This window comes from Myxocyprinus asiaticus, chromosome 15 (assembly GCF_019703515.2).
Source record: "Myxocyprinus asiaticus isolate MX2 ecotype Aquarium Trade chromosome 15, UBuf_Myxa_2, whole genome shotgun sequence".
In the NCBI taxonomy this organism is placed as follows: Eukaryota; Metazoa; Chordata; class Actinopteri; order Cypriniformes; family Catostomidae; genus Myxocyprinus; species Myxocyprinus asiaticus.
In genome coordinates this window covers 20,528,331-20,672,509 of record NC_059358.1, presented here as the reverse complement: position 1 = coordinate 20,672,509, position 144,179 = coordinate 20,528,331, and the positions used below count along the sequence as shown (strand labels likewise).

The window sequence follows — 144,179 nt, the reverse complement described above, 5'->3', positions numbered from 1 at the left end:
CCCTCTTCTCTTTTCTTCCCTAAGTCTCTCTCTCTCTCTCTCTCTCCCTCAATCTCTGCATCATCTTGTGAGAGCAAGTCACAAAATGGCTTCCATCAGTACTGATAGGAAAGGTAAGCAGTATTTTTACTGTACTTTTGTTCAATAACAAGCAGTAATTATACCCCTGTCTCATAGAAAGCATTATGCAGCATAATCTTTTGCCTTAAAGCCCAGTCCGCCTAATTATTCTCCTTGAAATAGTGTTTACTCTTTGGGATACATTATCGTGATTGCATAAGATGTGTTAGCGACTAAAGGAAAACACAGTGTGCAAAAAGGCTATCAATATTCTGGTGGAATTTCTGAGCAGCCTGCTATGGAAGTTGTTCACATTTAACATAATTATTTTGTCATAATTATCTGTATGAAAATTCAGATCTGAAAAAAGTGTAAAAATGCAGTGTAACATTTTTTAAAACAACATAAAAAAATAGCTTGGGTAAATAGTTGGCTTGTTCACTTGCTTGTTAGACATTAGACTAGTACATGGGATTTCCCATTGATCACAGAGGAAAAATCAAGAGGAACAGGAAATAATTAATTGATTCATTCCATTTAGCAAATGCTTATATTACAAATAATGCACAATATGAGAGTAATACTAAACAAATATCATTACCTCATTGAATGTAGGTTATTTTACAGAAGGACAACACCTAGCATGTCTTAGACAGGATAAACAAAAATGGGATGTTTTATAGTTTCTAATTGTATGCATTGTTTTAAACATATATTAATTTGTACACAGGGATAGGGCACTAGAACATGTTGTGCAGTGGTATGTTGGTCAGACATGATCATGATTAATCTGTAAGCTGCTGGTCTCAAAAACACAGCGTAGCACACTGAGGCTTAATGCAAAGGCCACATGACGATCACCCTTGGGTGCCTCTACTAACACCCAAACCAGTCAGAGCATCCAGTTCTTTCTGCAGTATAAGTCTGCAACAAACACACAAAGCTCATTCACTAGTTACCTTTGTTTAAAGAGGTTGGTGAGCGGATACCTCATTGTCTTTTTCAATTCTGACTTGGCTATCATTTGATTCAACTCATGCATGTGAATAATTAACAGGCTAAAGCGTTCCCACGCAATACTGGACGCTATTCTAAGCTTCGGATGCATTCGGACCTTGAGCCAGTGCAGATAAACAAACGTTGATTGTTTGAACTAGAATTTTTTAGTGTCTGCTGAGAGGTACTTGATTTGATGTGACAGTTGGCTGTGTTATGAATGGGCTCGGACGGAGCAATCTCGGGGATAGATGCTTCTAAGTGGGAAAGCTTGTTGGGATGGTCCTAAATACAGGTCTATTCCTTACTGTGGGCCCAGTGCTATACCGGAACAGTTTTGATGACAAAAGCAAGTATGAGGCCTAAACCAGAATCCCCTACACTATTATAGTTGTGAGTGGACATCAGAAAATCAGATCATTGCACTTTTGGGCATGTTAAGTTGTCATTTAAATGATTGTATCTGGAATTAGCAGATCACTGAGGTTACACACTGTTCTTGTATGAAACAAATGCACTCCCTTTCCTGAAAACATTATTTATTAATCCTTAAAAACAAAGACTGAATGCTGTAAATGACAGAGAATCTTAGTGATCAATCAGTGTGTTACACTCCACCACGTAGATCTAAATGAGTAAACGTTATTATTTAAACCTATATGCAATTACTTGCTTTTCCATACAAATTGTTCAAAAAATTATTATGGACTAAAAGATAAATAGTCTAATCTACTGTACTTAGTGAGGCACTTTCATTTTCCATGCATTACGGTAGTAGCCACAGACAGTGCTGCTGCATTGCAGGTGCAAGGATTAAACAGTACAGCTCTGAGAGCAAAAGGTGAAGAGAGAGTCTGAACCTTGCCAGTGAGAATAGAGAAATGGGTGGAGATGTGCATTTATATGCCCATGATATTTTGAGCCATGTTGATCAAAGTCTGTTTGTTGCTGTTACATAAGCATTGCCTAGATCATGTCCTGTATTTTATCACACTCCAATCACAAAATTTGTTTCTTCTGAGCTGCTTCTACCGAATGAGCCGAGTTTAAAGAAACCATTGACTTAGAGTATTTGCTACATTTCCAAAACTGTTAAAGTTTAGCAATAACAAATGGAGATTAATGAACTCGGAATATGTCCCTGTTTCTATAATATATCCAGCTGTAAATTACAAGTCTTGAAGAACAGGCCAAATACTGTGATAACCACCACTGTCTCTAGCTAGATTTGGTTTTCTCTCCACCTAATCATTTATCGGTCTTACTGCATCCCAACCTACTGAGCAGTGTATGCCCTCGTCGTGCAAGATACATATGCTCTCTACACCTCTTGGCCTGATTACAGCATTGTTGGCTAGTGAAATTCAATTACAAAATGTTCTTAGAATGTTATATTTGCCTGAATTAAATATCTCAAAGTGCACACCTGCAGATGTAATTTACCAAGATGTATTACAATCATTGATTTGATACATCTTGGCAATTTACATGAATTACTTGAGCATAAAAGTGGCAGGTGGCATTTAGGTTGGATGTGTTTAGGCCTGTAAAGAAATTGACTTAATTGTTGCTGGCTTCTTATGGTTAAACTCTGAATCTTGTGGTCTTAGTTTGGCTGGAGAACTGGAGGCTAGGGAACAGAGGAGCAGGAAGGAGAGGAAAGAATGGCAGTTTTTTTTTCTCTTAGCAAGCAGGTTCAGACTCAAAGTGTCAACTAGAAAAACAAGCATTGTGCTGTTATCTTTACCACCCTCCTCCCCTCTCCTGTTGACTGTGCTGTCAATAGAGTCAGTCCACTTGTCACAGAGACAATGGATTCCTTTACCAACCTTTTGACAGCATCCCAGTCACATCAGCCAGGCCGCTTTTATTGAGCGGTGCTCTGATTCATGCCCCCGGCAAAGCTTCTCTTTCTTTGGACGGAACTCACCAACCAAGCCCCAAAATGGCTGTTGGAGAGGAAAATGAGGAATAGACGCTGTTCTCTTTGACCCCCTCCTGTCCTGACGTCGCCCCAAAGAATTGTCATTTCCCTTTAGACTGTTAGAAAAGTCAATGGGCCCGCACACACAAAGGGAATTAAATACTCAGCAGTAACAGGTGTAGCCAAACACAGTCCTGACTACATGAAAGGCTGATTCATCACACACATTGTACAACGACAAGGAGACCACACCATAGTCATTTAGACATTTAAATTTAGTCTAAAGGAACAAATGGAAGATAAAAAATGAGTTTGTGTTTATTTTATTGTGTCTGAAAATAACGGAATATGGCTTTGTGTTAGTCAGTTGAATGAACTGTTGAATGTAGTCATTTTCCTTAAATGCTACTTTGAACTATTTACACTCTGTGTGAGTTAAAATATTTAAGATTTATTCAAGAAGGTTCTTTGTCAGTTCAGAAAAATTAACAAAGAACAAAACACTCCGTATCAGACAAATTTAAGCTGCATTTAAATGTTTCCTAACAAGCAAATTTGAGTAGCGGTCAAAGAAAACAAATATTCAGATGTCGCTTGATTGTCCCACTTTTAATTGGCTATTTTATCAAAAGCTTGGCACAATGAACTAGTACTCATTCTAGCGAAATGTCCCTTTTTTTATTGAAGCGTCATTTGTATGGCTGTTCACATGCTGTCCACTCTCTGCCAAATTGTCCTGCTCTCTCTTCAACACACCTACATGTCCACTGAAAGCACACAATGCTATTGTTACCTCAGCTGTTAATGTCAGAGGTCTGACAATGGTTCCTATTTGCTGTATCTGCATAAGGCACTTTTCCAGCAAACGTTTGGAGTGGTCTTGAGAGAGGGTCCACTTTGTCCAGCCACAGCAAAAAAATGTCAAGTGCCAATTAGGGAAGGTTTGCTGCCTTTCAGCAGAATCTCACCCCTCTAATCCCACTCTTTATTCTCCCTAACCAACTCTCTCACACTCCAGCCATCTTTCACTTATAACCCATGTTAACGGCACCTTAAAACAAAGACCACCTCTCCCAGCTACCTCAGAGCAAAGGAAACTTCCCTCAGCAAAGACCTGCTTGTCACGCTCCGTTGTTTCCCTTTAAGTGAGTGTCCACGAGACAATACAGGTTCCCCCTTTTTGGCTCCTGAGATGATTACCTGGGTTTCTGTAGATCTGCTTCAAAATGAACCTGTCAGATTGTGTTAGTCTGCACTAGAGTCAGATTGTACACATCTCAACTGGGTTTTACCACTTCTATTAATTTCATCCTCCATCTCCATGAGTCAGTACGTTTACACGTGCAGTTACAGTGTAATCACGTTACAATGGGTTTTTGCGTACCAAGTACAGTAAACATGACATTTGAAAGAAGGTCGCCTGATGAGGAAGTGTTAAAAACATGTTGCACATCACCTCGGTCTTTCAGAGCATGTACACAATGTTGTGGTCTGATTAACATGTATACATGCTGGATGAAGCCGAACTATAATCACTTTATCTAGGTCTGTTAGTCCAACATTAAAAAAATCAGGCTAAAAAACTTTTAAAACATTTAAAAAAGACAAAAAAATTGTTTAAGTCCTGCTAAAATTGAGCTTTGAAAAAGTGTATTTAAACATACTGATTGTTTCAATGTTTCAAACATTTCCTGGAGTATAGGCCCATACATTTAAAACATATTCTCAATTATCCTTCCAGAGCTTCTACGGTGGACATACTCTTATCATAGAACAACAAGAAAACTGAAAATGTGCTTTCTGTTTAATTTAGCACCAATAGGCAGATGAGTAGCAGTAGAAGACTGGTATTTTCACATACACATGTAAAATGATTTATTAATGCACCGCTAGCACGCTATGAAACCATGACGAAAGAATGTGTTACAATCTTAAATGGCCAGGGAAGCCATTTTTGTGCTCTCTGGGACACAATTGTTCCTCCACAAAGTGTTTACTTCTGTTAGCCACCTCCTGCCACGCGAAAGGATTTATCCTTCACTCTCTCTGTCTCTTTCATTCAAGATCTCAATGTAAATTTTTTCCCAGCCTTGATTCTCAGATGGTTGTGTCTGATTTGCATGCATTTGCATAATGAAAGTCATTTGCATGCTCAGGGCAGACTTTACCATGAGAACAGACATGAAAAGGTGTTTGTGTGTGCCCTTATGTGTGCACATGCATGCCTGATTATGCTTATGCCCTCACATGTTGATGCAACTGCAAACTTATATCATGCCTTTTCTCTTTTATTTTCCCATTTTCACTCTTATACAGACTGACAATCAGTCTCTCCATGATGCCAGGAAAAGAAAACGGTGAAGAAAGCGGGGCAGGTCAGTTGTGTTGCAGTTTTCCCATTCTGAGTCCTGCTGGCGTTGCTGCTCCCCTCCCCTTTGCTGCTCGCCTGCCCCCTTCCTCTCATCACAAGATGCAGCTTGCACAAAGCCACCATCTTAGAGCATGTGGGCATTAAATGGATGTGGAAAATAAGCAGGTATGACCCACCATCACTCTCCTACGCCTCGCACTCTCCTCTCTTTTTCTACTCTCTTTTACACACAGTGTCCCCACTCCCCCTGCTCTAAGGTACTGTTCTTTTTAGAAGATGTGTTGGTTAATTGTGAATATCACACATCCTGGTTGTGATAGCTGCTAAAGGGGGCAGAGACATGTTTTGTAGTCGTTTGCATTAAATCATTCTCCAGCACAATGGCTGAGGCAGAGCTGCATCTGCGGGCACCAGCGTTGAATAGATCACCATCAGGGATTCTGCTGCCCCGTCGTCATGCCATGCCAGCCAGTGAGATGGCACACTGCCATTATTGAGACAAACAGCAAGACTTTTCTCCTGCTTTCAGACATAGTTGTCATGATATTATTTTTCCCATGAAAATTTGTGATTCAATAAGTGAAATGGATGACCATTGTTGGATTTTTTTTGACTAGTGGGAAGAAAAACTACATAACTGTCAGTAAAATACGAGTTCCATCTGAGGCCTATTTCTCTCAATAACTAAAAAAAAAAAAAAAAAAAAAAAAAAAAAGACTAATTCTGCATAGATTTAAAGGTGCAAAAACCAATTGGAAAAACATAGTGACAAGGAGTAGTAGAGCCATAACTATTGTGAGGGAGGGAGTGGTCTCAATAAAAATGGACTCTCTTTGCATGTCTTGGTTTTTCAGAGTCGTGGCCCAGACAAGTCCAGTATTGTTCTCTGTGTTGAGCTTGCTGTGGTTCAACGTTATTAAGGGCAGGAAGTTATAAGTTTAAAAACCGCTTAACCAAAACACCAATTAGAGCTGGCTGTGCCTGATTAAGTGAGGTTGCAAAGTAAACAATACAGGCCATTGTCCCTCACTCTCTCAGAGAGCTGCCTTTGTCCAGGTCCCATCACTGAAAGTCCAGACAATACCCCGAACTAACAGATACAGTGGAGGAATGGTGTGCTAACTGCGCTGCTCAGAGCTCAGTGTCATAGAGCAAAGAGAGAGGATAAGGACATATTGAGGAATTTCAATATCTGTCAGGTGTAAAGATTTGGTGTCCTTGAGATGGATATGACTTATAACAATTGTAACCACTTAGAAACAGCTAGAAGATAAAGAATGGAACAACAACTGCTATCCAGCATGATCTTTTCCACTTTAAGCATCTCTGTATAAAATAAAATACAAATAAAAAATCAGACAGGCCAGTGATGAATGTAATTTTGAAAGCTTACAAATCAAGGATTCATTTGTTTAAAACTCAGAATATTTTGGAATTCTTTGTGCTGGCAGCACAGAAAGTGCTTATCATGAAACCTGTCAAGAAATATTTCACATAAAGAAAACGAAGCCTAGATTTAGGACCAATAAGATTTTTTTTTTTTTTTTTTTTTTTGCATTGTGACATTACTTTCAAGACACTTAAGCACATTTTATCGCCAAATTCTTCTTACCTTAATGCGTTCGGATGTTTTACTATTCCCATTGTTTTCAATGATGATTCTCATTACTGTAACATAGTAATTTTTACTGTATTGCTGTAATAAAATTAAAGGCAATACCAAGGGAGTACTACTATGAGATATATAAATACTTCACTATTGAAATAATATATACAAAAAAATTCACATTGCAGTAATGATCATCTTCTTTGGCATTGTGGTAATGAGAATTGGGAGGCAAAATGTGCGTAATGTAATATCACAATGTAAAAAACTATTAATGGCCCTAAAAAGGCTTCATTATCTATGGGCAATTTATAATTTCTTATTTGTTTCTTTTGAAATTGGAGTAAAATAGGACCAGGGCATTTTCTTGACAGATTTTGTGAGAATCACCCATAGAATCATAGTCACACTGGGTCTAGAATCCTGTCAGTGTTTGCTTTTGTCTTGGAAGCAGTAAACTAAGTGTGCCACAGTAAACAGGTGGCAAACTGGGGGAGAGTGTGGCTGAGAGGCACTGCACAGTAAATTATGCACAGTAAAAACAAAGCCAAAGCACATCAGATAAAAAAAGAGTGAGGAATCTGCAGCAGCTTGCGTCTGGGAGTGTGTGTGTGTGTGTGTGTGTGTGTGTGTGTGTGTGCTCTGAGGTGGCTGGGGCATGGGCAAAGGGGCAGACAATCTCCTGTCTACACATATACACATTCACATAAGGCTCCCCTTTTCAGAGCAGCTGCTCTCGCCTCTCCATGCAGGAACCAGCCCTGGGAACCACCATGGTGAGGCTCCCCCAAAAATGGTCACCAGGGGCCCCCAAGTCTGAGTCTGTCTGCCTATCCCCTTTTCGTCTCCCCCTCCATCTCCCCCTCCCCCTTCTGACGATGATTCTGGGTGCCTGGGAAGAACTCTGAGTTCATGGTCAGACTGCCTATTGAGCTGACAGGCTGACTGTTTGCTCAATTCAGTCCTCTATTCAGCCTGGACAGGAGGTGGGAGACAGAGACACAGTAACACTCCAATGAGTATTCATTTAGGGAAGACAACCGGAGGGAGAGAGGGAAATCATGAAAGAAAGAATGAAAGAAGAAGCAGAGAGGGAGGGGTTGAGAAATAAGAGTTTGGCTTAGAAATGGCTGTGCCAACCATCAAGCATGGATTCTAAACAGCTCCCCCTCCCGATTCTACATTTATGTCTCTGTATTTCAATAGTGACTAATTATTAACACTCTGACTCCAAATTCATGCAGAGTCTTTGTTTCAGTCTGCCTTCCTTCATCTTGTATTCATTGTGTTCTCTCCCACAACTCCATGTTCCTCCATCTTAGATGATACATTACATGTCATTGATGAAGGACCACGTTTCACTATCCAGATCCTACTTGTAATTATCATAACAGATATAACACACTATAGAAAGGGGTAACCTGCTTAAGAAGCTATTTCTACCTGATCTAACCCTTAAAATTAGTTTTGCTTGTGTATTCAGGCTGATTCAGTGGTGTTAAATAGTATTTTTGACTTCAATCAAACCAGTTAATTTAGATGTTACCACATGAATCTCATTTTTTAGGTTAATATTTTTTTAGTAGACTGTGTTGACATTCAGTATTGACATTATGAATTTAGAGCAGTCTGAAAGAGAAACTTCCACTCACACTTTTGCAATTTATGCCCATTTTTCCTGGCCCATAAACACGACAGCTGTGGGTGTTTGATCAGCTCTGGCCTGCTTGTGTTCTTGATCACCTGCACGCCTCGAGTTGCTTGTCTGAGCCGTGTGGTGCGACTAAACTCTGGAGTTCTCTGGGCTTAGGTTGTCACATGCCTCCTCTTTGCTTTAGAGCCACATTGTACCAAGCGCAGAGCAATGTCAACTTCGGCCTCAATCCCTCAACCTGGCACTTGCTATAGCCTACATGAGTCACGGTTGTCTGAGGTGTTAGTTAGCTGCAAACATCTTAAACATCCTTCAGTTTATCTACTCAAATTTTATAATCTAGGATTGGAACTTCTTGAAGTACAGCAGCCACTCCTGAAGTGACAAACTGACTCTGACAGTTTTAAATCATCATTTTCTGTGATTTGTGGTTGATTGTTCTGATTTGAATTGAACATTTCAAACCGTTTCCAAGAGTTTTCTTAAAGTGTGTGTCACTTTATCATGTACATTTGTTATTGAAATACTATTAAACACATTTTCTGTTTCTTTTGTTTATTTACAGTTTTTCAATTCGAGTCGAATATCCTGGAATCCATTAAATGAAGGGTTGATTCGAGTACCGACTGCTGATGGAGTCACACGGGTTTTTTACTATGCATGTGCCCCAACATCAGATATAAATAGCACTTTAATTGTTCATTATAACTTCAATCTTGGCATTTGGGAAACCTTTAGTACCTACTGTTACAGGGGCCATATGTTCCATGAGTCGTGTGTGTTTGTTTGATGTGTGTTTCTAATTTTCAGTGTGTGTGTGTGTGTGTGTGTGTGTGTGTGTGTGTGTGTGTGTGTGTGTGTTGACTGTCAAGAAGATGGGAGGGGATAATGCAAGAAACTTACTGTTATACATGTGTGGGTCAAAGTACACAAATTGTGTATTTCAACAAACACACTTAGAATTCTCAGCGTAAAACGGTTCTATTCAAATGGTTCTACTGTGGAGTTTTTGTAGAAAATGAGTCTTAAAGGTCAATCATTTAAGTACATTTTTTGGCAAAAAACAAGGAAAATTAAATAAGAGAAAGATTAGGCTATAAATCTTAAAAACAAATTTAAGGCAGGTCAACACTAATATGTCTTGGTAGACTGTTATGAGTACAATCTTGAGCATAGTGCACTTTATAAAGTCACATTTTTTCACACAGATTTTTTTTTTCTCAATAGATTTCAATATTAAAAGGAAAATGTAGAGACTGCTGTTCTAGAAACTGGCTTGTTACTTTCTGTGTGCATCCTAATGTATTTCTCTAATAACTGATTATTAATTGAAATAATAATGTATACTGTAACAATGTGTGAGGCTCGGTAGATTCTGCATGTATGAATGTGAGACCCACGGCAGCAGTGAACAGTACTGCACTCTGATTGGACAGCTCAGTGTGTTGTGCATCACACACTTGTTGGAAAGAGAGCTGTTGTCTTTAATTTCTATGCAATTGCGTTGAGCTTGCAATCACCTGAAAGAGAATGCAGATCAGAGCAGTTGATTATGACTCAAACTACTTTACTTGAGACATTTACTGACAGTAGATTAAATCTGTTTTAAAGTGAGAGGAAGAGAAAATGTTAAGCTGTTATATGCCCACTAAAACAAGTTTCAATAAACTATAAACTAAACATCCTTTTAGCTTTTATTTTTTTATGTTAAAATGTAGTTTCAGGACTCAGTTTTAAAGGGGATTAAATGCTCTGTCTCTCTGTATTTTGTATTACAATCAATTAAGAGAAAAATCACAATTGCTATGCAAATGTTATAAAGTAAGAATTTATTAGAGTTTGAAGAGAACTGTGCAATCTATTTTATAAACAGTTTTATTTCTGAAAATTATTTTTTATGCAGCAATATTTTATCAAAAGAGATCTGTTTTAAATGTGACAAATCAAGTGAATGTGAAGACAATGAATTTATTAAATGGGGCTTTTTACTATGCAATTTTTTAAAATCTTCAATAATTGTGTGTTCTTTGTGTAATTATGTAACGAGTCATGATTTTCAGTTGGTCATAGCTCTGTAGTATTAATGCTAATAATTAAAATCATGTTTTCATTTAATTTTTAACTCTTTGATTTTATTCTTTTCCCTATTGTATGTTTCTTTCAAGTTGCTGATGAGTGCAAATGTGAGATTGTTTTGTATATTATTTTACACATTTTTGTAGTATCACCATGTGCCTTTTAACAATGTCCTGTTATGGATATTAATAAAAGTTTACTTTGAAAACAAACATATGCATTATTGCCTGCTTTGAAAAATATTGGTACTGCCAAAGAGAACAAATCTGACATCTATTTAAAGCTACATTTCTGAAGCCAGAATTCTGAACATGAGAATTCACAAGAGATTGGCAAATTTTCTTTCTAAGATTATTAATTTGTTTTAGGGGTTATTTATTTATTTATATTTATTTGAATTGCAATGAACCAGACTGGGTCAAGAATATTGCCGTGATCCAACATGTCTTCGCCAGTCGGAGCAGCTCACAATCTGCATGGCTGTGTGCCAGGTAACAGGGTGCATTAGTGTATTGCAGGCCATAATGATGCTGATCTGACACACAGGGTGAGGCAGTGCAAAAGTGAGCTGAGGGCGAGGAGCATTAGACTAGGCGGCAGCAGTGAAAACAGGGTCACCTGAAGTTCAGGGGGTAAGGAGTTCTTCCACAATGCTTCTTTTCCTGTAGGTTTATTTGAGAGCATTAATTACACATACTGTTGTTGAATTTTAAACAGTCAATTAAACAACCAAAATGTGTTTCTGTGTTCAGGATATAAGGAATAAGCTAATAAGTTAACATGTTTTTTCTCTGAACTTATTAAAATAAATTCCTTGCTGTGTACCTGAATTAGTATGCGAAAGTTCTAGCAGAAAGTATAGAGCATTGTGTGGTTTTTCTGTAGCTCTACTGGTAGCAAGCTGCTAGCAATGCCAAGATTATGGGTTTGATTCCCAGGCAATCCCAGGGACTACAAAAAATGTATAACTGCTCTGTAAGTCACTTCAAATTGGATAAAAGAGAGGGGTACTGATAACCAATCTGAGTTTTATTTTTTTTATTTTTACCAAATACACCCTATACTTCAGTCATGTCATGGTTAGCACACCAGTCTCATGTACTGTATCTGTTGGAGATGTATGGTCCCCTTTGCCCATTTATTTATATCGTCTACATAGTGAAAAATATAGAGGTGACTCTTTTTCGGGCAACAATGCTTTTAGACCCATTTATTTTTCAGCAGTGTCCTCATGTCACTGATTAACTTATGTTTTATATACAGTATTTATAACATTATATTAAAATATATATATATTGAATTGAAAGGAACAAATGCATTTAATGCTATCATTTACGGGAGTGAAAGGACACAGACAGCATTCCGCAAATGGTGTTCTCTGTGCCCTTCTGCACTGCAAAGAGAACAAAGCAGAACTGAGCAAAGTGAGTTTTACACATCCACCTCCCAATATATCTTTTTATACCAAACTGCCATTAGTGAAATACAAATGAGGACAGACACTGACAGGATGGATGAACAAGAGAGAGGGAAAAAAAGAGAGCAATAGAGAGAATCTCAGATGGATCATGGAAAAGATGTGGTAGGAGCCCTTTATTCCCTGCACTTGCTCTTCAATTTTCCACCTGGAGCCCAATTTGGGTAGACAAATGTTGCACACTTCCTGTCATCATTTTCAGCTAACCACTGAGTGAATCAATGCTAATGTTACTTTCTCTAAAAATGATTGATCTTTGATTTGCTAGTTACTGATGAAATACAAGGACCAAACATAGAGATTTTGCTCACCACTAGATCTGGGTTGGATTTTAGTATTAAAGGGATAGTTCATCCAAAGATGAAAATTCTGTCATCATTTTCTCACCCTCATGTTGTTCCAAACATGTACAATTTCTTTTGTGGAGCACAAAAGGAGATGTTAGACATTATGTTAGTGTCAGTCACCATTCACTTCCATTCTTTTGTCCATACAATAAAAGTAAATTGTGACTGATGCTGTTTTTACACCCAACATCTTTTGTGTTCAGCGAAAGAAAGGCATATGGGTTTAGAATAACATGAGGGTGAGTAAATGATGAAAACATTTTCATTGATGGGTGAACTATCCATTTAATAGCACTGTATGAAAATTACTTAGTGAATGAAACTATTTAGGTAGCCATAAGACAAAATTCTTAGCCTTAAGGATTGCGTATCTGAGACCATCAAAATTCATCACATTTATGACTAAAAAGAAATGTGATGAAGAAAATCCTAAAGTAAATGTCAAAAACAATAATATGTAGTCAACATATAGTCAATAATCATGTTACTGTATAAATTGTATAATTACTATACTGTTTTGAAAAAAGAATTCAAAAATTAGACTCGGATCATAGTACTAATGATTTGTTATCCACAAGCTAACAAATAGGTGTATTAGGTGTGGTTAACTCATCCCTCCTTTATTTAAAAAAAAAACAGAGATCGTGGTTACAGTGAGCCACTTACAATGGAAGCTAATAGGGCCAGTCCATAAACGTTAAAATACACAAAAGAATAGTCAAAATTCCAAGACAGAAACATTATACATGTTTACTCAAAAGTGTGGCCAAAAGTCAGAGACATAAACAATATAAATGTTAGCATTATTTTAGTGAGATAAAATATTTCCAAACGAACCTTATCTGTGTAAAATTATGTCCAATATTACAACTTTGTTCAAATGCAGCAACAGCAGAAAATCCTTGATTTTTTCACACCAAAATCATGTTAACACCTAATGATTATATCATACTTTACTTACTTTTGAAACTGTTTAAAGACTGGCCCCCTTCATTTCCATTGTAAGTGCCTCACTGTAACCAAGACTTTTGCTTTTATTTGATTAAATGAGAGATGAGTCAGTTGTTTTTTTTTTTTTTGTTTTTTTTTTTTTGGTAATCAACATTATGCCACAATTGCTGTCGATTGAGCTTAACTTGTATTGAACCCAGAATATTCCATTGAGGTTGACTCCTGTTTAAAAATGTGTTAATTTCTTTAATTAATAAATGTTGAGGATTCAAACAAGAACACAACCTCAAGAGCAGACATCCTGGATTTTGGTGTCTACTTAACAATTTGGCCACTGTGATGAAAGCTGAGAAGACTGAGTTCACGATTACTTGGATATAATTTATCATGCAGCCCTTATATCCTCATGAATCACCAATTCATTGTGTCTTTGATAGCTTCTCTTCAGTCCTGAGCTGTGTATGGCTCGTCGTCTGCCTGGTTTGCAAATCCTGTTCAAACCACAAACCTGCTGAAGTAACTCAGCTAAAACAAAAGAACATAAATGCAAGATGGAGGATGTGGGAAAGGAATTTGCCCCCTGGATTTGCCTCATGGGAAAGTGAACGGCCCCAATTGGCGTGTGCAGGAGGGCGAGGTCACTCCAGCCCTCCATGCTGGTGTGAATGAAGAGGGACCAGAAAAGAGGAGTCAATGCAGACAACTCAACAATGAGAGTTTAAGGGAGAGGAACAAGAGGAAAGACCTGAGATCAAGTTCAATGCCATTCTCACTGTCTGGCATTTTAAATGAGGGTTAATGCACATATACAGTACTGGAATACACTCAAATAAACAAATTCACACATTTCCCCACCATCAAAGGAATGTTCCAGGTTAAATACAAAGCTACAAAGCTCAATCATCAGCATTTATGCCATAATGTTGATTACCACAAAAATAATTTGTTTATTTAAATAAAAATCGCAAAGTCAGACACTTACATTGAAAGTGAATTAAGCCAGTCCATAACTGTTAAAATACACTCTGTTTCAAAAGTATAGCCACAAGACCTAATTTTATCACCACGTTTAGCAGATTCGCGGGTTTAGTGACATTAGATTGTCATGACAACGAATATATATATATATATATATATATATATATATATATATATATATATATATATATATATAGTGCTGTCAGCTGGCACAGCTCTTAACCCTAACCCTAATCTAACTAACCCTCACCTTAACCCTAACCCAACCCTAAGTGCAACAATCTAAATATGACACTTATTATTTAACTCATATATTAGCACAACCAGAATGATGTTCTGTTCAATGATGAATGAAGATAATGTAGTTTGTACATCTACCATATGTAAGGAGGACATGATCTAAACATACCACAAGACCAGATATTTTTTTCGGTTTTGGGACCATTCCTCTTTTATATTTCCATCTATCATATTCAAAAAGCATTTTTTTTTTTTTTTTTTGTGAATCAGCATGGGATATTGTGGAGAAATGGCTCAAATGGTTAATTTCCAGCACATCCAGATGAAGAACAAATCCCATTTTACATTAATGAGTCAAATGGCTGTCACTTGCAGAAAGAAGGAACTGTTAGAAGGATGCCTGTTAATTTATTGAAATTTGAATTAATTTGAGTGCTCGCTTGCTACACAGTTTCAGAGAGATTTACAGCTATATGCATCAGTATGTACTGTATTTACAGAAACAGTGCACTTGTGTCATGGTGTATGCTGCATCTTGCAATGAGTAAAAAAATAACAAGGCACTGTTGATTGTTCTAAATGATTTGGCATGTTATAGTGCTGATAAACAGGACCACACACACACTCGTACAGTCTCTCAAACACAACCAGAGAAAGTGCACAGCGTCCCAGTGCTGTTCCACAGCTGCTGCGAGTCGGCTTTGTGCCATGCTCCCCCCTCTCTCTCCCTCTGTCTTCTCACTCTAGCTTTCATGCTGCCTCCTGGTTGCCTTAGCAACTGATGGCACTGCCTCAGAGAGGAGAGAGGTCTGCAGCAGAGAACAACACATGCAAGCACACACATGCATGAGAACACAAATATATGCCAATGCACAAACAAACACAAACATGAGAACACATAGCCTACTTGTGACCCCATTCACACATGTACATATTTTATGTCAGTGGATACTTATGTTCAGAAACAGAAACAATATTGTGAAGTTCAGTCTCTGACAGAGAATATCTATTAGAAGATATTTACTGTAGACAGAGAAACCTTTCAAATAATGAATCCATAACATTTCATTCTTGGTTAACTGAATATGCCCTAAATGAAAAGAGTGATTTAAAGGCATATTGCAGCTGCTGTAAATGTGCAGGCATTGTGCTGACTGACAGCTCCACCAGCGAGAAAGGACTCAGGGTTTTGTGCTCTTTGAACAAATACTGTACAGAGAGATGGCAATGCCAAAAACAAGCAAGTTTTCTATGTCAGAACAGTACAAGTTTGTGTGTGTGTGCATGTGTTGGGGGGAAAGAAAGAGAGTGAGAAAGAAAGAGTGTGTGCATGTGAATCAGCATATGTGTGCTTGTGTAGCAGAGGTGCCGGTCACTTGACCTCTAAGCATGTTGCATGTTCTACACCTCTCAGCTGAAACAAAGACCAAAGCCATGTACAAACTCTTCAGTTGTCAGTCAAGTACGAAACAATAGCCACAGTTTATGACACACTCAGCACAACACTGCAGTAATTAACCTACACTTTCAGAATATTTGTACAGCGCACTCCCTCCAATGGAACCATGTGACAGTCATTTCCTCAGCACAGTTGCCCACAGCTTCAGCAGTAATTTTGCTATGCTACACCAAAGCTGCAACCACTGGGAGAATGTACCTTTGTAATCCTTTAAGGACTTGAATTACACCAAAATCTTCTAGCTGAATAATGACTGATCAAACCCAGGCAAGATTAATAAAATAGGAAAACTTAAAAATAGAAATGAATTTTTCAGTTTAGCAGCTTCTAATACAGAAATGAAATGGTCTATAATTTCATTTGCAAGGGAATCAAGACTCACAATAGAAGATAATAGATTGGAGAATCATAGTGTTAAATAATGCAAGATTTAGGGTACAATGAGGCTAAAGGCACTCCTTAAGGAAAAACTGCATTTTTCTGGTTGCAGTGTGTAACAAGATTTAACTTTTTTTTTTATATATATATATATATATTTTGACTGAATATTGATGCAAAAAAAAAAAAAAAAAAATGTGAGAAGTAATAGTATAATGATATAGTGTGTATATATAGAGCAATAGATACAGGCCAAAATATGTCAACTAATGCAAATACTTTTGAGACAGGAACATGCTTTTTGAGTAAAAAAGAAAGAAAGAAAAAGTGCTTCATATTTCAATTCAAATCGATTGGACTTTATGAACAAGTGGACTTTATACCCAAACACTTTCCTTTCACTTTTTGGACAGTTTTTGAAAAACTTTTGATTTACTCACTTTCAACAAAACAGAAAAAGACTAATACGTATTTTATTTCAAAATTAATGCACTAATTTCATGGATTCACATTACATACATTTGCAACATTTAAGTTATTAAATTACAAATTATATCAAAATCAACCTTTAGACATTGCACACAATGCAGTGCAAACTTTTGCTGTGTACAGTGACAAACAGGTGTTAACGAAAGTGCCATTGTAGATTTTGTTGTTGTTTAGTGTTTTAGAAGAAAATAAAAACTAAAGTTTTTTTCCATGGGGGGCATTTAGCCCCATTGTACCCTTTATTTGCCAAGAAACTAAGGTATTAAATATCGCAGTAATTTATTCCAAATAGCATTGTGTGTTTTCATCTCATGGAAGAGAACATTGAAAAAAATCCTTGTGATTTCTTAAGGAATTTTCCCACAAAATGCCCCCCATGATTTTGACTTATACAAACCCAAAGACAGCTACATTCATTAGCATGGAGTGACGTGAGATTTGATGGGAAATGCTTTCTCACTGCCATGATGCTGTAGACATGATACCACTGTGGTCCTCTGAATCAGACAGAAAGTGATCTTTAATGGTGGTTCTAATATATCACATATGGCCACAGGATTAAGCTAGACACAGACAGGAACACACATAAAACAGAGGGCCCGAACACTAGCTCCACTCGACAATGACACTTTTAGAGGGCTGGAACCCTTAATTAAAGCGCAGACGTGAAAAGGGGGCGCAGACAGAGAGGAGAGCAGAAGAAAAGCAAATGAGATGGAGTCCTCCAGACTGTCTGGGAAAGAGTGTGGGAGCGTGTTGCCCCTTGTGCATATGTGCACATGTTTTCAGAGTTGGGGGGGGGGTGGCTGGGATTGACTTATGGGGACTGGGATTGATTTATGTATGAAACAAGTAACAACCTTGAATGAGATTTCTTTTTACCTGTTCTTTGACAGCTGTTCTTTTTGTTTGCATCATTTCATATTAATGTCTGATGCAGTTTAGATTTTTCAGAAGCAGACATACACACCCAGGAAGACTACAGACTGCATGAGGATGTCAGGCCCTATGTATACACACCAGTTTTCTGTCTGAGAAGCACAAAGAGTAGGGGTGAAAGGTCAAGCAAGTGCGCTTTCTCATGCTAATTACCATACTGGAGCATTCCGTGCTCTGTCTGATATGGAATTTTGGGGCTCCCTGACAACACTGTTCTCCATGAGTATTCTGGTAAGTGTGTGGTGACTGACAGTATGTGAGGGTTCAAGGATGGATACTCATGGGGGGAGTAACAATGACAGAGAGACATTAGAAACTTTGTGAGAGAGGGATGTCTAGACACGAATGAAAGATAATGGAGACCACATTCAGTAAGATCTTATAATTTGTTTCTTTTAAATGATGCACACTGGCATCACTTTTGTATAATCATATTAAGGCCAGAAAAGGCTCATTGAGGTTTAAAGACCAGCTTTCATCTTGTACGCATAGAAATTAAATGTAAAGTAAGAAGTTATCTACTGTTAAATGGACAGTTCACCCAAAAATTAAAATTCTTTCATCATTTACTCACCCTCATGCCATCTCAGATGTGTATAACTTTCTTTCTTCAGCTAAACATAAAGATTTAAAGAAGAAAATTTTAGCTCTGTAGGTCCTCACAATGTAAGTAAATGTGTACCAAAATATTCCTAATAATTTTTTAACTATAAATTCTCCTCCCTGCCCAGTAGGTGGCGATATGCATGAAGTATGCGAATCACCATGGAGCTTTAAAATTTTGGAACCCATTCACTTGCATTGTGAGGACCTGTAGAGCTGAAAATTATTCTTTAAATCTCCATTTGTGTTCTACAGAAGAAAGAAAGTCATACACATCTGGGATGGCATGAAGGTGAGTAAAAGATGAGAGAATTTACCTTTGTTGGGTAAACTATCCCTTTAAATTCTATTTTTATGCATATAGGGTAAAGCATCTTTTACAGAACATGAAACTCCCTAAATCTCCAAAATGAACTGTTTAGAAGGGGGAACATGTTGAACAAACAGTTAACACAAAGGTGAATGGAAAAATAAAAACTGTTTGTGCTACTAGTGTTGGTTTAGAGTAAGACAGAGGGACACTGGATATCACATTTTCAGCCCTGCTGCCTCATCTACACACACTCAGAGGTCCCCCTCACACACACACACACATGTTGGTGCGGCTATCCTTACTCTCCATGGATATAATGATTTTTATACAGTACGAACTATAGATTTTATCGCCTAACCCCACCCCTAAACCTAACCCTCACAAAAAAACTTTCTGCATTTTTATATATATGTAAAAAAAATCGTTTAGTATGTTTTTTTAATTGATTTGAATTATGGGGACACTAGATATGTCCTCATAAACCACATTTATAGCATAATACCCTTGTAATTACCAGTTTGTAACCTAAAAAAAAGTCCTTTTAACCCACCCAAACCCGCCCACACACAGAGAGAGAGAGATAAATAATAGTGCAAAACACTTATTCACATACACAGATTTACAAACAATCGAACACATGCATAAACATAAAACATCTGTGTGTTTAAATTCTAGTTAATTCTGGTTAACTAGCAAAAAGTGAAGAGACTGGTTGAACAGTGTTATAAATGTAGAGGCCAACCTGTAGTATAGGCAACATGTATAGCCATCCTGTTATTGCAGAGCATTACATGTACATTAACATTAACAATAACATTGTCTAATAATTACTTTGAATTTTTTTTTCTGACTAGGAACTTCTGAGAAAAGAAATTCACTAGCCTAAACTACGTGGCAGTTAAACTTTAGAATTAATGAAAGTGTATGAAAACTTAAACCACACATTTCCCTAATGTCAGCAAAATTGTCATATCCTTTGGGATGAATATGCTGTTTTTTTTTTCTAACTATGTGACTTATAAGCAAAGGTTTTAACACGATTGTAATAGCTCACACTGTGATACATTTAAACACACAGTTCACATAACTTCACTTGTAAGGTTTTTTTTTTTTTTTTTTTTGAGGTTTCAGACGCGGTCATTGACGTGACAATCCGTGAAATTGTAATAAAGCGAATCCGCGCGCAGCCGCGGGGCGTGTCTGGGACACCACAAAGCTTGGCACGGTCTCTCAACGAAGAGTTGTTTGTGTGCTGGTGTTCGCGGGAATGAAAGCGTTAATACCACCAACTTGGCTGACTAGAAGTGATAGTAACAGCGATTGATCCGATCAGACACTAATAGATTTGCCTTCATGGTGAATGGTGAATTCCAATCAAAATTGGCCTAAAGGCCACCATCTGTGCCAACGGACAGGCCTATGCATAAATATTTTACAACACACACACACACACACACACACACACACACACACACACACACACATATATATACAGGTGCATCTCAATAAATTAGAATGTCGTGAAAAAGTTCATTTATTTCAGTAATTCAACTCAAATTGTGAAACTTGTGTATTAAATAAATTCAATGCACACAGACTGAAGTAGTTTAAGTCTTTGGTTCTTTTAATTGTGATGATTTTGGCTCACATTTAACAAAAACCCACCAATTCACTATCTCAAAAAATTAGAATACATCATAAGACCAATAAAAAAAACATTTTTAGTGAATTGTTGGCCTTCTGGAAAGTATGTTTATTTACTGTATATGTACTCAATACTTGGTAGGGGCTCCTTTTGCTTTAATTACTGCCTCAATTCGGCGTGGCATGGAGGTGATCAGTTTGTGGCACTGCTGAGGTGGTATGGAAGCCCAGGTTTCTTTGACAGTGGCCTTCAGCTCATCTGCATTTTTTGGTCTCTTGTTTCTCATTTTCCTCTTGACAATACCCCATAGATTCTTTATGGGGTTCAGGTCTGGTGAGTTTGCTGGCCAGTCAAGCACACCAACACCATGGTCATTTAACCAACTTTTGGTGCTTTTGGCAGTGTGGGCAGATGCCAAATCCTGCTGGAAAATGAAATCAGCATCTTTAAAAAGCTGGTCAGCAGAAGGAAGCATGAACTGCTCCAAAATTTCTTGGTAAACGGGTGCAGTGACTTTGGTTTTCAAAAAACACAATGGACCAACACCAGCAGATGACACTGCACCCCAAATCATCACAGACTGTGGAAACTTAACACTGGACTTCAAGCAACTTGGGCTATGAGCTTCTCCACCCTTCCTCCAGACTCTAGGACCTTGGTTTCCAAATGAAATACAAAACTTGCTCTCATCTGAAAAGAGGACTTTGGACCACTGGGCAACAGTCCAGTTCTTCTTCTCCTTAGCCCAGTTAAGACGCCTCTGACGTTGTCTGTGGTTCAGGAGTAGCTTAACAAGAGGAATACGATAACTGTAGCCAAATTCCTTGAAATGTCTGTGTGTGGTGGCTCTTGATGCCTTGACCCCAGCCTCAGTCCATTCCTTGTGAAGTTCACCCAAATTCTTGAATCGATTTTGCTTGACAATCCTCATAAGGCTGCGGTTCTCTCGGTTGGTTGTGCATCTTTTTCTTCAACACTTTTTCCTTCCACTCAACTTTCTGTAACATGCTTGGATACAGCACTCTGCGAACAGCCAGCTTCTTTGGCAATGAATGTTTGTGGCTTACCCTCCTTGTGAAGGGTGTCAATGATTGTCTTCTGGACAACTGTCAGATCAGCAGTCTTCCCCATGATTTTGTAGCCTAGTGAACCAAAATGAGAGACCATTTTGAAGGCTCAGGAAACCTTTGCAGGTGTTTTGAGTTGATTAGCTGATTGGCATGTCAAAATATTCTAATATTTTGAGATAGTGAATTGGTGGGTTTTTGTTAAATGTGAGCCAAAATCATCACAATTAAAAGAACCAAAGACTTAAACTACTTCAGTCTGTGTGCATTGAATTTATTTAATACACGAGTTTCACAATTTGAGTTGAATTACTGAAATAAATGAACTTTTCCATGACATTCTAATTTATTGAGATGCACCTGTATATATATATATATATATATATATATATATATAATGTGTGAATGCAACACACACACAAACTGTTCACATTGTACCCCCTCCATGCTGGTGTATTAATTTAACATATTTGTCATCAGATATAATAATGAGCTGTGCATTGGTGCATCATAACATTATTGTGCATTTGTTTCATATTGAAAATAATTAAAAACGGCTCAAAATGTTTACAACTTTGTGAGTTAAACTATCACATTAAAATGACTTTACATTTATATAGTAACAGTGAAACTAATAAATTAATAGACTGCAAATTAATTAATTTATATAAAACATTATGATGAAATCTGAAAACTAAAACGTAAAAAAAAATAAAAAAAAAATCTGTAAAACAGATTACGCCTAAAGATTAAGTAATCATATTTAATATGAATATTAAACTTGGCTAATATTAGAACGCAACTATTTAAATCGATTCAGGTGCGAAGACTAATCAGCTTGACGCCGTTAATCTTTCTGGAAAATGGCAGTGTAATTGTTCTCTTTTTACGAATTTTTTCTCTCCCTGAATTAGACATAATTGCGTGGCCATACATTTCATGGTGAGGAATTTCATCGTGCCTGTGTTTAGAGAGAGGCGCCCTCATTAGTGAGCGTGTGTGTTAGCCCGCATCTTCATTTTTCTCCACCGAGGAATTACGTGACGTCAGCCTCAATTAACAACACACAGGGTCAACGGGATTAAACATACCAGTTCTCACAGTTTCCCTCACATCAAAGTAAGCGCCTTTTGTTTCACGCGCCTCTTCAGCTGGACTGTGTGCATTCTTTACACTGCAGAACCCAATTAAAAACCGGAAAATACTAAATGAAGGCAATGAGATCATTCACGGACCCGCTGATAATCGTTCCAACCAATCAGAGAGAGACAAATATAGCAAGTTATTTTCTAAACGCAAATAACGCTTGTGACTGGGAGGGGGAACGCAGACTGAAACGCAAATATCCACTTAAAGTCATATTTACGTTATAATTTTCATTGCAGTTGCTAGTCCTGCACAAATTGGGCCTTTGTATAAGTGTTAAGCAAAAATGTTATGTGTGCATTCCTAAAGATTTTCTGTCAATTCATTTACATTAGCTGTGGAGTTACAAGTTGTACAATAATTGTAGGCTACCTATATTTGTGCATTTCTCTGCCATTAACAGCTACTAACATGCTCAGGTTACAAAGCAATGTTGTTCAGCTTTTTCGAATACGAAACAAAATTATTATATTGATCTAATGATTTTCGTTTCGCAACCTGCAACACGAAGGCAACTATGAGAATCTATTTGCACATCATTTATTTAGCTTTCATAAAATTGGTCAAATTAAAGTGGCTTAATTAAAGTTGCTTAATTACCAAAGAGACCTCGAAATGTATGATGAAGGCCACATTTTCATCTGTGGGAAAGTGTCACTGTGAACAGTCAATTAACTTCTTGTAAAATCTTGCAAAATTATTGCAGTTGACTTGCTGGCAATATTAAAGAATCCATGCAAGCAGAATAATTTTGTTGTGCCATCAACACAGTCATTTATTTATTCAGACTTAGCAACTGAATCGCTCATTTAAATGTCATTTTCGTCGAAATTTCACGAACAATAAACCGTAAAAGAGGACGCTGTATATAGACTAACTTTTGATCTCATATCTACAAATACAAAAAAAAAAAAAAAAAAAAAAAAAAAGGAGTGGAGTGAGGCTTTATTAGGCGATCGCTTCTTAACATGAAGATATGTAGCTGGATCATGATCCAGGACGCCTAAGCGTGGGCTCGCGGGTTTCTTGTCAGCCGAGGGATTGTTTATAAGAGACGACAAGCGAGTGACGATGGGACGAGAGGTAACTGGCATGGAGTCGTGGGAAACCATAAACAAACATCTGCCATTGGCATTTTGTTGTTTCTCATCCCTTATACTGGTGAAAAGCATCAGAAGCGGAGCTGCTCACTGGCAGCTGGGAGCGGAGAGTGCACGAGGGGCCCAAATAACAAGCTTATATAGCGTGCACTAGACATCACAGGAACATGAACTCTCTTTTTCAGACTGCTGGAAGAAGAAACTCATCACAGCCGCTGTTCTTGAAACTATCAGAGTAGCCTATTTCTGTGAAAGAGAGAGAGAGAGAGAGAGAGAGAGAGAGAGAGAGAGAGAGAGAAGATGAATTTTATTAATGAAAATAAAATTCCTGATCTGAATTGCCAGCTCGTTAACGCATTTTGCTCGTGTGTTTGCTTGTATTTTTTATGGTCGTGTTTTTGGACAAAGTATTCAATATTTTTTTACGTTTTCAATATTTAGTGTTTGTGAACATCAAATTATGGTGATGTTAGTTTAAGCTGGCAAATGCCTGATTTACATGAATGGCTTTAGGGAAGCGATGAATGAACTGATATATGAATGTTGGTTTAACCTCACAGTGGGATGGACATATCCTTAATCAGTCATAAAGTGGATGTTAAACATAAGGAGGGGTCCCTGGGGTGTGCCCTCAGGGCATATCCCTCCCTTAACACGCCCCACTATCCTTGTAACCTGCTTGTCCCAGCCTAACAGGGTCAAGCTTTCAATTAGGTGGGGGTCAGAGGTCAGGGTCTTCTCCTCTAACATATGGCTCTATAGGCTGATGGCCTGCTCTTAACTCTTCAACAACAGGTCAGTTTCAGCCATACAATGTTATGTAAGCAGCCCGTTTAGTAATACAGTATGAACTCTCAGTCATATAAAACTGATTATGTTCATCTGGTCTGAAATCTGTGAGCATCTTGTGTCCACATTGATAGAAGCTTAAGGAACTGAATCTCCTTTATCTCCTTATTTTTTTTGACATATGCTTAAATATCTATATGCAATGAAGTTTAAAAAATGTTAACCAGAGGGTTTTTTCTACTCTTAAACCAGTTCTAGTAATTCAGCATAGCAATTATTGGTTCATTAAATTCAAATAAGAAGAAGAATATATATAAAAAAATCCCACTATTCTCTGTGTTGCGCAAGTAAAAATCAGGAAGAATTCTTGTGCATCAGTGCTTAAAAAACTCACACTTTAATCTACAGTTTTCCATTTCACAACTTGTAATAGACCTACTATCTGCACATATAAACTATTCATCTGCATCCTCAAAGAATGAAATAACTCTATGAGCACAAAATCTAAAAGTCCTTCAAAATGGCTGTGTAATTGTATTAAAATATCTCAAATCTCTTTTTTATCTGCCCATATATTGTTTTTATGTAATCTTCCCTCATTACCCTAAGCTTGACAACGATATAAACTACCGCTACCCTACTGCCACAAACAACATCGTTTGTGATATATCCTAGTGATTTAGATTTCGGGAGGAAAATGTTAAAGGGCACAATTGAGCCAGTCATGCATGTTCTGTATTCACTCTGCGTGGGCGTAATTCTCCAGAACACTTTTCCTTTGATTTCTTTCCGTTTTCACAATGTCTCTCAGATGCCAATAATAGACTTGTCCATCAGCTTTTCCCTCCCTTGGAGTTAATTGGAGCTATAGAGATTCAGACCAAGCTCTGAAGTTTGATTTGTCATTGGATCACTAGATTATTAGATTAATCCTCCCCAAGATTAATGCCCCACCTGGACCCTTTCTGCCCTCCCGCCAGGCTGCCCTGCCCCTTCAGTGCCACTAACTGGGCTCTTTGATAAAACTGACCTGTGCCTTTTCACAAAGCAATTTCACCAGGACACTCTGGCCTGTGTGTGTATTCATGCATGCCCAACCACAAGGGTTGTTTTTTTTACTGGAGCCTTTTGTAGAAATACCATCTTGAAAATAAGAAAAACGTATTGCCTGAAAACTCAGACATCCATTGTTTTAGAATAAAGCCAAAGGTAGTCATTTCTAGATTCGGAGACAAACAGCTATGGGACTAAAACACTAGGTCATTGTACAAATATCTTTGTACATTTGCTGTCCAGTTCTTCCTCAGAAATTTTGATATTGTTAATGCTACTGTATTATATGTATTATTATTATAAATGTTTTTCCCACTGTTTATTTATTTATTTATTTTTTATTTATCTGAATGTTGTATACAAATTTCAGTAACACTTTACAGTAAGGTTATATTTGTTTAACATTATTTAATGCATTAAGCATCATGAACTAACAATTAAAAATATATATTTATTTACATTATTTATTAACCTTGGTTAATGTTAATGTCCAGTATTAGTTCAGAATGCATTAACTGATATTAACATATGCAACTCTGAATTTTAAAAATGTATTTGTTAATGTTGAAATTAGCATTAACCAAGATTAATAACTGCTGTAAAAGTATTGTTCATTGTTCATGCTAACTAACATAATTTACTAATTTTAACAAAACATAACCTGAAGTGTAACAGGAAAAAAATGGTCTGATGGAAATCTATTGTTTCCATTTAAAAAATAATAAATGATCAAAATAAGGTGTATTTCAACAAACAATAAGAAACAGCAATATTCCCATCTAAAAGATCAAGATACAGGCTGAGCCACACCAACTCGGTATGTAATGCAAGCGAGTTGTACATCCCCTCACAGCAGAGAGCAGTGTGGCACAAAGAGTCAGGCTAATGAGGCTTGAATGGCACTGGCATATACAAAACGCTTGGCATCTCTTGGCAAGCATATCTTTCTATCTCTCTACTCTCCCTCTCTCTCTTTCTCTCATCATCGCCTTTGCTGGCTCTTTCCGCCAGGCCCATGGTTTCCTGGCACCGATGCCCGTCTCTGTATGCCATCCTGGGAGGCGTCATATCCCCTCCAGAGAGCTGGCCCCTGCGGCTGATGGAGCCTTTCAGGCCACAAAATGGGGGCATTGTGAGGAATTGTGGGTCATGGCCGGAGTAGGCGGCAGTTTGCTCATATACAGGCCCCTCACACACTCACACAGAGCGCTTAGAACTGAGAGCCAAAGATAGATATCCAACCTCACAGCCTTAAAATGCCTCCTCAGGAAGTAGCTGTATGTGTGTGTGAGAGAGGTGCATGGCAACATTGGAGGTATGCTTGCAAGTGTTTGTGTGAGTGTTTCTCTTTGTGTGCTTAAAAGCTAAAAAGAAACAATTTCACAGCATTGTCTGGATGCTGTGTTTGTGTATGTGTGTGTGAGTGCTTTGGTGTCTGCATACATGCATTCATGTCTGAGAGAGACAGGGTTGTTCATTTTTACAGCATTGTTGGCGGTTTGTGTGTGTATTCATGAAAATTAAGGAGCACAACATGTTACAAGTGTGCATTTGTGTTTGTGTATGTGAACATAATATAATGTGTGTGTGTGTGTGTGTGTGTGTGTGTGTGTGTGTGTGTGTGTGTGTGTGTATGAAAACAAATCATTGCTTCAGGTTAGACATCCACATAAGATGCTGGTTGATTTTGGGTGACAAATTAGCATGAAAGAAAGCAAACAGAGCACAACAGTCTGGTTCCAGAAGTAAAAATTCCACTAATTTCAGGGGAATTGATTAATAATGATAACTTATAAACCTTTAGAAACAAGTTGTTAATTGATGGTACATGCTTCGGCTGAATTATTTAACTATATTATTGTGTTTAATAGTGGAATTCCTGGTCCATGATCCTGAAGGGAAAGATCCACCAATCAGAGAATCACAACAAACAAAGCAGGGCAAAAGAGCCCTGCAGTGACCATGACACAAAGCCAATGACGAATGTCAGTTTCACTGCACTCTCAAACAACTGATATATTTGTATAGGGTATATATCAAGATTTAGCACAACCTTTTAAATATATTGATTTTATACTTATAATCGACAACTTTAAATGAATAATTTTAGAGTTTTCTATCATTTTTATTTCATTACGTCATTCGCAATGTTTAACGGGATTGCAGTTCATTCCCTCATTAAAGATGTTAAGTACACAGTGTGATGTTGTGATTCACCTCCAAGCTGGTTAGTTTGGTCAGTGGCTTAGAACTCTTTTATTAAGGATTTTATGAAATCCATATGGAAAAAATTTAATGGGAAAAATAGTACTTGTGTGAGCACTGTTTTGCTCTACTGGAAGGATGCCAAACCACAGTTAGTAAATGCACCCTTCACCTCGCAGGACACACTTATCTGAAGGAAGTCTGGATAATGTCTTCAATATCAGCTAAAATAATCATTCACAGTACAGTACAGGAATATACTGTATACTGGCATTTTTTATTGATCAAATTGGAGACAATGCTATATACTACAATCTGTAGATGTTTTATGTTTAGTGTGGGAGATAAACAGCAATGATGCTCTGTCATGTACTGTAGAAACAAACAATTGCAGCTCAGTCTCACAGTTCTTTCAGCTCTATGATTCCACCTAGTGCCTAGAAGAGCCCACGCAATTATTCACCTATTCACTGCATTAGAACTCCTCTCTTACACACTAGGTATGTTGCTCATGCATGGTGCTCATTTCCCCACCGCTGGCAGTGCTGTATGGCTGGAGGTGTTTTGGCACCTGGCATATCCTTCCACAAGCGTAGGAGGAGGGAAAATAGTGCCAGTGTTATTGCCTCTGCTCATGCAGCCCATCCACGGACAACCAGCCTCATTAATATGCAGCCACCGGACTCCTTTCACTCACCGCGCTGCACTAAGACAAAAGAGCATTGTGGAGACACCTCCTGTTTTAATTATGATGGGAAGGTGCGGAGGGGGTGTGAATCATGGTGTGTGTGTGTGTGAGAGAGAGAGAGAGAAAGGGAGAGACAGTGGATGAACTCAATTGTGTGTGTATGTGATTTGGTGCTGTGTGTAAGTCACTCTTTGTGTGCTTGAAGGACATTTTGTGCCCAACGTGTGATTATTTTTGTGTACAGCCTATTTGTAGTTTTAAGACTGTGACCAAAGGTCTTATTTTTTATGATGGTGGTGAGGAGGATATTAACATAGGGGTTTATGAGTGTGTGAATGTGTTCTCTCTCTCTCTCTCTCTCTCTCTCTCTCTCTCTCTGTGTGTTTGTGTGTGTGTGTGTTTGAGTGTGTGTGTGTGTGTGGTGCAGCTGCAAGTGTTGTTGCTTATTGCCATCATGCAAATTGGCATCTGATAAAACAGCATTCACAGAAATGGCTTAAGGGATACATAAGAGTAAATAGAAGATAATTAATTCCTACTGCAATACTCATACAGCATCTCTCTCTCTCTCTGCTCCATATCTGAATCATCCTCCGATGAATAAACCAAAATCTTCCCTAAACATAAATTCCTCCTATTTATTTATTTCAGTTTTCACAACACAATGTCAGCATAATCACACAAAAATGAAACATGACACTTCTCTGTAAAAATGGGAAAATAACACCCCGATGCCTTAAAGATAAAATTAGACTATATTCTCCTTAATTATTTGAAAAAGTAATTTTTGGTCAAATCCAGACAGGCCCCATTTCCAGCAGCCATCACTCCAACACCTTATCCTTGAGTAATCATGCTAAATTGCTAATTTGGTACTAGAAAATTACTTGCCATTATATCAAACACAGTTGAAAGCTATTTGGTTCATTAAATTAAGCTTAACATTGTCTTTGTGTTTGTTTTTGAGTTGCCACAGTATGCAATAGACTGGCATGTCTCAAGGTCAATATTAGGTCAAAAATGGCAACAAAAAAAAAAAGAAACAGCTTTCTCTAGAAACTCATCAGTCAATAATTGTTTTGAGGAATGAAGGCTATACAATGCTTGAAATTGCCAAAAAATAAATAAATAAATAAAAATAAAAAGATTTCATACAAAGGTGTACACTACAGTCTTCAAAGACAAAGGACAACTGGCTCTAACAAGGACAGAAAGAGATGTGGAAGGCCAGATGCACAACTAAACAAAAGGATAAGTACATCAGAGTCTCTAGTTTGAGAAATAGATGCCTCACATGTCCTCAGCTGACAGCTTCATTGAATTCTACCCGCTCAACACCAGTTTCATGTACAACAGTAAAGAGAAGACTCAGGGGAGCAGGCCTTATGGGGAGAATTGCAAAGAAAAAGCCACTTTTGAAACAGAAAAACAAAAACAAAAGGTTAGAGTGGGCAAAGAACAGACATTGGACAACAGATAATTGGAAAAGAGTGTTATGGATCTTAAACCCATTGAGATTTTGTGGGATCAGCTAGACTGTAAGGTGTGTGAGAAGTGCCCGACAAGACAGCCACATCTATGGGAAGTGCTACAGGAAGTGTGGGGTGAACCTGAGTATCTGGACAAACTGACAGCTAGAATGCCAAGGATCTACAAAGCTGTCATTGCTGCACATTGAGGATGTTTTTTTAATTTTTATTGTTTTTTATTTTTTCCCCTTTTTCACCCAATTTGGAATGCACAATTAAATTTTTAAGTCCTGGTGGTCGCGTAGTGTTTCGCCTCAATCCGGGTGGCGGAGGATGAATCCCAGCTGCCTCTGCGTCTGAGACCATCAACCCGCCATCTTATCACATGGCTTGTTGAGCGCGTTGCCACGGAGACATAGCGCATTATAGCGACCACAAGGAGGTTACCCCATGTGACTCTAACCTCCCTAGCAACCAGGCCAATTTGGTTGCTTAAGAGACCTGGCTGGAGTCACTCAGCATGCCCTGGGATTCGAACTAGCGAACTCCAGGGGTGGTAGCCAGCATCTTTTACCACCAGGCCCCCACATGGAGGTTTTTTGATGAGAACACTTTGAAGTGGTTTAAGAAGTTCTGAGCATTTTTTTCAAATTGCAATAGTAATTTTTCATGTTATTAATGTCCTGACTATACATTGTGATCAGTTGAATGCTTTTGGCCGCCAGTATATATGTAGCAGTTTTGCATCAGACATTTGTATTTTATGTCAGCACAACTAGAAAACCTTTTACTGTACACAAATGTATCAGTTCATTCAACTTTATTTACTGAAAAGGGTATGTCACACGAACAAGATTTAATAACTGATAGCAAGTTGTTTCAAATGAACATTTATATCACTGTTTCTACTTAATTTAATGGACTCTAAAGATAATAATGACTGAGACATCCAAAGAAGTGCACATAAAGCTGCGCTTCAGCAATGAACATTCACATGCTCAAAGAAAAACTATATAGATCGAATAGGATCCAACTTCACCAAAGTGAACACTAATCACCCAAATGGTGACTTAACACGAAACAGCTATTTACAGTAAAACAACATTAATAAAACTAAAAAGAGCTCAAATTTCTATGAATGCCCAAATAAGTTCTTTTTGACCAAACGAACATGCTTAAATTATTCAAGTGCAATGTTTCATTCATTTGATTTAAGTTTATTTAATTTCCTTTGGTTCAAAGTGTAAAAGAACAAGGGGTGTTAAAGGAATAGTTTTAGTTTAGTTTTAAATGGATACGTTTTGTCTTCATTTACTCACCCTCATGTAATTCTTCTGTAAAATGAGATGTTTGGCAGAATGTCCAAGCTGCTTTTTTTCCACAGAAGAATCATGGATGGGGATTTTTACTGTCAAGCTCCTAAAAGTACTAAAGAAAAGAAGAAAATAACATAGAGTTATCACAACATGGGGGTGAATGAATGCTGAACTATTCCTTCACCACATGATGAAGGGTATGAGCAAGTCAATGGTAATGAAAATCCACTGCAAAATGACCTACAAACAACTGTAATGTGCAAATCATTAAAATGATCAGACTGCATCAAAGTCTTATTTTTTTCTCAGTAAAATCGAAGGTTTGACTGTGTATATCAGGGACCCCTCGTTGTTTTCCAACCATTTCTTGTTATGGTCATCCTAATGGTTTATATGTGGCTTAAGACCATTCCATACACACTTTTCGTAAGCTTTAATAGTGACCCACTCCATTAGCTGAGCCTGATACAGCCCTTCCACTGTCACATCCTCATTTAATACACCAACTCCATTAAGACTCTATAATGCCTCACCCTACTTGACCTGTACTAACCTCTGACCTCAAGGTTCACTTGTGGATGTACTGTAGTTGACCAAGGGGGGGATCAGAAGGGGGTCAGTAAAGGGCTTTTGTCTCCTCCTCTGTGTCCAGCCATCCTCTCTCCCTAAAGGATGCTGTTAGTACTTTTTGTGTTTTCTTTGAATGTAATGGGTCCTGAGGGAGGGTTTGTGAGAGCTTTATTAGAAACAGAAATCCCTTAATCATTACAGGAATAATATGAGTTAAAAGTCAGTTTTGCACAATTGAAGATATCGGTCTTCATAAAGTCGTAGATGAGTAAGTATTTGTGCCGATGGTGAAATTCAGAGCACTTCTTTCTGTTCTCGTGGCTTTATTGTCCATTGTGTTCTTGCTTTTTTCTCCACTTAATGAACCTCTTGAACTTTGATGCCCTTGGCGGAAGCAGGTGTGAGCTCCACTCTACGCCATTAGCCTGATCCAGACACCTTTACTAGCCAGAGAACATTTGAATCTCATATTAGTACCAATCTCTGCAGACAGAAGACTTCCTGAGCAGAACAGCTTTCATTATTGCTTGTTAAACCACACAGTGGTCAATTTCTTATCGTTCTGTAAACTGTAGAGTTTAGCATGATATAAACAAAGAATAGAAAAGAATAGATAACTGGAAAATATTAAGATTTCCTCAATTTTAAATCATGTTGTTTTAAAAGAAATATCATATAAATACATTTAAAGTAATATTATTGTATTTGTAATCCCCTATCTCTCTCTATTTCTCTTGTGGTGCTGTTTTTGTGAGCACTGATCAGAGGGAGGCCTGCAGTTGAAAGGGACCGTGGCCCCTGAGCACAGCCTGCCTGTAATCCTGTTAATGTGAGCTAAAGAGAGGCACTCTCCCTATACAGACAAGCTTTCAGAGCTCACGCAGGTCTTTCCCCTCAGCACACACTCCCACTGAGGGACAGGACATCCTGACAGAGGAAAATGCGACCGTACCAAGGCAAATTGCAGAACATTTAGTCAAAATTGAATTATGATTGAAATCAGGTCTCTGAAGCCATCTTTACACCACAAAGGTGGTAGAGAAGCTGCATCTAAAGCGGCATTCAGGTGTGTTTACACAGACTTTTTAATGCTGCTCAGAGGTAGCATAAATGCATTTACACAGAAATTACAATTGCAAAAATAATGTTATGAGGTTAATGTTTTAAATATAAAATTATAAGTGTGTGAAAGACAGATTGGGCTCAACTATGCTCAAATTACGAGACAACGGAGTGTGAAAATGGCAGTTACTACAAAATCAACACTAAATGCTTTTATGCCATTTTTTCTGTTTCAGTGCTGGCGTATTTTCAGCTGTCAGTGCAGTTGTGCCTTTGCCTCAGAATGGATAGTGAAACAAATTCTATTTTTTTTAGTTAAAATAAAAGACCTAATTTAAAAGGAATGCCAGGCCTTCTTTTTTTATCTGTCCTAAAATTAGCTTCAAAAGTACAAATATGGCTGTAAAACATATCTAGCTCTTAAAACAACTGGAGTAAGAAGCACAGCAAAATCATGTAGATCTCAATCTCTCAAGCAGCATTTTTAAATCTTTAAAGTTCCATATCAAACAACACACACAAACAAATCAAGTATGTAAATGCCCTATTACATGCAGTTAGTATTCTTCATCTTTGGTGATTATGAAGCGCAATTAAGCACTTGAGCTTTAGCGCCCATTCACGTCCCAGCTGTCCACCTGTCTGAGGCCTGGGAAAAGACATTGGCGCTCACTGGGCGAATGAAAAGGGGTGTAGAGCTGCTCCCAACAACCCCGCAAGCTCAGAGCGCTCCTAATAACGTGCTATCAAAACAAGACCCCCACTTTCTCTTCTCCGTTTGATCCTAGAAAGTGAAACTGTGCTAATCACGCGACGGTGACCATCTGGACTCTTCGTTAACCCTTTCCGCTGATGTAAGCTCCTAACAACATGTCTGTCTCGAGCATTTTACAGTATATTTCTCTTGCACACACCTTCAAGTGATTCATTAAAGTATAAATATGAACTAAAACAGTTAAAGAACAAATATGAATGTTCTAACAATAAAACATATTTAAACAATTTATTTAAATGCCATTTGTATACAGAACGTTGCGTAGGCGGAGGTTATATTGGGTACAAAAATGCTTGAAAAAAACACAAAACAAAAATTATTTATCTTCAGATTGTCTATTTTAAAACAAACACATCTAAAATGAGTCTGTGAAGCAAGTAATTCAGCTAACAGCACACATCCATGAGGCGCACAACAACAACAACAATAATAATAAAGTTTACTTACAAAGAACGCGAAAATAAGTTGTAATTCATAGACAACTTTTGAAGTGTAAAAAACGTAATATTCCAGCTAGGATTTTTACAATACGCTACACTTCACATATACTTTAGGGAAATACAAAGATAAAATCAATACCAAACGTTTTCCCATACATTTCATAACACATCCCTTTCCTTGCAAAAAAACAAAACAAAAAAACAACACGAGCATAAAAGTTGTAATTGACTTTGTTAAATTACAAATATATATTTCTAAAAGCTATCAGCTTCTCTCGTCTTTATCGTTCACAGCACAGAGCAGTAGACAGCTCTTCATCACCATCTCCTGGTTTTATGAAGACTCGCAAGCTCTTAGACAGCTGACTGTGAGTGACATAACACTGCCTGAGTTTCGTGTAGAACATTCTCAGCGTTCAACTTAGTTAATAATGAAAGGCTTCATATAATAGCATATAATAATAATAATAATAATAATAATAATAATAATAATAATTATTAAGTTTTCTTTTTTATTTTAAGAACAAAAGTAAAATAACCTGCAGAGAACACCCCCGGTGATTGTACTTTTAACAGTGTGTCCATAGAAGTGAACATATGAACATGAACATGAACACACAAACAGGTTGCAGAGAGCTGGTAATTTAGCCGTTGAGTTTTTCCACTTCGTTTGGTGTGCTCACTTCAGCGAGCACATACTGATCTTCCTCCTCCCCCGGCACCTGAAACAAACACATTTCATTACAAAACATACAAAGTCTTAGTGTTGATTAAAATAACACTGCATGCTGTGCATCCACTACCCCATATAGTCTTCCAATAATTACACTTTTTACCACATTATATTAATAATGCATAATAATTTCACTGTGGCAGTCAAGGCAACTTTGTTTAAAAACAGAGGCTTGATATAAAAAAAAACAAAATAGTTCAAACTATAAAATTATATAAAATAGTATTGTACACTTCACCTCCCAGTAGAGTGCATCCTCAAAGCAGTGAGTATCTGGAGGAGCACCATAGATTGGTAGCTTCAAAATGAACCCTGAGGAGTGTAGTACATATGTATTATACAGATGCTGTTTACTCTGAGATCAACAAATCAGAATATATTGCAAACAGACACACTGACAAACCCATATGAGCACTTGCATGTAAACGCATGCAAGCATACATGCACCTCACTATAAGGTCTATGCAATTGTAATACCCACCTGTAATTAGCCCACCAACGAGAGCCATTCCCAGTGTAACAGCCAGGGAGATAGCCTGTCTCCCACCATGGAAAGCAGGAGTCCAACCCACAGATTCACTAGCACTGAACACTCTATGTAATCTGTGTAAGGATACAGAGAATGCATTATTCTGCAGTATTTCCGGCCATAACATGCAAGCTGAATCTTTACCTGGTTAAAAAAAAAGAAAAAAAAAAGAAATACAAATAACAACACACTATATCTTACAATGCCCATTTTTAATTGATACAGTATATTGTAAATATTAATATACCAGCATAACATATATTAATATAATTACAATAGCAACTGCACAATAATATTAACAATAATAATAATAATAATGTTCAATTACAGATTGTTCCAAAACAATTACACATTAGGTACATGTAGTTACTTTTACCATTACAGGTCTCCTTCTCAGCACTACAATAATGTGAGATTATCACATGGGATTAATTACATAATTAATGATTTGTGATTATAATTTGGTAAGCAAACATATCTGTCACACTTTATTGTATCTAATGAAAATTCTCTCATCATTTACTCATCCTCATGTTGTTCCAAAACCATGTGACTTTCTTTTTCTGTGGAACACAAAAGGCAATGTTACGCAGAATGTTAGCCTCATTCACTAATTAATGTCTTTGTAAAAAAATAAATAAAAAAGTGCAATAAACATTGCAAAACTGAATGGTGACGGAGGTTGTCAATCCCTTACTGGCTTTTGTGTTTTCTGTGTTTGAAACATTATGGCCACGTACACACTACAGCTAAATTCGGTTGTCAGTTCACCTTTTTTTTTTCTTTACACACACAGATCGGTAAATTCAGGTAGTGACAACCGCATTTTCAAAAATTCCACGCAGTGTGTATGGAACCAAACTGAACAAGTAGTTGTTAAGGAATAGTTCACCCAAAAATGAAAATTCTCTCATTATTTACTCACCCTCATGCCATCCCAAATGTGTATGAGTTTCTTTTTTCTGCAGAACACGAACAAAAATGTTTACAAGAATATTTCAGCTCTGTAGGTCCATACAATGCAAGTGAATGGTGATCAGACCTTTCTAGCTCCAAAAACATTTTTGGGTGACCTATCCCTTTAATATCGTTATCAGTGACGCATGTGAGATGTGTCCGTCTTCTCCTAGTTTAAATCACACAAAAAGAGGTATGTGTCTTTATTCATTCATATATTCCAGTCGGTCTCTCCACTGTAGTTTCTCACATCAGCTCTGCGGTCTCGGAGTAACCCCTACAATACAGTCCAGGCACTGTTTTTATCAACAGCTGCTTAGATGCGCATAAACAAAACACTACGATTCTGTTGCTGGCAGCTAACTAAATATTGTGGGATGATAATACATCTGCACAAGACAACACATGTCCTATGAGGATGAGAAATGTCTGAATTTTCATTTTGTTTGGGTGAACTATCCCTTTAAGATACAGTCAAGTGTGACAGATGTGTTTGCTGACCAAATGATGATCACAAATCATTAATAATGTAAATTAATGACATTAATATACATACTACATAACTAATGACTCACCCATCTCCATACACATCCTTGGATGCTAAGGCAGCAGTGATGGCACCCACAACAGCTCCAAGAACCCCCGGCATTCCATGAAGGTTGTGAATGCCACAGGTGTCCTGAATCTTCAGTTTCTCCTCCAAAACCGGCTGGCAGAGTATAGAATAGCACACACATGTGAGACTGAGGCTACAACAGCATTTATGAGTGCATTTACAGTTGTTTGTCTGAGTTTCCATTCAATAAATTCAAGTGTATGTTACTAACTGTCAGGTATTTGTATCCAAGAACTGAAATAGTTCCAGCCAGGAATCCCACAATCATGGAGCCAAACGGAGTCAGCATCATCTCTCCGGCTGTTCCTACAGCAACACCACCTGCCAGCGCAGCATTCTGGATGTGCACCTGAGAAAGACAGAGCCATCTATTGCTGGAGTGTTTTATAATCCCTGAGAGCACAAAGTGGAAAACAGCTGCCCACTAAACCACACAATGCCGTTTTTAATGTAATACCAAACAATGACCACATGAGGGTGCTAACCATGTCCAATTTGCCCTCATGGTTGACTAGGGAAGAGAAAGCGTATGTAGCCAGTGTGCAGGAAGCCAGTGAATAGTAAGTGTTCATGGCGGTTCTGTGCTGGGGGTCTCCATAATTAGTAATGGCTGAGTTAAAGCTGGGCCAGAACATCCACAGATAGATGGTACCTAAACAGAACGCAACAAAATTGAGAAGATTTAATGTGATGTGAGTGCTCAGTGTTTGACAAATTTAAGCATCTCTCTCTAAAGCTTGGTTGAGCACAGGTCAGCAATTTTTATTTGTACAGGCGAGTAAATTAGGTGACAGGTGTGCATATAAGTGACTTACCGATCATGGCAAAGAGGTCAGAGTGGTAGACAGATGAGTTCCTGTGTTTGCTCTTATCCAGGTTGGGCCTGTACAGAACACGGGTCACCACCAGGCCGAAGTATGCACCAAATGTATGGATTGTCATGGATCCACCAGCGTCATTAACCTATAGAACATTTAAAGAACTTTAGTCATTTACATTTAAATTAGCATGTACAGTTATAATAACAAAATTTATGCTCAAAAGAATGTACTAAATGAGAGTAAAATGAATGTACTGTAAGTGATATGTGTATAGTTACACAACACTTTATCCAAACTCAAAACAGCAGCATATATAAATTAATTGTAAAAATCTAGTTGTTTTGATTTTTAGGCAGAGCTGTTATTACAGAGCCACATATTACAGTGTGCACATATTCATATAGCAAGACCAGAGTATGTAAGACACAGGATTTAGAAAGAAATCCACAGCGATCTACATTTTAATGTAATTCATAATTGCACCAGACACATTGCCAGACTGTGTGCATTAGAAAAAAAGACAGCCTCTAGTCTTAATTTACAGAGAGGGCTGGCGAAACCAATTTATAAATAATCTACTACCAATGCACAGATATAATGATTTATCTAACGTCTTACTACCAATCGTGGTTTGGATTATGTAGTATATAAATCCGTCTTTATTCTGCATGTATCATTTTGAAAACTATGTCTCATAGTTTTGAAAATCACACTTTGAAACAATTTGCACAATTCGATGTTCATTTTTGTGACCTAGTGAAAAAGATTTGATAATGATTTCAAAAATCAGACAGATTGTGCATCCACACTCACCTTAAGGATAGCAATTAGGATGTGCTCATTGACAGCGAACAATGTCACCTCGAAAATGGCCATAACAAGAAGCTGCAAGGGACTGGTCTTCCCCAAAACGGCGCCAAAAGATATCAGCACAGAACCAGTGCAGAAGTCTGCGTTTATCATACTGCAGGAGAAACATATTAAGTGTTAGTAATTTTAAATATAGTAGTGTACAGTGGCCTCCACTAATATTGGCAACCTTGGTAAATATTAGCAAAGAAGGCTGTAAAAAAAATATGTTTATCCTTTTTGATCTTTCGTTCAAAATATTCACAAAAATCTAACCTTTAATTGAAATAAAATAATTGAAAGGAGGGAAAAATCTCATAATTAAAGAAATATTTTTCTCCAAAACACAGTTGCCACAATTATTGGCACCCCTAGGAATTCGTATGGGTCAAATATATCTGAAGTATACAGCCATTCATATTTTAAATGTTTTAGTACACCTGGGTGACTAGGAACATTAAATTGTTCAGCCTTGACTTCCTGTTTCACAAGGGTATAAATATAACGTAACACACAAGCCAAATTACCTTAGTCATCCATCACAATGGGTAAGACCAAAGAATTAAGTTATTATGTATGGCAAATGGTTGTTGAGCTTCACAAGATGGGAAGTGGCTATAAGAAAATATTTAAAGCATAGAAAATGCCTATTTCCACCATCAGGGCAATAATTAAGAAGTTCCAATCAACTGTTGAAACCTGAAATGTTAAGAATCAGCCTGGAAGAGGATGTGTGTATATATTGTCTCCACACACGGTGAGAAGGATGGCTCAAGTGGCCAAAAATTCTCCAAGGATCACAGCTGGAGAATAAGTTGGGTCTTGGGGTCAGAAAGTATATTTTTGGCAGCAAACACTAGAGATGGGTTTGGCACACACACACAGAGGTAGCCATATGGAAAAGTACCCCATGCCCACGGTTAAACATGGTGGTGAATCTTTAATGTTGTGGCCTGTGGGGCTGTTTTTTGCCAGAGGTTCTGGACATCTTTTTCTGATACATGGCATCATGGACTCTATCAAATACCAACAGATAAAAAAATCAAAACCTGACAGCCTCTGCCAGAAAGCTTACAATGGGCCCTGGTTGGATCTTCCAGTAGGACAATGATGTTATCTTGAAATATACAAGAATATTTTTTTTTATTATTAAACGTATTGTGTTTGCAATTTTATTATATCCATTACAGGATATATTTTTTGTGAATATTTTGAATGAAAGATCAAAAGGATAAACAATAAATATATTTTACAGCCTTATTTGCTCATATTTACCAAGGGTGCCAATATTAGTGGAGGCCACTGTATGTGCCTGTGTGTTAGGGGTTGTTTAGTCTGGTAAGGTGGTGGTGGTGGTGCTCTTGATGGTGCTGTGTTCAGCTGTAATCCAATAACAGACATGAAAAAATCTGCAGCCGAAGTTCGAAGAATGAGAAACAAGAGCCTTTAGACTTCAAACGTAACTTTGAGGGGCATGGGGAGCTCAGCGAGCAAAGATGCTGACTACCACCCCTGGAGTCCCAAGTTCGAATCCAGGCTGTGCTGAGTTACTCCAGCCAGGCTTCCTAAGCAACCAAATTGGCCTGGTTGCTAGGGTGGGTACAGTCAAGTGGGTTACCTTCCTTGTGTTCACTATTTGGTTGTTCTTGCTCTCAGTGGGGCACATGGTGAGTTGTGGCAAGGCGAGTAACTGCACCACCATGAGGAATTAAAGAGGCCCTATTATGCTTTTTGGGATTTTACCTTTCCTTTAATGTCTAATATAGCTGTTTGTGCATGTAAAAGGTATGCAAATTTACAAAGCACAAAGTCCACGCAAAAGGGATTTATTCTCTCCCACAGACAATACTGCTCAAGAACTACAAGAAACGGCTGGATTGTAATCCAGCCGTTTCTTCCTTAAAGTATCTACGTCACTATGTAATACATTTGCATCCGGCCTAAGGACAACTTTTCCCCGTCCTCAAACAAAGGTAGTTATAGCAGAGGCCAGGATGAGTTGGGTTAGTGTTGTCCCTATGTCGAGAAGGCGCTGTTTTCTTCAGTGCGAAAGCAAAACCTCTTTGTTTGGACTTCCAAAGGCAGACGAATTGAAGTATCAGTGGTTAAAATGTAATTTTAGCACTATTCCTCAGCAGTACAACCACAACCAATCCTGGATTTTCAAGATGGTTACTCCTGAAAGATGGTGCATTTCCAAATTTGTTGGGACAATCTGGCGCTTCAGAATCACAACCTGTAAGTATGCTTGATTATTTGTGGATTTATCTGCTACGAGAGTTCAAATGCAGAGTTTTGTGTTGTAGCTATGGTGTACACCCAGTGCACAGCTGTAGGCCTCTGCTAACTTGCTAGCTAATGTTATCGTGTTGAAATAGTTTTGCTAATCAGCTGCGGGCCCACTTTTACCTACGATTGTGTAGAATTATGCAGACTGTTTGTCATTCTAACTATTATGAATAGTGATCAAGTGCGGAGATGGATTTATTTTTACAAATGGTAATTTTATGTCTGCAATCCACAGTAGTGCTCGGCTAACTTGCTATGTGATGTTATAGTCTTGGTAAGGGTTTACTATTCAGCTGTGGGCCGGCTTTTACCTAAAACTGTGTAACAGAATGGTAGATCTCAAGAGTCTTATATAATTATATAATTACAAGCTGTAATGTTATGGCCGCTATACACGGTAGTCCACGGCTAACTTGCTTCCTAGAAAAAGTTTGGCTACACCCATTCCAGCAAAAGATGACTAACTTAGATGCACTACGTGTCTTTTACTTGAAGCTTTGTTAGGTTCACAATAATCAACAGTGTACTTCTAAGAAACCTACAAAAGTAAAACTTACCACTGTGAAATGTCCTGCTCAAGTCGTGCTTGCGAAGGTGGTTCGGGCCGATCAGCTTGTTATTCCAAACTTTCATTATCGCACTTGGGCTAGAGCTGGTACGGCAAAAACTGACGCCACTGTTACCATAGTTATAATAGTGTTTACAGCTGTTAAGGAAGCCTGAAACTTAGTTACGGTAAGGGGCGTTACATTTCCGACACGTGGTTGAACAATCATAACACACTGGGCCAGCTGACCAATCAAAGCAGACTGGGCTTTTCAGAAAGGGGGACTTTAAAGAGACAGGACCTAAATCAGAGCGTTTGAGCAGAGGATGAAAATAGGTTTAGCAGAAATGTATAGTATGAGAAAAATTTTGTTTTTTTGAACATTAAAGCATGTAAACCTATTCTAGTAGACCCCCAAAATAAATTCATGAACCTGTAAATTAGCATAATATGGACTCTTTAATAAGCATTGGGAAATGGGCATGCCAAATTGGGGAGAAAAGTGGATAAAATAAAAACAAATAAAAAAACGTAACTTTAAATTTACAATTACGGCAACATAATCTTTTAGTTGTGAAACACCACTTTACTGATTTGAAGTGACAAGATAATTTATGCATTGCAGTTCAGCTCTCCTCTTTGATGATACAATAAATATCTTTACAAGCTGCTGCTGGCCCCCAAACATCAGTGTGACCAAACCCCTAAAATGCCACTAACGTGACAAACAACAACTTATCAATCTTTTTTAAATTTGGTATGATTGATTCAGGTTTCACCTTGTAACTCCAACTTGGATCTTGCCGTGGTGCAACCCGTGTACAAAGCCCTGCATAAGCGTGGCCCACTGTAGGGAAAATGCTGCGATGAGAAAGTTAAATCCGACACTACTGAATCCATAACGCTGAAGAAACGTCATCAGGAACCCAAAGCCAATGAAGATCATCACATGCACATCTTGGAAACCTAAAAACACAGTCAGTTTTACATTATTAATAAAAATATCATAGACTCTAATTGACCATTGATGTGATCTGGCAGACACACAGTAAACTATTACCCATGATAGGGAAACTTGCTGTAGTTTCACAGGAGTTATTTAGGGCCAGTCTGACTCTACGGGTACACTGAACCTGACATTAACCCGTGTTCTTCTTTATGTGTAGGACCATTCATTCTGCCATTTCACTTCTTTTGACACAATTACACTGTTGCCAGGCAACTGGCCATTGACCTGGACACCAATGAGGATGGCACAGTCCCTGTGGGCAAACGGTCCCACATACCTCTCACTCTTCTTTGGCAACTCATAAACAGTGTATCTTGGTGTTTGAGATACATGTGTAAGTCAGCAGTGAAAAAACAAATACAAAGCCAACAAATACTGCAAAATGCAGAGACCTGTTGTACTGTTGTGTTAGAATACATTATATACAGTTGTGCTCAAAAGTTTGCATACCCTGGCAGAAATTGTGAAATTTTGGCATTGATTTTGAAAATATGTCTTTTATTCAAGGATAGTGATCATATGAAGCCATTTATTATCACATAGTTGTTTGGCTCCTTTTTAAATCATAATGATAACAGAAATCACCCAAATGGCCCTGATCAAAAATTTACATACCCTTGAATGTTTGGCCTTGTTACAGACACACAATGTGACACACACAGGTTTAAATGGCAATTGAAGTTTAATTTCCCACACCTGTGGCTTTTTAAATTGCAATTAGTGCCTGTGTATAAATAGTCAATGAGTTTGTTAGCTCTCACGTGGATGCACTGAGCAGGCTAGATACTGAGCCATGGGGAGCAGAAAAGAACTGTCAAAAGACCTGCATAACAAGGTAATGGAAATTTATAAAGATGGAAAAGGATATAAAAAGATATCCAAAGCCTTGAAAATGCCAGTCAGTACTGTTCAATTACTTAAGTGGAAAATTTGGGGATCTCTTGATACCAAGCCATGGTCAGGTAGACCAAGAAAGATTTCAGCCACAACTGCCAGAAGAATTGTTCAGGGTACAAAGAAAAACCCACAGGTAACCTCAGGAGAAATACAGGCTGCTCTGGAAAATGACGGTGTGGTTGTTTCAAGGAGCACAATACTTGTTGACCCCTCTCCAAACATAGCGCTTAAGGCTGTGACCATAAAGCTCTATTTTGGTCTTGTCACTCCAAATTACAGTGTGCCAGAAGCTGCGAGGCATGTCAAGGTGTTGTCAGGCATATTGTAACCGGGCTTTTTTTGTGGCATTAGCTTCTTTCTGGCAACTCGACCATGCAGCTCATTTTTGTTCAAGTATCATCGTATTTTGCTCCTTGAAACAACCACACCATATTTTTCCAGAGCAATATTTCCTGTATTTCTCCTGAGGTTACCTGTGGGTTTTTCTTTGTATCATGAACAATTCTTCTGGCAGTTGTGGGTGAAATCATTCTTGGTCTACCTGAACTTGGCTTGGTATCAAGAGATCCCCAAATTTTCCACTTCTTAATAAGTGATTGAACAGTACTGACTGGCATTTTCAAGGCTTTGGATATCCTTTTTTTTTTTTTTTATATCCTTTTCCAATTGTCTTTTGACAATTATTTTCTGCTCCCCATGGCTCAGTATCTAGCCTGCTCAGTGCATTCACGTGAGTGCTAACAAACTCATTGACTATTTATACACGGACACTAACTGCAATTTAAAATGCCACAGGTGTGAAAAATTAACCTTTAATTGCCATTTAAACCTGTGTGTGTCACCTTGTGTGTGTCTGTAACAAGGCCAAACATTCAAGGGTATGTTAACTTTTGATCAGGGCCATTTGGCTGATTTCTGTTACCATTATGATTTAAAAAGGAGCCAAACAACTATGTGATGATAAATGACTTCATATGATCACTATCCTTAAATAAAAGACAGTTTTTATTTATTTTTGCATGATCAATCATATTTTCAAAATCAATGCCAAAATTTCACAATTTCTGCCAGGGTATGCAAACATTTGAGCATAACTGTGTGTGTGTGTGTATATATATACATATATATGAAGTATTCTAAAGATGTGGGATTCATCAATCATTCTAGGCCACATCTCAAGCAGCACCTATTGTGTAGCTATTTGCCCTGCAGTTGAACAGTGACAAGGAAACTTCAACAGACGAAATTACTATATAACTCCTGCAGCCCCTGCCATCTCTTTCAGCTGACTCTCCTTATCTTAATTTGGAGATAAGATGAATGGCCAAATTCTATAGAAAAAAAAAATTAACAACATCACTGTAATCAAAACACTGTTTTTTTTGTAATCAAAAATACCCGTCAAGGTATTTTTCCCTTGATCTCTCTCCTATCTAGGAGGGTGGCTTGCTGTAATGATTTAAAGTATGCTCTATTCTGTTAAACCTGATCAGTAAATTCTAAATGCTATGACTATGAATTAAAAGAGGTGTGCGTCACCTTATTTAATTTAGTTCTGGGTGCTCTCTGTTCTTGTAGCACACCCACAAAACAAGAAATGTAAGATAGAAGTACCAATATACCAGACACTTGTTGTCTGCTAGGCTTCTGTTTGTATTAATGAGCAGTCTACAAGAATGAAAATTGCAGAGATTAAAGAATTGAGAAATGGGTTTAGTAATACGAAGCAGGTTGGAAATGTTTATTCAGACATCACTGGTTGTTTTCCTCTAAGGGATCTGTCTAGGTCTTAATCTCTCAATGCATAATCTCACTCTAGATGTATGGGGTGTGGTAGTGCTCAATATTTCTCAGAGCTGCAGTTTGGTATTTATGCAGGTGTTTGTGGAAAAGGTACATGCCCTGCAACTGCGGTGGGGACAAGAGAATTAAGAGAATTGGCTACAGTTTCAAAAGCACGCACAAAACAAAAATAATTTACGATTACTAAAAAATCAAATTCAAGAAACTTGAATATGCTTTACCTAATTTAGCCCAATGTTCATCAGCAACTCACATACTGTTCACCCAATCAAGCATATTTCTCTTATCAAATTAAAATGTGCAACCATCTATGTTTCTACTGGAAAACTCAATAGGTTTATTGAACAATTCAAAAAAATTCCATATACATTTATTACCCAATTAAATGATCATATTTGATTTAGACACTGATGTGAGGGAAAACTGATATTTCAAAATATACTGATATCCTAATCCCAAGATTCAATACTTTAGTTCAAATTTTCCCATGAATATTTTTGAAAAAAGAAATCATTGGCAATCAAAACTCATAGAATATTTGAAAACACACAACAAGTCAACACATACTTGATTTTTCCAGTTCGACCAAAATGCAAACAAAGAGTATAAATTCTAGTTTCATCGGTAAGGACCTCCACTAAACAGCGTAGCAGACTTTCAGGCTTTTTCTGCTATGATAAACTTGATGGAACCAAGGTACACTTTTCCCTCACGTAGATTTTTAGTGACACTGACGATCATATGCTCTATGTTGTATCTATGGCTCTATGATCAAGTAAATCAGAAAGTTCAGAACTGAAATTCAATAAAGATATATATTATAATGTGTATATACAATACAGTATATATATATATATATATATGTCAGTGGTGAGAATTAGCAGGGACCTGGCGATATTATACGTGAATGTTGCAATATATATATTATTTGTATTTTGCAATTTTGCAAACAAAACCCAGCCCATTGCCTAATTCCATTTATGTCCTAAGAGAGGGACATATCTCATTAGTGCTGAATAAAAAATAAAGCCCTGATATGACTAGTCTTCTATACAAAACTTCAATCTCCTCACTAAATTTTTCTCCCTCCCCACTTGCACACACATTTCACACTTTTCCTCTCAAAACAACTCACTTACTGGGATAACGAAAGTAGAACTCATTTTTGTATTGAGATTCATTATGTTTTCCATTTTCATTCCAGTGCTTGGCATCGGTGTCTTCGTTATACTCCACCAGCGTTCCAAAGAGGATGATGAGGATGACCTCCAAGATGATGCATAACAGTGGCAGCCGCAGCCTCATGTTAGTTGAAGGGTCAGCCATGATACTTCCTTTTTCAGTATCCGTTGCTCACTCTGTATCACCTTCACCCTCTCTGGAGCAGGGTACAGGCTCAAATGGGTCTGGAGGCAGAGTGCAAAAGAACATCAGCTGACACAAGTCTTTTTATTGTTAGTTTGGCCACTTGATTTGTAAACGCCCACCTGCTCTCTGAAGTCTGCTGTTTTGCAGCAGCTCTTAGCTCCTCCCTTACCTTGTTTGGTTATAAGGTAGCTAATACACTCAGCCACTTGAGCTGATTGGATTGCTTAATCAGCAAATAAGAATATTCATGCCAAAATAAGCAATATTATTGTAACAATTTAACCTATATAAAAGAAGATGATAAAAACAAGTGCAAGTTTTTGCAATGTCTAAATTTCATGTGGCTATTAGTATTCAAGTGTTAATTGAACATGGATAAATTATTGCTGGCTACTGTCTGGGCATGAGAGGAATGAAGTGGCTAAGTGTAAATTGATCCAGTAATTTAAGACTGATAATGGTCACTGTTCCATTAATATTGTCGATGTGGGCTGTAAATACAGTGCAGAAAATTAAAGGTCTCTGAAACCAGGTGTGTCTTGGTAATATTCAGAGATGGTGGTGGGTGGTGTATGTTTTATCCACAGTTACAACAGTTATAAACTAAAATGTTGCAAATACACACAGCTTTCTTTTTCCAGCATTCACATTCAAACAGGCACTCATACACTTCCACACAGCACAGACATAAATTTTTAAATGACAAGGACACGACACAAAATCTCTAGGATTTAGTGATTGATGACCAGCTTTTAAAAAATTGTTTACAGGGTATATAATATATACTACACATGGAGAATAAAGCATTCTCCTGATGGCTCAAAACTTATATAAAAAAAGAAACAATACAAATATAAATTTAGTTTCAGATCAGTTTCAAATATGAAATGGATCATTGTTGGAAGTGCCTACCAGTTATAAAATATCACATTAAATATGGGCAGGAGCAATACTGTAAACATCACAAAATTGAGTGACATTGTCTTTTTTGTAAATGAGTTTCAGTATAGGGCAAGAACCTACAGGTGTAATATGATAAGGGGATAAGCGGTAATTCTAAACACTTTAGATAGAAAAAAATAAACAAGAAACCTTTGTTTGTTCAAATGATGGGCTAGAATCTAAACTCTAACTTTAAGGATAAATATGAAACCTGCAGTGTAAGGATGCGAGAGGTAATAATTAATCCGAGTTTTAATTTATCCAGTTTGACCCAACAAGTAGGCTAGTAGTACTAGTACATTTGAGTTTGATTAGCTACTTTTGCTATACTGCATATGTATCAAATTAATTTAATACAGTAGTTTTTTTAACAGAATTATTGAGAAAATCTGTACTGTATATGCATAGTATACCACATCATAATCATTTACCATTTTATAAATTAATTTGCTTATCTTGATTTCCTTATTTACTGCAATCTGTCATATTGCTGCAGTATATGTCACACAAACTGAGGTTGTAATATTGAAACAAATTCACAAAAAATTATTTAAACATGGCCTTCTCTGAAAGCTATTTCCATGTTAACCCTAAAGCTAACCTCCTAAAGCGTCAGTTTGACTTTTCTGGTCAACAATGCCTGACCTTCGATCTCTTTCACCTCTGCTTTCAGTTCTGTGTGTGTGTCTTCATAAAGGATTCAAACTATGAGGAGCTAAGGAGTGGCAGGTTTCCAAATACCTGTTTTAACATTGGTGTGTGTGCAAGCCCTAAGTCTATCTCTCCTCTCTTTCAGAATGAAGCCTTGTGAAAAATGCTAGTATGGGTTTGGGTGATCTCAGGCAACAACATGGTATCAATGTTCTGAGCTCAAACGTACTGTAGTTTGCTGTATCTGAAAGTATGAACAGAAGTGTAAATAAATAGGGTTTGGTTAAGCGACACCGAACCTCCTGCAGTTGGGATGCGCGTGAATAATCGAGTACTCATTCTGCACTGCCAAGATGCCACTGTTGGGCCCTTGAGCAAGGCCCTTGACCCTATCTGCTCCAGTGGCGCCGTATCATGGCTGACCCTGCACTCTGACCCCAGCCTAGCTGGGATATGTGAAAAAGAAGAATTTCACTGTATATGTGCAAATGTATAATGTGTGATAAATAAAGAAAATTATAATTATTATAATTATAATTATAAATTAAATTAAATTAAGAAGGAGACGCAACACTCTACGGACACACTGGAAAAAGAATAGCCAATTTTTTATTTTTTTTACTCAACAGACTTTTGACATGACATGTAGGCATAATGTAATTGAAACTGAAAAAGACTTAAGGCAAAACATACCTTTCTGGATTATTCTTTCAGCTACGTATATTCATATTCTATAGACTTCACACACCATAGATATGTGAAAGTGAAGACATCTTTTATTTTATAATTTGTTTAATCGCATTGTGAAAATTTTCAAATTCCATGTATTCTGTCAATTTATATGAAGTCATGAAATAATGATAAAAACTGTCACTATTTGAAATTTCATGTCAGCTACACATACAGTATTTAACACAAAATACTTAAAATAGAATTGCTTGTATATGTAAAAAGTGAGGTGTGTTTTTGCTGTCCGAATGTGACCTGCACAATTTGGTTTCGCCAAAATCCTGTTATTTGTTAAATATTTTAATATTTATAGTGTATGCTGAAGTACATTATTTAATAATGTATCATTGCCCCCTTAAGTGTTAACATTTTTACCTACGTATTTACACATTTTATTACATGTTTATTGTTTACATGTACAGTATGATTTGTACTATTTACAAGTATTTACACTGAGTTTATATTGATAGGCAGAACAAGCGCTAAACCGGTACTGTCTCTTTAAGAATAGTGGAAGTTCAGCTATAGGGTTTGGTTAAGCGACACTGAACCTCCTGCAGTTGGGATGCGCGTGAATAATCGAGTACTCATTCTGCACCAGCTAATCAACTATTAAAAACACTACTTGAATATTGCAAATTGATTCTCCTTTGCACATTTGGCTGCCATGAACAGCACTGAATTAAGCCCTGTTCACACTGCAGACAACATTGTCGCTTGGTGTCACTAGACTCTGCAATCTGTGTCGCTGGTGGGCGTGTTATTACAGATTATAGGCCTACTGCCGGTAAAACTAAGACATCATTCTAATTTGACAAGGAATCCATTCTATTGCTTCTAAAAATAAACATTTTGCAGGAGAGAGTGTTTTTATATAACCTGCAGCAGTGCGCAATGCATCATATCATTTACAAGATGAACAATCTATCGATATATGAATCAAACTCACATGGAATGCCGACATGGTTTTCCACGCATCATTTATTATTAGGCCATATCCATGTATGTGGTTACAGACAAATGATAGAACAGTGAAATGGCTCACAGAAATTTCTTCATCTTGCCTGCACTCGATTCCAGTTACAGTATCTCACACACACACTGGAGACGGGTAACGTGAGTTCCACTGTCTTCACTCTCATTGGAATTTGCTCGCGAATGTCGCTCATCATTTGCATAAAGTTGAAATTTTCGCAACTTTGTCTTGTCGCTCGCCACGGCGACCTCTGATGCCAATGGTCACTGCAGGTGGTGTCGCCGGAAGTTGCTCTGCTCTCACTGAAAATGAATGGGATCGTGTCGCTTTCTCATACAATGGTGCTAAATCTCGCAGTTACAATTGAGTCCACTGGGGGGCGCTGTGAATGTGTGTCTTTGAGATATAGGGTGAGAGAAGGAGATATCGGGTGAGAGAAGGAGATATCAGCATCTGTGCTCAATTTCAAAGCCAAATGTGGCAATACTTGTACTATTTTAATTTTTATTGAATTCTACTCTATTTGTATTTGGTTCTTGTTGGAGTCATGCAAATCAACGGATGAGGATCTGCTTTTCTGGTGGAAAGAGAAACTCGGAAGCTTATCAGACCAGTATGTGTGTATGTGTGTTAAATCTTTGCACACAGAGCACATTTTATAAAAAGTAAACTTCACCAATTGTTTTTCTGAATAATAACATGTTAAATTATAAAAATGTGCCTTTATATAGAATCTGGGTTTATATACAGTATGTGCATTACACTAATTCCTTCAGTATTTTTAAAAATATTATTATTAAAGCATATTGTTCATTTAATTTTTTCCCAAGGAAAAGCATAGTTTGTTGAAGTTCTTGGTTATGTTTGAGAATAAAACAAAATATAGATTTCACATACGTGTCATACATGCTAATTTTAATTTAAGAGTTATCGATTACTCATTTTTTTTGTGAACATTTGCTAGCCAATGGCCAATAACAGACATTTTTTAGTCACAAAGTGTAAAATTTGGTTGCATATGTGAGTGATGTACTCTCATTGTAGAGGGCTGCCATGTACAGTTAAAGGATTAGTTCACCCAAAAATAAATCATACATAGATGCCTCATCATATGGTTTGGAAACATCAACTGTGGCGCCATCTTGGAACGGTCAACAAGGAGAGCTGTTTGAATCGGTTTGAATACAAGTGAGAGAGTGGAGTAGATGCCTCAGAACGAGCTCCTTGCTCAGCTGCATTCACTGCTATTGCGTGGAAACAGTATTGCGGTCCATAGAAACAGCTGCTAATAATGTATCTACGGATGAATATCTATGCAGAGGAGGCTTTCATGCTTACATCACGCGAATGAATCGAACATTTTTAGTAAAAGTTTTAAATATTGATCTATTTCATACACACACCCAGCGTTTCGCTTCAGAAGACATTAATTAGGCCACTGGAGTCATATGGATTACTTTCATAATGGCTATATGTACTTTTTGGAACTTCAAAAAGTTGGCACCCATTCACTTGCAATTTATAGACCTACAGAGCTGAAACATTCTTCTAAAAGTCTTCATTTGTGATCTGCTGAAGAAAGACAGTCATACACATCTGGGATGGCATGAGGGTGAGTAAATTATGAGAGAGTTTTCATTTTTGGGTGAACTATTCCGTTAATATACAGGTGCATCTCAATAAATTAGAATGTCGTGGAAAAGTTCATTTATTTCAGTAATTCAACTCAAATTGTGAAACTCGTGTATTAAATAAATTCAATGCACACAGACTGAAGTAGTTTAAGTCTTTGGTTCTTTTAATTGTGATGATTTTGGCTCACATTTAACAAAAACCCAAACATGCCAATCAGCTAATCAACTCAAAACACCTGCAAAGGTTTCCTGAGCCTTCAAAATGGTCTCTCAGTTTGGTTCACTAGGCTACACAATCATGGGGAAGACTGCTGATCTGACAGTTGTCCAGAAGACAATCATTGACACCCTTCACAAGGAGGGTAAACCACAAACATTCATTGCCAAAGAAGCTGGCTGTTCACAGAGTGCTGTATCCAAGCATGTTAACAGAAAGTTGAGTGGAAGGAAAAAGTGTGGAAGAAAAAGATGCACAACCAACCGAGAGAACCGCAGCCTTTTGAGGATTGTCAAGCAAAATCAATTCAAGAATTTGAGTGAACTTCACAAGGAATGGACTGAGGCTGGGGTCAAGGCATCAAGAGCCACCACACACAGACGTGTCAAGGAATTTGGCTACAGTTGTTGTATTCCTCTTGTTAAGCCACTCCTGAACCACAGACAACGTCAGAGGTGTCTCACCTGGGCTAAGGAGAAGAAGAACTGGACTGTTGCCCAGTGGTCCAAAGTCCTCTTTTCAGATGAGAGCAAGTTTTGTATTTCATTTGGAAACCAAGGTCCTAGAGTCTGGAGGAAGGGTGGAGAAGCTCATAGCCCAAGTTGCTTGAAGTCCAGTGTTAAGTTTCCACAGTCTGTGATGATTTGGGGTGCAATGTCATCTGCTGGTGTTGGTCCATTGTGTTTTTTGAAAACCAAAGTCACTGCACCCGTTTACCAAGACATTTTGGAGCACTTCATGCTTCCTTCTGCTGACCAGCTTTTTAAAGATGCTGATTTAATTTTCCAGCAGGATTTGGCACCTGCCCACACTGCCAAAAGCACCAAAAGTTGGTTAAAGGACCATGGTGTTGGTGTGCTTGACTGGCCAGCAAACTCACCAGACCTGAACCCCATAGAGAATCTATGGGGTATTGTCAAGAGGAAAATGAGAAACAAGAGACCAAAAAATGCAGATGAGCTGAAGGCCACTGTCAAAGAAACCTGGGCTTCCATACCACCTCAGCAGTGCCACAAACTGATCACCTCCATGCCATGCCGAATTGAGGCAGTAATTAAAGCAAAAGGAGCCCCTACCAAGTATTGAGTACATATACAGTAAATGAACATACTTTCCAGAAGGCCAACAATTCACTAAAAATGTTTTTTTTATTGGTCTTATGATGTATTCTAATTTTTTGAGATAGTGAATTGGTGGGTTTTTGTTAAATGTGAGCCAAAATCGTCACAATTAAAAGAACCAAAGACTTAAACTACTTCAGTCTGTGTGCATTGAATTTATTTAATACACGAGTTTCACAATTTGAATTACTGAAATACTGAAATAAATGAACTTTTCCATGACGTTCTAATTTATTGAGATGCACCTGTAAGTGCACTATTTCTTTGGTGTACTTTTGAAGGGAACTGAGACAAATAATGTATTAGACAGCCAATAAAGAGAAACAAAGTGGCTGACATCAACAGTAGTTGTAGCAAGACAAAACTCTCCATGTGAAACAACAGAATGTACAGCAGAGGGATTTATGGTGCAGAAAAAATCAAGTCAAACCTAAGGCCTTGTCCACACGAAGGGTACATTTACATGACAACGATGTACTAAAAATGGATACGTTTTTCCTTTGCGTTTTTGAAAAGTTTTGCGTACAGACGACAACGATGTCAAAACAATCCCCGTTCACACGAATCCGCGAAAATGACTAAAAACGCTTTATTATGCATGCCAGGCCAGTAGTTGGCGATGTCATTTTGTAAAGAAACACTACGCACCTGCGCACATAAGCATTCTTCCACAGAGCGATGAATACAAACAATGACGATGGCGATCACTGGTCGTAGTAGTGATGCAGTAAATCTACACTTTGTTGGAGAAGCGTCAATAAACTCAAAATCTTGAGCAGCACAAACACATTCCTATAGTCCGCCACTGCAGTTTTGAATGTCTCGCGCGTTGTTTTGAAGTACTCGCGCGCATGCCTATAGACTGAAAACATAACACGCGTGCGCATGACGTCATCGTTTTCACAAATTCGCATTTTTGTATGTTTACACGGAGACGATAATGGCATCATTTTCAAAAACTTGCACTTTGAAACCCGTTTTCAAAAGTTTGCGTTTTCAGGCCCCAAAATGCCATTGTCGTGTAAACAGCCCCTAATATGTTTTCGTTTGAAAACGCATCTTTTTTTCTCCATTTTGGCCTTCCGTCCACACTGAGATGGCGTTTTTGTCCACGAAAACAGAGCTTTTTGAAAACGCACTCCAAAGTGGATACATTTGAAAATGCCGTTTTCGCATTGTTGTGTGGACTGTGCAAACGGAGGCATCCGAAAACGATGACACATTTTTAGTCATGTGATGCAGTCATGTATAATAAGTTAATACGTTTTATGTATAATAAGTTTTGTGAGATCGTCCTTACTGTGGGGGTAAGCCGCATCATCAGAAGGATAGTGCTCTTTGAAGCGGTCCAATATTTCGCCGTATTTGTTTTGGCATGATTACCAGTCTACATTTTCACTCGCTTTTGCAAATTTATAATCTAGCGTTACCCGCAGCAACAACTCCACCTCATTGTCTGTCCATTTAAAAAATTCGCCACCTTCCTCGACATTGCCGCAACGTTTCAAAGAGGCGGAAAGTAAATAAATGCCTGACGGAAATGATGCATGTCGAAGCGTTTTACATTTTACTCATGCACAGTACAGGGACGTAAGCGTTTTCACATGTTTCAGTGTGGATGAGCAACTTTTGGAAAACGCTTGAAAACGCTAGTGTGGACGGAGAGCGCTTTGAAACGAAAATGCAAATGGTTTGTATAAATTAGAGCAGTGCAAGAAGTAGACTTGAAAGTGGTGTCTCTGAACTTGGTGGTATAAACCTGTAGCTAAATTTGTAGGAAATATTGAAGCGAGATCACTTTTGTCATCAACAAAGCTACTGCCCAGTGGGATCTGATGAAAGATCTTAAGATCTCGTACACTCCAGAATTCCTCTACATGCAGCTACAGGCCCTGACACACACATCCATTCATCATCTGATATTGAATGGGGGAAAAAAGTTAGCTTGCACTAAAACCAGTGAACCTCTATCATTCAGACGCTGCATGTCTCTTTCGTACAATCTCACTTTTTTTTTTTACTGGCATAAATGAATGCTAAGATTTCTCTCTTTCTGACAGAGGGAACTGTAAGAAAGCACATACAGTATTTGTTTTACTTGTATGTTGTATGAAAAAATGGCAAATTATTGTGTTGCATTGAAATAAAATAATGCTATACACAGAATACTGCAGATCTTTACTGTATGTAAACAGGTACTGAGAGGTGGTTAGCTTTTGGTGTATTTGTAAAAAATGCTGCAAGAACTTCAGCTACAGAGAGCAAGATCTGTCCTTTCTTAACTCATCGCTCATGTATAAACTAGAGACTTTGCAAAAGTTTTTTAAAACATCAACAAACATCTTAAATTGACAGTAAACAAACAAGTCATATATGTCCTCTCGCTGTTAAAGAGAGCAGCCTTAAGGTAAGGGCGGAACTGTTACCAGGGCATGACAGTCATGAGAAAAGGAAAGGCTGAACAATTTCAAATTGCTCAAGGGGGGAATTCCATATTTAAAGCCCCAAACTGTCAGTGGAATGATCCAAAAACACTTTAAACTGCAGTAGAGCCCATTGAAGAGACTGTACGTCTATTCCTCACAGCCTCATTGCCATTCCTGTCAAAAATCAAAGATGGCGCTGCAGTGAATAAGGACTATGACCAAGAACATTTGCCATTACACAAATGTTAAAGCGAAACCAGAACGTTTTTGTGTTCACAGTCGAAAGCCTGTCTAAACTTTTAACCTCGTGCGACCCTGCATCCACATGTGTGGACATTGTATTTTGGCTTCAGTCGGTTTTAATTCATTTAAATTATATGAATAATTTAAATCAATTAAAACTGACTGAATACTGTCATTTAAGTGTTAAACTTCTGGCTCACTGAGTCACGTGACACAACAGCATGACATACATTTCCGTGAAGCCAACAAAAGTGCCTCTGATAAGAAACCTCTTTAAGTTTTTTCATTGAAACCTGTTTGGTTGTAAAGAGTAGCGTCTCTAGTTTCGTTTGATATGCCACTTTAAAAAATCTGTTCATTTTTCGCACGTCAGCGTGCTGATAAACATGATATCCACATATGTTGAAATTTGGACCGCTTCCCTCAAAAGTTGAAAAAACATGTTAGTTATTTTGAATATTTTTCTAAATTAACACATCTGTGTGTCATTTCGCTTCATTTTAATATAAATGTTGTTATTTGTTATCACTGTACAATACAGTTCTATTCATTAACATTAGTAAATGCATTCCTATATATTTGCTATGCATTTTCACATTGGGAATAAATGTATTCATGCAAAAGTTTAAAAATTTTGCTTTCAGAGGCTTTATATGGAGTTACGATGTAAATAAGGTGGATTTCTAACTGTTCTGAGACCAGTGCAGACAGACAGCACACTGGAGGTTAAGTCATTGACTTATTAGGGAGCAAGGGTGCATCTTATAGCTGTCTATGCAGCTAAGTGTATTCACTCCTAAAATCCGAACAAAAGTTCAGTTTCAGGCTGTAGATGATGTTTGGACCACTCAACATGTTTAGCAGACATGGGGCAATGATAATCAGTACACAGAGGTACTTACACGTACAGTATGATTTGTACTATTTTATTTTAACATTGTGATTGGATGAGTCTGACCATTACTCTGAATAAGAATTATTTATTCAGCTGTATAGAAAATCAGCTGTAATGTCTACAACGTCTTTCCTTAAAATTTCACAACTTAGTCCCGCTGTCCACATACGTGGACATCAATTTTTAGGAAAACTATTTGCTCTAGAATTGATTTGCTTGTTTGTTTGTTTGTTTTTTGCTTGTTTATTAGGTGATACTAGTTACAAATCAAAAAGTGAAATGGATAATGCACACAGCAGTCACGCGGGGGTCACAGGAGGTTAAACAGCACGAGTACATCTCAGCTAGCGTTTTATCTTAGCGCGCTCTTTAGGAGCTGCTCTAAATGGTCAGAGGTGAGGATTGGTGATTGCACTGTTGCATTTATGAAATGTGTTTATGATTGGCATTTCTATATTAGCTAAAAAATCCCTCATTTGGATAGGACAATGTGATTAGCATTTCACATGCTCAGTAATCGCTGTTACATCAAAAGTTTGTGATCAGGTTATGTAATAATTGAGTCAGGAACTTCTCCTCATTTGTATTTTTAATTGACAGTTTTATTGTAGGTTTTCTATTTTAACCTTACCAAAGTATACCTGCATTTCATGAGGCAGAACATTTAATATTTAAAAAATTACAGTAGACTTATCTCAGGTTTCACATCTTACAGTATATATTGTATTTTTGTGTGTATTATTTTGCTTGCAAGCTGCATATTAAGTTATTATGCACTAAAATAATTGCAGGCAAAAAAGTGCCACCAAATCCTAATGGGACTGCTAAATTATGCATTTGACATAAAACCTAGTACTATAGTTGCCATTTTTTGAGTTCCAGGAACTACCAATGATAAATACTGTAATACACAAAAGGCATTTCATTTACAACCAGATGTTTTCTCCACAACAGTTGCTATTGTGTTTCTCTTCAGTTAAATATCATTTTCTGTACTAAACTCTTCCCTTTCTGTGACAGAAGGGGGGTTTTAAGGTATGAGGAAAAACATGGGTGTATTAGTAAGCAACCACCTAGTACAGAATCAGTAAGGACACCCTAACAACCGCACAACAAAATAACTGTAAAAATAACTCAGAACAAAGCAAGCCCTTTCTTCAAAACAAAACATGTTTTTTTTTTTCATCTAGTTAAATAGTATCAGCCAGTGAATTAACAAATGTTCATTAAGTAGATCTAAATTATAATGCGCATGTTAACCCAATAAATGTGTAATGACTTCAATGTACTACAAAATATCTATAATATATATATATATATATATATATATATATATATATATATATATATATATATATATATATATATATATATATACAATAAATAAATACACAAAAGAACATGACACTATCCGGGGCCAAACGTCTCTGCTAATACACAACTTTTAACTAGCCTGACGCTAGTAAGATGAGGTAGATTTTCAAATTTTAAAACTCGACGTTACTTTAAAAATATGCTTAACTTTCTGCTATGAGATATAGTTATACACGGTTTGTGCGTTATTTACACATGATTATAATAGGGTGTTGATTATATGTCGGTGGTTTAACACATTACATACCTGAATTGACAAGAAGGAGACGTTAAAAGTTCTCATCAAATAGGGCTCGCGAGCGTCTGACAAGGTTATCTGTGGGGGAGGGGCGCGCGTGCTTCGCGCCACCAGCAGCATACATAAAGAGCGTGACGATTAACAGAGGTGAATGAAGAAAGAATGCCACAGTTTGAGGCGTTTTTAAATAAACGTATTGTAAGTAAACGATTATACAACACTGTACAACATAAAATTAACGCCAAAATGACTCATTTTGGAATAGAAGATAAATTGCACTGCAGAAAAAAAATCAAATATATTCTTAATGAGTAGGCCTGTCTGTCATGTTTTTGAGCAAAATATCTTTAGAACACTATTATTTACTTTGTACATATGTTGAATAGCTTTAACCATGTATATTTAGTCTTGCTCTGTTGTCATATGTCAGATTTTTTCACTTGTCCTAAGCAAAACATTTATCATTTTATTTCCTAATTCCTAACAGCAATAATTGCTGTGTGCGTTTTAACTAAAGCTTTTTGAGTTTTGCCAAAGCCTTTCAAGGCAAGTCAGTCCACTCGGCAGCCATCTTGGGAACACTCCAGGGCAGCTACCGTATTTTCTACGGATACAGGCTTCACAAAATGTTGCCTTCAAGCTCCTTCTTCCGAGTCAGGCATTCGTTGTTACGACATGTCACGCACTAAAGTGGGAAATAAAATACATAAGAAGCCAGACTTAAACAAATACACAACCAGGACAAAAACTTTTCTTTTTTTTTTTTTTTTTTTACTGTGGTGCCAGTGAATACGCATAATTGAACACACCTGCATAGTTTTTACATGACCATATAGATTTATTAATGGATGGTATTTAACAAATGATTAATTTATTTCCTTTAAACAAACCACGATGGGCGAGCCATTTTATATATAACATATTAGCACACGTGAGTGTGGTAAAGAGAGAGGCAAAGACAGTTTTAAAAAGATGAGATGGTCACTGGAATTATACTTCCTCAAGACAGAAGTTTTTTTTTTTCTTCGCTTATTTGTGGTTTGGAATGAAAGGGATGTTCAGTAGCCTATCTTACTTCCTCAAAGCTGATCACATATCAACTCATTATTAAATAAGGCTAGATGCATTTTAATGCTGGTTACACATTAAATATGTTATATTCCCAAATACAAACAGCACATTAAATGCCCCACCAGAGACAGAAATATACTGGATCACTGCTATACAACAATAATGGTTGCTTATCGCTCTGTTCCTAGAGAAGCTTTGGGACTATCTGATCACTGTCTAGTTCATCTTCTTCCAACCTACAGACAGAAATTAAAATCTGCTAAGCCTGTAGTAAGGACTGTAAAGAATTGGACCAACGAAGCAGAGCTGTAACTACAAGCCTGCTTTGACTGCACTGATTGGAGTGTTTTTGAAGCTGCAGACACCAATCTGGACGAGCTCACAGATACTGTAACATCATATATCAGTTTCTGTGAGGATATGTGCATTCTTACTAGGACATATTTAACATGTAACAATGGCAAACCATGGTTTACAGCGGAACTCAGGCAGCTTCGTCAGGCCAAAAAGGATGCTTACAGAGATGGGGATAAAGTCTTGTACAATCAGGCCAGGAACACACTGAATAAGGGAATCAGAGTGGCTAAAAGAAGATACTCTGAGAATATGAAAAACAAGTTTTCAGCTAACAATCCTGCATCAGTGTGGAGTGGCATGAAACAACTTACGAATTACAGGACTCCTACCCTCAACCCTGTGGTGGACCAACAACTGGCTGACGACCTGAATGTGTTCTACTGCAGATTTGAAAGGCCCAATCTCACACCCCACACCCACTCTGACCTTCACTTCACACAAACACCAACACCTCCTGCAACCCCCCTCCTCCCCCTCCTGCTACTCAACATGCACTTAAGATCTGTGAAGATGATGTGAGCCGCGTCTTTCGAAAACAAAGGATAAGGAAAGCACATGGCCCAGATGGCGTTTCAACTGCATGTCTTAGATCCTGTGCTAACCAGCTGGCCCCCATCTTCACACAGATCTTCAATAGATCACTGGAGCAGTGTGAAGTCCCATGCTGCTTCAAACGCTCCACTATCATCCCCATCCCAAAGAAACCAAAAATCACAGGACTTAATGACTACAGACCTGTCACCCTGATGTCTGTGGTCATGAAGTCATTTGAGAGACTGGTGTTGGCCCACCTGAAGAACATCACTGGACCCTTTCTAGATCCCCTTCAATTTGCTTATCGAGCAAACAGGTCTGTGGATGATGCAGTCAACATGGGATTGCATCATATCCTGCAACATCTGGACAGACCAGGGACATATGCAAGGATCGTTTTTGTGGACTTCAGTTCGGCTTTCAACGCCATCATCCCAGCTATTCTCCGGACTAAATTACACCAACTCTCTGTTCCCACATCTATCTGTCAGTGGATTACCAACTTTCTGACAGACAGGCAGCAGCTTGTGAGACAGGGGAAATTCACTTCCAGCACCTGTACCATCAGCACTGGTGCCCCCCAGGGATGTGTGCTCTCCCCACTACTCTTCTCCCTCTACACCAACGACTGCATTGCCAAGGACCCCTCTGTCAAGCTCCTGAAGTTTGCAGACGACACCACTGTCATCGGCCTCATCCGAGATGAGGTTAAACAGTTGGCTGTCTGGTGCAGTCAAAACAACCTTGAGCTGAACATGCTCAAAACTGTGGAGATGATTGTGGACTTTAGGAGGAACCCCCCAACACTGTCCCCCCTCACCATTCTAAACAGCACTGTGGCAGCAGTGGAGTCATTCAGGTTCCTGGGCACTACCATCTCACAGGACCTGAAGTGGGAGACCCACATTGACTCCACTGCGAAAAAGGCCCAGCAGAGGTTGTACTTCCTTCACCAGCTGAGGAAGTTCAACCAGCCACAGGCGCTGCTGATACAGTTCTACTCAGCAGTCACTGAGTCTGTCCTACGAAATGAGATATCAGAAGACTACAAAGGACAGTTCGGACTGCTGAGAGGATTATTGGGTGCCCCCTGCCCTCCCTTCAAGAACTATACACTTCCAGAGTGAGGAAAAAAGCTGGAAAAATCACTCTGGACCCCACTCACCCTGCCCACTACATTTTTGAACTGTTGCCTTCTGGCCGACGCTTCAGAGCTCTGAGCACCAGAACTGTCTGGCACAGGAACAGTTTTTCCCCCAGGCTATCCATCTCATGAACAGTTAAAACTGCCTCTTTGAGCAATAATTAATGTGCAATACACAGCTTAGTCTTTTTATAGTATCCAACACATCCTACCTCTTTATTGCCAGCTCATTTTTATTTAGATTTGCACTATGTATGTGTGTGTGTGTGTGTATGTATGTATATGTATGTATATATATTCATATATGTGTATATATGTGTATATGTATGTATATATATGTATGTGTGTATGTGTATGTATGTGTGTGTGTATATATATATATTGTCTATTGTGTATTCTATATTTACTTTTTTCTTTTCAATATTTAGCTATTTTTTATTCAATTTTAATTATTTTTTAAAAGTCTTGTTGCTGTTTTTGTATTGTTGTGTACTGGAAGCTCCTGTCACCTAGACAAATTCCTTGTATGTGTAAGCATACTTGGCAATAAAGATCATTCTGATTCTGATTCTGTTAATATTATTGAAATAAAACACTATAATTTAACATTATTTCACACTAAATAACTATACATTTTTCTGGCTGGTCTAGCTAATGAGCATGCTGGTTCTCTAGTTAACTGTCTGTATCTGAAAGGTGATTGGCTTTTTTTACCTGTAAGGCGGGACTTCCTTTTCTACATCCGCCATATTGTGTTCTAATTTCTCCCATTCATTTTAATACAAGTGCTCTATCTCGGGCTAAAAAATTTCTAGTTTTTTCAAGCAGAGTAGTCTTAAGGTGTTTTAGAGTGTAACCAGCATTAAAATGCATCTAGCCTTGTTTAATAATGAGTTGATATGTGATCAGCTTTGAGGAAGTAAGACAGGCTACTGAACATCCCTTTCATTCCAAACCACAGATAAGTGAAGAAAAAAAACGAGTCCTGTCTTGAGGAAGTATAATTCCAGTGACCATCTCATCTTTTTAAAACTGTCTTTGCCTCTCTCTTTACCTCACTCATGTGTGCTTATCAATATGATAGCCAAACTCAAGCAAATTATCTTTCTTCATCGTCTGTTTCACTCAAGACTTTATTTCAGTAAATTATTTCAGTCATCTGTTCAGTTCCCTTTCAAGTCGGTAATTTCGACACTGTGTCATTGCTGATGCTATGGGGATCTCCGCAGGATATCCATTCTCTAAAGCTCTCTAAAATATATATTTTTTTTTAATTGGCACATGGCGCTTTGTGCTCCACCTGGTTTGCGCGAGTCATCGAGCATATAAATGGCGGCACATAGTGCAATTTCACCAGAATTTTCACCTTCATGGTAGCAACAATTCTCTCATACTCTGCATGACACTGGACTTCTAGAACCACTGCCAAGATTTGCACTCTTCACAGCGGGTGGTTTGGAGTTTTTCTTCTACTCCCTTTGGTGCTCCGGTGATCGCTGACTACTACACTATGCTGTTGTAGGACAGCGCATGGAATTTTCCTGTGTACAAGTGGACAAGCACCTTTGCCGTTTTATTATTCTACAGCCTGGTCTGCCTCAACGGAAAGTATCCTTTGAATTATTGGAATTTTTGGTAGCATGTAACATAAACGCTACTGCTTGATTGGGTTTGTGTATTTGTATACTGTGCACAATCATAAAAGGGCCATTAACTTAACAACATCTTATCTGCCTGGGTCAAGCCCACGCAGAGGTGGCGCTCAGACTGTGCTCAGTGTGAGCACATGAGACTCAAAACACTTTGCTCTCGGCTCTCCCTTTTTCTGAGAGACGAGACCAGTCCCCTCCTCTCCCACCATGCTCCTTCTGTGGCTCCCGAGACAACACATGAGGGAGACAAGCGAGGGCGGGATGATGAGCTGGATGAGTTTGTGGAGGAGATTTCGCCGGCGCAAGCCTTGTGTTTCTCCTTGCCTCTTCCTTGAGTGTTTTTGCCTGTGGAGTACCCAGGAAATGATCTGCGTCCTGCCATTGGGGCGCAGGGTTCATTACGTATGAGCTGCACGAAAAGCATTCCAAGATGTGGCATTCGCCATTCTCAGCGTGGACGGTTGTCTTGGGAGCCACAGCCTGCATGATGCTGGACCGTGCTGAGGAGCATGGGTACACGTTGATTCTCCAGGTTGAGGAGGTGGTAGCGGCCCACTTGTGCCCCTCTTCGACCCCGGCATGGTAATCCAGGACCGCTCACCCATCCTAACACTACAGAACATGGCTCGGCACACCATTGCAGTGCTACAAGCCTACCAGGCTGACCTGCTCAGGGCAATGGATGCAAGCGGGCCAGATCCAGAGTCAATCACTGAGCTGCGCCGTGCCACTGACATTGTTCTCCAGGCTACAAAGATCACAGCAAAAGCCATCAGCAGATCGATGGGTAGGCTGGTGTCCAGGAATGAAGCGGGGACCAAAACCCATGGATGTGTTTTCTCTGGCCACCAAAAGAACCCAGATCCTCCCGCAGAGTCCTCGCAGAGCTTCAGTCGCTTTCTAAGAAAACTTGTCACATCAGCTTCTCCTCTGGTATGAGAAACGCGCGGCGCAGATTTGCTCTCGTGACAGAGCATTATACAAGGAGAATGGAGACTTCACCCTCAGACATTTTGGATGACATGGGATCTATTCGGGGAAGCCGAAATAGATCTATTTGTGGCAGAATGGCCCAATCGTCTATGGTTTTCAGAGTTAATAGAGCTCTTACATGTGTTAAAAGCACTCACAGACCTGCCGTTCGAGCCACTGGATACAGTGAGTTTACTTGTAGTCTAATTAAAGACTGCGCTGCTACATGCTTTGGCTTCAGTCAAACGTGTCAGGGACCTTCAAACGCTGTTGATCGTTGACTCTTGCTTTGAGTTTGGACCGGGCTTGTCAAGAGCTGTCTTCAAATCCAGAAAAAAATTTGACCACTCCCTTCAGGGCACAGGTTATTACCATTCAGGCATGCTTGGTTTGCTTCGGACGAGGCAGAGAGGATGCACACACTATATCCCTTAAAGGGTCATGAAACCCCAAAACAAATTTTTTGAGATGTGAACAGATATGTACAGGTTTCACATCACTGAAAACAATGATAGCACTTATGTTTGTTGTTAAGGGGAAAGTGGTTATTTTTACGTTTTATTGAGCCATTTCATTCTTCCAGTTCCAAAACGAAAGTTGAAGCAACATCACAAAAATGAGTTAAATGTGTAAACTCCGAGTTATAAATGATAGGACAGCATGTATTTATGTCACCAGATTCTGAGTGTTTTTCCACTTTATTCATGAGAAGGAACACGTCCATCCAATCACAGCACTGCCTCATGCATGAGCTGGCATTACAGCCTCAGCAGAGCCCCAGCTTCTCCTCGGAGCTGTTCACATCCTGGGAACTTGGAAGTTATTTGCTTCTATGACAACACTCATAATGGCAAAACGGTTTTGTTGTTGATGACAGCAAAATATTTATCACTACATCAATTCATTAATTCACCAGACAACGCTCCAGGTAACAATGGCATATTAGGATGCCAAACAGAAATATTTTTTCACTACCTTTAACTGTTGAGGCTGCTGCTATATTGGTTCTTTTCACATGACGTCACAACTTCTCAAGTCTGAGCTTTCATAGAATTCTGAGTTTACAACTTGTAATTACAACCTCTATAAAGACGTGAACGCTTTTTACAAGTCGGAATCTCATAATTCTCATACCCCACCCCGACCCCCAACAAACATCCCCGTGGTCACACATAAGAACACACACACAAAAAAACAATAAAATATAAAAAATATTTAATAATTCTACACATCAAAAACTACACCTCTCTCTCCATAGCCCCTCCCCAAGAGTCCCACAAAAACGCCAAATAACTGCCCTATTTCCCAACAAATGAATCCCAGATCCCCAGCCTTCTACATGAGACCTCCTCGAAAGCTGCCACCCTCCCCATCTCCCCGCACCACTCCCGAAATGATGGCGTTCCAGCCGACTTCCATCCCCTTAAAACAATCTGTCTGCCTGTCATAACACTGGTCAGGACCCAATTTTTTATGTGTTTATTCCCCATATTGATGACCACCCCATTGCCCAAAATACAGAGTCTGAGGCAAAATGAAATTTGAGTGCCCAATACGTCACACACAAAACTCTGAACCTTCAACCAAAATTCTTGGATCTTAACACACCCCCAAAAAACATGGGTTGTGTCTCCATCTTCTGATTGGCATTGCCAGCAGGTGGGTGTGTCTTTAAGACCAAGCCTATACAATCTAGAGGGGGTCCAATAGAATCTATGTAAAATCTTGAATTGCATAAGGTGCACCCTTGCATATCTAGATACAGACTTGACATTCTTCAGAATCCTTGCTCACACTACCTCCTCCAATACCAAGTTTAAAAAGTTTTAAAAAAAACTCTTGATAGAAGTGAAAGCTCTGTTCCTCAGACCCTGAATTAGCAGGGAGTAATACACCGATGCCTCATGACCTTTTCCAAAAGCAGTAATTACCACTCCCAGAGTATCTGCTGCTTTAGGGGGGTGTATGCTACTTCCAAAAATAGTACAGAGCAGATGGTGCAGCTGTAAATACCTAAAGAACTGAGATCTGGGGATCCCAAAATGTTGAACCAAATTTTCAAAGGATCTCAAAACTCCACTCTCATATAGGTCACTGAGCGTATTAACCTCCCTCACAATCCACTCTGACCAGCAGAAAGGGGACTTATTAATACATAATTTTGGGTTCAGCCATATGCTCGAGGCAACATTTAAATAAATGTTAAAATTAAACACTCTGGACACTTTTGTCCATACCAAGTGCAAATGCGAGATAACGGGGTGTAACTTAACTTCTCCGATTAGTTTGATAGAAAGGCTTTGCAATGGTGAAATAGGGGCAAGAACTTCCTGTTCAATGCAAAACCAGGGAGGGGCTCTCTCAGGTGGTAGCGACCAATGAGCCAAATGTCTGAGACCGAATGCATAATAATAAAACAAAATCTTGGGTAGGCCTAGCCAACCTTTGTCAGTCGGCTTATGTTAACTTATTGAAATGTAATCTGGGACACTTACCATTCCAAATGAAGGACTTCACTATGCTATCAAATTGCTTGAAATAAGAGAGGGGGACATCTACAGGGAGAGATTGTAGCAGGTAGTTAAACTTTGGAATACAGTTCATTTTAATAACATTAACCTTCCCAATCATAGATAAATGTAATGAACCCCACCTGTCCACATCGCTCAAAAACCTTTTTATTAAGGGGTCAAAATTAACTCTAACTAAATCACACAAATTTGCTGGGAATAAAATGCCCAAATACTTAATGCCCTGTTTGGGCCACTGAAAGATGCCTGGCTGAAAAGCCATCGCTGGGCAGTATGCTGTCAGAACCAAAGCTTCGGATTTAGACCAATTGTATCCTGAAAACTTAGAAAAGGAATTAATAATTCTGCAGGTGAGGCATAGATCAAGTGGGGTCGGAGGCGAATAATAAAATATAATCTGCACAAAGCAAAAGCTTATGCGCCATACCTCCTACCACCACCCCTAGAAAATCATCTTCATTTCTTATCGCGGCTACTAATGGTTCCAGGGTAAGACAGAACAGTAATGGGGAAAGAGGGCAACCCTGCTGGGTGCCCCTATCCAGAGTAAAATAATCTTAAAGTAATCCATTTGTTTGTACCACCGCTACTGGGTGTCTATAAAGTAACTTAATCCATCCAATAAAAGTATTCCCAAACCCAAATATTTCCAAAATCTTTAAAATATAATCCCATTCTACTATATCAAATGCCTTTTTGCCAAAATCAACCTTTGCCCCTGAATTTCTGCTAAAACAGTAATGACTCTTCCTAATTTATCTTTAATCTGTTTGAGACATTTGATTTGTAGATGCTTACTTATCAGTGTAATGACTCTCCTGCTCTTACTTGAGCCAGCACTAAAGAAAACATGTCCACCCAAATTTTTCAGCTTCCTGTGGGGAAAGATGCGTTTCTTGAAGAAACACTTTTTCATATTTCTTACGTTTAAGAAGAGAAATAACCTTCCTTCTTATTATGGGGTGCCCCAACCCATTCACATTCCACGTGGAGAGAGACAATCCACTCATATTAACATTTTACATTTTAACATATTAGAAAAACATGTGCATTAACCCCGCGCACGACAGCGCCAACTGGCATCCATCCCTTGTTGGATTGCTCAAGTCCGGTGTTTCTATACAAATTTTGTGAGACAGAATTACACAACAGAAGACAATCTATAAAACAAACTCCAGCCAATAGGCAGAATAAACACAAAGAACGTGTAGATTCATACACATAACTGTCCCGAAGGTGTGTTCCTCCACAAAACAAGCTCCAACCACTAGCGGAACCAGCACAAAAAAAAAAATACTTTTAGATTCCTCAGGCAGTCAAATGAATGTTCAGTGAGCCGGCCCATTCGACTGCTATATGAGTGCAACAAATGACTCGATCACTCCAATGTCCTGCAATAAATACTCCACAAAACAAACTCCAACCAATAGGAGGCATAAGCACAAATAACGTGCAGATTCATCCACAACACTGTCCTGAAATAGTGCTACTACACAAAACAATACCAGCCACTAGTCGGAACCAGCACAAAAAGATACAAAAAAGGAGCTCAGTTTCCGCGGATGGTCAAGTGAATGTTCAGTGAGTTGGACCACTTGGCTGCAACGTGAGTACCACAAAAGAACTTACTCAGTCCAAGGACTTTATGAAGGACATCGCTTTCTGGGGACTTGTAAATATTTTGCAGCCATCCTTAGCATCTGTTCTCAATTTGGCTGGGAACATCAGTTCAAAAGCGACCTTCCATTGATGTAAGAGTTTCTTGCATTCCTTGAATCGATCATGTTTCTCTCTTGTCGAATTCGCAAAGTCTGGGAACAAGAAAATGCTGTGGTTCTTCCAAGAAAGCCTTTCTTTACTCCTCGCCTCGCATAACACGAGATCTTTATCAGATGATCTCAGAAATTTGGCCAGAATTGATCGGGGCCTGTCTCCCTCAGTGGATTGCCGAACTGGAACCCTGTGAGCTCACTCGATTTCCATCTTATGGCCTGTTATGTCGAGCAGACTCAGGAAGAGCCCGTCCAGGAATTTCACCAAATTCCAACCTTCCTCAGGAATTCCAACAATTCGGATGTTTTCCACCGGTTACAGTTCTCCAAGTCCTCCAGCTTCTCCCAGATGCACTCCAAATCCACCGTGGTCACTAGCGGATTAGCAGCTAATTCCCTCTGCGATGACTCCAGATAATCGATCCGTTTCTCGACATCCCCCACTCTTGTAACCACCTCAGTGAATTTCGTCTCCATGGCAGTGATCAATCAACATATTACAGCAAGATTCTCCAAGTCAGCAATGACCTTCATCAGCATTGCCGACACGTTCAACAATTCTCGCCGAATTTCTTTCACTTCTCCAGCTAAATCGGCTCCCAGGCTTACGGCCTGCTTCTCAGGGGTGTCATCTTGAGCACGTAAGTGTCTTTTAATGTCTCCAGAGCCCGAGGATTTTGAATTCTTTGACATATTGTCTTCCTAGGACAGTTATGGAACAGGGTGTATCAAATCTCACCGGTTTATGACATAAAAAGTATTAAAACTAGCAAAGTGGGGCCTGGGTAGCTCAGTGGTAAAAGACGCTGGATACCACCTCTGGAGTTCACTAGTTCGCTAGTTTGAATCCCAGGGCATGCTGAGTGACTCCAGCCAGGCTTCCTAAGCAACCAAATTGGCCCGGTTGCTAGGGAGGGTAGAGTCACATGGGCTAACCTCCTCGTGGTCGCTATAATGTGGTTCGTTCTCGGTGGGGCGCGTGGTGAGTTGAGCGTGGATGCCGTGGTGGATGGCATGAAGCCTCCACACGTGCTGTCTCTGTGGCAACGCACTCAACAAGCCACGTGATAAGATGCGCGGGTTGACGGTCTCAGACTTGGAGGCAACTGGGATTCATCTTCCGCCACCCGGATTGAGGCGAATCACTACGCGACCACGAGGACTTAAAAGCACATTGGGAATTGGGCATTCCAAATTAGGGAGAAAAAAGCTAGCAAAGTGGGCAGATCCCGCCGTTCACATGTCCGATCTATGATCTCATGGTGTTTTCTCAGAAGACATCTGCGTAGCTGCAGGTTGGGATTCCCCAGCATGTTTGCTAGGTTTTATAACCTGGATGTCACTTCTCTCGCTTTACAAGTGCTTACTATGAAGGAGAGATAAAATATGTGTATTCCGCTGTTTATTTATACATGGTCTTCCCCCAAGCCGCAGTCAGCGGTCACTTTATATAAATGTTTCTGGCTAGTGCCTATATATCCATGTTCACTGACATTAATGATTTAAGGCATCCTGCAATGTTATGCTACCCGAACCGGTTAGCGTCATCGCCATGTATATCCATCCTTCATCATTTTGCTCCTCCCTTCTTATTACGATACGGGAGGAGACTCTGTCGGTGTTTTAACTACCCCATTGGCTAGAAGGCATCATTGCTTGTGTGAATCAGTAGCACGGCGTGATGGTATACATTAACCATAGCGTCAGCAATGATGCAGCGTCAAAATGACAGACTTGAAAGGGACCCAGGGTTCAATTGTAACTTTATCATTTTCTATACTTTATCTGAATGGGAGATAAATACATATATACAATTTCTTTATAATGAGGAAGATTCTAACATTGCATATGCCTTACTACTCCCCTCCCCACCCCCCATCCCATGAACAAATATCTTAAAGGTGGCTAGATTGCTGTGAAGTGTGTGTACTTTACTTAATCTTTCCATTATATCTTTCTGAGATAACAAAATCAAATGATCAGTGAGTGTAGATGAGACAAAGGGGAACTAAAGTGAGGAACATATAGATAACAGAAGTAGCTACAGGAGACCCCAGCCAAGATCACAGAAGATAAGAACATGACAGGACCTGCCAGTTACGTAACAGATTCATTCACAGCTTCAAAGTAGGAATCAAGCCAACAGAGATTAGGATATATAGCAGAAAGGGAGAAAGAGAAAAGGGAGCTCACTTGGTACTCTATTACAGCATTGCTTATTAATTCCTCATAAACCTTAAGGCTTGAGGTTAATAACTTTATTCATCTGTTCTCTTTTTCACAGTTACTCAATCCTGCTTTGGTCAGGTGCATTCTGCGGACCTGATGAATGAACATTGCTTCAGGGAGAAAGATAGGTGAGCGTTGCAATGTGTGTGAGATTCCATTTGTGTGTGAACGAGAGAAAGAAAGAGATGTCTATCTAGCTGTCACATGGACTGTCACATGGAAACACACGCGGGCCAAAAAATGTGCCACAAATATATCAGCCATTAGCGATTCTATAGACAGAGGTTTGACATCCAAAACCGAGAGGATAAAAGATAAATTAAACCATTACAACTACGATAATTACAGCATTATAGCCATAATTAAAAATTATGAGCTTACACTACGGCTTGTTTTCATTTGTTTGGCAGAATAATTAGACATAAAAGTGAGCCAAAGCATTGATGTTTTATTGCTGTGGAGAAACCCTGAACTACAACATGGTCACAACTGAGCTGCCCGCAGATAAACACTTTTCATTGAAAGTGGTTTTCAAACTGTCCTCAAGGGGCAGAAAAAAATGAATTAAAAGAATACAGTAAGACAACACAATCCAATTTCAAGACAGATAATGAAAGATGAAAAATTTATTTTTTATTTCAGGCTCCAGAAGTGCAAGTAATGCAAGGATGGAACACACAGCACTAAGAGGAACTACAAGTGATTTGGCAAATCAATAATAAAATAATCCCTGAAAACAGTTGTGTGAGCATGCTACATGCTCCAGATTGGTATAATAAGGAACAGAGAAAAATTGCATGCTTTGAGTGAAATCAGTAGCAGCATGACAACTATGATTAGTCAAGTGTGTTCAGGGCAATATAAATCAGGGGCCTGTAGGGATGCAGTATATTCCCTGTAAAACCTGAACAGGTGTGTTCTTACACTGCAGACTTTGCACACTAGTGAATGGCACATTCACTCTGCAGAACTTTACTGATCAATAGTTTCCACCAATCTACTTACAGAATCTCAAACTACTGACAGACAATGAACATATGACCAAACACATAAAGAAATGGCTATTCACAGAGGAATGTGTAGAGATAGCCTGTATTTTCAGTCAGCCTGTCAGTAGGGATTGCAAATTATTTGGCAAAGAATTGAATTCCTACTGATGAAAGGGGTGAAAAGCTGCCTTGAGATGTTCCTTTCAGAAGTTGTCTAGTGCTGTAATTCAAACAATCTGCCCCAGTGCTCCACAAGCATGTTTCAACCAAATTGGTTTACACACTTTGCACACATAACAAAGAGATATGCACTATTAAAAGGGAACAAAACATGCTATAAAGAGAGTAATTTCGCTCTTAAACATAAGCATAAAAAAACTCTCTGAAGACACATTCATAAAAGTATTCAATGAGTAAATAAATACAGGTTTAGACTATGTAATGAAAGAAACAAATTAATGGTCAAATTCCATAACACTGAAAAAAACACACAAGTGAAATCACCATTCGGCAGACGTTTTTATCCAAAGCAACTTATACTGTAAAACTGTAAGTGCTGTAAAACAAAGTTGCAAATTGCGAGTGGAGAGGAATGTGAGAGATGGCTGTAAAAGTAGAGTTTTTGCATTAGTAGATTTGGGCTGAGTGCTCATGAAAGAGACGTGTTTTAAGATGTTTCTTAAAGGTGGCTAGAAATTCGGCTGTTCGGGTGTGGTTTGGCAGGTCATTCCACCTGCAAGGAACAGTTGAAGTGAAAGTCCGGGAGGGGGGTTGGGGGTGCAGAGCCAGTGGTTGTTTTGTAAGCGAGCATCAATTCAAGGCATAAAATAGATATTTATTAATCTGCTTGACATTTCTAGTTCCATGCTCTCCCAGCTGAGCTACAGGAACACTACACTTAATTCATTCAATTCACTTAACTAGGCATTTAGTTTCTGATCATCATTACACTGTAAAGTTTATAGACAGCATCGTTTTTCTATCATCTGCTTAAATAAGTAGTATTTAACTTTAGCCTGACACCAAATAGAATGAACCTGCTTTGCACTGTGTCACATGTACACATGGTCACACTTTATGTTGGGTAGAGCCTGACTTACCTGCTACTGTCCATACAGAGAGAGATGTAACATGTTTGATTATGACAGACCCACATAGATATCTGATCAGTGATGGGCGTTGATAAGGGTGTTAAAACTAAACAGAGATCTTAGCGCTGTGTACAAATTGTGGTTACACTTATTATTTTAAAACAGTTTATTTGATTTGTTCAGATATGAGCATAATAGGACTGAACTTACAGTATTATCCAGTTTCCATGAACACAGTAATGCAATACTGGTAGAACTTGTTTGATGGAAAGATTTGGGACACATAGCAAAATGATGTAAGGGGGTGGCGGTGAGGGTGCTGAGCCAGAAGGGTACAGCAAGCTTAGACTTGATATCAGAGTTAGGCAAGACCGTTATCCTCTGGGGCAAATCTGTAATTTGTCAACCACTGTCTCTTTTAGCTGAGAGTGCATGCATCATCAAAACTAAACAACCTTGACTTGAACCCCACTTTCCCAGGGGCTGGGTTAACATGAGATTAAACAGTGAGACCGGATACGTGTGTATGTGTGTGCATGTCTGTGCATGTGTTGGGGGTTCGTTATGATGGTCATTGATCAACTGATGTATATTGGCATACATTTAATAACTGTGATCTGTGATAATCACTTGCCTGATTGCCTAAAATGTACAGGTGCATCTCAATAAATTAGAATGTCATGGAAAAGTTCATTTATTTCAGTAATTCAACTCAAATTGTGAAACTTGTGTATTAAATTAATTCAATGCACACAGACTGAAGTAGTTTAAGTCTTTGGTTCTTTTAATTGTGATGATTTTGGCTCACATTTAACAAAAACCCACCAATTCACTATCTCAAAAAATTAGAATACATCATAAGACCAATAAAAATATACTTCTGGAAAGTATGTTAATTTACTGTATATGTACTCAATACTTGGCAGGGGCTCATTTTGCTTTAATTACTGCCTCAATTCGGCGTGGCATGGAGGTGATCAGTTTGTGGCACTGCTGAGGTGGTATGGAAGCCCAGGTTTCTTTGACAGTGGCCTTCAGCTCATCTGCATTTTTTGGTCTCTTGTTTCTCATTTTCCTCTTGACAATACCCCATAGATTCTCTATGGGGTTCTGGTCTGGTGAGTTTGCTGGCCAGTCAAGCACACCAAGACCATGGTCATTTAACCAACTTTTGGTGCTTTTGGCAGTGTGGGCAGGTGCCAAATCCTGCTGGAAAATGAAATCAGCATCTTTAAAAAGCTGGTCAGCAGAAGGAAGCATGAAGTGCTCCAAAATGTCTTGGTAAACGGGTGCAGTGACTTTGGTTTTCAAAAAACACAATGGACCAACACCAGCAGATGACATTGCACCCCAAATCATCACAGACTGTGGAAACTTAACACTGGACTTCAAGCAACTTGGGCTATGAGCTTCTCCACCTTTCCTCCAGACTCTAGGACCTTGGTTTCCAAATGAAATACAAAACTTGCTCTCATCTGAAAAGAGGACTTTGGACCACTGGGCAACAGTCCAGTTCTTCTTCTCCTTAGCCCAGGTAAGACGCCTCTGACGTTGTCTTTGGTTCAGGAGTGGCTTAACAAGAGGAATACGACAACTGTAGCCAAATTCCTTGACATGTCTGTGTGTGGTGGCTCTTGATGCCTTGACCCCAGCCTCAGTCCATTCCTTGTGAAGTTCACCCAAATTCTTGAATCGATTTTGCTTGACAATCCTCATAAGGCTGCGGTTCTCTCGGTTGGTTGTGCATCTTTTTCTTCCACACTTTTTCCTTCCATTCAACTTTCTGTTAACATGCTTGGATACAGCACTCTGTGAACAGCCAGCTTCTTTGGCAATGAATGTTTGTGGCTTACCCTCCTTGTGAAGGGTGTCAATGATTGTCTTCTGGACAACTGTCAGATCAGCAGTCTTCCCCATGATTGTGTAGCCTAGTGAACCAAACTGAGAGACCATTTTGAAGGCTCAGGAAACCTTTGCAGGTGTTTTGAGTTGATTAGCTGATTGGCATGTCACCATATTCTAATTTTTTGAATTGGTGGGTTTTTGTTAAATGTGAGCCAAAATCATCACAATTAAAAGAACCAAAGACTTAAACTACTTCAGTCTGTGTGCATTGAATTTATTTAATACACAAGTTTAACAATTTGAGTTGAATTACTGAAATAAATGAACTTTTCCACGACATTCTAATTTATTGAGATGCACCTGTATATTGGTGAATAAAAAACAATACTGCACTTTATGTAAGAAGTTTTGAAATTTAGGACTGGTGTGGTGACTGGGAGTGTGTGAAAGAGAGAGAGAGAGAGAGAGAGAGAGAGAGAGAGAGAGAGAGGGAAAACAGACAGAGAGTGAAACAAAGGTCACCTAGACATGCCTTTGTGAACACAAACAGTTGAAGATGACAAAAAGGCCCATTGATGGAGCAGTACAATGCAAAGTACACTGAGAAATGCATGAATTGTATTATATCGTTTCTCCACCAACTGCTTGTTTCCTTTTCGTGTTTGCACGCTCACTGCTGTCCTTGGTTCAATGCTGGGGGAGTTTAGTGACAAAGCCATCATTGTGCTCCCAGGTTAGTGAGAGACAGAGAGAGAAAAGAGAGGACAAACTGGGGCCCATTCCAATTTCTCTTTCTTTTCCAGCAGTGAAAAATTGTCAACTAATTTAAATGGCTAAAACTGACTGCGATCATTACTTTACCAATGCAACCAATTATGACTGCACAACCTGATATGAACAGACTGGTCAGATGAGACTGTCTAAATGTTACTCTTTAAAGGAATATAACAGCTTCAGTAGTTGAGCTTAATCGGCAGCATTTGTGGCATAATGTTAAATACTACAAAAATTAATTTGACATCCCTCTTTTCCTTTAAAAAAAAAAAAAAAATCTGGGTTATAGTGACACTCTTACAGTGGAAGTGAATGGGGCCAATCTGTAAACATTAAAATACTCACTGTTTCAAAAGTATAGCCACATGAAGTAAACAATATTTGTTTTAACAGGATTTTAGTGTGACTAAATCGCTTACTAAACTTTCTGTCTAAAATTATATAAAATTTTACAACTTTGTTGCCATGACAACGTAAGGCTGTAAACCCTAAAACCACCACACAAATTTCAATTTAAACAACTCAAATAACACACAAGTTTGAACTGAAGAATTAATGTTTATGTTTTTATACAGTTATAAGCTTCACATTTCTGCCTTTTAACTCTCCAAAAATGGGCCTCATTGTAAGTGCCTCACTGTAATCTCAATTTTGTCTTTTTTGAGAAAAGAAGGGACAAGTCAAAATGTATTTTTGTGGTAATCCACATTATGCCACAAATGCTGTTGATTAAGCTTAACTTGTATTGAACCAGGAATATTTCTTAAACATATTCATACATTTTCAAGCAAGAAACGTTGTTTTGCTCAGAAGCCTGTTACATTCTGATTTAATTATTCAAATAAAATGACTGAATGAAAAGAAACTATAAAAGTTTGCCTGTGGGAAAGTGCTAGCTGATGACAACCAGTTGTCTCTATCATCTAAATGCAGGTTTCCTGATTTCAGGTGTTCTTGATTCGCCTTGTCGCTACGAGGAACAATGGGAGTCTGTGTGATTCTCATTAACATCTGGAGCAGAGGAGAGAAAAGCCTGCTAACACATCCAACCCTTGCCAGATGACCCTGATCGGTGTGCCTGTCCACTGTAGCCTAAGCAACTGTGGAACAACTTTGGAAGAAAAGATATGGTTTAAATGTGACTCATCTTTTTCTGGATATCGTCATTTTTAGATTGAAGAAAAGAGGCTGAAGACTGAGGTGTTATTTCATTTTCTTAACAGCTTTATGTTTACTTGCAGTGCATTAGCAAATTGTGGAGCAATAATTAAACTCTAACCATCATCATTATGTTGTTTTAGGGAAATAGTGAATTCCACAATGAACTGTATAGCTCTCCTGGTGGTTACTTTCTGTTGTGTCTCTTGGACCTCTGCAAAGTACCACCACCATGATCAAGGTAGGTAATGTCTTCTCTAAACTACAGTTAATACTAAAGACTACAGACTGTGATAACAAAATAAACATTGTTTGAAAGCCATTATGCTACTTTTCTAAATGTTTCTGAACATATTTTAAAGTGTAATATTTAACTACACAATGTTTTCACAACATGTTTTTGCAGAGAAGGACAAAGAACTTAAGTACCTATTGGAACCACTGGTGTATGCTGAGGTCACTGCCCGTCGTGGACAAGCAGTTATTTTGCCCTGTATGATGAGGTTCAAACTACCGCACTACAGAGTAAAGTGGACTAAGATTGAACCCCTCAGTCGAGGAGTGGAAAATATAGTGCTCATCACGAATGGACATGCGGATAAGCAGTATGGTTCAATCGGGCCTCGAGCTTCTCTTCAACGTGCACACGATCTGGATGTTTCCCTCCGCCTCACCGATCTGGAGCTGGAAGATGATGGTAGTTATCGCTGCGAACTGATTGACGGAATTGAAGATGAAATTGTCATCCTTACTCTGAGGATTGAAGGTGGGACAGTCAATCAAAACTATAATGATTTTGTGTTTATTTGTGCAGACGTGGTGACAGTGAGTTTTCTTATTTAAAATCACTAAACGTGACTGTCAATAAGTTAAAACGCCCTATGCCAGTTGTAATCCATGGGTTTCCAACCTTTCAGGACATTTTACCTTTGAATGTTGGTCGTTTTGTAGTTTGCAAGCAAATTTTATGTAGGCTACTGTTCATCATGCTTTGTTCAGTCTTTTTTGCCTCACAACAAATCGCTTTTTATTATTATTATTATTTTTTGGAATGACTCTTTTAAGTGATCGAATCGTTCTCATTCAGTTCCATTGTGTCAGTTGTGAACAACCCATTGGAGTTAATGAATGATTCAATGACCATTGATTCAATGACTCACTCATACCATATAAAAGATGTAAAGATGTCAGCTTATCAGTGAGCCTATTGTGCAAAAATGGTTACTGAATGAATTGGTGAACAAATCTAAATGAATATGGTGAGCGGATTAAAAAAACTCAAAAATCTGGACTGAATTAAAATTCCCACCACTATAAAACACCATAATTACCTCACAGGTCGAAGACCCCTAATAAAATTCAAAGCTTTTAAATAATTTATAAATATATAATATATTACGTTATATTAAACGATAAATTGTTCATGCATTTCAGGGGTTGTATTTCCTTACCAAAGCTACCACAGTCGGTACAGATTTACTTACTTTGATGCAAAAGAGGCTTGTGCAGAACAGGATGCAGTACTTGCCACCTACAAGCAGCTTTATCGCGGTAAGAATGTAATATTTACATGCGTTATTGATCATTTACTTTGAAAAATTCTTAGCAAGTTTTAGTTATCTTTCCACTGGCTTTGAGCATTCACTTGGCATAAACACAGTATTGTCCAAAGATTAATTTGACATCTAAAGACTGAGATGTCCAGACATATAGCATCTTTGTAGTCTGTGTTTTGTGCTTTGCAATTTAATTCAATCTGGGATATTCTTATATATATGTTCCTGCTTTGCAGCTTGGACTGAAGGATTGGACTGGTGTAATGCTGGATGGCTGAATGATGGAACTGTCAGTTACCCAATCCTTCACCCACGGCAGGCCTGTGGAGGTGATCTCCTACCAGGTATCCGAAGTTATGGGCCCCGTCACAGAATACGGGAACAGTATGATGCTTTCTGCTTCACCTCTACAACCAAGGGTCAGTTAATGTGGATTCTAGCGTGAATGGGATTCAGATTATTTGAGCATTAAATGGCATTAAAAAAGAAAAAGATCATGATGGCATCTGAAATTCAAGTCCTAGTTGGAAGGTAATTGTTTCACATAGGGACATGAGGTAATTACAGCATTTACAGCTAGGGGCTAGTCATTATTGCCATCCGAATGCAAAATGTCTGTGTTTTTCTCCCACCACCTGAGAAAATTCATGGCCGAATTATCCACTGGTTTTTGACAAACACCAGAATCGTGTGGTAATTAAATTTCTGTCCGAATCCATATCTCTTTGTGAAGTTTTAAAGCAGGAATCAATCCAAAAATTGTTTGAGAAATTGAAAGCAGGAGCAAAGCACTCCATATTCACTCTATCTACACTTTAGCATGATTTTAAACATATTTGCATAGCCTATATCTAAAAATTTATTTTCTCAAAATACACAGGATGCAGTTTGTGGACTGAGGATTTTTTCTCCAGATATCATCATATGGAACAAGCAAGCGCAAGTAAACTCATGAGATTCTCGACTTGTAGGCATATGTGCCAACCCAACGCGTTGACCATGTGAGAAGCAAATTTCCAGTTTTGAAGGATCACAAGTCTCGCTACTCCAATGTGAATTAATTGGCTCCTTAATCACAGAGGAGCCATGGAAATTTTCTTTTACAGACCTCTTCCTGAGAAACAATTACCGTCCATATAGGGCTACAGATGACATGAGATTTTATTTGATAGATTCTATAAATCTATAGATTTATGTACTTGGAAAGACCCTTATCTGGGCCAATTTTCCAACACCCATGTAACTAGATTCATGATGGTCCTTTGCTTAAACAACTGTTGTTTGACAGGTAAATTGAAACCCTAGTGCAAGGAGACTCTAGGAGAGATCTTTCCTGTTGCTGTTTAAAACAAAGGCCCATTAGAAACACAGAGTTGCTGTTTGTTTCCCCAATAGCCTAGGAGAGACGCACACAATCAGCTCTCGTTTTTGTGTTCACAAAAGACAGAAGAGTCTGTTACTCTGTTGAGTGACATTTGAGCTCCCACTATGCCCACATGAGACTGGCTGTTGTATATATTGCACTGGAAAGTTGAATGCCACTGACAGAGACTGCTAAGTTCCATTGGTTGTTCAGATCACAGTTCTTCCCTTGACTTGAAAAATAATAGTTATGAGGGTTATTGTTATGCATATTAAACATAGTTATTATATTTTTGCTAATTTTGTAAATGCATGAATGTTTAAAAATATTTACATAGTGAGTAACCCCCTCTCTTTTTTCTATTCCCAGGCTCTGTGTTTTACATTCCGGGGCCACTGAATTTTGTTGAGGCGGAACATGCCTGCAGACATGAGGGTGCCGATCTAGCGAGAGTTGGTCAGGTCTACTCCTCCTGGAAGTTTCTGGGGCTGGACCACTGTGATGGAGGCTGGCTGCTTGATGGCAGTGTACGATTCCCTATCATCAACCCAAGGGAACATTGTGGAGGGATTACAGAACAGGGCGTTCGTAGCTTTGGGTATCCCAGCAAAAGTTTACGTCTTTATGGGGCTTATTGCTACAGGTAACTGCTGCCATATCAACCTAAAGGGTAGCACTTTACCTCTTACAGGTGAACTACTGTACCATAAGAGGTGGTTCTGTAGGGCTTACTCTTACAGGTAGCCTACCATTCATGTGTGCAGAACACAAGCATATGGGCACCACTACAGGCTCTCTGCAGTGCAGTACTGCAGGTAAGGGAATGTATGAGCAACAATTAGCATTTTAGGTTACAGTTAGCATTTATAGATAATTGTCTGGGTAATATCACAGCTCAGTTTAGAACAGCCCTGCAGAATGTAAATTGCTTTTAAGCTAAAACATATTCTTCTTGGGAAATTTCAATTTCAAGAATGATAGTAACTCCACTTAAACTCCAGCTAAAATTACTGCTAGTTCCATATTCATTTCAAAATGCTAACTCATCTTCAACAACAGACTGTGTTCACATATGCAGTATTGCAGTTTTGTTCACAAGAGCAAAAGCAACAGGTACTAAAAGTTTGGTGGCAGTGTTTATCACACTTAGTGGCTGTGGTGTTCCAGTAAAACATAAGGTCTGAGATGACAATTTACAGCGTAAGCTACTAGCAGCAAGAACAATATATAAACCAAGTCTAACAATTATTCAATTGTTGTATTTATAATAAAATCCATAGGAGATGTCTGCTAGTTTCTGCTATATTTCTGTTAGTATAACATTTGAGCAAGAGACCAGACACATATATCTATCTTACAGCATTGTGTACACAAGTAAGTTGTTACTTTAGTCACTTTATAGATTTCACAATTTTTACAAAAAAATTAAAAGAGTCTTTTTAAAAAAAGAGGGGGAAAAGAACTTTATTAATTTTGTTAGCATTTGTTTTGTTTTGTTTTGTTTTTTTTTTCAAATCCAGAGGAACACAGTGTCCTAAATGATGTATATGTGGCACCATATACCGGATGGTACCCCATAATTAGATTTGTATTTGCTTATTTTAGCACTGTCAAAGAACAAAATTGTAAATATAATTACTAATGACAATACCTAATGTGGATTTATACATATTCAGTTTGTCCTTTGTATCACTTATAAAATACATACAAATGCAGTGTTTCTAAACTATGACAAAAAGCAATCAAGTAAAAACAATTCCCATGAATCCACTTCACAAATGTATAAGACATTACCTAGTGATGCTAGTTAGAATGTTAACCACAGATTATCTAATTCTAGTGTTAATCTAATTCCTTATAACCAAGACTACACATATATTTAAATATTTTTTGTTTATTTGTGATTCAGCCAAACAAGTCTGCCAAATTTAGTGAAATTACATGTGACTGCAAGACAATCTGTAAGCACATTTAAACCTTTTTTTGTTGTTGTGATTGCTTGGAATGTAATTCATTTGATGTTTCTATAGTGATGAAATACACCCTGGTTTCAGGCCATCAAAAACTAAAATGTGATTTTGTTAGTGGTGCTTCTCTGAAATGTATAGTAGTAGTCTGTCTAAAATGGCCATTCCCCAAGAGTGTGCCATAATCCTGAAAAACAGAGCACCATCTTCTCTTAAAAAAAAGATTCGATCTAGACTTGGGTTTAGAACTCACAAACATTTGTGCATTGTATAAAGAATCTACCCTGTTTCACAAAGCTTCACTGACCCAACATTTTGACATACATCAACAAACAAAAGGGATAGGTTTGTGTCTTACCTGACTTGAATGGCAGGGCTTGCAATGCCTTACATGCCTGTGGCAATAGGCAAAAGTTGAAAATGCACCTATTTAATCACACTAGTTTATTTATTAATTATTATTTATTTATTTTACATTAATTCCAATATTCTAATACCAACAGAAAGTATACAAATATTCTTATGTATTACAGAAAACTGTGTCCACAAAAAAAAAAAAAAAAAAAAAAAATGTTGGGTCTTCCATTTTAGTCTATGAATTCCTGAACTTATGTTGAGCCTTGATTGGCAAACAATTCTAAGTAACACAAGACATAGTGAATGATTGGTGATGACTGGTATATTTAGGCACTACAGGGCAATAATGTGAAACAATGAACATGATTCAGACCAGCTGAGGTTAGAGAGCATTTATTTCATTGGTTTATCTTATAATTTACTAAAAAAAGAAAAAAAGGAGCGATAAAAAAGGATGAAATGAAATGTGCTTGGTCCAACAATTTTGCGCTTTTTCATCAAGTGTGCTTATAAAAAATTAGGGTTACAGTTAAATGTGCTTTTATCTTAGAGTTACAAAGCATGTAACTCAGTGTCATGGTGTACACAAAGGGAAATGAAGTAGAAAAGAACTTAGTTAAGGTGGGACAGATTTCCTATATTAACATTGCTGTTATATGAAGAATATGGCGGGGTTGACAAATGAAAGTCTCTAAGGAGGATAAATGAAGGAATGACATGATAAGGAGGGAATGAAAAACAGAACAAAGAAAACATTTGTTTTAAAAGTTCCATTTTATATCCAAATATTCAGGTGTTGTTTTTTCTGTTGTTGTATCTTCTATGACTATTTCCTTGTTCTGACCAGTGGGCCATGTTACCAGTTCTCCATTTGAGTGCGCTGGTCCCACAGTGAGCAAAATACATGAAACAAATATGAAACAATAAGCAATTTGGATTCAATGATCTTAGGCACGTGTATTATAATATTCAAATACTGACTTTTCAAATAATGATGTTACATTACATCAGCAATTTATAGCCCAGCAATTTTTCATAATCTCCCACTATATGTATCATGTATGCATCCAATAAAAATGAATCCCTGTTGTACTATCTAGGTAATATATACTGTAAATGTTGATGTACACTGCATTTTGAAATGTGGGAAATGTTTTACATTGCAATTTAAATGTTCAGTTTATTTTGTGATATTACCTGCTTGACTAATTTGACATGTACTGTACATCACCCCACCATGTTTGGCTTCTAGTAAGTGAGGTGGGGAGGGAACTATATTACAGGGAGCTGCTCGGAAAGGTACCCTCTAAGACATAATTCATTTTCTCACCTGGTGTACAAGTGATTTGAGGCTCCTCCCACTGTCCGTTGATCTGACATGTGATGACAGGGTTCTGTCTCTGGATGAAGCCTGACTCACAGTAGTAGCGCACCTGTGAATTTGCCCTGTATTTCAGTTGCCGCCGTCCAAACATCTTAGCGTGGAGCACAAGAGGGGGCTGGCCACAGAATGCTGATAAAGACAAACCAGTATAGATGATGAAACTTGTCCCTCCACTGGACTGCAGTGCCCCTGCAGAAGGGGATGTACTCACCAATGCCCTTCTTGCAGGTATAGGAGAGCTGGTAGTTACAAGGGATATCACTCCAACGCCCATCATCATACCACACCATGACAACACAATCCTCCCCTGACAGGAAGTAGCTGTCTGGTTGTCCACGATACCAGTTCTCATATAGCTGATTGAGAAAGAGATGGAGAAAGCAGGAACAATCAGAAAGAGAATGAGTCATAAATAAAGAGAAAAGGTAGATTGGATGGCTGCCAGAGAGAGATAAATACAAAATGATCTACAGTATGAAATCAGTAAACTAGACAGATTAATAATATTTTAGATGTTTCACAAGTGCCTGATTTTTATTTAGAAGGCTCTGACAAGTGTGAAATTGACATATTCCTTGTCACTTTTCTTCAACGGAGTTGTAATAACTAGTAATAAAAAATAAATAAAAATAAAATAAAGTATGCAAACTTCGAAAAAAATACCAGACAGTATAGCATCCTTTGGATTACCAATTTCAAAGTTCTTTGATTTGGGACACACAATTTCTAATCTCACCTTCAATTTAGGATGAATAATACTGTTTGAGTTGGAATGCAGATCTAATGAAAAATCTGATATTATTTTGTCATGTTTTCAAAGAAAACCAGACACTGACATTGGTATACTCACCAGTGGGCTTCCATCTGACCAACGGAAATCTCCCTCAATGGTCTTGTCATTGAGACCAGTCCATTGATATTCCCTGTATTTATCTATGGAAAAAGAAAAGCACAGAGACCCCAAATAACCAGCATACACTGACAAAAGGACAAAACAGATTCTAATTCCAGCGAAACACCCGGATGCAGCTTATTCAACAGATACTCACAGGCCCTTACACACTTGACCCTCAATCACTCACATGAATAAAGGAGGTGACGTGTTCAAAGCACTTCAACAATTTGGTGATTCTACAGAGTTGCAGAACAGAATGCAGGAACTCTCAATATTATGTCAACAAACCTCGTCATTTACTGAGTTCCTTTATGTACTGTAGGCAAAACATGCTGAAGCAGTTTGACACACCGCATTTTGACTATACTTTTTGTGTGTACTGGACTCAACCACTTTAAAGACATATAAATCAATCAGTCAAGCTGTGAACAACTGGCATAATTTCCAGTTAACAGTAAAAGGTATGTTTTTCACCACTTTTATACAATGCTGTATTCATTGTTTTCATAGCGCATTCCTACAATTTTTCCAATTCTGCCATGCATCAACTGATCACTTAACCTGATAGTGGCACCTGATGAAAACTATTCTGTGTTTTTTCCAAGTTTAAACCTTTAACATCATACGATAAAGTCAGCCTGATCGGATCAGCAGGAAAGGGCCACTTCTGAGAACTGCTGTTCAGACGTACCATTGATGAACTCCTGTTCCTCAGGTGACATAACAGAGACCAAATGCCCACCACACATACGACAGTGCTGCTCTGCCACCTCCCATTTCTGCCGTTTGGTGAAATATTTGTAACAGAAGCCTTGGAACTTTTGCCAGTCTGGTTCACAGTACTCCAGATCTTTGTAGGGAGAGACAAGAACCATGAAAAGAGAGTAAAAATTAAACAGCATTATGGGATTTTTGATTTTTAAGAATGTAGTCTTAAAGTAGTCTTAAAGGTTTTTCAGTATTGCAGTCTGTCATGAAGACACTGCAGTTAGTTTGATAATTACTCAACAAGTATAATGAGGTGTACAGGTAACTCACCTGTCTGGCAAAAGTCTCCTCCATAGGTTGCTAGACAGAGACACTTAGGACCAGTTCCACTGTCCACACAGGTGCCTCCATTTTCACAAGGGTTCTCCATACATGCATCTAAAAGGCCAACCACAAGTTGTTACAGATGACATGAAATATTGCTAATTTAAATTAAATCCCCTTCAGTGCTCTTAGGTGAAGGACAAAAATTATTTTTTTATCCTTCAAGGTCATACTAACCACAAGATGGTGCTACTATGCAGGACAAAGCCTTGTAAAGTTCAAAGAACATGCTAGCTCTAAAACATGGGGCTCTATTTGGTTCTATTGTAGCAACACCAGTAACACTGCCTGTTTTTTCTCTAATTGTTCTGTTATTGTTTTCTTGTCATCATGTCCCCACTAAACCAACTCCTACAGTATGCATGATTGAAACTATTTCATGTGATGGGGGTTGCACACACTTCTGATTAATTTTCTTTCTACCTTTATCTGCCTGCAATGTAGTTCTTGAAAAACGTACTAATCGGTTGCTACAGACTAGTGCATGTCAGTTACCAAGTTTCCAATTATTTAAAAGAGATGTGTTGGATGGCGTGTGTGGAATGAGACTGTGCCTCCCTCTGGGAACACATGGTATGTTACTATAAGTATGGTATGGTAAGTAAATTAAAAACCCAATAAATGGTGCGATCACAAACATCTAGCCAGGTAGAAGGCCCTGAGTTTTTGTGAGATTGTGGTTAAAAGCAGCAAAACTGCCTAAAATAATAATCTGAAAGTATTCAGGATGGAATAATAATGTAGTTTGAGAAAACAAGAATGCAGTCAGCATAAAGCAAGCCTTCCTGGTCTCCAGTCAAGGTTTAAACAAAATGGATGCCTTGCAGTCTGAAAGTCTAAAGGAATAATTCAGCCAAAATATAAAATGTTGTCATAATTTATGATTTATGACGTTACAAACCTGTATGACGTTCTTTCTTATGTGGAACACAAAAGCAGATGTTTTAATGAATATTGCAGGTGCACATGAGACGTTTATTCACAGTAGCTCACGTGTTCACGTGAAAACTGTAGCACTAGTGTTAAGCACAATGCAAGTTCTTGCATGAACACACGTGCCAGTGTAAACAAGCTTCTCTAATGCACTCATAAACACACAACACACCACAAATTTTTACTCAGTGTGCCTTAAATTTCAGATTGTTTCACACCAAAATTTATTGAATGCCTTAAGAAGACTCGGAAAATGACGTACACGTCGCATAAACTAATTTATTATCATTTTAGGACTCTTTTTAAGTTTTAAAGTCAGACTATCCACTGCAATTGTATTGAAAAGAAGGGCTGTGATATTCATTAAAGGCATCTCCTTTTGTGTTCCACATAACAAAGAAAAGTTATTGGGTTTGAATCAAGAAAATTATGACAGAATGTATTTTTTGGGTGAGTTACTCTTTTAATATAAACCATGATATTGTTGACTCACATACAATGATTAGTTTACCTAAATTGTTGCCTGTTCTTACCAACACTCTCTGTGTTGGCCTGGGATGCAGAGTGACAGGCTCAGATGGGGTTTTTGTTTCAAAATCATCTTCCATATTTTCAGGGTCTTCTTTTATAGTTATAAGGTCATAATCTTCATTCTTTTCATTACCAGTTGATGTGGTGGATGTCTTTTGAGCTTGGTCTGGCTGCTCAGTGGTGGGGGCATTAGTAGAATCAGATTCACCAAAGGTTTTGATGTTATCAGTAGTAAATGGAGCCTCTCCACTGAATTCTACATCAGCCCGGAACTCCCCTGGCTTTGTAGGAGAAGGCGCAGTGTGCCAGCTGGGTGTTTTGGTCACATCAGGCAGCAATGTGACCTCCAAAGCTGTAGGGGGGTCCACAGTACTTGCTTGCTTTTTCTCATGATCATTGTCTTGTATATCTGTAGGGCTGGAGGGTGTAATGGTGGCCATATTTGAGTATGGGTGCTTAGTAACTGAAGACCAGTTACTTGACAGCTCTCCTCCTGAGGACTCATCCTCATAACTACCATCCAAGCTAAAAGTTACAGTGGAATTATTAAGCTCTGTGGATGTGGTATAAACGTGATTAGGTTCCTCTCCAAGCCCTTCCTGCTTAACCTTCTCCAGATATTCCTCTACAATGCCCAGGCCAGACTGGGTGCTGCTTTCATGGAAGAATCTTTCAGTCTCCCGTGGAGAAATTATTTCTTCCTGTAGAGGCTGACGTGTGGATGGGGTGCCCAACAGGTGAGGCATAGGGGTGGTCAACAGTGTTACAGGCAGGACATCATCATGTTCACCGGAGCCTTCAGATGATTCTGTTTCTTTCACGCTGCCAAGTGTTATGCTCGTAGTCAAGTGATCACTGACATAATCAACTGCACCAAGAGATACAGGAACAGTCTCAGCCGAGATCTCTCCAACATGATGGTCTTCAGAAGTGTTCTGATATATAACACTAGAGTCTTCAAATCTGGATTTAAAACCTGCCAGTGAACAAATAAAACAACAATTGTCATCGAGGGATAAATCAAAAGGTACACCATTATTAGGGGGTAAAAACTCTTTAACCATTAAATGCATACCTCAGATCTTTAATGACCCTGGACCTCATTCCACCCCCTACCTCATCCATTTTTTGGAGTTATACCCCACTTTTTTAGTATTCTCTTTCTCTTACAATCTTGAATCATCTAACAATAAAAAAAATAAATAAATAAAATGCTAAAAATTTAAATAAAATAAAATAAAAAAAAGTACTTTTTCTAATTGTTTAATTACCAAAAGTGTATAGGGTCTTTAGTGGCCCTATCACTGTGTAATAGTGTCACAATATATATTTCCACTTCTATTATTATTTCTTTATTATTGTTTCATATATATATATATATATATATATATATATATATATATATATATATATATATATATATAGATAGATAGATAGATAGATAGATAGATATATATATTAATTTACTAGGGGTGCACCGATCAAAATCGGCCGATATTTGTCTTAAATCCGTGATCGGCCGATTGTGCCTAGATTTAGGGCCGATCTTTTTTGCAGCATGCAGGGAATCACACATACACTGCTCCTCTAATTAATGAGCGCTTGCTCAGCCCTTGAAGCATGACAGGGTGAGCTTTGTATGGTGAGTATATACACAAAGCATAATGTTTTAAATTTACACCCAATATAAAAAAAATATATAATATAAAAAATTTGAAATATTTACGCTGATAAATAAGGCGAAAACGCATCATCACAGTCTGTTAAAAAGGTCTATTATAACAGGTAAATGGCATAAAGAACTAAAAATAAAAAGTCCTGTATTTTAAACCTTCTTTTAACAACTTAAATATTTAAAAGATTGTTTCACTTTCATGGTAATTATGAATGAAAGACATTACAAACAACATCTCTTTTTACGAGAAAATAATGCTTAGACTTCATAGTTTTACACTTGTGCTCGTCATCTAATGATGTGAGAGACTTCAGAAGACACAAGGATGTTTCCGGTAAGGGAACATAGTGAGCAACAATGCTCCCTGATTTTTTCAGTGCATTGTGGGATTTTTTAGGGAGCGAACATAAACTGCAGTACAAAGAGTGTGTTAAACTTCGTGCTGCTGCTGCAACCCTGGCCACGAAGCCTTCGCAGCCCGAAAAGTCTTCTGCCCCGAAACAAAGCGCGTTGCAAGCTTAATTTACCATCTCACATATGGTTTTGACTTACAACTGAACATTTAGCCCACTTCATAGAAAATACAGAGATGTATATCATGTATTGCCATTCAGCCTAAAAATACTAAGATATGATTTTTGTCCATATCGCCTAGCCCTAGTATCCCATATGCTCGTACATGTACTGTACATGTTATACAAGTTATTTGTTTCAGTGATTGACATTTTACATTGCTCTTTGACAAAAAAGCAACATGGAAGTAAACTATAGCAAGTACAATATATGAACAGTCTGAGATAGATACTGCCATTTGCGTGTACTACTGAAATTCTGTAAATTGTACGTCTGTACCGATACTGGTATAGGAATCGGGTCCAATACAGCGCTCATGTACTTAAAAATGCCCAGATACCATCTGACGTAAGAATGTTATTACGTAAACATTCAGCGCACAAATTCAAATCACGTCATGTCCTGGTAAGATTATTTAGCAGCAAAAGCTGCAATATAATTAGATAAATATATAGTTTTCATGTGCAGTGTTTTAAATGTGAATGTGTGGAGCCGGTGTTGTGCAGGCATACACAAAGTGCTCATACCTTTTAGAGATACTTGACTCATACACGGAAAAACACCAGCATGAGCATTGCACACTCTGTTTGTAGCAGATGACAGCAGGAAGAGGCACATGCACACTACATATTTATTTATTTAAATAGCAGCCTTTTGCAGTTTAATAATCACTCTGAGTCACACAGCGACCAGCTTTTCCAGAGTGGGAAGCACCATCATAAGGTCAGAACTCCTTGGTCATAACAACACTGAAACACTTCAAAAAGCTCCGCCAAAATAAAAGCTCAATTTAATTAAGGGAAAAAGGTATGACAGAAATAGATCACTACTGTATAGTCAGTGCTGGGTGGGAAACTTGCAATTACAGTGCATGGCCAAAGTTTATAATTCAAAACAACGAGACATCAAGTTAATTTTAAGTGCATAAAACAATAGCAACATTAAGAACATTAATGGCCATAAAATCAACAGCAACTTTGCAGGTCAAAGCTTTCATCTAAAAACACTGAAACACATTTAACCCTTACTGCTTACTGATAGTCCATCACCTATTCCAAAGCTGAGGTGCAAGATATTATCTTTTGAACAGCAAGAATATTCCAAAAGAGCAGAATATTTTAAAACTGCAGTGTTCCACTGAGCCACACAAGGAACAGCTGTGTCAAGTTTTATGTCAAGTTTCATGGAGTGGTCTCCAGTGCATCAGCAGCTAGGGTTGCCACCCATCCCGTAAAATATGGGATCGTCCCGTTTTTTGTTTTTTTCCTCCCCTTTTTCTTCCCAATTTGGAATGCTCAATTCCCAATGAGCTCTAGGTCCTTGTGGTGGCATAGTGACTCACCTCAGGAGGACAAATCTCAGTTGCCTCCGCGTCTGAGATCGTCAGTCCGCGCAGCTTATCACGTGGCTTATTGAGCGCGTTACCACGGAGACATAGCGCGTGTGGAGGCTTCACACTATTCTCTGCGGCATCCACGCCCAACTCACCACGCGCCCCACCAAGAGCGAACCACGTTATAGCCATGAGAAGGTTACCCCATATGACTCTACCCTCCTTAGCAACCCAGCCAATTTGGTTGCTTAGGAGACCTGGCAGGAGTCACTCAGCATGCCCTGGATTCGAACTTGTGACTCCAGAGGTGGTAGTCAGCGCCTTTACTCGCTGAGCTACCCAGGCCCAATCATCCCGTTATTAAAAATGAAAAGTCGTGTCCCGTATTGAATCAATTGTGCTGTGAGGTTCTGTATAAAATCACTGCATTTGATAAAAATAATACAATATCATGTTGAAAATAAATTGTTATACTTTCATTTGATTAAAGTTTTAAATGAATTTATTTATTTAAACACCATTTTGATGATAAAATTGAAATAAATTGTTAATATGGAATTAAAATAAAGAAACAGGGATCAGACTCAGTATCGGCGAGTACCAAAAAAGAAAGTATCGGTACTCGTTCTAAAAAAAAAAAATGGTATCGGGACATCCCTACAATTAAGAATCAATAAGTGCCTGAGAATATACATACGTGTTACTTATGTGCAGCTTATGTGTTAAGTGGGGCTCAATATGCATTCGACAGTCAGTTGAGTCTCACGGGGTTGGAAGAACATGAGGGCAGGGAAATGATGATATAATATGAATTAAAGGATGAACTATCACTTAAAGGACACTTGGAAACCTTTTTCTAGTAATTATTACAGTGGAAAAACATGAACAATGTCACACAGTCCCAAATTATATATAATGTTTATTTATACACTGAAGCAAGATCATGCTTTATTCATGCCTTTAGTCGTTATTTCACAGCTTTTTGCATCTTGCGTGAATTTAGTTCAGTGTAGTTCCAGCACCGTGAGTGTCGAAAGAATTTAGATAATTAGATCTGTACACTAAGGGTACATTGCACCTTATCTCTGTGTTTGGAAGCTTGTTGTCCATAAGACAAAGCCGCCCACATCTGTCAAACACACAGAGGTGAAGACAGTTTCAGGTTGGATATTCGACGGATATTCGCGCTGTCAAACCTCAATAGCTTTCAAAACAGCTGAGCCACAGACTCCAAATAAGTGTCAAGATGTTGGAAAAATGGCACACAACATTGCACAGGCCTTATTTTAACAATTCAGACATTGGGGCCTGGGTAGCTCAGCGAGTATTGACGCTGACTACCACCCCTGGAGTCGTGAGTTTGAATCCACAGTGTGCTGAGTGACTCCAGCCAGGTCTCCAAAGCAACCAAATTGGCCCGGTTGCTAGGGAGGGTAGAGTCATATGGGGTAACCTCCTTGTGGTCGCGATTAGTGGTTCTCGCTTCATTGTGAAGTGGAAGTTGTGGTAAATGTGGTAAGTTGTGCGTGGATCACGGAGATTAGCATGAGCCTCCACATGCAGTCTCTGTGGTGTCATGCACAACAAGCCATGTGATAAAATGCGCAGATTGGTGGTCTCAGAATCAGAGGCAACTGAGACTTCTCCTCTGCCACCTGGATTGAGGTGAGTAACCGCGCCACCACAAGGACCTATGATGTAGTGGGAATTGAGCATTCCAAAGTGGGAGAAAAGGGATAAAAAAAATTAAAAAAAACAATTCAGACATGAATTCGCTTTCCAAACCTAATAAGCATGTGAAAATGTGAGCAGCATTCCGTATTCCTAGTTGAATTAGTTAGGGAGCGTAAACAAAGTACAAACTTTTTTACATTCGAATTTCAATAGCTCCTTGGCCATGTGACCTACTGACCTCAAACAAGGGTAAGAATATCCACTGACTACCCTTTTATATTGCACACGCTTTAGTTTGTCCATTTTCATCTCACACAGTTTGACATGATTTTTTTTAACTTTCTAATTTCAATAACTCCTTGGTCATGTGACCTACTGACCTCAAACAAGGGTCAGAATGTTAATTGAAACACTTCTATATTGCACACCCTTTAGTGTTACCATTATTTATTTTTATGTAGTTGTGTGGGACAAACATATGTTCAGTTCATGCCTATGATTTAAAAGTTCAACAAAGCCAACAACTGCTCCATGTGTGCCTCTGATAAAGAATCTTGAAGTGGCCAAAATCTGACAGTGGACATTCTGACCCTTGTTTGAGGTGAGTAGGTCACATGACAGAGGAGCTATTGAAATTCTAAATGTAAAAAAAAATATCATGTAAATTAATGTGAGATGAAAATTGAAAAACTAAAGGGTGTGCAATACAGAAGAGTAGTCAGAGGATATTCTGAACCTTGTTTGAGGTCAGCAGGTCACATGACCAAGGAGTTATTTAAATTAGAATGTTAAAAAAATTCATGTAAAATCATATGAGATGAAAATGGAAAAACTAAAAGGTGTGCAAAAAAAAAGTCAATTTTTTCCAAAAAGTTACTCAAGTAAATGTTATGGAGTAAATATAGCACGTTACTACCCACCTCTGGACCCGAGGTATGTAATAATTTTTGGCAAAAACCCAATGCATTTAAGGGTTCATTATTATTCACCCAAAAACTAAAATTCTGTCGCAGTTAACTCATGCTCATGTCATTCTGAATCCCCATGACTTTCTTATGCAGAACAAAAAACGAGAACATTTCATGAATTTCCCTGTGAATTTCCTTTCGTGTTCCGCAGAAGAAAGAAAGACATACGAGTTTGGACTACCTGGTCTCATAAACACGTTACTATACCTACATTTTTGCCAAATTATGTTTACATGGCTCATTGTACGTATCATGGCACTTTCCTGGTAAAATAAGCACTCGAAGCACTTAATTTCAACATTTCATTTCCTTTCACACAAATCATGAGTAAAACAACAGATTATCAGTTCATTAACACTTTTTGCTCTGTTCTTCACACAATGCTGCTTTATGACTTTAAAAACACTAACTATAGTGTATAACTTGTGATGCAATACATTTTAAAGTTTGCATTACATAACCAACTACATTTATAAGCTTGTTCATGTGCAATCAATTTCCACAGTGGCTCAACTGACAGAGCGTTGCACTTGCAATGTAACAGTAACAGACCATATAACGACTCCTGAAGAGGAGTAAACAGAGTTGATGTGAGCTGAAAGTGTCATAGACGCAACTCAAAATCATGTGGTTGCTTCAGTAATTGAGTTTTTCATCTCACATTTGCTTTTTTTGACACTATCAATTAAGTTTAGGTTTAAGGTTTTGGTTAGGGAGGTAGGTTTTGTTGATTTAAAACCCGATAGAACATTAACCTTAAAAACATCATCTGTTTGAGAGAAAATTTAACTTGCTTTTAGCTCCACTCAGTGGGCATTTTATCTCTGAACTGCAGCGATACGTGTAAGGAGCCATGTTATATCAACAAAACATGTTTCACTTCTTTTTTTTTTTCATGAGATTAGGCTTGGTTTGGAATGACATGACAGTGAAAAAATTCTGACAGAATTTTTATTTTTGGGTGAACCATCCCTTTAACAAATGTATTATGGCAACTTACTCTTAATGTACCTGTACTCATATTGACTGTTATTAGAAACCACACCCAGGCTACTTACTCAGACTAGTCTTGTTCGGATCTGTCAATGAGAAGGTTTCTGTAGTTGTCTCAGATGTAAATGCTCCATATGTCTCCGATTTATCCGCGGTGACCAGACGTTCTGTCACTTCTGTAAACAAAAGGGTCAAATCTTCACCTGAACCCTCTAAAGATGCAGTATTGGATGGGCTAACTAAGGTGGACTGAGTTGTGTGATATAGACCCAGGTCTTCATCTGGCTCTGGAGTTTCTGTAATATTCTCTGCAATACTCCCACCCTCAGGAAGGTATGTTGAGGGACCTGGTTGGACAGTAGGTGCCTGAGTTGTTGTCTCATTGCTTGGATCATATTCCAATGTAGTAACCTCAGTGGTCATGGAGATCTCACTATGCTTATGATCTTCATCGTTATCCTCCAGGTTGGTGTCAGGCATGGGCTGGAAATGTTTGGACCCATCCATCTCTTCTAATTCAGAAGATGGTTCCTCTTTTGCTTCAGGCTGAGCCTTTGTAGGTGGGATGTAGTCAGTAGGCTCTTCTGGCTCTAAGTTGGTGTCTGGTATGTGTTGGTAATGCTCATGATTGCTGCCTGTCACATCATCACTTGTTGAAGCTTGCAATACATTTGATTCTCCCTTTGACATGGAATGGTTGTGATTTGGCTCTATATAAATCTCTGGAACAAACTCAGCATTAATGGGATGGCTCATCTCTTTTTGCCTGGTGACCTGAGTGGATTCAAATTCTCTGTCTGTGCTGGTTGGGATGGTGAGATCACTATTGGTGCTAGCAGTGACATCATCCTGAGGGTATGGGGTCTGATTGTGTTCCCCTAGTTTTAAAGTAGTCTGTTTGCTGTAAATGGAAAAGGACTCAACAGCACCCCGAGCCTCATTTTCTGACTGCCGAGTGATCTGATCCATACTGTACTCCTCCTGGGGGTCAACTAAAGTCACAATATGATGGTCGATGTCTTCTGGCTCTGCTGCCATATGATCTATAGAAGGGACTGTCTGAGAGTTGCTGTTAGCTGCAGAGGAAAAGTATAAGAGACACGTTTATCCAAGTGTTACTGATGCGGTTTGTCAACACAGTTAGTTGTATTGGAACTTCATAACAACACAATAGTAAAACTCTATACTCCCATCTCATGCAGCATAAAACTTTTTTAACCAAAATCGGGTCTCTTAGACTATGATCTGATGTGTTTGGCCTAACTATGCATACGTTCAGAGAAAATAGAGTGAGACCACATTTAATAATCCACATTTGGCTGGACAATCAAAAATTTCAAGCCATTATTCTATTATATAATAGACTACATTAAGTATAAAAAAATGTAAGGTTGAAAACACATCTTTAAATACCTCTGAAGCAGTAGGCATCATGAAGAGAATGTGGCTCAGGGAAGCCTGTCTGATTGCTGAAACGATAGACAGTCTTGACACCAGGTTCAGAGCCTCCGCAACGTTCACGAGGGGTCACTATGGGGTAGCGAACACTTCCATCAGCTAGCCAGCCTGGACTGCAATGGTTCAGACCATCATTCCATGCAGCATATAGCTGGCCTGTTGTGGCTAGCTGAGCTCCCTGCTGCTCACAGTACTCTTGAGCTTCTGACAGGCTGAAGCGCTGTGGTGTCGACCCATGGAAAACCTCCCCTGAAACAGATTTTTTTTCAATGAATAGACAACCAATTGACTGCTTTTGGAAGACTTACATTTTCCACAAAAACCATGGCCTTAGTGTTATATTCTATCTGCCCCAAACCCATTTTGAGAGACAGAACTTTAAAGTTTTTTCAGACACAGATAAAACTTAGACCTATATACAGTATGAATATTAAATATTAGACCCATCCTTTTGAAAAACAGCCACACAAGAGCATAAAGTGTCCTTCACTGACTTGGTGTATGAGCTAATTTAATTAATTTTCTACCAAAATAGGACCTTATAAAACTGGGGTTATGAAATCCCAACCATCAAAGGATGAACAAAATAATGTTGTCAGTAACAAAATGTATTAAAAGAAAATGAAATACTGACCAAAACCAGGTTAGAAATGTGGATCATACAATGCATAAGTATATAATTTGACTGGTTGCAAATGTGTTGTTATAATATCAGCGATATTGAGACTAAATAAGTGGTTTACCATAGATGTTTTCCACATAGCAATACACATCATAGAGCTCATCAGTATCCATCACGCCATAGTTTCTAACCCCTGGTAATCCATCCATGTCTCCAAAACAGCCTTCACGAGGCATTTGGATTGGGTATCTGAGAAGGCATTACATTGAAATGAATAATCAAGATACTATTTTTTTTGTGTTTGTCATTAGTTGAAACCAACTAGGCTGATCTGTATTGTTTCATTATGACTTCATCTGTTTTGAGCAACATCTTATGCAAGTATTATGCTTCACAGGATGGCTTAGCTGGTTATTTGATGTGTCAGTCCACTCACCTCACAGAGCGATCTGAAAGCCAGCCAGCATCACACTGCTCATAGCCACTGTGATATGCAGCCAGCAGCTGCTCTGGAGAAGCTATCTGAGCTCCAATGTCCTCACATGCAACCTTGGCCTCATCAAAAGTGAAGGCATAGCGACTGGAGGTATGGCGATAGAGGAAGACGACACCTAAGAACAAGCAGTGAATCAGTGCTCTCTAATATCAATACATATCAATGCTTTTGAACTTTTAGTAAGTGTTATTTACAATTTTCTTGTCAGAAAAAAATCTATCCTAATTTTATTTATATAAACATTATTAAAATAACCCCAAATCTACATGATGAATGAATCATGAAATAATTAATCTTGCTTTTTATGTTTGTGTACAGGATAAATTACTATATTGTAACATTTATCATTAGTTATTATTCATTACAATTTAATAAGATAATTTGTTGAAAGGTTAAGATTACTTGAAATCTCAGGGTTCAAGTAAATATTTTATATCACAGGGGTTCAGCTGACCTAAAAGTTTGGGAACCCCTGACTTTGGCTTCAGCTTCAAAGCCATGTTAATAGCCCTTGGTCAGGATAATTAAACCAAATTACATTTTTGGTTAATGAAACCAAGGCTGTGAGGGATATTTGTACAGTCTATTCAATGTACTTTGGTGTTAATCATTCAGTTAATGAAATAAAAAATACACTATGGCAAATAAATTCAAGGGGACAAAAATCTCTGGAAAACATGGGTTGGAATATAGACATGAGCTGCATCCGAATCGCATACTGTCAAAGTATGTACTGCTTTTTGATGAGGGATGCACTTTTTGGGTAGTAAAACAGTATGTTCTTAAGGTATGCAGGTGAGTAGTACGAATAGATTCTGGACATACTTAATTCGGGAACGTGAGCATTGTCCCATGACCTGAATATATGACGTAATAACAACCGCAAAAATAATGTACTCTTGTTTTTCTTAAACAAGCACCATTTAAGCACATGGAACAACTTTCTTGGTATATATATATAGCACTTACAGTTGAGAAGAACTGCCCGACTTGCGGTTTTCCATTGTTTTTTAAAGCTCCCGGGCATTATGGGATAGTAAAGTGTCCAATCGATATTCCCTTCAGAAACTCGCCTTAATAGTAGGTCTTCTGGGTATTTCTTGCTTACAGTTTTATGAATACTGAGAATTCAACATACTGTACAACTCCATTGGCATACTGTATTTGGCATACTACATAAAGGTGAGTATGCATATTCGAACGCAGCGATTATCTAGAACATTTACTTTACAACAACACCCAACGAACGGACTGTACGTCTATCCCTCTCAGCCTCATTTTCAATTACTAAAAATGTTATATGGCATCTCACCTAACTAAAGTCTTTTATTTTAAGTTAAAATCTAAAGTTGTCACAGACAGTGGCTTTAAAATAAAATCACCTTTTACTTTGACCTGGGCCTGGTCATGAGCGTCCTCCAAGCCATGCTGGACCTCGCAGCGGTAGAAGCCTGTATCGTTGTGTATCAGGTCATCCAGTCTGAGGGTGAGATCAACTGAAGAGGCAGCATAGTTCAGAAGTGACGCCCTGCCTTTATACAGCTCACTCACCTTTACCCGCTCCCCACGGGCCACTAGGATCTCTGTCTCTTGGTTAGACGAAAGAAAGCTCCATTTGACTCGTGGGTGGGTAAGTACCACATGCCGTCCCAGAGAGAGAGGCCGGGACAGAGTCACCAGGCAGGGCAGAGTCAGGGAGCCTCCCAAAATGGCAGACACAGGGGAGCTATCAGGAATGGTCACTTGTAGTGTAGTCTCATCTGAAGACAAATGAATAAATGAGATACTAATTAGTAGAACGCTTAAAGCTTGAGTTCACTATGAGGTTTCCAATTTGCAAAGCTTTTAAAGAAATTCTAGTGTGCATTTACATTACTGGCTTTGCATTACTGGAAAGCAATTGAAGAGATATGACCCATTTTTGCTGACACTCAGTGGCTGAAATGACTGATATTCACTCTGACCTGCTATTCAGTGCAGCCTACAAGGCCATTCAAAATGGTCTCCAGTGTGAATGTTTCATTTGAGCTTTAAGAGGTGCATTTGACCTTAAGTGTTATTTATCATTAATCATGTTCTGTGTGTTGTATGGTAGAGGTGAGACAAACCTGCAGCAGAACATTGGACGGCAGAAGATGACAGGACAAAGAGACAGATGGCACGCAGCAGTAGATGCAGGCACATCGCTGATCTAAGACAGAAGTGGGACAGTAAAAAAAACACGCATTGCAAAGTCGAATGGGTACTGTGAAAAGTGTAATGTCATTTTACAAGGAAGAAAAAAAAAAGAATTGACTTCAGTGAGACACTAGAAAAGACATTGTCTAAGGATAGAAATGAAAGGAGCAAACATATTTCTTTGTTATACAGTAATTTATATAATTTAACTACATTCTGTTCAAGTGCAAGCTCATGGAAATTCATGGGGGAAATGGCATACTGCCTTGTGTGAGAAAGCGAGAAAATTAAAAAGTTATTTGTGCCTTTGCTGTTGCCAGATTGCTTGAATTATCATACACATTGGAAGTTTGACATAAGAGCCTTTTGAACTAAATTCTAAATTTAGTTCTAATTTTAATAGTTATCGCAATAGCATTATGCATTTTGTAATCTGTTCAAATAAGGAAAAGCATTTGTTTAAAAGCATGAGACTGAACAGAACAAAACGGCTTTCCTGCAGTTCTTAACGTTCCACAAAGACATCAAATAGCACATTAAACATTTTCACAGCAAACCCACAGTACATCTTTTTAGAGGATTTGTTTATTCTATACACAAGGAAACTCTGCAAACTTAGAATTTGTCCAAGTAATATTTTATTTGTTTTATTTAGCCTTGAAGGCAAGTTTATTGTGGCTTTACATTTTCACGAGCCTTTTTTTTATTACAGAGGTTAGTTGAGGGCTTGCTGAGAAGAGGATTTGGCAACCCTGTGCTATGTCCAGCTGGCATGATTCAGATCTTTGGAGCCTTTGGGAGCTCTTGTATGTGCTCAGAATTCTGACGATTGACCAAACAGACTAGCTATCCTTTTCAAGACACGAGCATCTCTTTACCAGCACATCCATGTCCACTAATGTCATCTTTATGCACCTGTCTCTATGCAGCCCTTAAACCAGAGAGCACAATATAGGCTGTGTTAAGCAAAACAGAAAGGGAATGTTTTTAAAGGGTAAATGGTTTCTGAGTAACAGGCTGAAAAAAATAAATAAAGGGCCACCTGCACGATCCACTGAAATACTCTTTGTAAAGACTGAATGAATTGCATAGTAATACATTGAAAAAAGAGCCAGAAATAGCAAACTAGACATAACATTGGTGCACAGACATTTGCAGTAACTTTGACAAATGTTAAATATCCCTGAGACATTTAGAAAACCCAACAAAATAGATTAAGTTTCAGCAGTACTTTTACTTGTTACATTTCCACATTGGACTGCAATCACAATTTAAATGAAGTGGAAGGTAATGAGCTTATTACATCAATTTAACGTGATAACATATCATTGAGTTGAAATTATTTTAACGACAGGATGTTTACGAAGATGTCTATCTAAAATAAGCAGTCATTTAAGTAGCTAATTGTTACTGTTCTCTGTATACATTAAATCTTTTTCAATGAACCAGATGTGAAATTAAAGACTCCATTTTTGGAAAAATAGCATGTGTAAAGTTATCTAATAGAGCTGTTGATTCTCGGTGGGCTGGCGGAAAACTCAGAAATGTCGACTTGTTTGAAGATGGAAGAGAAATCTTTAATCTCTTCACTTCTGTAGGCAAACGGATGAAGATGCGGATTGCTCGGCGGTCTCCTTCGGATCCGTTAGAGTGTTCGGTTGAACACAGAGTAATCTCAACTCGTCCAGCGAGATGGAGATTGTATGGCCACAGTTTCAAGTCGGACGTTACTTCCTTGTGCCACGAGGTTGCACCTGAGAGCAGCGATGAGCTGCGTCTACACACTGCAAACAAAGTTACTGGAAGCAAATCCCGGAAGCATTTCAGAGGTATTTCAACTACTGATGATGTCATGTTTGAGGGACGTTCTGTTGTGTGCCTCATCCAATTGGAGTTGAGAGTTCGATCCTTTAGTGAGCAAGGCTTCATGGGATTTGTAGTCTGTTTTGGACTCCCTTTGTTTGATTTTGGCACGATTTTTATCAGTATAATTTACGACTTGGAATGTGGGGGCTTGAGTTAGGTTTTTACGACTGTGTTAGGCCTGCCTTTGTCTTCTATCTGAATACATGAGGCCCAACAGAGCTCAGGCTGATGGAATGGAAATTTACAGATGCTATTTTAGTTTTAATCAACAGAGAGACATGGATATGCAATGGAACAGGCATTTTGGTCTGCTGAATAATGAATCTGTTTACTACTGCTTTGGGTATGTGGACAGGAAGATTGCAATACCAAATTCAGAAATTCCAGATGGATGGATGGATGGGTTTAGAGGTATATTTAAATATGAGGACGCACAAGACTACATGTAAAATATCAACTAATATGACGTTAAAATCTGTTATCAATGACTTCATGCCTTGTTTTATTAGTAGAATTCACGCAAGATAAGTAAAAGAAGCTGTTTTAACTACTTGATGATGATTTAAAGTAATTTATATATACAGTAGATAATGTGTAATTTGTATTGTTTACCTTTTGAACTCATAACACTAATACAGGTGCATCTCAATAAATTAGAATGTCGTGGAAAAGTTCATTTATTTCAGTAATTCAACTCAAATTGTGAAACTCGTGTATTAAATATATTCAGTGCACACAGACTGAAGTAGTTTAAGTCTTTGGTTCTTTTAATTGTGATGATTTTGGCTCACATTTAACAAAAACCCACCAATTCACTATCTCAACAAATTAGAATACATCATAAGACCAATAAAAAAAAACATTTTTAGTGAATTGTTGGCCTTCTGGAAAGTATGTTCATTTACTGTATATGTACTCAATACTTGGTAGGGGCTCCTTTTGCTTTAATTACTGCCTCAATTCAGCGTGGCATGGAGGTGATCAGTTTGTGGCACTGCTGAGGTGGTATGGAAGCCCAGGTTTCTTTGACAGTGGCCTTCAGCTCATCTGCATTTTTTTTGGTCTCTTGTTTCTCATTTTCCTCTTGACAATACCCCATAGATTCTCTGTGGGGTTCAGGTCTGGTGAGTTTGCTGGCCAGTCAAGCACACCAACACCATGGTCATTTAACCAACTTTTGGTGCTTTTGGCAGTGTGGGCAGGTGCCAAATCCTGCTGGAAAATGAAATCAGCATCTTTAAAAAGCTGGTCAGCAGAAGGAAGCATGAAGTGCTCCAAAATTTCTTGGTAAACGGGTGCAGTGACTTTGGTTTTCAAAAAACACAATGGACCAACACCAGCAGATGACATTGCACCCCAAATCATCACAGACTGTGGAAACTTAACACTGGACTTCAAGCAACTTGGGCTATGAGCTTCTCCACCCTTCCTCCAGACTCTAGGACCTTGGTTTCCAAATGAAATACAAAACTTGCTCTCATCTGAAAAGAGGACTTTAGCCCAGGTAAGACGCCTCTGATGTTGTCTGTGGTTCAGGAGTGGCTTAACAAGAGGAATACAACAACTGTAGCCAAATTCCTTGACACGTCTGTGTGTGGTGGCTCTTGATGCCTTGACCCCAGCCTCAGTCCATTCCTTGTGAAGTTCACCCAAATTCTTGAATCGATTTTGCTTGACAATCCTCATAAGGCTGCGGTTCTCTCGGTTGGTTGTGCATCTTTTTCTTCCACACTTTTTCCTTCCACTCAACTTTCTGTTAACATGCTTGGATACAGCACTCTGTGAACAGCCAGCTTCTTTGGCAATGAATGTTTGTGGCTTACCCTCCTTGTGAAGGGTGTCAATGATTGTCTTCTGGACAACTGTCAGATCAGCAGTCTTCCCCATGATTGTGTAGCCTAGTGAACCAAACTGAGAGACCATTTTGAAGGCTCAGGAAACCTTTGCAGGTGTTTTGAGTTGATTAGCTGATTGGCATGTCACCATATTCTAATTTTTTGAGATAGTGAATTGGTGGGTTTTTGTTAAATGTGAGCCAAAATCATCACAATTAAAAGAAACAAAACTTAAACTACTTCAATCTGTGTGCATTGAATTTATTTAATACATGAGTTTCACAATTTGAGTTGAATTACTGAAATAAATGAACTTTTCCATGACATTCTAATTTATTGAGATGCACCTGTATGCTAACATGCTATACACGGCCATAATATGCACTGATTACACTGTTATTGTAATTCATAATGACACTGCTGCAAAGATGGGTGTTTAAAAGAGTGATAAAGGTCATATTACAGGCAAAAGCATGGTGATAGGCAGGGTTGGGAGGGTTACTTTTGAAGTGTATTCCACTACAGATTACAGAAATACATGCTGTAAAATGTAATTTGTAACGTATTCTGTTAGAATACTCAAGGTCAGTAACGTATTCTAAATACTTTGGATTACTTCTTCAGCACTGGTAAATTTTTTCACTTGTTTTGACTATAAAAATTCTGCCAGTACAGTAAGACAAAATAAACATGTTAAAAATACATTCTCTAAAAAAACCTAAATATCTTACGCAGTGTTGTTTCAAAAACAAGATAAATCAAACTGATCTTGTTTTAAGGATTTTTAGATCTTTTTACAGGAAAACAATACAAAAATTATTATCAAGAATACGATTTTTGCCCTAATATCAAAGGTCTTACTAGAAAAAAAGAAATTATTATCCAACGTGAATTTTCTTGATAAAAAATATGATCGTGCCTGGTAACATATACATGTAAAATGGTTAGAAATAGCATAAAGCTGACAATTTACACAAGGTTTATTTCTATTTCTTCTGCTCCAAACTTACTTCAAACTTACTTCTCTGTCTGCTCGTATGAATGTAACACATCATAAGAAAGTGTTTCACTGCTGTTCAAATGCACTTTGGATCGCATCATTTATATGTATAAATGTTTTCCATCTGAAAGGACTAAATATTAAATGACACAATTGACAATAAAATGCAAAGTAATCTCTTCAGTAATCAAAATACTTTTTGAATGTAACTGTATTCTTATTACCAATGATTTAAATTGTAACTGTAGTGGAATACAGTTACTTATATTTTGTATTTTAAATACGTAATCCCGTTACATGTATATCGTTACTCCCCAACCCTGGTGATAGGCATATCTTACTTTGGGCAGATGTGTGAATGGTTTTCGGCTACAGATGGCACATGGGTGAATGGGCACTTAAGAGTATTTGTATAGATTTGATTCCATTTGTAGACTAATAAAAAAAATTGCATTACACATTCTTGGAAATGTGTCTACGTGAATGATCATACAGATATACACTGGCGGCCAAAGTTTTGGAATAATGTACAGATTTTGCTCTTATGGAAAGAAATTGGTACTTTTATTCACCAAAGTGGTATTCAGCTGAGGACATTAATAACATGAAAAATGACTATTACAATTTGAAATTTAAAAAAAAAAAAAATTCAGAACTTCTTAATCTACTTCAAATCCTCCACGTGCAGCAATGACAGCTTTGCAGATCCTTGGCATTCTTGCTGTCAGTTTGTCCAGATACTCAGGTTCACCCCACACTTCCTGTAGCACTTCCCATAGATGTGGCTGTCTTGTTGGGCACTTCTCACGCACCTTACAGTCTAGCTGATCCCACAAAATCTCAGTGGGGTTAAGATCCATAGCACTCTTTTCCAATTATCTGTTGTCCAATGTCTGTGTTTCTTTGCCCACTCTAACCTTTTCTTTTTGTTTTTCTGTTTCAAAAGTGGCTTTTTCTTTGCAATTATATCCCATAAGGCCTACACCCCTGAGTCTTCTCTTTACTGTTGTAGAATTCACTGAAGCTTTCAGCTGGGGACATGTGAGGCATCTATTTCTCAAACTAGAGACTCTGATGTACTTATCCTCTTGTTTAGTTGTACATTTGGCATTCTACATCTCTTTCTGTCCTTGTTAGAGCCAGTTGTCCTTTGTCTTTGAAGACTGTAGTGTACACCTTTGTATGAAATCTTCAGTTTTTTGGCAGTTTCAAGCATTGTATAGCCTTCATTCCTCAAAACAATGATTGACTGATGAGTTTCTAGGAAAGCTGTTTCTTTTTTGCCATTTGTGTCCTAATATTGACCTTAAGACATGCCAGTCTATTGCATACTGTGGCAACTCAAAAACAAACACAAAGACAATGTTAAGCTTAATTTAATGAACCAAATAGCTTTCAACTGTGTTTGATATAATGGCAAGTAATTTTCTAGTACCAAATTAGCAATTTAGCATGATTACTCAAGGATAAGGTGTTGGAGTGATGACTGCTGGAAATGGGGGCCTGTCTAGATTTGATCAAAAATTACTTTTTTCAAATAGTGATGGTGCTGTTTTTTTTACATCAGTAATGTCCTGACTATACTTTGTGATCAGTTGAATGCAACTTTGAGAATTAAAGTACCAATTTCCTTCCGAAACAGCAAAATCTGTACTTTATTCCAAAAGTATATGAGCTCCAGGTCACACTTACCGACACCATGGCAGTAAGAAGTTGTTTAGCAGCCAATACAAAGCTTTCCTGAAAGTTCACCAAGGTGAGCTGTTACGAACCACCGAAACAAACTCAAAAGTTTAAGCATACAAGACAGGAACTACAAAGCCCAGGAAAAGCTGAATTCAGGGCACAAAAGCCTCAGACACACAAGGTCAGGAAGTTCTGATGCTGCAGTGCATTTTCAGAGATGCAGAGAAATGGGAACATGGAACGGTACACGGCTGGGAGGAAAGGAGAGAGAGAGATGAATGGAAACTGGCATGAATTGGTTGAACAGTAGTTGTATAGAATGATGGTTGTTAAAGACTACTGCCATGGAGAAGAAGGGGTGTGTGCACATTCAGATACATCCTCTAAAAGTGCTTTTAGACTATAATCTACGGTTTTGGTTAAGGAGAAAAGCTCAATATTTTTGGCAGTTTCAGAAAGCTTTCCAGAAAGGAAACACTAGGAACCTAAACCCTGGGAATGGTGCACAAAATTTGCACTGTTGAACTTACAATTAAGCTGTCGTTTTCAACCTGTTTATTCAAAACCATACACTGCTATACACTTCATACAGTCTAGCTGCATCACTGTTTATTAGTGAATGCAAGTATGTGTGTAGAGATCTTTGATCTGGGTCTCTGCTGTATCCTGCTGCCCTTGAGTACATTACCAAACCCCTCAACCACATTGCCATAGACCAAGAGTAAAGGAAGCCAGATTAAGGGCAAACATGGAAGACAGGGCCCAGCAACCTCAGGAGTGCTTAGGCAGGCATCTCCATGGACGCCTGCTGTCTGCAATACAGAATAACTTCACCTTTACAAACAGCTGAGGAGAGAGTCCAGGCTTTCATAATTTAGGTCACAACGGTCTGAATAGAAAGGGTGATGAGGAGGGAGGCAGGCAATTTACTGACATCACACCAGTGACTGTGCAGGCTGTATGAAGGTGTATACGCACACAACTATTAAATCGCTGTTGATTGCTAGTAGTTATTCCCTTTTGACCGCCATCAGTATCAGTATCAGGCAATGGATCAATGTTTGCACTCTTTATGGTAGTCAGTGCTTCTCATTTTCTTTAAACTCTGCTCAACTTTGTTACATCGCCAATGGCTTTTGTCAAGCTTTTGTTGCCGGAAATCGCTAACTCTCATTGAAACTTGTTGATCTGCAGTCACTATGTCATCACAAGTTGATATATGTGTGAAGCTGTGAACGTCCCTTATGTTCACAATTCTATGCTGCAGATTTGTATTTTTATTTCCCATATCACACCCATAGTGGATCTTTATGGACAGATGTTTTTCTTGCAGTCTCAGACAAGAAAGCAGACACAGCTTTCCCACTCTTTCTCTCTCTCTCTCTTCCTCTCTCTCAGTGGAATGAAGCTCTGTTTAGCATTTTCCTTTTGCTGTCTTTTTTCTTTTTTTCCTCTGTTTTTCCATGTATTGGTCTGTCAGCTTGCCATGGACACTACAATTGCTCTCTCAATGCCACACCCACCGTTAAACTCCCTTCCTAACCTTGCATGACTCGGGCTGCATACGAAAATTGAAAATTGCTGCCTTTGGAGGTTGTATACGAAGATAAGAAGGTATCAAGGCATGTCTGAATCAAATATTTGCATCACATCCTGTCTACAGAGATGCCTTCATCTGGTCAGTTTTTGAAGGCAGCATAGATCCCAGCCTTTACTGCCTAAGATATTCCAAAATCCTGTGTATGTGGTTTGGTTAGCTGAAAGAATAAACCTGGCATTTGATGGAGTGAAGAGTGACAGCAGTGGAGTGAAAGCAGTAATTTGTTTATGAATATCCAGCTTTTATTTTATTTTATTTAATTTTTTCATATTATGACTCAATTTCTAGCAAGAAATAAGCATTGTAGTTTCTAAATGTTTGCTTGGGTCTAAAGATCACTAGAAGTACTTTTTGATCATTAGATATGACGTTATGGTGTTCAAATCTGAAACCAGCGTCCTTACTTTGTGCATTCGTATGCAATTCGATGCCAGTGAAGTTACTGATTGACATTGAGGCATCAAGGCAGCTGCCTTAGCTTTCAGATGCATCCTCAATGTGATTTTGTCCATTACCATGGGCAACCAATTCAACCCCAGGAAACACAGATCGACCAGAACACATGTAGAGAGAGAGAGAGCAATTCAGTAGTTCCCAGGCTGCAGATGTCTGAGGTTTCATTAGCCAAGTAGGCTGTGGTAGATCGTGCTCATTTGTGGTGTAGACTGACTTTTCAGGCATGCAGTCATTCTCTATGAGCTCTGAAACTGAAGAAAATGGATCTGAATGGTGGACTGAGCTTCACTGAGTAAACTGTACCAGCATTAAATAAAACCTTAATAATAATATTGACCTGTTTTAAGTTTACTGTATTACTGTTTTTCAAGCTGTATAAGATGTAGTCTTTATATTTGGTCAAACGCAGGGCTATAACTACCATCAATAAGCCCCCCTCAAAATTCAGAGTGGTTAATCAATGTGGGGTTTTCAATGACTGAATCTTTACACAGAGACAGCTGTGCAATGTGCACATACACACAATCTACTCAGACATTACCTTAATCACATGTAATAAATGTCGGAGGCAAAACGTGCACATACAGAGACCATTGTGTCTCTTATTTTCCCCTTTCCTCTTCACATCAGAGTGATTAGGACTTGTCATGACCGCTGCACAGTAAAATTAGGTCAGATCTGTCCTGCAGGGCCTCATGTGAGAGATTTGAGTATACACTTGAGTTTCTATACACAAAGACACCTATTAGATTAATAAAAACTTTGATATTCCATTTTCATAGTGATGAAGTGAGGGTAAAAATGGCTTAAACTTATGTATTTGTTAACAGCGTATTAGGCTGGGGTTTAAAGAAAAGCAGCAGGGGATAACACAAGAGTTGGCAGCCCTGCCTATTTGCTGAGCCACTGTGATGAATCATGTCTATAGTGGCCATTGTGCTCAGTGACCAAGGTGGAATTCTACAGCCAATAAAGTGTTGGAATTGTATAGCTGGAAACACACTGCAGACACTAACATTCAATGTCTCAATAAAATAGCCTCACATAAGCACTGGAATAACTGCAGATGTAGACCAAACAGGTACTCATGACTCATGTCTCTTTCTCTCATGCTAGATTTGGCACCTGGATTTCTGCTTAGTTTGTTCCACAAAGCAAAATCATCCAGCAGGTGTGGCAGACACCTCCCCACTTGCCCAACCATCTCTAATTTTGTGCCTACAAAGCCTTGGGTACAGTACTAAAGAGAGAGGTCACCCAAAAATGAAAATTCTCTCATCATTTACTCACCATCATGCCATCCCAGATGTGTATGCTTTTCTTTTTTCTGCTAAATGCAAATGAAGATTTTTAGTAGAATATTCTAGCTCTGCAGGTCCAGACAATGCAAGTGAATGGTGACCAGACATTTGAAGCTCCAAAAAGCACAAAAGGGCAGCATAAAATTCATCCATGACCCCATTTATTAAGATGCCTTTTTGGTGATTCGATCACACGTGTTCAGCGCTTAATACAGGTCTAAACAGGGTCTAAACATTTTGTGATTGGATCACAAAAACCACATACGAATGTGGTCAAAAATGCATTTAACCAGGGGCCTGGGTAGCTCAGTGATTAAGATGCTGGCTACAAAACCTGGAGTTTGCTAGTTCGAATCCCAGGGTGTGCTGAGTGACTCCAGCCAGGTCTCCTAAGCAACCAAATTGGCCCGGTTGCTAGGGATGGAAGAGTCATACAGGGTAACCTCCTTGTGATCGCTATAATGTGGTTCGCTCTCGATGGGGCGGGTGGTGAGTTGTGCGTGGATGCTGCGGTGGATGGTGTGAAGCCTCCACATGTGCTATATCTCTGCGGTAATGTGCTCAACAAGCCACATGATAAGATGCGTGGGTTGATGGGGGGGGGGTCCGATCTGAATTTAAAAAGTGGATATATATACACAAGTGCAAGAACATGGATCTTGTCTGATATCAACATGCAGAGACACAAATGAGAAGCACAAACATCTGAAGCTCCTTTAATAGAGGTACTTCACTAAAATAACAGTGATTTTCTGTGTTTGTGCTTAGATTAAATTTCAGATGCATCTGGGAGAAACAGCACACTGGTTTTATTCACACATTTTTTATTTTGTTTTTGTCTTTTATTATTTTTTTGTGGTTTATTATGATGCAGACATCTTGACTGATGTATGTCATCATGAAACGAAGACCCTCCCCTTGAAATCCAAAGACAAATGGTCACAGGAGATGCATTTAGTGACCAAGTGTAAACAGCAATATGTCTCGCCTGGCCACATGTGATCGGATTACCCAAGATGCATCTTAATACCAGGTGTAAACGCGGTTCATAAGACTCCAGTGGTTACATTTTTAAAAAGTGGTTGAAAATTTTAGTAATCATACACTTGCATTGTGAGGACTTACAGAGCTAAAATATTCTTCTTAAAATCTTCATTTGTGTTCAGCAGAAGAAAGTAAGTCATGCCATGAGGGTGAGTAAATGAAAGAATTTAAATTTTTGGGTGAATTATCCCTTTAAGATGTACAAAGTCACTGTAATCTGGGGCTAAACTGGGCATTTCAAACAGCAGACTATCATCAACGGACAATTAACATTGACAACTAACACTTTAGGCAATTAAAATACTGGCTCCAGTCCAAACCCAGACAAACATCACAAAGCCAACTACTCAGAGCCATTTTTATATAGCATGTTAGTTATATTCTGGCTTTAATAGGGGAAAAACCTGAAGGACTTAACCCACTTGATTTATTTGCTCTAATATGAATAGACCTTTCCAACACTCAGTTATGTGTCAATTATATATCTTCAGTTAACAAACCTCCTCGTGCAATTTATCATTTTTGTCCAGTAACTTTGCTATGCACAAAATTACTCTGCATGTTTAAAAAAGCAAAACCAAAATATAAAGACAAATATATACAGTACTATGCAAAAGTTTTAGGCACTTGGGAAAAATTTTGCATAGTGAGGATGTGTTCAAAAATAATGCCATAAATGGTTTACATTTATCAATTAACGTCATACAAAATCGAGTAAACATAAAAAAGCTAAATCAATATTTGGTGCGACCACCTTTGCCTTCAAAACAGCACCAATTCTCCTAGGTACACCTGGACACAGTTTTTCTTGGTTGTCGGTAGATAGGATGTTCTTCTTGGAGAATTTGCCACAGTTCTTCTATCTATTTCGGCTGTCTCAATTGCTTCTGTCTCTTCTTGTAATCCCAGACTGATTCAATATGCAGTGGGGGGCTCTGTGGTGACCATGCCATCTGTTGCAGGGCTCCCTGTTCTCCTATTCTATTCTATTCTATTTGCAAAAGAAATGTTTGGGAGTATAAAATGTATATTTCCTATTGACACACTAAAGCTGAAAATATAAATAACCACCTTAAGACAAATGCTTTTGTGAAGCATCTTATGTGCCTAAGACTTTTGCACAGTACTGTGTATAATATATATATATATATACATACACACACACACACACACACATACAGTTGTGCTCAAAAGTTTGCATACCCTGGCAGAAATTGTGAAATTTTGGCATTGATTTTGAAAATATGACAGATCATGCAACATCTTTTATTTAAGGATAGTGATCATATGAAGCCATTTATTATCACATAGTTGTTTGGCTCCTTTTTAAATCATAATGATAACAGAAATCACCCAAATGGCCCTGATCAAAAGTTTACATACCCTTGAATGTTTGGCCTTGTTACAGACACACAAGGTGACACACACAGGTTTAAATGGCAATTAAAGTTTACTTTCCCACACCGGTGGCTTTTAAATTGCAATTAGTGCCTGTGTATAAACAGTCAATGAGTTTGTTAGCTCTCACGTGGATGCACTGAGCAGGCTAGATACTGAGCCATGGGGAGCAGAAAAGAACTGTCAAAAAAAAAACCCATGTAACAAGGTAATAGAACTTTATAAAATAGAAAAGGATATAAACGATATCCTTGAAAATGTATCTAGCCTGCTCAGTGCATCCATTATTAGTTATTTTTATTAATTTTGCTATTGCTGCAGCAAATCCATTTAGCTTACTTGCACTCTGTATTTCATTATAGGAACAAGCTTTATAATACATGACACTTTATGTCAGAAACAGGTGGCTTCTCTTTGACAGAAGGCTCAGTCTGTGAAGAGTAAGCACTGTCCAACACTGACAAGCTTTCAAACACATTCTAAAATGAATTCTGACAAAAACAATCGGGGACTATTATAAGATGTCCTTCATCAACGAACAAATATTACCACATTTTAAATTAATACTGTTCCGTATAATCTTGGCATGCAAATGAACAAAGCATAACATTGAGCATTCGGCTGTAACAGATTAATGGCCAATCCAAAGAGAGGATGCCATATGAATATTCGGCACACAGTAGCCTAATGTCCTTCATTGCCTCTGTGTGTGCTGCACCGTGATCAAATTTAACGAAAACGTAGTTTGTTTGTTTGTTTGTTTTTTCGCAGCATATCACCTTTTATTCGACATTCATATTTCAAAAGTGGCAAATACCATTTAATTAGTGAATCTAAAATTTGAAACCAAAAATACAAGTCTGAAAAGTAGCATTTACTGATACGGAATCATTATTGTCGAATTGCTGTATCAATTTAAAGCCACATAGCCTACCCCATTCCGAATATTCAGGTGATATTTCTGTTGAAAAGTCTCTGTGAGATCTTGTCTAAGTCCGGCTCAGATGTAGATGATGGATGCTGTGTGCTCCGTCCAGAGAAGAGAGAGGGAGGATGACAGAGTGGAGGAATAAACGCGGCAGAATGATCTTTGATCAACCCACTCTCTTCAACCAACAGGGTACATTTTCCTATTTGGCCCTTGGCGCAATGAACAAAGTGGGACGGGACGGAGAAAAAGTTCAAATTACCAAAATTAGAACACAGAGAGACGAATAAAGTGAGTGATGCCACATCCACTTTTTATTAAAATGACATTCACACTTGAAATGTTTAGGGGTCGTTCACACACCGAACGCGAATTGCGTCCATCTACGCGTTTTCTCAATGTTCCGTATAAGGATTCTGCCTTTGCCAAGAGAAAATTAGGCACGACGTGCAGGTTTTGTTTTTATACTTAAAACGACCTATACAAATATGACTGGGATGGTCTTACACTGTGAAAGGGTAAACATCAACCCCTCCTGTCACTGTGAAATGTTTGGGAATCGTTTTACAACATGCATACAGTTCTTAAGGAAATATAGGCTACCTCTCACTTAATCTCTGGTTTATGTTTGAAGGAAGGATACATTTTGTATTAAGCAAGAGTCCAAGGGTGAATGCCACAATGAATGCTTCAATTCATTTATATTACAGCAATAAACCATTTGTTAAATGAGAATTAGGCTAAATGGTTATGTAAACATCAGTTCTGCAAGCATCTCATGTTAGATAATTAACATACTCAAGTCTAGATGTAAGCTATTGAACCCTATTACTTCTGCATGGTACAGACCTATACTTACACTTATCATTATTGGAAGCACAGCTGTGCTGCTCTCCCAACAAAGAGTAATTTGTGTAAATATTGGTAACCTCTAATGACCAGATACCACAGTAATGATGAGACAACAGCTCAGAGAAATTACCAGTTTGCAATGGCTAGATATGAGTCATTGCTGATTCACATCTGTAAATTTGAATCAGAGCCATTTGTGAGTCATGTTTGTGAAGTTGACCGCAGTTGGACATAACTGACCAGAGTCTAGCCTCCTGGTGAAACAGCAGCAATCCAACATGGAGACAGAGGGTTATTACTGTCTCGGAGGGAACATGGAGAGAGGCGGATGAATATGGCTTTGTAAGTCACATACTCTTTGACACTGTCAGGTACTAGAGGAATTTAACAAACCAACACAGCAGTCAAGAGACCATGCCTCACAAATCCTACAACTATGCTGTAGGTCTTTAATCTTTGAGTCTAAGCGGAAACAGATCTCATCCAAGTTTATTTAGAGGGCTATCACTTTGTAATACACATACAACCCACACATTTTGATAAATGGCCAACACAACATAACATTTTTTCTAGAAAATCCTGAAATCATTGTTTAAAGATAAGCATTTATAAGTCTGCTGTATCTGACACCTTCCTTGCATTAATCATCTATATACTGTAGGCCTGCAACTGTGCTGAATAACACACAGAATTTAACAAATGAAACAGTAAAAGTACTGATCTTTTTATTTAAAAAAAGAAAAAAGGCCAAAATTTATAGGGTGATCACAAACATCTGGCCATGCTAAATCAACCTATGAGCCTTAATTAGATGTAGGAGACAAAGTGAATTTGTCTTCAGACACAGATAACATCTAGAGCGCTCTCTTCATTATGTGTGTCAACACCAGACTAAAGGTTACATAAAGTTACAGTACATTATATATTGGTTCTTGCATTATGATAATCCTCTGGTAATGAGCAAGGGTACCTCTTTCTTTACCACAAGACTACCTCTGCCTGCCAACCACTGAGGATATAAAAACATGATCTATTTTACAGACATTACTACCATCCATATCCAAGCCACAACTGGGAAAATATGATGTCACACTGACTGTCGTCTCTCTACAGCATTAACCCTGATTTCATCCCAAACTTTTTCAGCCAAAATCTGTTGGATTTCATTAAACGACAAGTTATGGTCAGTCTTTTCTGTTCTGGCATAGTCCTGCTACGTCAGCAACACTAGATACTCCAGCAATAACACACTGAAGGTTTATCATGCATAACATTGCAAAGAATGAAAAAGTTATATTAAATGTATTCATTCAATGTTAATTTTAGAAATAGGCAAATCAGAGAGGTAAGAGATTGGTAAATTATTTATCCAAAATAATCATGATGTATATATATATATATATATATATATATATATATATATAAAACAACATGATCACAGGGAAAGTCAGCATGTTGTTTCCGAGAGTTCAGGTACCCTAGGATCGGCCAACATTATTCTGACTTTGTCTGACAAGCACCATCTCCTATCACACATTTCTGCATCGGCTCCAGTGTGTTACCTTCCCCTGTGGTGCGACCGGAAGCAGCATGGTAGACCCGGGTTCAGATCCCATGCAGAAAACAAGAAGTAATCATGTTCGGATAATCAGTGAACACAATTCGAAGGTTGCATTTTCCCTCTAACATTACATTTGTACTCCACTGCTGGTTAGGATTAGGGATAGTTTATAAAATATGCATTTCTCTTCACTGTATAACAGCCTGTACTTGCTTCTAGTGCCCCCCTGTGGACATTACACCCGCTTTGGCCACAGGGAACACTGTTTTGCATTTCAGTAAGCACAGACCAATTTCAGCAAAAAAAAAAAAAAAGTCAACCTACTGTTTTCACTGTGCGATCAGTCTGTTGAGAACATGGTAAAACAGCATTAAAATCTGTTCGAAATCAGATTTATTTTAATGCGATGTCCTATCTAAACGTAATTTTAATATGGCATAGTGATCGTAAGAATTGTGGACCCCTGCAGGTCATGTGTTCACATCTTTAGAAGAGGTAAAATCTAATTGATTATAACCAAACAACGTTTTCAACTAAATATGGAAAACTTTTTATGCGTTTTGGCTGCTCGTTTACATGACAATGCCATTTTGGGGCCTGAAAACGCAAACTTTTGAAAACGGGTTTCAAAGTGCAAGTTTTTGTAAACGATGCCCTTATCGTCTCCGTGTAAACATACAAAAACGCGAATTTGTGAAAACGATGACGTCATGCGCACGCATATTACATGTTCAGTCTATAGGCATGCGCGCGAGAACTTCAGAACAATGCGCGAGACATTCAAAATTACAATGGCGGACAACAGGACTGTGTTTGTGCTGCTCAAGATTTTGAGTTTATTGACGCTTCTCCAGCAAAGTGTAGATTTACTTCATCACTACTACGACCAGCGATCATTTCATTGTTTGTATTCACCGCTCTGTGAAAGAATGCTTATGTGCGCAGGCACGTAGTGTTTCTTTCAAAGTGACATCGCCAACTACTGGCCTGGCATGCATAATAAAGCGTTTTTAGTCGTTTTCACAGATCCGTGTGAACGGGGATCATTTTGACAACGTTGTCGTCTGTATGCAAAACTTTTCAAAGACGCAAAGGAAAAACCTTTCCTTTTTAGTACATCGTTGTCATGTAAACGTACCCTAAAATCTCAACGGAAAAGATGCTCAGAGGTAAGACTCTAATGTAAGATCTGGATTGTGTTCCACCATTCAGATCGAACCTTTCTGGTTCACTACTCACAGATTAATCTTAGTCTAAAACAAGCTTGTTTAACTCCTGGGAAACTGGTGGGCAAGGAAAATTTGTCTATTTCCCAAACATTACCAATGTGGTGCAACCAGATTTCTAAACACAGACTGACTGATTTTTGAGTGGGTTTGGAGGGAAAAGAGATTTGACTAATCTTAGGGATAGCAGTTGAGGCGCTGCTGTTTTAGAGTTAAATACAGAAGGAACTATAGTTCATGTGGTGGTGTTGAATTCACAATAGAAGAGAAATGCTGACTTGTTTTCTTCATCAGACATGAGAAATAAAGATGGGCGGAGAGCTTTTTTCCCCCTCTGCACTTATTGAAGACATTCTGAACAGAACTCAAGTGATCCATGAGAACAGCTGGCAAATTTTCCAATGTTTTTAGCAAATTAACTACTGTCTCAAAGTGACAAAAAGTTGATAAAAAAGAATCAATAAAATGAGTTAAAATATCATCACTTTTGTTGTATAGGAACTGAAGAACCCCATAGTGGATTTGAAACCCAACCACTGCAGCTGAGAGGTTCAAGTGTTACAAAAAGATAGTGGAGAGCTTCAAATCTTGTTTCTGAAAATACACTATATGGCCAAAAGTTTGTGGACACCCCCTTCTAATTAATGAATTTGGTTACTCCATTAAATCCAGTAAAGAAAAATCTTAATGTTTCTTTATGTAATGGCTTGGGCATTGTGTGCTTCCAAATTTGTGGCAGCTGTTTGGGGATAGCCCTTTTCTGTTCCAGCATGACAATGCCCCTGTGAACAAAGTGAGGTCCATAAAGAAATGGTTTACTGTGTCTGGCGTGGAAGAAATTGACTGGCCTGCACAAAGCCCAGACCTGAACCCCAATGATCACTTTTGGTGTGAACTGGAACAGCAACTGTAAGTCAGGCCCAATCGACCAACTTCAGTTCCTGACCTCACTGATAGCCTTGTGTCTGAATGAGAGTATAGTGGAAAGCCTTCCAAAAAGAGTGGAAGCTGTTATTACAGCAAAGGGGGAAACTGATGCCTAAGGTTTTGAAATCAAATGTTCATCAAGCACATATGGTGTCCACAAACTTTTGGCCATATAGTGTACTAATGATAGAAAAATAATAGGACTGGGGATGCATATGAAAATTATCCTGTTTCATACTGTTCTTTGATTCAAAGCTACATGATCCATTGCTTGTTTCTAGCAGACAGGCTGAGAAGCCAGTGTTTGCTCCCATTCTTCCTCCACTACTTTGTACAGTTCCATGGTGGCTTTGGCATCTTCCACTGATGAGTGGCCTCCCTTCCCTGTCTGAAAATATTGGAAGAGTTTTCAGTGGAAAAAATTGAAAGCCATGTTGTTATTTTTACTGTTATAAAAATAGCCTTCATCATAGACTCTGAAACTTACACTTGTCCCCTCTCTTTCTTAAAGGAATAGTACACCCAAAAATTTAAATTGTCATTTTTTCCCCTCAAACTCATGTCATAAGGATATATTTTAAAGAATGATGTAATTTAATTGCTTATTTCCATACAATACCAGCTGATAGTTTCTCACTTTAAAGCTTAAAAAACACCCAGAAGTGTCATAAAAGTTGGTCCAAGTCTCCTGAAGGCATCATTTAGTTTGATGAATAGACTGAAATTTAAGTGATTCACTCTCAAGTCAAATCATTAATTAACTCATGTATACAGCACTTTACTGCTTATACCGCATATAGTGAACAAACATCAGGTACGAGAACCATGATGGTAAATAAAGAGATTTATTTTTTGTGAAGTATTCCTTTATAATCTTAATCCTAGAATCCAAAAACTAGTTTTGAACTCCAGCTTTACCTCGTCTACTGTATGTTTGAGAACTAAACTCTAAAAAATATTCAGATGACTCAGTCATAGGCAAATGTATGTATACCCACTTGTATGTCCTTGTTGAAGAGAGCCTTGGTGAGCCTCTTCAAAGACGCAACTTCGTGCACAGGCAGTCCAGCTTTATGGTTTAGCAGTGGAATCCGTGAGGTATCTCGTGTTTGGCAGGCAGGATGGAAATATTTTAAGGCCTTGAAGTCATTTTGGATGGCATGGCCCACAATCACTTTTCCTGTCATTATCTTCACAATCTGTGTGCAAAGTGTATAATGGTGCTTAGATACACAACAAAATTCACTAGACCATTAAAATGTCAAAACTTAAATAAGGAAAACAATTTATTTTGAACACACACGATAGTGTGACTAGTTTAAAAAAAAAAAAAATATACAGAAAGACAAGATTTTGACACATTTCCATGAATCAATGGTACAGTTACTTTAAATGTTTATTATTATTATTATATTAGATTCTGTGATCTAATGAATCTAGGATTTTGATTCAGCAGATGTGAGAATCAGCAAATCCAGAAAAACCAAAGCCTGTCCACCTAAACTCTTAATACAAAGTCATTAGTGGGCTTTAGTGTCCCTGCAGTCAAACTGGAAGAGCATGGCACTTGCAAAGGTTAAATCAGGGGATCACTACTATTTAAAGGCATAGTTCATGCAAACATTTAAATTTCTGTCATCATTTACAAAAAAATAAAAATAATTATTGCATCTATTTTGCATACAATGGTGACTGTGGCTAACATTCTGCCAAACATGTCCTTTTGTGTTACACAGAACAGAGAAAGTCAAGCACGTTTGGAACAACAAAATGGTGAGTAACTGATATTTATAGGTGAACTAACCCTTTAACATATTTTTAACTTTTAACCTCGAATGCACTGTAATTCACCGTTGATAAAATTATCTGGCCTATGAATAAACATAATTTAAGTACAAACGCTATCTTTCATACCTCTTTCTGTGCCTGACTGAAGGGTGTGGCATTGCGTAGATCCTGCTTCCTGACACCACTCCAGCGTGTACGGAAATCCGTGACAAGGTTGATGGGTTTGATGAATTTATCATAAATGACATCACCGTTGTAGGAGACAATACTACAGCGGGCAAGCTCACTGATGCTCCCCTTCAGTCCTGTTCCCACCATCTCACAGTCCATTGCTAAGTATTTTAAAGGTCCAACAGTGCGGGGCGCCACCCTGTGCGTTTGTTTTCCCTGAGAAGTGCAGGCAGTGGATGAAACTGAAGATGAGGGTTTCTGGAAAAGTGTCTGTGTGGAACAGGAAGGCTCATTCATCCTATCAGGCACAGTGGTGGTAAACTGAGGAAAAATAGCACCTGGTTTCGATGGATCCCCTCCATTGATCTGCGTGTGCCTCTGCTTTTTTCTCTTTCTCTTACTGTTCTTTTCATTTCGCTTTTTGTTTTGTTTGTCTTTTAAAAAACCCTTTTGTTCCAGAAAACGTCTCCTTCCAAGAAAACGTTCGTGTTTGCCATTTCCTTTGGATTTACTCGATTTGCCTCCTTGACTGGGATCACAAATCAGGTTAAACATAAGCCCTGACATACTTGTACACCCACAAATGTTGACTCCAAATTAAATCTTACTTTTTAAATATCTGTTGTATTTATACTGTATTCGAGACCTTCAGTATTAGGTGTACTAAAATCAGGGCTTTAAAATGGGTGATTCCTCGATGTTCTTTCAGTCTTGAAGAGGAGAAAGAGAGAACAGTGAAAAAGAACTTAAAATCCTGTGAGGTGACAACAAAAAATCGTTTAGTTTTAATAGTTTGCCTTATAAAGATTCAATTTTAGGCCTAAACATTGAGTATAAAGGTTATCCAAGTAAACAGCTCTTTTACACCATGTGGAGTAAACAATAAACATCACAAGATGGGAAATGGCAGGTTCACAGTTTCACTGTTTTTTCTAATTATTTCTAACAGAAACTGAATAACTAAACCAAGTTACAATTTTTGAGTCTTTTAGATGTGATTAAAACAATGGACCCATTTCACAGACACGTTTCTGCCTTATTTATCAGCATAACTCTAGCAAATTAAATATGTATGTATGTGTGTGTGTGTGTGTGTGTGTGTGTGTGTACACAGTGCTGTGGAAAAGTATTTGCCCCCATCCTGATTTCTTCTGTTTTTGTGTATATCTCATACTAAATGGTTTAAAAAATCTAACATAAAACAAAGGCAATCGGACTAAACACAAAATACAGTTTTTAAATGATAATGTTATTTATTGAAGCAAAAAGTTATCTAATACCAACTGGACCTGTGTGAAAAAGTATAAGTAATAGCTACTAAATCCCCACATCTATGAAACTGCATTCATAATGGGGTTCAGCTGGACTAAACACACCCAGGCATGATTACTGCCAGCCCTGTTCAATCAAATCAACACCTAAATAGACCTTTTTCAGCAGCATGAAGTTGGCTAAAGGGCTCACCCAGTAGCACACTATACCAAGGTCGAAAGAAATTCCAGAAATGATGAGGAAAAAGGTGACTGAAATACATCAATCTGGGAACGTTACTAATCTATTTCAAAGGCTCTGGGATTCCAAAGAACCACAGTTAGCCCTTTTGCACCAAAACTGCGATGGTTCTCGTGCAGAGCCTGTGCTCCACTGATTCATGGCTGGGGCAATCTGGAGCCTATCATAAACCAGCCGTGCTTTTCCACTGACCTGAGAGCCAAATGGTGACGTAACGGGTTACTGTCTATGTGCTAGTTTCAAATGACTACCTCAAACATAAACAAACATGGCGCGTCACAGTGTGTTTGTATACAGCTTTTCCTCTTGTTTTTGAGGTCATATTTAAACATACGGATGAATGCAATCCAAATACAACCATCCATTGTTATTACAATGTTCAGCAAGATTGTCAGAGACGACATCTATGCTAACGACGATAGGTAATTACATTATATTGTATGAACTATGGCTTAACTTGCTAAGTTCTGTAAACTGTTACAGTGGAATCATTATTAACATTGGTGTAACAGATGGTTGTATTTGGATTTTTGCAATAGCATGTAATATTACTGATTGAGAATCCCACCGTTTTACTAAAGAGATCACTGCGATCTTCCAGTGAGTAGCTGGTCAAAAATCCCCTTACAGAACAAAATGATGCACAAAATAAGATGACAACAGTGCAAGAAAAGCTAACAAAGTTGGCAAATGTAACAACTTACTGAGATTAGCTGCAGAGGACACCGGCAATTCACTGTTCATCACGAGCGTTACCGGCTACATTCAATGCCTCGGTTAGTTAGCAGGCTGTCCACAGTCACTTTTGCTTATGTCCTTCTTATGGTCCCTGTACTCCCTTCAGTATTTTTCAATTAGTTTATGATTTGGTAAATTGTCCGACTGAAAGCGGCGTGCATTTCATGCTGTATTTTCATTTTTTTCTTTTGCGATCTCTCTAGTTTATCTCGGATCTTCGTAAATACCATATCGCACGTAGAGCACTTGTTTTGTCGTGTTATCTGAACACTTTTGATGTCTAATAATTTTGTGTGGTTTTTTTATTGTTGTTATAGAGCAAAGTACTCCTTGCTGCAGATGGTAGCTACAGTTGTTGTGTGGGAAAACTTAACCATGGTGACAAAACATTATCCCACCCTCCGTCCCCTGACATAATTGATTCCTGCGTTTTTGGCCCCGGAACGGCCTTTTCTGCTATGGAAATGCGCGGAACAGTTCGAGAATTTGCACCGGCCCAGGAACCCGCACCATGTCGGTGGAAAAGGGCTCAGGTACAGTAGTGAACCTTCCCAGAAGTGGCCGACCTTCCAAAATTTCTCCATGAGCACAGCGACTTATCCAGGAAGTCACAAAAAAGCCAAGGACAACATCCAAGGAACAGTAGGCCTCTCTCATATCAATAAAGGGTCACTGTTTGTGACTCCACTATCAGAAAGTCCCTGGCCAAAAATGCCATCCATGGAAGAGTGGAGAGGCAAAAACCACTGCTACCTCAGCAGAACATCAAGGCTCGTCTGAAATTTGCCAAAACATACCTTGATGATCCTCAAACCTTTTGGGAGAATGTTCTGTGGACTGATGAGTCAAAAGTGGAAATGTTTGGAAGACAGGGGGTCCCATTACATCTGGCATAAATCAAACACGGAAATCCATAAAAAGAAAATCATACCTACGGTAAAGCGTGGTGGTGGTAGTGTGATGGTGTGGGGATGCTTTGCTGCTTCAGGGCCAGGCCGACATGCAGCAATTTAGGGAAACATGAATTCTACTCTCTACCAGAAAATCCTAAAGGAGAACTTCCACTAATCAGTCCCTGAGTTGCTCAACCGCAACTGAATTATGCAGCAAGACAATGATCCAAAACATAGGAGTAAGTCCACCTCTAAATGGCTCAAAAGAAGCTAAATTAAAGTTTTGGAGCGGCCTAGCCCAAAGTCCTGACTTGAACCCGATTGAGATGCTGTGACAGGGCCTTAAACGGGCAGTTCATGCTCGAATACCCTCTAATGTGGCTAAAGTAAAGCAGTTCTGCAAAGAAGAGTGGGCCAAAATTCCACCACAGCATTGTGAAAGACTGATCTCCAGTTATCGGAATCGTTTGGTTGCAGTTATTTCTGCTAAAGGTGGTACAACCAGCTATTAAGTTTAAGGGCGCAGATAGATTTTCACATGGGTGATATAGGTGTTTGATTATTATTTTTATTTTTTTGCTTCAATAATAATTATTAAAAAATTAAAAAAATAAATAAATAATATATATATATATATATATATATATATATATATATATATATATATATATATATATATATACACATATACATACACATATACATACACACACACACACACACTACCGGTCAAAAGTTTTGAAACACTTGACTGAAATGTTTCTCATGATCTTAAAAATCTTTTGATCTGAAGGCGTATGCTTAAATGTTTGAAATTAGTTTAGACAAAAATATAATTGTGCCACCACATTAATTTATTTCATTATAAAACTAAAATTGAATAATAATAAATAAAAAATAAAAAAAACGTTTTTGAAATTGATGACTTGGACCAAATAATAAAGAAAAGCAGCCAATAAATGTTGTTGAGAAAATGTCAAGAGTACATGTCTGCAAATTCTAGGCAAAGGGTGACTACTTTGAAGATGCTAAAATATAACACAGTTTTGATTTATTTTGGATTCTGTTTAGTCACAACATAATTCCCATAGTTCCATTTATGTTATTCCATAGTTTTAATGACTTTACTATTATTCTAAAATGTGAAGAAAAAAAAATTATAATAAAGAATAAGTGTTTCAAAACTTTTGACCGGTAGTGTATATATATATTTTAAAACTGTATTTTGTGTTTACTCGTGTTGCCTTTGTTTTATGTTATATCTTGTTTGAAGATCTAAAACCATTTAGTGTGAAAAATACACAAAATAGAATCAGGAAGGCACAAATACTTTTTCACAGCACTGTATTTATGTATGTATATATCAGGTTTTCTGCAGGTTCGAAGGAATGGAATTTAAGACTTAAGACTTTTTAAGGCCAAATAAAAGAAAACTTTAAGACCACTTTTGCAATAATAATAAAAAAAACACATTAAATAATTAATTTGCTGGTAAATACAAAACCACTGAGACTACTTGGATGTCTCTGGATATGTTTTTTATATTTTATTGTGCATTTATATGTTTTCTTTCTTTTTTTTTTTTTCAATAAGTTAATACAACACTAAAACTAAATTAATTTATTAAGAATGCATGTAACAAAGTATGTAGCCTATATTCTCTTTAGTCACTTGCTTTCCAGCAAGACGTGACGCAATAGACCAATGCTTTGGCAATGTCACCGCTTATGTCAAACACAGAAGTGGTGGCAAAAACCATGTATAAAAAGTAAACTTTTATCGGTTTACGATGTTGAAAAATTATTCCGAGGGCTCTAGTTGACTGCTGTGGCTTCAAGCCATCAACAGAGCTGACTGGACTGAGATCATTTCAACTCACAACTTTGCAGCAAAAATTTATAGCGAACATGATTACATGCTTGTTATTAACTCATTTTATTATAGTAATTGTATCGCTAAGAATTTGTTTGTATTTATGATGGTTTTGTGTCATACTTTCGTTTAATCATCTAATCTGTCAAATCTAACACAACAGTCAGCGGGCTTTCTGCCAAAACTTACTGCGCATGCGCTGACATTTTTTAAAACAAGAGGATCATTCACAGTAGCGCCATGTTTGATTTTTAATGGGAATGGAAATGTAGTTGTGAGGGATAGACTTGCAGTCTCTTCAGTGGCATGCACGGTATAAATATGGCTCCAATATCTAATCTGATTTTCCACAACTCATGTTGTCTGGAGTTTTTTTGTCTACTGAGTGTTCTTGAAAAGAGTTTTTTCCTATGTTTTGTCTGCAGAATGATCCAAAAACACTTTAAACTGCAGTACAGCCCATTGAAGAGACTGTACGTGCATCCCTCACAGCCTCATTGTCATTCTCGTCAAAAATGTAATATGGCACTGCTGTGAATAAGGTCTATTCAGATAACTTTACCAAATACTTTAACAGGTAGTTAAAGGGCAGTTCATTTAAAAATGAAATTTATTAAATGAAATTTTGTTACCACTGGTCACCCTTGAGTCTCTATGAATTTTTCTCTGCCATGGAACAAAAAAGGAGATGTTAAGCTAAATGTTTAGTCTCAGTCACCATTCACTGTCACCGCATCTTGTTTTTCATTCAATGTAAGTGAATGGTGACAAACTCCCTAATATCTCCTTTTGATATCCACTGAAATACAGGTTTGCAACAGCATGAAGATAAATAAGTGATGACAATTTCAATTTTTGTGTGAAATATCTCAAGTAAAAGTCAAAACTCATCAGTTACCTTAAAAATGGCTGTTTAAAGTTGACAAGATGTATTGAAAATGTTAACAGATTAAATAATGAAAGAGAACTGTGCTGCATAATTAGTTATGATGTATTTTGAAAACAGACTGTATACTAAATATTAAATATAGATAATATATTTTCATAGTACGTATATTATTAATATTATAATTGTATATAATTATATTATTATTGTTTTGTATATAATTACAATTTGTTTTAATTGACTGATTCAGATGGCAGAGAAAATACCTGTATATGTCAGATCTAGAGAGATGGGGATGAGAGATATAACAGGTGTAACTGAAGCTGAGTAGTTCTGTTAGCTTTACAATTCTTGTCAAAGGTGATGTAAAATAAGGAAGCGCCACGATTTGAAAGGCGTCAAGACCGCTCCAACCCTGCGCGCTTGCAAATTGTCACTTTCACTGTGTTCATTTGGAAGGATTTGTCGGCCAAATACGTCATCGAGGCTGTCTCGTTTCAGAAAAGTGAGTAGGACACTTCAAATGCAGCCTTCGAATGTGACCTTCTTTCACAGGAATTCGGATGATGCATGAGGTGTATCCTTCGAGGGCACTCACAACCCACAATTCTTTGCTTCAACAGAAATGTTTAGGGGCAGTGGTAGCTCAGTGGTTAAGGCTCTGGGTTACTGATCAGAAGGTCGGGGGTTCAAGCCCCAGCACTGCCAAGATGCCACTGTTGGGCCCTTGAGCAAGGCCCTTGACCCTATCTGCTCCAGGGGTGCCATATCATGGCTGACCCTACACTCTGACCCCAGCTTAGCTGGGATATGTGAAAAAGAAGAATTTCACTGTATATGTGCAAATGTGTGATAAATAAAGAAAATTAAAAGTTAATTAATTAAAATGTTTTCTTTAAAAAAAGGGACAATTTGCCCTTAAATATGATGTTCAAACACAAATAATGTTAATTCCCAAGTTGAAGTACCTCAGTAGAGGGGTGCAGGGTATATAATATGTATAATTATATTAAAATATGATTAAAATAAAGTATTAGACTAAAAGTACACCTGTAAAATCTATTGTCTTTTCTCTTTACGTCTTTATAACTCTCCTAAAATGTACCTCATACATTCCCTTCCAAAGGGACTTTGTTCCGTTCTCACTCAAAGCGCTCGCGCTTGTTAAAGAGTGGCGTGCTGTCATAGCAACCATGTCCCGTTCCGTTCGTCCTCCTTGTTTAAAGGAGGACACTTGGTATACTGCAGCCTCCAAAGGACGCATCCTTCCAAACGAGACACAGCCGTTGACTGCTTTGTCGACTATAAACAGGAGCGATAGTGTTAGCGCATCTCTCGCTTACAGAGACGCAAAATAACGGCATTTGCATTTCTGAAGGTTTATACACGTGTATCATCGTAAGTTCAGTAAAAATGCGCTTCCCTGCGCGCGCTCACACTAAAGTCAAGCGTCAGCTGCTAAATGACGGATGCACGAGAGAGACGATTTTGAGTCACCCACATTCTGTTGTTTTAAGCGTCACCTCTATTCACACCCCAAAATTTAAGATCTCAGCAAACGAAATGTAAGACTTTTTGTGGCCTTAAATTTAAAAAAGTAAATGTAAGACTTATGGACCCGCGGAAACCCTATAATATATATATATATATATTATAATTAAAAATGTTGTGTAACTTTTTAACATTAGTGTTATATTACCCTAACCTTAATAATAATAATAATAATAATAATAATAACAGAAACAGTCACCACTGCTGCGATGGGATTTTTATTTATTTTTTATACAACTGCTTACATAAAAGTTGGCATCTTTCTCTCTTCTGACTGTCGTAATGCATCTCTCTATTTTTTATTTATTTTGTTCTCGTGGAAGTCGTGAAAATGTAGGAGTATGAGTAGATTTTTTTTTTCTTTAGCTGCTGGAGCAAATGGGAACGCAGAAATCATATTTGTTGTGGTCTCTACCCCACAATAGTTTCCTGCAGCGTTCCAAATGTGAAGAGAGTCCATAAGCTCGTTTACGTTAAATTCAATGTGATACAGCACTTTGTCATGATCGAGGGTACGTGACCTAGCCGATACAGATAAAAGAGTACTACACTGTTTATATATCCAAATAAATTGTCCATTTATTATATCATATATTTCCATAAAAACAATAAAAAAATGTCGAATACATACCATTACTGGCTGATATTTGATACTCTCTGGTTCAAGGCACGGGAACGCACGCCACATGCGTGAGCGTGCTTGGTGTACTTCCGGGTCAGAAGGCAACGCAGGCGGTGCGCTTGTGTACCAGGGGTAAGGAATTGGCTGGTTAGAGTGTAGTTGCAGGAACTACACCACCCGATGGATAAAAGTACGTTTCTCCATAGACAGCCATTCAAAAGTAGCCGTGTTTGATGACGAAAAAAAAAAAATGGAAAGGTTCAAGTTCACGAAGTGAACTGGAATCAGTCAATATAAACGTCCTCGGGGTGTGGGAGGGATATAGCGCTTCGAGTTTGTAATATAAATTTTTTTTTTTTTTTTAGTGTAGCAGAAATGTTTGTGGCAACTTTTTCGGAACAGGAGCATAAAGAACTGGCTCCTGTCAACCTACAGACACATTCCGGACTCCTGCATAATCGTAATTAAAGCTCAAAATTGTTAAACTCCCTACGTTTTTGTCATATGAGCATCATGTTTGTTGCGAGAACATCCTGAAATATTAATGCAGATTTGTAAGTGTATCACGGTTTCTCCTTCCACGCAGAAGTTCTTCAGTGAGAGTTTGTGGGATACTCTGCCTGTGAGCTGGCAGAAAGCCCTCGGTGAGCTTACACCCCCACAGATCGCTGACCTGCTGCTGGATAAAGAGATACAAGACAGGAGGCAAGAAAAGGTTAAAATAAGTAATTTGTCTCAAACTTAAAGGAACAGAATGTTTCAAATCTTTTAGTCCATATAATGAAATTCAATGTGATCCAAAACAACATTGGACCTCACTGACTTTCATTGTATGGACAAAATCCAGACATTTTTTCCAAATATCTTTTTTTGTGTTCCACTGAAGAAAGACATGCATACAGCTTTATAGTGTATCCAGAGCATTGCACTCACAAAACTGTACAGCTGGGGGAGAAAAAAAGCAAGAGTTAGCATGAAAATTATTTTTAACAGGCTTCTGTTCCTTTTTTGTCTTTTAGATACCCATCTGTGTGGCCTCTCTCCTTACTCGCACTGCACACAGCAGCTCATGCACTGTCGTTTCCACGTAAAGTGCCAGGTGGACAATCTCAGGATGCAGGTGCAGCAATGCCAGTGGAGTTTCAGTCTAACCAAAGTCCGAGCTCTTTGTTAGGACACATTTTCTGTAAACACGTCAAACCCAAGAAGTCTGAAATCTGCAGACTAGGCACGGTATGTCAAATCAAATCAAATCTAATCACTTTATTGTCACACAGCCATATACACAAGTGCAATGGTGTGTGAAATTCTTGGGTGCAGTTCCGATCAACATAGCAGTCGTGACAGTGATGAGACAGTACCAATTTACAATAACATCAAATTAACACAATTTAAACATCTGATATATATGTGTACTTTATGATACATTTAGTTAGTGTGGAACCTTCCAACCCTTAAGTCTGCAGTTTTGTAACCCATTATTATGCTTAAGATGATTAAAAAATATGTATTCACCACACAAAACATTAAACCCACACCCAGCCCTTTTAAATTCACTCTCCTAGCTGGTTAAGGAGCTGTGTGACCAGGCTAACTGTAACTATGTTGTGGATGTTGGGTCTGGACAGGTACAGTTATGTTGTGCTAATAAGGTTTATCCTGTATTATAATTAAGCCAGTTTGGCTGTTTAGCTCTAACCAACTTTTTTGATTTTATCTGTGCAGGGCCATTTTACACGGTTTCTATCTTTTGGACTTGCCCTGAATGTCACTGGAATAGAGGCTGACCGTGACCTGGTTTCCATGGCCACCAAATTTGATAGGCAGCTCCTGTTGACACTGGCCAAAGAGAGTCAAAGAGTATGACCCAAATCTTAAATATTTGATATATTTGCATGTTGTCATCTTTTGTAATTGCATATATTGCAGTATTTCCTGTAAAATCTGCAACACCTCCAGCAAATGGAACAATATTTCTCAGTTGTCATAGCCCAGTGTAAACTTTGAGGTCATCAGATTCATGGGACATTAGCTTGACTAATGTGACCCACAATAGTTTTTGAATGTGCAATGATAAATCTCATGTGCATTTCTGTTGTAGTCAGGAAAACCTCAGGGTGTTTATTCTGCACCTTGTCTCTCTCCTTGCCATGTGGTGGGCTGGGTCAGTCCAAAGGCTTCATGGGATGTCTTCATCAAGCAGCTTGGCATGGCAGCATGTGAATGTGACAGTAATGGCCCCACCACTGGGCCGTATGAAAAGAAACAGCAGGTATCAGTGCCATCAGAGCTGGAGCTGGAGCAGAAATGCTACCAAACCAATGGCGAGGAGTTACAAACTACACTTCAGACTCAGAGGACTGACTTTATAGCCCAAATAAACACTGTGGTACTTCCATCAGGGCAACTTGATCCTGAAACCAGTAGCACCAATGCACATAAATTACCTATTAGCAGCAAACGCTTTATTGAGTCTGGAGTGACTTCATCCACAATCGCTGATGTTGGTTATGCTACCAAAGGACTCAGTAATTCTGATTTTGTCCTTGCAGGGCTTCACGCCTGTGGAGACCATAGTTCAACACTTCTTTGCCATTTTGCCGACTGTCCTCATGTTCAGGTCATCACTTCTGTTGCTTGTGGCTACATGAAAATCTCAACCCAAGAGAACCCAAACCCCCTTTCTCAGACACTACAATAGCGTCCCATTCAGAATATGGCTATCCAACGATTGACTGGGTACATGGATTGCCAGGGCACCAGTTGTACTACAAGGCAAGAGAGGGGGCTTGCCATGCAATAGAGGACTATCTTCACAGGCTTAGAGAGGAGAGTGGGCTACTGCGGACACACTGCTACAGAGCTATCTTAGAAAGCATCATCAGAGTGGAGAGGCCTGATCTGCGCAGACCAGGAGTTCAGACTGTCAAAAAAGCCCACAAACTGTCATTCACTGAGTTAGTATCATGTCTTTATTGTGAGATTTAGGAATATCATGAGCTTTCATGGATTGAAAAGTCTGTGACTCACTACTGAGCTTCAGTACCAGGAACTTGAGCGTTACTACTATAGCATGCTTGGTCTGTCACCACTTCTCCTATTTAGTCACTTAAAAGAATATCATCTCAAACTCATATGACTTTCTTTATTCTGCTGAACACAAATGTAATCCATACACAAAACACATATTTTAATGACAATATCATGTCTGTTTATCCATACAATGCAAGTAATCCACTCCATTGGACCATTTACACACTTCTGGGTTTTGGAAAGCAGGAGTAAATGAATGAAGGGTAAACTTTGATAGCAGTGAAAGGGAGACCCATGCTAAATATAATTTTTGCTTACCCATTTGCTCCAACATCAAAAGAAAACCTCCATTATTACATTTACACAACTTTCCAAATGAAGAAAAAAAATAGCGATGGATTACGACCGTCAGAAGAGAGATGATGACAAACGTCGTTAAGCAAATGGCTCTTTTAGTGCTTGTGTACACAGTAACAAAGTTTATTACACACACACAATACAACAATGCAATACCATTTGTGTGAAAAGATAAAATTGAAACAGGGAAAATGGAAAATAATCAGCTCTGTGAAATTAGTATTAACAGCGCCGTCAAAGCTATTCCATCTTCTGGTACATTCGTAGCAGTAGATATTGATAATCCACTTGCTGTAGATGGGCAAATCAATGGCGAAGAGCAGCTCGTTCGTCGGCGAACCACAAGGAAGAAGGGTTTCGGGTACTGTGGCTCCTGGGAGGAGCTCCCCCTAAGCACCAGCTACTGACGCACCATCGAAGTGACTGACTTGCAAGGGAACCACTTAAAGTTTAAATGGATTACTAATGCTGTCTTTATGTGGTTTTTGGATCTTAAGAAATGTGGTCACCATTGGACAAGCAGAAATCATATCTCTATTCAAATATTTTAATTCGTGTTCTGCGAAAGAAAGTCATATGAGTTTGAGATGACAAAAGGGTGAGTAAATAATTTTTTGGTTAACTATTACTTTAACCCTGGGTTGTTTAGAAGGATTGTCTCTACATTTGTTCTATTATGAGCTGCTTTACCTAAAAATAAAGTTCTAAATAGCAGCTAAAGGAGATGTTGCATATAGAGATTATTTATTGAAGACTAATAAATCTATGTCCTTGCCTAAATTGTCAGTCGTAAAAACTTTATAGTCCAGGACTAGATATTAGCCTGAAAATATATTTCAATACATTTAAATACATATTAAACTGTTTTAGTTTAAGGTTATGGACTAGTCTTTCCTAATCACCATCTTAATTTCTTATATCATCCCTCATCTTAAGGTACAGGCTTTAGTGCCCCATTATATTAATCTCCTCTGTGTTTTCACAGGTGTGCCCATATGGCTTTTCCATGGGTTGGCTTGCCCGTTGATCTCCCATTTGATCCTGTCAGCGTGGATGCAATGCTGGCACAGCAGGGCAGAGTGGTAGTGTACTTCAGCCTGAATATGCTGTTTGCACCTGTGGTGGAGACTCTAGTATTACTGGACAGAATTATTTTCCTGCAGGAGAGAGGTAAGTAGAGCAGAGCCAGTCATTTATCTGATTTAATGAACTGTTAAACAGTTGTGAAACAGTAATGAACTGGATTTGTTACAGAGGTTGTTTTAACTTATAATTAGATTTTTGTACACACTTGGACTAAAGGCTCCTCATAAATAGGTATAAAGGTTCAGATTACACTGACCCAGTGCAGGCCAAGACCATGGTTGCCATTAGCTATTGCATCTTCACCTCTATTACTGAAGGCATAACTGAGACATGGAATCTGTGGCTGCAATCATAATGTCTGCATAAAAGAAAAAAAAAACACCATTTTCAGTGACAGGGTTTACGTTTATTTTCCCCTCTAGATGGCACTTTTAAGACAATATCAGGTCTACCTTTGCAAGACCGACATCGAATGGAAATCACGTTGAATCTTGTGCATGCCAGTTTGCTTTTCTGTACATTCCAAATACAATATATCCATGTCACATCCAGAAACTTTATTTCTGATAAATATCATTTACAAAATGGTCTCTTTTCAAATGACAGTGCAACTGAGAGACTTGGAAGATGACACTTCATTTAATTCTTCATGCTCTCCACAAAGAACTCATTACATGCCACTGTGAGAGCAGCCACCAGCACAACAAACTCCTGGAAGTCCACTTCTCCATCCCGGTTCTCATCCAGATCAGACATTATCTTCTCCACAACCATGGGGTCCTTACTCGCCTACAACAAGACACAGAACACCGTTATTTACAATGTTTCTCCAATTATATACATCATCGAAAAGGGTGAACTATGTTTGGAGTAACTCACTGCTAAAAAGTCACCAAGTTCTCCCTGAAGTAAGCTCTTAAGCTCAGCTTTGCTTAGTTTGTACTTGTCTCCTTCTTTGGAAGAGTATGTATGGAAGACTTTAATGAGGCCTTCCATTGCATTTTCAAGCTGTGAAACCATGTTGTGTTTCCTGCAGAGAAAGCAGAAGTTAAAAACAGCATTCAAGGTCATTTCCTTGACATTTTCCAAAATGCCATGGAGAATTCAAACCAGTAGCCCACTTCTTAACACCTGAGGATGCTGGCGGTAGACCTAGATGCCCATATTCATTTCAATGCACTTTCTCTGTGAAGCAGCACAATCCCCAGCATTTAAATGACCTGGAGAATGGGGTTACACAGCCACTGAGGGATCTAATGTCTTTGAGCCAAAAGGCCTGTGGCACTTGCAGATTGATGACGATCAGCAGCGAGAGGGAAGACAGGTATACATCAATTATTCAATCAGCCTTTTGTATAAACTAATGGCACTGGGACTGACCATTTAGCATTGGAGGCTTATATTAGGCCTAATATATATATATATATATATATATATAGATAGATAGATAGAGAGAATGCATACTTTATTTAATATACTCGAATAATAAAATATTAAAGCTTAAATCTCATAAAAACTGTCAATATTAATAGATACCAACTTTACTGTCATAAAACTATACTGGACTTTTAAAAAATGATCGAGACCATTATGGAAAAGTGCTTTACATTTGACACAACATTTGCCATATTGGTCTTAATGCCTCAGTATGTCCTGTTAAAAAGAAGAAGAAAAAAAAAAAAAAACATTATGCATGTAACCTGAGGAGTCACCAGTTAGCAATAAATCAGCCTACTGCAAGCTGATATTCCCAATTCTTTTGTGCTAAAAGGGACATTTCCGTCTGACATCAGTTTATAAGTCCATGAGGCTTTTCTTAAAAGTTATGTATTTGGTTTATTTATGCAACGAAACATATTTATATGTAATTTGTTACTCCTAAATCCAGAATGCTATAATAATAATAATTTTAAAAAAACCAGTAACGTTTATCAGCTTACCGAGTAAGATGAATCAGTAGCCTGCCTAACGCCGGAAGATTCCAAAAGCATCTCATTAAATAGCGTCAGTTCACTTGTACGGAGAAATTAGGTGGAGCCGCCTCCCACAGCCGCAGCACGCCTCTCCATGTAAATTCATCCGATCGAAAATCTCCACGTTAAATAATGTCCTCAAACATCTAATCATCATATAGTGTCTGTAATTTCTTCAGATAAACCAGAATAGCCTAAAAAACCTATTGACATAGAATAACATACATTCTACACCAAAAAAAAAAAAAAAAAAAAAATTTCTTTATCAAAAGACAACCTTATTCACATAGCGCCATATTGAATTTTTGACGTGAATAAAAGGAGGACTTCAGTCTCTCAATGGCATAACCTTCTGTGTGCTGTATAAGGTCCTAGATCACATCTTATTTTCACAACTTTTCTGGGTTTTTTGTCTACTGAATAATTTATGTATGTATTCAGATTTTTATTTAGCGTCACTATTTATTTCAACGATCAAAACAGTGTATAGCAAGTAGGGTACAACTAGGCTAAATGGTCCTCTTAAAGAAAATTAGCTTTTTTTTTCTTGTGGCAAAATGTATAGACATTGACAAAGTGGGCTATACTTCTTTTTATTGAATATTGATGGAGCAACATAATTTATGTTAGAAATAATAAGGGAAGTTTGTTTTAATTAAATAAAATAAAAATGCGTAAGGGGAGCTTTTACCTAACTTATGATCAGTCAAGGGGAGCACACTTTGAACTTTTTTCATAACAAATCTATTTTCCCATTTAAGCAGTTTGCTTTATGTGGGCCTTTAGCCCCTGCAACAAGGCACCAAATACTATCCTTTAACTTATTTTGATTTAATCACCTTGAACAAAACTGAAAATGACAAATTTTATCTCTGAATAAATGTGATTATTTTAGGGATTTTATTGTTAATTTTTACCCCTGTGATGAAACTTTGCTTTCTTGTTTCACCAAGATTAAAGCCAACTAAAGGTGAATTAACTACAGTAAATAGTTTAATTCCTGGCATGATTCCATCTCACATCTCACTTGGGTACAAAAATCACTCACCTTTCATTTTATGAAAACGTTTTTTTCCAGGCCATTTGATATGTGATGTGTCAGGCTATTGCATTTCTGTGGGAAAATGAAATAAATCTAATGTTGTGCAGTGTTATGAAGTGAGGAGTGAGGCATGTTTGTGGTTTCACTTTCAGTAATAAATGCTGCCAGAATGAATCTATTAATGATAATGAGCAGTATTCACTTACACTCAGATAAAGCATTCTTTTGGATGCAGAATTTCAAAATTGTATGTATTGTAATACTGTTATTCCCTTTTATTTAATTGATTTCAGAGTCTACAATAAATATGAAACAAAGTATCAACAGTAAAATGGTGTGTTCAGTTCCTTACGTTTTTGAATGTTTAGGTCTGTCAAGAGAAAATAAGCAGTTGTAAATTAAGTAATAATCCCCCACCCCACACTCAAAACATGATGACTCAGTAGGCCACATTCATTTGGTCTGTACAGTAGGTTTCCACTCCGTAAAATCAACTGGAATTGGTTTGTGATGCAGAAAATCTGCAGTTACAAACATCTGTTTGAGATAACATGGATATGTCACCGATACTTGTTTGGCAATCATCCATCTGGTTAACACTGTAAATTTCATGATTTATAATTTCAAAGTTAATAGAAAAAACATCATACTCATTGGAGTTGAATGTGAATTTATATGGAGTGAGGGGCACAGGTTATGTTTAACCCAGATTTGATTTCTGTAATAAAAATAATGGATTATATATATTCACTTTGAATTTTTTTTGTGTGCTGTTAATGTAATTAAAATTATGCATTTTCAAGTATTATTAGATTGTTTAATGGATATGTGCACAGTAGATTAATATATTTTCATAAATATATTTTATATTAACAATGCAATTCTTTTTTGTAACCATAACATTAAAAAGTCAAATTATTTTATTTAGGCACATCTGTTTCTCTGTCTTTCTATATCATTACATCCCCATTATGTTTATTTTTAGTAATTTTGTGTAAAACAATCCAAACAAAGTATCACCTGTAAACTCACAGGCACGTTATGGTACAACATACGGTTCATTTTTTCAAGTGAGATTCAAGGGGCTCACAAAGAAGGGATGAGTAGATTCTGTTTACTGCATTAAATTCTTCATTTGTATTTTAGGACAGCATGATTTGATGAGATAATCTATATAGATATAAGTGGATAGTTTCTGAGCAAAGAGTGTTGTTGTGAACACCATGATTTCATTGGAATAATATGACTTGTTTCGGTAAACATACATGGGATAACGGGATTGCTATATACTGGCCTAATTAAGATAAGTATATATGCTTGCATACCAAGGTAAATAGAACTGTATTGATTGTCAAACTGAACATGAACGTGTGTTGTGTATGTTATGGGCCACTGGGTCAGTAGATCACAAGATCTGCCTAGTTGTTTGCTTTGCTCATTGACTGAACCTAGTCAGAATGAATTGCGGCAATATTTTCTAGGCCATTTTTCCATCAATGATTCACACAAACCCATTCAGACAAACCTTAAAGGGATAGCTCACCCAAAAACACCAACAACTCTCAAATCATTTACTTGTTTCAAACCTGTATGACATTCTTTATTCCATGGAACATAACAGGAGATATCAAGCAGAATATTAGGGACTGACAGCTGAAAAAAAGATAAAGTGTCCACATTCTTTAAAATTTGTCCTCTTGTGTTCCACGGAAGAAAAAATGTGATATGGGTTTGGAACAACATTAGGGTGAGTGTACAGTAAGACAGAATTTTCATCTTTGGATGAATTAACAAACATAAAATAAAACAAAAATAATTGCAAAACAGTCTGCAGTAATGTGTAAAATCTAAATGTAGCAAGATCAGGCCATCTCTGCCGCTGGTTATATTGGTCCCTCCGCATGTTCTCTGAAAGATTGTGGACTTCCCCTATTGGAGGGCTGATTGCTAATGTAGTGGCCATCTTCATCTGTTCCTTTAGTATCTGTAGACCTCTGGTTCTCAAGTGGCAGCTCAATCAAGGATACTGACTTCACTGAAGACAGACGACTATGCCGACTGGCAGTGCGCTTTCTTATTACATTTGGTTTGCCCAGAACACTCCTAAGTCGGACCCAGAAGAAACTCTGTTCTGTGGGTTGCTGAGGCCACTCCAGGTAGGTTTTGCTACTGAGCATTTTTTTGAGCTTGCAGAACTTACTGGGCAAAGAATTAGGATCAATGGGTTCCTTCACGACCAGGATGACATCACTGAATGTCTTTCCAATGGTCCGTTGTTGGGCGAAGTAGAGCTCATAGTTGCACCACTCACTATTCACGAAATTCCGTGACAACACAAAGATGACCTTAATGATGAGAAAACGGGTTAGAATGCAACAAAAAACTGTAGAAAGCATGTCTGTTTATATATCAATGTTTGCACTTTGGGTTTTATGCTACAATTTGATGAGAGTTCTTTTAAAAAAAATAATAACAATTTTAATGGAGAAAAAAAATACAATTTGGTAGTATTGTGAAAGGTACTCTTCTTTAAAAGAGATGCTATTTATCTAAAGTGACTCACTTTACATTAATTCCAGGGATGGGACATTGTATAATGCCCTGCAAAGAATCCTGCTGGAAAAAACATCTTAAGCCAGCCTAAGCTGGTTTGCTGGACTTAGCAAATAACGATGGTCTCCTAACCTGGCCAAGATGGTTTCGGGATGGGGACATTGTATGATGCGTTGCTGAGAAGCCTGCGGCAAAAATAATCTTAAAGGGATAGTTCACCCAAAAATGAAAATTCTCTCATTTACTCACCCTCATGATATCCCAGATGTGTATGACTTACTTTCTTCATCAGAACACATTTGAAGAAAAATATCTTAGCTCAGTAGGTCCTTAAAATGCAAGTGGATGGTGATTTCTCTTTTGAAGCTCCAAAAATCACATACAGTCAGCATAAACGTCATCCATACGACACCAGCTGATGTCTCCTAAAGTGACACGATCACTTTTGGTGTGAAAAAGATAAATATTTAAGTACTTTAATTCTAAATCATGTTTCCGTTCAGCAGCGGTATGCGCATGTGACGTAATCGTATTGGCATTTGATACATGTGAGAACTGAGTCACGTGAGTCACACCTGGAAGAGCAGCGCTGTTTACAAGTGAGAAGGAGGAACGCTGTACAGTAGCTTGGTTTGTTTAGGTTTAGATGGTTTTTATCTGTTTCTTTACTCACAATGGTGGTTTTGTGTGCTTATCCTGGATGTCTCAACCAAGAGGTGACTGTGAGATTATGTCTGTATCATGGCAACTCGAATACGTCACACGAGAGACTGCATGAACTCCACCCTCTCATGAAGCTTTGGATTATAAAGTACTTAAATATTGATATTTTTTCACACCAAAAGTGATTGTATTGCTTTAGAAGACATTAATTTAACTGCTGGAGTCGTATCGATGACGTTTATGCTGACTGTCTGTGATTTTTGGAGCTTCAAAAGAGAAATCACCATCCACTTGCATTTTAAGGACACACTGAGCTAAGATATTTTTCTATTTTCTTCAAATGTGTTCTGGTGAAGAAAGAAAGTGATACACACCTGGGATATCATAAGGGTGAGTAAATCATGAAAGAATTTTCATTTTTGGGTGAACTATCCCTTTAAACGAGCCTAAACTCCTTAGCTGGCCTTCCTGCCTGACCAGCTGACCACTTAAGCCCAGCAAACCATCTTTATAGGCTGGTAAAAGTATATTTTTTTTCATACCAAGAACATAAATGTATGTGTCTCAAAGAACCAGCCCAAAATAAAATACAAAACCAATACTTAATTCAATCAACTTTTCAAAAGATCTCTTTTCAAAACACACCTTGCGACTATTTTCAATGTTCTCAATGATGTTGTCAATGATCCACCTCCCAGGAATAAAGTCTCTTTCATGGATGCAAAGCCGGTAAGGAGGCTTAATGTTCTCTAGACAAGGCAGCAGCTGGTCTCTGACCCAGTCAGCATCCGAATGGCTGTAAGAGATGAACGCATGAAAGGTGTAGTCCATAGCTTGATCTGAACCTTCCTTATGGGCCCTGTACTTAGCTCTGATGATCTGGTATGTCGCTTTAAGGTACCAGGGTACATGGAATATGTAGCACATAAGGGTGATAGCAAGTACAATAACCATCGTTGTTGACACAGAGATGATAATAATAAGTGTAATATCACAAGCTAAATGGCCGGGAAAGTATTGTGACACCATTGTGTTTAGAAGGCTCTCTGGGTGGTAACACTTGTAGTTGTATGGCCAGTCAGAGATGTTCACCTTGCCCTTGGTTTCCTGAATGAAGTTGTGGAGCTCACAAGTACAGTGGTAAGGGTTGTTGCCTGCAGTCAGTACACGTAGACTAGGCATGTCTTTAAAAGATGTCATGCTAATAAGCCCAAAGGAGTTTCCATCCAAAGCGAGCACTTTCAGGTACTGATTCTTCCAGCCAGAAGGGATGAACTTGATCTTGTTGCCACTGAGAAGGAGCTCTGTTAGGTTGGAAGCCTTATTAAAATAGTCCATGTCAAGTTGGTCGAGGTTGCTGTATGATAGATCGAGGAAGCTTACAGAGGTGGGGAGACACTTAAAACTGTCACTCCTCAGGGTATTGTGATGAGCGATTACTTTGGTAATGGTTTGTCTCCAGTGACAGACACAACTCCCTACATATCGCAGCTGGTTGTTGCTCATATCGATTGTTTTCAGCTTCACAAAGTACTTAGTCAGAGATGCCAAGTCACTGAGACTGGTTAGTCGATTTTGGCTGATGTTAAAGGTCTGAAGTGAAAGCAATGTGTTCCTCTTGTCACATAGTGGATTATAAATATAACTGTCCAACAGCTGGTTGTTAGAGATGTCCAGAAGCTCAACATTTTTCATTTCTTGCCATGAGTCACATGGTACGGTGTTGAAGTTCACATTCCATATAATGAACTGGCGGATGTTATTAAGCCAGGTGAAGCTCCAGTCAAAGCGTATTATATCTGGATTACTGATGTCCCTGTAGGACACATCACCAAGATCACTATTAAAGGGATAATTCACCCAAAACATTTTTATTTTCTCATCATTTACTCAAACTCATGCCATTTCAAACTTGTATGACATTCTTTCTTCTGCAGAACACAAAGACATTTTGAAGGATGTTTGATGTGTTTTTGTCCATACAATTGAAGTCAATGGGGTCCAAAACTTTCAAGCTCCAAAAAGGGCATAAATGTAACATAAAAGTAATACATTCAACTTGAGTGGTTTAATCTATGTCTTCTGAAGCGATACAATCTCTTTGGGTGAGAAACAGACCAAAATTGAAGTCCTTATTCACTATAAATCTTCACATCCAGCCCGACTGGAATACAGTGCTGGCTTTAAGATGGAGCACACAGTTGCCAGGTCTCAATCTCGGTATCACTATACATCAGTAAGATGTTACATTACATTTTAAGTATATTTTTAAGTATAAAACATCACTATCACTTGCACGATAGGGCAACAGATAAGCCCAACTGGGCATGATAACCGCAAACCTGGCAACACCATGTCTGGTTCATGTACAGAGCTCCAAGGAGACTGTGGAAGTCAAGATTTATGGTGAAGAAGGACTTAATTACTTACCCAAACCAAACGTAGCACCTCAGACGGCATGGACTAAACCACTCAAGTGATTTGGATTACTTCTATTCTGCCTTTATATCCTTTCCTTCAAAATATCTGTTTGTGTTCTGCAGAAGAAAGAAAGTCATGAGAGTTTGACACGGCAAGAGTGTGAGTTAATGATGAATTATAATTTTGGGGTGCACTATCCCTTTTGATTTATGTGTGTATTTAAAGGGATAGTTCTCAGAAAAATTAAAATTCTGCCATTATTTGCTCTCATGTTGTTCCAAAACTGTATGACTTTCTTTCTTCTGTGAAACACAAAAAGAGATTTGGACAAAATGTTAGCATCAGTCACCATTCAATTTTGTTTGCATCTTTTTTTTTTTTTTCATACAATGACAGCGAATGGTGACTGAGGCTAACATTTTGCCTACTATCTTGTTTTTCTGTTCCACGCAAGTCATACTGGGTTAGAACAATGAGAGGGTGAGTAGCCTACATGACAGAAATGTTTGCACAATTTGAATAAAAATTTGTAACTTCATTTGAACAATTTTATTGACATTGACTCATAATTATAGTAGCGTTAGAAAAACTTACGAGAGAACAAGCCTTTCCAAGGTCAGGTTTGTCACACTTGGTCCCTGTGTTATATCCTGTGAGCGTGCATAGTCGATAAATAAGAGCTCCAAAGCTTTTATTGGACTGATTGCTACATTTACCAGAGCCATCCTCAGAAGCTCCTCATTGAATTTACCTCGATAGAAGGTCAGCAGTTGAGCCTTTACAAACTGCAGGCCATAAAAAATATCCCGTTTACCAGAATAGTACTGAAATTCAAAAATGTTTCGGAAACGTAGAACATCAATTGTTTTGTTTGCTAGGTCTTTTAATATCATAGGAAGCACATCTGGTGTTTTGTCTACAGCTATATCCAGCCACAAGCTTTTGGTTTTGATGGTATTAAAATACCCAGGTTCATACCTTTTCAGCCCAGTGCCAGCTTTAATGGCAAACTTGTCCAATGAGAGGTTTTTCAAAACAAATAGGTCACTACTTCTCAAATCACTGACCAGGGATCCACCAATGGACAACACTTTCAATTGAGTTAAATTAAAAAAAATAGCACCCAGAGTTACCTGTGTGTACAAATTATTGGACAATTCTAAAACCTGCAGCTTTGTGAGCGGCTCAAGTGCTTTGAAAGGAATGTCTGTCAGAGAGTTATTAAATAAATTTAGTTCCTCTAGCAGAAGATTTCTCTGAAAGGCCTCATCCACTATCAATGAAATGTTGTTGAAATTAAGCTTGAGGACTCGCAGGTGACTAAGATTGAAGAAATCATGTCGGTGGATGACCTGTATGGTATTGAAAGAGAGGTCAAGCTCTTCCAGAGTGGCAGGAAGTTTTGTTACAGGCACATGGCCTAGCCACAGGCCTTTACAGTCTGCGGCACGCCCATCAGCTGATATTGTACAAGACTGCTTAGATTTAGCTGGCTTAATGTGCAGAAAAGCTTGGAGGCTGAGAAGGACAGCAAGCAAAACAAACATTCTCATAAACTTTGTTTAGATCTGCAAGAAAACAGAGGAAAAAATTTTAGTCATAACATTCCTAATCTCTCAGTTTCATCTTAAAATTGTGTGAAAGCAGTAAGCTGCTTACAGTAATTAGATTACATATGTGCAGTAACCAAGCTATGAGTTTAATTGTGCTTTTTACTCAAAAGGCAAAGAAATAATTAGAACTTTATGTCATTAGGGTAATATATACTGTACACATGGTTGACAAATAATGAAGAAATGAGAATGAAGATGTGATTGGCAGTGTGGCAGAAAACAATTGCTTTTGTTTCATCTTACCTCAATCAGAATATCTGTTTTCAGTTCCTGAAAAAATAAAATCTGCAGCATGTCAGCAGATTTCACAATGGCATTACTCTTCGTTCAAAAGTAACTTCTAATGTTGAGTTCTCAAAAAGTAAGCATCTTCATCATGTTCATGTTCCTATGTGAACAATGTGGAAAGATGTCCATGTTTAACAAAATAACCAATTAAATAAACAGAATATTCACAAAGAATTAAAAACACATTTTACCTTTTACTTTTTTAAAGCCATATGTGTACAGTATCTTCAAGAGCAGCAGGAATACAGCAGGGATACCCAATCAACCATCCAACTTCATCTGTAGGAGAAAGTGATCAAGTCAGTCAAGCTATAGACTTTCTACCTTGGTCCCATTTATAAATGAGAGTGCAATGCTCATTACAAGCAGATGGATAATAATAATACAATACATATTTTTTGTCACATGACCTAAACACACAAAGCAACATTTCTGCCAGGGAATGAAAAAGGAAATGATTAATTTGTTGTTCCCTCTACAACAGACCCTTCATAATGGGTTTAGTTCCTTTTTGAGGGATGTTTTTCCTGAATGTAAGATTTGCATTTTTTCTTTACAGGTGATAATTTGGCTAAATGTCAAATGAGAGAATTTTACTGTCCATATAGATGGTTCACAAAAGATAAAACAGTCTATTTTAATGGAACATTAAAAAGGTATTTTAGGGTTGCCAGTCTTTATGACATTATTTTCCACAACATTTCCAGGAAAGTTTGTGTGACTAAGACTTAACATTTACCAATTACAGTCAAGAGGGACAACCAGCAAAAACTGAAAATGTGACTGGATGGGATGTATCCTGTCTCAACCAAAAAGAGATTTTGATAGGTTATTTGCCCGTCTTTTCCGTGTCAGCAGGCACATGCCCCGTCTATACAGTTTCATTATAACGCTAAACTAAAACATTTTTAAGGACAACTATTGCAATTGTTTTCCAAGACATTCAGGCAGTCTGAGCATTTTCCATGACTGGAAAACCATATTATAAAATCCCAGGTTTTTAAGCTTTTCTAGGACACAAGGGATCCACATTTATTTAGGAATAATTCTTAACAAATATTTAAAACCAGAGGCTACATGTTGTATAAGACCATAAGGCGTGAAAGAGTGAGTAAACAGGGTGAGTAAAAGAGCGAATTTAGATTTTTGTGTGACTCACATTTGTTCACTTTTGTTAACTGTTGATAGACATCTTACAAGTGGAGCCTAAGAAAACAATGTCCCCTGCTAAGAATGTACAGAAACATAGCTGAAATCTAACAATGCATTTTCATGCTCCAGTTGCTGGCATTTCGCCACATCTAATCTCAACTTTGTATAAAAAAAAAAAAAAAAAAAAAAAAAAAAAGTTTATATTTTATATAAAATATAAAACAACAACTTAAGTTGTAAAAAGGAGAAACCCATTTTACAGTACTTTTTCCAATAACATAACTGGTGATAAAGCCACTTAGGTAAGTGTCACAATGTCTTCACTAAATTGAAAACCAAGTTTATGTGCTTATGACTAAATTCTACCAGACTTGGTTTTTACTTTATCATAACCTCAGATTAAATATTATCTACAGATGGCAAACTAGAGTTAATACTAAAAGAATTTCAAGGTGAGAATGTTTCAATTCACAAAGTTTGATATCAAAGTAATAATTAACTATTGGTCTAAAAAGACACCAAGCACTATATAGTAAACACAAATCAAACATATCTTAAAAACCCACCAATACTTTTGTTCTTGTAAATCTAAATACTAAACCTGGAAGACTAAGTAGCATTATGTGGTGAAACACAGATGATCTGTGTATTAACAGAGAAAATCTAAGTTGAAGTCCCAAACAAGAGTACACCTAACATTTCTTTAAAGCTTTATTCAAGCGAGTACCCCATTTAAGCGATGTTTACTAGAATATAATACACAGTATTGCTCAAAATATTCCGATTCTTATATTTCAAATGTAGTTTGATAAAAAGGGTTCACCTTTGAGAAATGAGTGCAAGAGTTCAAGATCCAACAGCTGTGCACTGACTTTTGATTATGCTAAACAGTTTTCACCGTTTTCTTTGGTAAGGTATAGGCTATCGCACAAACACTCGAATAAATACTACACCATCGTAAATACTGTGATGAAATGGAGACCGGGGTCCAAATATAACGATCAGCATGATCCTGTTTAGGAAATCTCAGAAGAGGGACTACGAGCAATGTTTATAATGCACGATGCTGTGTTTACGTTAGTACAAACACAAGTCACTCTCAATTTCAAATATTGTTTAGATTAGTTAGCTTCTACCACTTCAAGATGCAAACACCCCCCCCACGACTGTTTTATATACACCATAATGGTTTTTAACAGTGGACATCAGTCGTAGTCCTACGTTTATTTTTTCAATAGACAGAGATATCGCGACGTTTCGAAATTATCTACCGAATTATTATCACTGTTGAAACACGGATAGCAAATTTTTTTTTATTTTTTATTTTTTTACTCAACACTAACAACATCCGCTTACCTCTGCGAACTGAAATAAAAAGTTGTCAAACTCTGTAAATTGAACGACTTTTAAAACGTTGGTACAGAAGTTTCCAGAGAAGTTTCCAGTTACGCAGTCCAGAAGTAAATTCTCGACAAAAAATGTAGGTGTCCCGCATGCCTGTGAGTTGAAACACATCGTATCAACTCTCATGAGTTCCTCTGGGTTCCTCCCCTTACTGCCTCTGCATGGACGTCCTTCTGCGCCAATTGTGCGCTGTGATGAACCGCCCCAGTGATTGATACAGTTATTAATCATTCCTAATGCTTCTCTGACAATAATAATAATAATAAATAAATACATAAATAAATAAAAAGAATAATAATCTTACACAGGAGTGTAAAGTAATTGAGTAAAAAGACTTAATTATTATAGGCTACTTAAGTAATATTTTTGTGGATTTATACTTTACTTGAGTGCAATTTAAACAGAATACTTGTACCTTTACTTAATTACATTTCCAAAGAAAAATTTTATTTAAACGTGAAAAATACTTGTTACATTTTTGCAGATCATTTTCTTTCATCTTACTGGATAAAAGCTGCCTTTTCACTGCATCCGACAAACGACAGATGACAGACCAGAGGTCAGCCATTTGAAGTGGAGTGTCACACAGTGGCTGTGTGGAGTTCCAACCATCTGCAGAGGTGGAATTTCGGATCTGATTTGAGTTTCGGATATGTTTTTTATT

At 38.1% G+C, this 144,179-nt stretch overlaps 5 protein-coding genes, 1 long non-coding RNA gene and 1 pseudogene across 16 annotated transcripts in view; 3 read left to right on the top strand and 4 right to left on the bottom strand.

Moving 5' to 3' along the window:
* LOC127453504 (uncharacterized) overlaps nt 1-10,893 on the top strand; it is a 16,595-nt gene extending 5,702 nt beyond the window's left edge. For both annotated transcript variants that reach the window (XR_007899422.1, XR_007899421.1), the window contains exons 3-5: nt 1-113; nt 5,297-5,516; nt 9,177-10,893. The exon at nt 1-113 is cut by the window's left edge and continues 195 nt beyond it. This is a non-coding gene — a long non-coding RNA (uncharacterized LOC127453504). The remainder of the gene's footprint in view (nt 114-5,296; nt 5,517-9,176) is intronic.
* Nucleotides 10,894-33,960: 23,067 nt separating this feature from the next.
* LOC127452577 (ammonium transporter Rh type B-like) lies at nt 33,961-46,692 on the bottom strand. Its single transcript, XM_051718139.1, has 10 exons — nt 46,376-46,692; nt 42,307-42,493; nt 38,656-38,806; nt 37,837-37,984; nt 37,507-37,673; nt 37,233-37,370; nt 36,981-37,114; nt 35,401-35,522; nt 35,158-35,231; nt 33,961-34,908 (listed from the first exon to the last, which is right to left on the bottom strand). Exons 1-10 carry the CDS (start codon nt 46,560-46,562, stop codon nt 34,831-34,833), a joined length of 1,386 nt encoding a protein of 461 aa, XP_051574099.1. The 5' UTR covers nt 46,563-46,692; the 3' UTR covers nt 33,961-34,830.
* A 29,382-nt stretch (nt 46,693-76,074) lies between these two features.
* LOC127452578 (hyaluronan and proteoglycan link protein 2-like) lies at nt 76,075-81,654 on the top strand. The gene is made up of 6 exons (XM_051718140.1): nt 76,075-76,211; nt 76,313-76,410; nt 76,576-76,935; nt 77,604-77,720; nt 77,962-78,144; nt 79,458-81,654. Exons 2-6 carry the CDS (start codon nt 76,332-76,334, stop codon nt 79,733-79,735), a joined length of 1,017 nt encoding a protein of 338 aa, XP_051574100.1. The 5' UTR covers nt 76,075-76,211; nt 76,313-76,331; the 3' UTR covers nt 79,736-81,654.
* Nucleotides 81,655-81,789: 135 nt separating this feature from the next.
* Nucleotides 81,790-112,518, bottom strand: LOC127452572 (brevican core protein-like). Of its 3 annotated transcripts, XM_051718131.1 has the most exons (15): nt 111,338-112,518; nt 98,148-98,230; nt 97,422-97,799; nt 95,980-96,154; nt 95,665-95,792; nt 94,877-95,170; nt 93,733-94,539; nt 93,529-93,639; nt 86,228-87,223; nt 84,730-84,837; nt 84,383-84,541; nt 83,647-83,729; nt 83,008-83,152; nt 82,743-82,925; nt 81,790-82,292 (listed from the first exon to the last, which is right to left on the bottom strand). In XM_051718131.1, exons 1-15 carry the CDS (start codon nt 111,340-111,342, stop codon nt 82,174-82,176), a joined length of 3,774 nt encoding a protein of 1,257 aa, XP_051574091.1. In that variant the 5' UTR covers nt 111,343-112,518; the 3' UTR covers nt 81,790-82,173. The 3 variants fall into 3 exon arrangements, with proteins under 3 accessions (XP_051574091.1, XP_051574090.1, XP_051574092.1); XM_051718130.1 differs by having other exon boundaries at nt 93,529-94,539; XM_051718132.1 differs by lacking the exons at nt 98,148-98,230; nt 111,338-112,518 and having other exon boundaries at nt 93,529-94,539; nt 97,591-97,721.
* A 375-nt stretch (nt 112,519-112,893) lies between these two features.
* LOC127452579 (interferon-stimulated 20 kDa exonuclease-like 2) lies at nt 112,894-126,024 on the bottom strand. 8 transcript variants are annotated; one of them, XM_051718146.1, is made up of 5 exons: nt 125,940-126,024; nt 118,465-118,566; nt 117,812-118,385; nt 116,896-117,096; nt 112,894-116,285 (listed from the first exon to the last, which is right to left on the bottom strand). In XM_051718146.1, the coding sequence occupies exons 3-5, from the start codon at nt 118,151-118,153 to the stop codon at nt 116,175-116,177; spliced, it is 654 nt and encodes a 217-aa protein (XP_051574106.1). In that variant the 5' UTR covers nt 118,154-118,385; nt 118,465-118,566; nt 125,940-126,024; the 3' UTR covers nt 112,894-116,174. The 8 variants fall into 8 exon arrangements, with proteins under 8 accessions (XP_051574106.1, XP_051574105.1, XP_051574109.1 ...); XM_051718145.1 differs by having other exon boundaries at nt 118,465-118,610; nt 125,940-126,018; XM_051718149.1 differs by having other exon boundaries at nt 118,503-118,566; nt 125,940-125,986.
* A 44-nt stretch (nt 126,025-126,068) lies between these two features.
* Nucleotides 126,069-133,753, top strand: LOC127452576 (methyltransferase-like protein 25B; annotated as a pseudogene).
* Nucleotides 130,905-143,651, bottom strand: tlr18 (toll-like receptor 18). Its single transcript, XM_051719726.1, has 8 exons — nt 143,468-143,651; nt 141,151-141,238; nt 140,915-141,059; nt 139,653-140,626; nt 137,283-138,453; nt 135,314-135,766; nt 131,286-131,510; nt 130,905-131,195 (listed from the first exon to the last, which is right to left on the bottom strand). Exons 4-8 carry the CDS (start codon nt 140,609-140,611, stop codon nt 131,046-131,048), a joined length of 2,958 nt encoding a protein of 985 aa, XP_051575686.1. The 5' UTR covers nt 140,612-140,626; nt 140,915-141,059; nt 141,151-141,238; nt 143,468-143,651; the 3' UTR covers nt 130,905-131,045.
* Nucleotides 143,652-144,179: the final 528 nt, after the last annotated feature.

Coding starts and splice junctions, on each gene's coding strand:
- LOC127452577 (XM_051718139.1), bottom strand. CDS start 46,562: ATGGCTGACCCTTCAACTAACATGAGGCTGCGGCTGCCACTGTTATGC. Junction 37,985..38,655: donor TCCTAATTGCTATCCTTAAG/GTGAGTGTGGAT, acceptor AATGTTCTATAG/GTTAATGACGCTGGTGGATC. Junction 37,371..37,506: donor ATGAGGGCAAATTGGACATG/GTTAGCACCCTC, acceptor TGTCTTTCTCAG/GTGCACATCCAGAATGCTGC.
- LOC127452578 (XM_051718140.1), top strand. CDS start 76,332: ATGAACTGTATAGCTCTCCTGGTGGTTACTTTCTGTTGTGTCTCTTGG. Junction 76,936..77,603: donor CCTTACTCTGAGGATTGAAG/GTGGGACAGTCA, acceptor CATGCATTTCAG/GGGTTGTATTTCCTTACCAA. Junction 77,721..77,961: donor CTACAAGCAGCTTTATCGCG/GTAAGAATGTAA, acceptor CCTGCTTTGCAG/CTTGGACTGAAGGATTGGAC.
- LOC127452572 (XM_051718130.1), bottom strand. Junction 95,793..95,979: donor CTTTCAGATCGCTCTGTGAG/GTGAGTGGACTG, acceptor ATGCCTTCTCAG/ATACCCAATCCAAATGCCTC. Junction 84,838..86,227: donor AAGAACAGGCAACAATTTAG/GTAAACTAATCA, acceptor TTGGCCTTTTAG/ATGCATGTATGGAGAACCCT.
- LOC127452579 (XM_051718142.1), bottom strand. CDS start 118,423: ATGTCAGGGCTTATGTTTAACCTGATTTGTGATCCCAGTCAAGGAGGC. Junction 117,097..117,811: donor TCAGTCAGGCACAGAAAGAG/GTATGAAAGATA, acceptor CTTTGCACACAG/ATTGTGAAGATAATGACAGG. Junction 116,286..116,895: donor TCTTCAACAAGGACATACAA/GTGGGTATACAT, acceptor CAATATTTTCAG/ACAGGGAAGGGAGGCCACTC.
- tlr18 (XM_051719726.1), bottom strand. CDS start 140,611: ATGAGAATGTTTGTTTTGCTTGCTGTCCTTCTCAGCCTCCAAGCTTTT. Junction 131,511..135,313: donor TCAGAGAACATGCGGAGGGA/CCAATATAACCA, acceptor CTACTGGTTTGA/ATTCTCCATGGCATTTTGGA. Junction 131,196..131,285: donor AACTTGGTGACTTTTTAGCA/GTGAGTTACTCC, acceptor GTCTTGTTGTAG/GCGAGTAAGGACCCCATGGT.